The sequence below is a fragment of the Paroedura picta genome, chromosome 7 (genome assembly GCF_049243985.1).
Source record: "Paroedura picta isolate Pp20150507F chromosome 7, Ppicta_v3.0, whole genome shotgun sequence".
NCBI classification, from domain to species: Eukaryota; Metazoa; Chordata; class Lepidosauria; order Squamata; family Gekkonidae; genus Paroedura; species Paroedura picta.
In genome coordinates, this window is record NC_135375.1 from 50,355,027 (window position 1) to 50,499,205 (window position 144,179).

Below are 144,179 nucleotides of genomic sequence, written 5' to 3' on the forward strand. Positions count from 1 at the left end.
GAGTGCATGTAAACATAAAGGCAAAGCTAGTGGGTACACAACAAATCAAATACTATTATTATGCCAAAATCCATTTTATTAGCAAATTTCCTGTAAACAAGCTCCTTAAATTACTGACAAATCCCTTTAGCCCTAACTACACTGACAGTAGAGAGGGGGGCAATTTACTGCCTGTTAGTGTACATGGGATTAGTATGTAGATTTGAGGATTGAGCCAGTAAGTGTGAGGGTTGGGGAGGGGGGAATCTCAACAGCGTATAATGCCATGGACTCCGCCCTCTTAAAGCAGCCATTTTCCCCAGGGACTGATCTCTGTAGTCTGGAGATGCTGTAATTCCTGGGGGTCTCCTACAGCAACTATAAATCGGTAATCCTAGTTAGTATTACAACGGTAGTTGTGAACATTGCGGAAAGGAAGGTCCTAGATTAGAGGGAGCATTGCAATGGATTTAGATCTGTTTGGAGAGGGAACGGAGGGTGTTTGGGAAATCCACTTCCTCTTCTCCATTTTGGACTACAGAGGGTGAACTTGGGTGTACTGCTAATGTTTCTTTCTTCTTCTAATTAGAAAGGCATTGTGCATCCTCAGATGCTACTTTATTCTGGATAAATGGCTTTATTGATCTTCCAAAGAATGATGGAGACTGCCTTAGTCTGGAGAGCCTTTGAAGGGGACTGAGCCTGACACTTTATCGCCTGCTCTGACTGCTCCTGTAATGTAACAGGTGAAGTCCCGTCATAAAGCAGAAGAAAAAAGTCTCAAGATGGTGATGGCAAAAGTGATTTCATGTTCAAAACAATTTCAAAACAGATTCTGTTTTGAAATTGTCTTGAAGATTGTGAAATAGTTTTGAACATTAAATCACTTTGCCATTGGCAGTTTGAGACTTTTTTCTTCTACTCTTGTAATGTAACTGTTGCTATTTTTATGCTTCATTTTGTCTAGTTTTTAATCTGGTGATTGCTACATGTTTTGCTTAATTGTTTTATTGCATTTTATCCAACCACTAGAGGCTTCCAGGTTTATTTAGGAGAGAGAAAGCATACCCTGATTTTCCTTGGAGCAGCCAAGATCCTGCTGCTGAGCCTAGACTCATATTCTGGATTATGGTTTGGAAAATACAGCAGTTTCAAAATTTGAAAACTAAACATAATTTTAAAAATGGACTCAAAACAATATCATCCATTTCTGGATAATGGGATTTTATGTGCCTGGAACATACCTGGGTACTAGTGATTATAATCTATAAACAGTAAGCTTTGTGACACACTGTTTGTCATATTTATTAAAAATTATGTTATAATGACTGTAATTGTCAACATGATGTTTCTGATATTTTAAAATGGTTTATGTTGTTTCAGATGGGTCTAAATGGTCACTGGCTACAATGAGGCATTCCTGTGCCTCTATTTCCAGAAGATAACCACATGTCACAAAACAGGCAACATGTCACCTAGCAACAGAAAACAAAAGGCAAGAAAAGATCCAGCCTGGGGCAGAAACAGCAAGTGAGGTATCAAGGAGGAGGCATGGATGAATAAAAGAACACGCCCACCTACTATCCAAATCCAAGGCGGATAAGAAGAACCAGTGGTGAGTGGAGTAAGAGATGAATTTTAATAAAGAGGGGAAGTTGGCAACCACTGGCCAGGTGAGGCTGAGCATGTTTTCACCCCCTTGTTCTATGGCTATGAGATGCACTAGCAGAAAATATGTCAGTTCAGGGATGACCCATTAATGCACTGTCCACTTCACAGTCTTTGTTTTCCTTTGGGCCTTTTTAAGTGGTAAGTGCTGAAGAATACAAGCAGACAGGAAAAGCTGCAAATAGGGTAAGTGAAAGCTGGCTCTGGGTTAGTTACCAGGTAGAATCAGAGGAGGGGAATTTTGGGGTGTGCTCCAGGAGCTCCCCAATGTGCTGATGTCACATCAAAATGATGTCAGCATTTTGGAAACAACAATCTGGTGCCCACTCCCCAACCTGAAACTTGCAGCCCCTTGTGGCTCTACTGTCCACTGCCATCATGCCCGCTCTCCACCCGAAACTTGTAGAACCTCCATTTGTGACTCAACCATCTGCTGCCATCACCCCCCTCCCCCACATGCCTGAAACGTGTGGAGCCATTGTTGGCATCCAGCATCTGTGGCAGAGCCACAAACAGCAGCTCTACAAGTTTTGGAGGGGCAGTGAGATGGCGGCAGGGGGTGTCTGTGTGTAGTGGAGCTGCAAATGGAGGCTCTCTAAGTTTCAGGTGGAGGGATTGGGGGATTTCCCCTGCTTCCTTGAACCCCTGAAGTGGGGATAGGGAGAGGTGCCAAAGCAGAAGATCCCCAGGCCCCAGTGGGGGTCTAGTATCCCTACTCTGGATTCTGCTTGTAGGTAATATTCTCGCTCATTCCCCCCTCCACAGCATACAAACAGAGCAGGAGATCACATTCTGAGCAGAACTGTTGTAATCTCAAAACAGACCATAGGCAGTGCAAGGCCCTGTGCAGCTCAAATATATGAAAACACATGTGTTTATTACAAAGAAAGTTAAAACCACTATAAGGTCTTAATAATAGCTGCACATACAAAATCAGTTCATAAAGTATCAAACGAGAACGGAATGGCCTCGACCAAATGTGCATTTGCCTTCTTCAGTGACCAGGCAAAATACAATAGCTCCAGACATATAATATGTATTGTCAAAATAGAAAAGACCCAGTAGACATAATCTTATAAACTGTGACACAGGGCTAGGTTAAAATTGCAGAGGCCTCTTTATCTATAATTGTGGACTCTGGTTCAATACAGCTGTAATTAGATGGTGACTTCTCTATGCACCTTCCTTGCAGGGTCCAGATCAATAAATAATCAAATATAGTGTGGAGCCAATGACATGTATTGTATACATACTGTATACAATATGATATTGATTTTATCAGCTATCTACATATTGTGTTCATAATATTAAACCACGTTTATTTTTTTAACATTTTTGGGTTCTTGATTCAATTGGGTGAGTGGTTAGGTTCTTCCTCCTTTTTTCTTTGGATATTTAACCTTTAAAGCCCTGGAGGGTTTGGGCCTATCATACCTTAAGGATCACCTCACCCATTTTACACACACACACACAAACACACACACATGGTGGTGCTTGCATTTGGCTTCACTGACTCAGGTCACTTATTTAGCTTCAAGTAGGACAAGGATTGCTGAATCAGCAATTGCTTTCATTATTGTTAAGTTTATGGAGCAAAATAAAATGCTGGAAAATTTTTAAGCCCACATCACTGCTGGTGGTGGGAGGAGTGGTATATATGCGAGAAGAACTGAGAGACAGCAATGAAGTTACTTTTATGCTACCAGTTCATCAACTGAATCATGTCTTAACACTTTAGGGGGGTTAGGCATTAGTTGTCTCTAAAGATGCCCAACATAAGCAGGAATTTGCTGTAAGCTGCACATTTTTGCACAGTTCTTTGTCCTTAAAAGATCTCGGGCCATTCCGCACCAGGATCTATGTTGAAAATTGGTTTCGGAAAGAAAAAACACCATTTAAAATAGTGGAATTTGTCGTTATGCATACCTGCCTTTGTAGTAGAATCCAGTTGCTTTTCTAGCGTTTCCCACAGGTTTCCGGTCTCGGCAAAAATCGCTATCTAGGAAGCGATATTTGCCGAGCTTTGTCCTGCCCCTGGCTGTCAATCAAACGAGCAGCCAATGGGCGACCGTTATCATGCTCCCAAAAAGCCCCTTTCCCTTTAAGGCAGGTAAAAAAAAACACACACACACACGTTGCAACGAATCTGCGTTGATTCGTTGCAACGGAGAGACCCATCTAGCTAGCAGGTGGTGTGTGAGCTGCTGTTTCATCGTTGCCACGCTACCCCTGAGTGAAAAAAAAATCCACCCCCCCCTGCACGGCACAATTTTCAGCCGAAAATAAAGGGAAAAATAAATGGAAAATAAACCAGCAAACGGGGCTGTGTGGTGCTTGGTGACTTAAAACAGCTCTGGGGAGTGACTGCAGCCGGGGAAGCCTCGCTGGGTAAATTAAGGCTCGCTGGTTCGTTGATCTCCGCTCGCTCCAAGAAAAAAAAATAGCGATCGCTTCGCTGGAAGATCAGAGGAGAGAGCCAGGGGGAGGGACTTTGCAGAAACCGCAACAATGGTAACGCACAGAACTTTTCCGCTAGTGTTGCAGATTGGTTGCAAGAGTGTAGCGCTTTCCGGAGGGTGAATCCACTTTTTGGGATTTCCCTGAAAGCGCTACAACGAAGCGCTTTTTGTGTATCGGTTTCAGGAGTGTGGCAGATTGTGTACGACGTTGTGCATAACTGCATTTTTGTAGCAATTTCAATTTGCCACACTCCTGCTACAAAGAATCTGTGCAGAATGGACCCTCAAATCAGTTTTAACCAGGATATCCGATCATATTATAGCATAAGCATTCATGTGACCCATTAAGCAGTACAGAAAGGACTTAAATAGGATCCTACTTACATTAAGCGCTACATTGACTTACACAGCAGTACATTTATCAAGGCAAATTTGTAAGGCCCTTTGCACAGGAAAACCCTATTCCTTGTGTAGAAAGACTTTCTTGAATAGTTGTTTTGCACAGTTGTGGAAGGCCAAGAGATTGGGACCTTTCCCGACCTCTTTGGGCAAGCTATCCCACAAGGCGAGAGCCACAACAGAGAAAGCACGTGTACAGGGAGTTATTGATTTTGCCTGTTTACAGGTCAGTTCTATTGAGTGAACTTGCCATGGCAGAGCAAAGGGGGAGAGGAGGAAGGAACTGGGACTCTGAGCTGAAGCCAAACCCCCTCCCTTACACTTCTGAGTTTTGTCCCAGGCTGATGCTGGGATAGGAGGTTATGAGTCAATCCAGGGCTCTAACATTCCCCCTGCCAATGGCAGTGCTTCACCCTCCACATCTCCTAGTGATGCAGTGTCACAGCTTGTTGGTATAGTGGTCAAGAGCAGCAGCCTCATGTCTGGCGAGCCCGCTTTGATTCCCCACTGCTCTTCCACATGCAGCCAGCTGGGTGTCCTTGGGCTCATCACAGCCCACTTAGAGCTGTTCTCACAGAGCAGTCCTAGAGATCTCTGCACCTCTAAGCTGCTTTGAGACTCCTTTGTTCTCTGTGGTTAACTGGTTAAGCATGAACAAACTGAAACTAAATCCTAAGAAGACAGAGATAGTGCTGGTTATGAAGGGGGAGGTCTTGAAGGACATTTGCTTCTCACTTCTGATGGGGTTCACCTGACACTTGCTGACTCTGTTAAGAGCTTAGGGGTTATACTAGGTCCAGCATTACTGCTGGAGGCCCATGTGAATGCAGCTGCAACAAAAGCTTCCTGCTGATGTCATTTAGCCTGGAATATTGCTCCTACCTAAGCCAGTCTGGCCACCTAGATTGTCATCACAGTAACATCGAGAGTGGAATTCTATAAGTCCCCTTTTACTGGCAGGCATATGACTCCCATTCTGCATTCACTCTGCTGGCTGCCCAGCAGTTACTAGGTCAGTTCATGGTATTGGCTATCACATACAAAGCCCTGCCGGGGCAGTCTCTTCTCCTGTGCTCGGCCATGACAATTTCACTCACCCTGCAAACAGGCAAGAGCAACAACTGCCTGTACACATGCATTCTCCACTATGGTCCCCACCCTATGGATTGCCATGCCTGATGTGGTCAGGAAAGTTCCCACCCTGCAAGTGTTCTGCAAACTATGCAAAGCTGCATTATTCAGGACAGCATTTTTACAATAGAAACAGGGAGATATTATAGCAAAATAGTTCAGGAAGATGCTTTTATAAAGAGAAAGGAGCCGCCGACTATACTATTGTATCTAATCCATACTATACATTGCAGTATGCTTTGTCTCACTGTGAAATTTCTGCACTGTTTAACATCTCTAATGTTAATATTCTTGCTTTTTCACATTTCTTGCTTTGTTTCACATTTCTCCAAACCTAATCCTATTTTTGATGCCCCACATTGTTGATTGCATTGACTTACACTACATAATTTGCCTTGACTCTCTGTGAGAAAGGCAGACTATAAATAACATAATTTGTTTAAAGTGCTGTACATTAGAACTGCACTAGGAGTGTGGTAGTACTGCTAGATTCTGCTCATGATGTAAACACATGTTCGTATTTGCATTTGGCAGGGAAATTGGCGCCATATCTTGGCTCTGCTTATCTGGGACATGCTACATTAGCCTTGAGGCTGAGCTATCCTAATATCCTCCTCTTCATAGGACTGGCCAGAATTTTGGGAACAGCCTTTCTCAGGGCATCTGTCCTTACTAAGAATGCAAAAGCCCTGGGTAATCCCATTCTGGGGTGGTGGACATTAGAGTGTCTGAGAAGATCTTCTCTGTTGCCAAGCAAATTTCAGCAGAAAGGGGATTCAGACAGGAGGCAGATTCACGGGGCCTTTATCTGCCATGATGGGGAGCCTCCAGATGCAGGGGCGGCAAATCTTTCCATACCCACAGTTCACCTCTATGCCCTGTTTGAAACAGGGTGCAGATAGACTAGTGATCGGATGCAGCAGATTCTTGTGTTTTAAGAATACTCCTAAAAAGGAAAACGGGGCACGTGCTCTGGCCAGCGTATGTGGCGCCGGTGTAAGCTTTGAAGGTGAGCCTTCTTCGAGGAATCCAGGGCAGTTTAGGACCCCGCGGGACGGCAGAGCCAGCGCCGCAAACGGAGTCCCGGTCCTCCCGCATGTGCCTCCCATCCCCACCGCCCGCGCGCTCCGGCTGGGCGGCAGGGAGGGCAGGGCTGCTTTGAGCCCGGGACCGCTGCCAGGCGCTGCCTTGGTGGGTTGCGATGGCAGCAGTAACAACCCACTCGTTGCGCGAAAGGCACCTCTGAAGTCAGGCTTAGGCGAGGGGGGGGGGAGGAGGGACTCCCCTTCTTCCCCCCTCTCGCGGCTCACGGTCGCGCGCATCCGCGCGCCCCCGCCTTGCCTCCTTCACTCGTGCTGCAACCCCTGCCAGACTAGCCTTCCCTACGCGGCCCGAGGCAGGGGTCTTTTCTCCCCTTCCAGGCGACGCCCCCCACTCTCTGGTGCGCGCGCGTGCGCGCGTGAGCCGAGAGCGCGCGCTCCTCCTGCCGCTGCCGCCGCCCCCCCGCGCTCCCTTCGCCTTCAGGCTCTGCCGGGTGCCGCCGCCCGGCTGGAAGTTTGGCTGGCAGCTCCGCCGCCTCAGGCAGCCGCCGAGAGCCCCGCTCGGAGTCGGAGGCCGGGGTGGAGGCGCAGGGCCAGCCGCAAGCCGCTTTGGCGCTCTCCTCTCTCCTCAGCCCGACGGACACGCCGCCGCCGCCGCCTCCCACCGCAGCATGCTGAAAGTCACCATGCCCTCTTCCTCCTCGTCTTCGTCGACTGCTGCCGCGGGCAGGGCTCCGGGGACTGGGGCTGCTCCCGCTGCTCCCGCTGGCCCCACCGCCGCCACCGCCGCCGTCCCCGACTACTGGATCGACGGCTCCAACCGGGACACCTTGGCCGATTACCACGAGCTGGAGTCCGAGCTGGGACGGTAAGGAGGCAAGAGGCGGCGCGCCGGAAGGGCTGCAAGGCGAAGAGGGGCGGGGCCGCTGGGGGGGGTGACACTAGCCAGCCCGGGGTCTGGTCCGGCCCCAGCGCGCCGTCTTCACGGAGCAATCCTTAGACCGACCCGGGAGGGGAGGGCAGAGTTGGAGCATGCTGGCTGCCGTGAGGGGCCCAATGGACGGGGAGAGAGCAGCGAGCCAGGCAGAGACTGTTGGCAGGCGGGCGAGACATTCCTAGACAGAGCGGGGAGGTGAGCGAGCCAAAGTAGGGCAAGCCCTGTAGCGTCCAGGGGAAGGCAGTGCTGCTGCAGAGCAAGCGGGAGGAAGATGCTTCGTTCCTGAGCGGGCTCGGGCAGAGGGAGATTCGGGTCGAGGCGGCGAATGGCAAGAGGGGGGCTGTCTTCCTTCGTGGAGAGATCGGCAGGCATCGTCAGCGCCTGGCCCCTTTTGGGTCTGCCGGGGCTGGGGCAGGCGAGCTTGCGTCCTCTTGCCTTCGAAGTTGGGCTCGTGTGCTGAGCCGGTGCCTCAAAGCCCCGTTTTAGCCACGCTGCTGCTAGAGGCTCTCCTCTATGCCTACCGAGGCTGTATTGGTAGAAGGCGCCGTAAAGGGTGGAACTACGCCTCACCGGTCGCCCTTGCCCCTTTCTTTGCATGAGTAGGAGGCAGTATTGAAAGATTCACCATCTAAAAGGAAATGCAGATCTGCGCATCCCCCCTCCCCCTTGAACACGGTGATAAGCAAGCATGTTTCAGACGTGTTAAACTTCTTGTTCTGTAAGGAAGAGACGCCAACAACTGACCTTAAACACTCGTTTGCTATAGTGGTTCTGCTAGAGAAGAGAAAGGAATAATGTAAAAACAGATGAAAGCAAGAATAATAAACTGAAGCCCTGGTTCAAAGAGGGTAGATTTGCAGATCCCCCTTTTCTGAAATCTAAAGAAATGCATTGCAAATACCATCTTAAAAGAATTGTTATTCAAAATGCTTATTCAGTGGTAACAGCTGTTGAATACTTATGGCTTGACAGAGCATTTGTGCTTGGGTTGACAGAACAGTTCTGAAAATCCCTTTTCTGATGTCTTTTGGATAAATATGCCTGAGCAGAAGATAGATTGCAGTTGTAGCAGTTTTATAGGCCATCTTGTTGTGAACTATATTCAATTTAAGTTAATTTAAATCCCTGTAGTTATAAAAATAAAGTTTGGGACATTTGTAATCTCACCATTCCCTTTTATCCCATGATGCAGTTTTGGAGGAACAAAGTCTAAGGTGTGATTTAAATATGAAGCAAGTAAGGCACAAGATTTTGCATGGGCTCAGGAGCTTAATTAAACTGTTATGTTAATACTTTGTATTTCACTTATGCTGCCTTTTCTCCCCAATGGAGACCCAAAGTAACTTACAACATTTCTCCCTTCTCCATTTTATTCTTACAACAGCCCTGTGCAGTAGATTAGGCAGATGGTGTGTAACTAGGTTTGCCAACCTCCAGGTGGCCCCTGGATATCTCCTGCTATTACAGTTGATCTCCAGATGACCCAGAATAAGTTCCCCTGGATAAAATGGCTGCTTGTGAGGGGGGACTCTGAGGCATCATACCCTCCCCTTCCCAAACTCCATCCTTTGCAGGGTCCTCTCCCAAAAGCTCCAGGTATTTCCCAACCCGGAGCTAGTGACCCTATGTGTGACTGGGTGAAGTTCACCCAGCAAGCTTCCATGGCAGTGTGAGCATTTAGATTTGGGAATCCCAGATTCTCATCTGATACCTTAGACACTACCCAAAGCTGGCAATCGGCCTGCCCTGCAGCTATGCAAAGCAGTTGTATGTGCTTACTGTATACACTAAAGATTCATAACCTGTGTGGAGAGGATGCTGATGGCATGCTAGTTTATTGCAGCACAGGTTGCAATGAGGCCCTGATCCCATGCAGAGTACTCATAATACCTCTTTTACATCACCAGCCCTCATGTTTAAACCATGCCTTATTAATTGTGAAGCATGAGATTGGTAGAAAGCAACAAAGGAACAGCTGTCTAGATATATGATGTTGGGGCTGTGAGTACTCCTCACTCAGGTTTTTAAAGGTTTTCCTATAAACTTTCTGTTAATATTCACTGAGAGTATGCATAGGTAAGCACCTTGCATGGAGCATTTCCTCTCCTGCAAAGGATGCTTCCTAAGGACAAAAAATCCAGAATGTGTATGGCATGGAGGACTGCAAATGGAAAAGAAACAACATGATGTAGTGCAGTGCAACGCAGGGGAGATAGGTTCAGTAATCTGTACCTGGAAATTTGAGGTTAAAATTTTTACAATGAAGTTCCATTAATACCTGATACAGAGGGGAACACAGATGGCCAAGGAGCCATGTGAAAATGTCCGATTTGTGAGCTGAGCCTTTTCTTTACCCTCTTTGGTGTAGTGGTTAGTGTGCCAGCTTGGTGTAGAGGCTAGAAGCATGAACTTCTAATCTGGCAAGCTGGGTTTGATTCTGCTCTCCCCCACATGCATCCACCTTGGGCTCGCCACAGCACTGATAAAGCTGTTCTGACCAAGCAGTAATATCAGGGCTCTCTCAGCCTCACCTACCTCACAGGGTGTCTGTTGTGGGGAGAGGAAAAGGAAGGCAACTGTAAGCCGCTTTGAAGACTCCAGGTAGAGAAAAGCGGCATATAAGAACCAACTCTTCCTCTTTTCTGACATTTCCCCTTGTGGCCTCTCTGTGCTGCTGCAGGTGCAAATAGTGCTGTTGTGGCTATACAGGTGTGCTGTTTCCCTTTCTGCAGACTGTGAAAGAATATCAGACCTGCAAAGACTGAAGTGAGAGAGTAACACACAGTGGCTACTGTGGAGGATGGCAAGAGGAGGAGGGCAGAAGTCAGTGGAGAGATGGAGGTAACTCAGGAGATAGAAGGAGGCTAGAGGAGCTATAGGGGATGAGGCTATACAGGTGATCCTAGAAAACATATTAGATGAGGCTGTATTAAACACATCATTACAGTTGAGAGTCAAGCAAAGTTAAAGATTTTAAGCAGAAAATTCAAAATAAGGGAATTCCTGTCCTCAGTAATAAGTGTAGCCAGTATGCTTCTAAAGTTACGGTTGTACTGCAGTATAAAATGATAAAAATGTCTGGGATGTCTACAAAATCATTACAGGTCAAGCAAATGAATCTGGACATGAGATAGTTATAGATAGTTGACTCAAAGTGCTGTAATTTGTTTGATGTTCAATTGATTACAGCTATAAAGTTCTGTTTAGTATTGTATTGCTAATGTAGTGATGAGCTTCTGATACTGATTAGATATGATTATTCAGAATGTTCACAGACACTGCAAATATGCATTGAAATAGACTCTCATAAGGCTTTTCTACTGTGACTAAAAACTTTGCGGCAGCACCCGTAAAGCTCCATGGAATTTCATACTAAAATCTCCCGATTCAGGCAGAACACCTGAATGCACTCCCTGTTTGCCACAAATGTTGTGAATCCCAAGAAAATGCAAGTCCTCCTCTCCCCTTGGAGGGAATTCACAGTAACCTAAAGTAGAAGCTCATTGGCTTCCTCCACTATTTCCTGGCTCAAAATGATGATATTTGAGATCTGACCAATGCTGTGTCTCTGCCTGCCTTCCTCCACTCCCCAATGTATTTTTTAAAGATTTTGAACAGGATTGCATTAAAACGCAGTTCCAAAGTAGCACAAGCACAGCACACAAACTGTCTCCCCCTCCTGAAAGATTGAAAGTTCAACAGAACAGTCTTTGTTAGTTTCATGAAGGGAAAGGAAGCCCTGGTCAGTTTCGGGCAGGGAGGCTGGAAGCCTTAATTACTTCTAGCAGCCTCCCTCAGCTTTCTGAAGTAAAAAAAAAAAAGGCTTTGTTGTCCTAACATAATGACTGTTTTTTTAAAATAATAACAACAACATGCACTATATGGGGGGAAGGGTAGAGGAAACGGATGACACAGGAGGCACTATTTAATTTGCATTGCTCCTGAGAAGGGGGGGGGTAGGTAATGAGCTGCACAGCATATGGGAAAGGAGAGCATTGAGCACTTTTCCCACAGGAGGAGGAAGAAGGGAGGGAGCTTAGTGATGAGAGCAAGACACAAGAACAAGCATGGGGAGATTATACCATTATGTTATTGTGCATTAGACTTTTTTTAAAAAGGGAAAGGAGGCGAGATAGAAGCCAGGAACACCTACTCTCCCAACAGAAGTGTAAAATTTAAGCTGTGAACAGACTCTTGGACAGTGAACAGACTCTTGGAAGAAACCCACAAATATAGAATGCCAGGGGCAAAATCTAGAAGTCAGTGCAGCAAGAATGTAGTGGCAAATAACAACTGTGGAAAAGGCCACAGTGTTTGCAGTTCAGTTTTCCATGGGATGTGGTGGGTTCTCCTCCTCTGGAAGTTTTTAAGCAAAGGCTAGATAGTCATCTGACAGAAATGCTGATTTTATAAACTTAGGCAGATTGAGAGTGGGTGGGTAGGAAGGGCTTGTGGCCCTTCCTTGCCTACCCAGGGAATTGCTAATCATCACTGTGGTATGGTAGGTGAATTTCCGGATTCTGGAGATTTTAGGTGTGGGGGGGATTACTTGGGCATGACATTGGGGTCACTGTGGGTGGGCAGGTAGTTGTGAGTTCCTACATTGCACAGGGCATTGGACTAGATGACCCTGAAGGTCCCTTCCAACTCTATGATTCTATGATTCTAATGGAAAAGTGAAAGTTGTATGTTTAGCTGGGATTAGAACCTCACATAGGTTGCTGAAGACACAGTAAATTTTGTGGAGCTGGGAAAAGGTACCAAGAGACAGGAAAGACAAGGGACTGGGTAGTGTCCAGAGGCAAAGTTCCCAAAGAAGGATGGCAGACCAAGTAAGAGATTGAGAGCTAAACTACACAGTGTTTTTAAAGAGGTTTCCTTTTCCTAAATATAGGGAATGAACTCTTTTTTTTTAAAGGTAGCATCCAAACAGGCTTAGAACGCTGACACAGGAGGAAGCCTTCCCCACCCCAGCCATTTTCCTGTGTGAAAACAGTTTGGGGAGGGGGATTATTTTACCCATTTCTTGCTCTATGTGCTCCATTCTGTGCACATGGAGCAGCAGAAAAGCAGCTAGCTCTCTGCCTCAGCACTGTTTCTGCATGATGAAAAAGCTTGAGGGGTAGCAAGAGCCCTCCCTCCACAGTGGTGTTATGGGCTCTTGTGTGTGCACAGGTGTTTTTAGAAGCCACTCTGCAGTGGCTGTGAAGCTGCCAAGAACCTGAGTTGGGCCTGGGGGAGCCGTTGCCATTGGGATCTGCTCTGGGCCCAGCCATGGCAGTGTAGGACTCTCCAGACCCAGCCATAGTGATGGAGGGGTCTGGGAACCTCCCCAGGCCTGGCCACAGCAGTGGATGATACTGGGATCCACTGTGGGCCCAGCCATAGCAGCAGAGGTCACCAGGAATCTTCCTCCTGAGTAATATTTCACAGTGACTGAAGCTGAAAAGAGATTAATGTATCTAATGTCCACAGTACACAAGCTACAATGTATTGGTGCCTTGCTGAAGCTATACTGCTATTTATATTATTTAGATCTGTATTTGTATTTATTTGTTATGCCAGCAATTTAATAATATCATCTGTAAAGCGCTCAGGGAGCGGTATAAATAAAACAGTAAGGCTAAGGGGGATGGGCTGAGTCCAGGATAGAAACAGGGGCCAAAGATTGGCCTCTTGGCCCCAGACTGACAAGAATTCCAGCCAGTTGGGTGAGAGGCCAATCGGAAGGCGCTTCGTGCCTTCCAATTGGACCCTCACCAGGACAAACCAGAGCAAACGCTGGCAGGGGCTCATGGTAATTGTAGTCCATAGACATCTGGAGGACCACAGTTTGACTACCCCTGCTCAAAAGGATAGCCCCAATGTCCACCCTCCAAAGCAGCCATTTTCTCCAGGAGAACTGATCTCTGTTGCCTAGAGATGAGCTGTGATTCTGGGAGATCCCCCAGATCCCACCTGAAGGCTGGCACCCCTAAATCTCAGTGTGTTGCGATGCCACAGAGTCACCCCCCTCCAAAGCAGCCATTTTTGCCTGGGGAGCTGATCTTTATAGTCTGGAGATGAGCTGTAATTCCAGATCTCTAGGCCCCACCTGGAGGTTGGCTACCCCAGGGTTGAAAATATTCCTTGAGGTTTAGAGGTGGGGCCTCAAAGGATACCATGCCTTAGAGTCCACCCTCCAAAGCTGCCATTTTTGCCTGGGGAGCCAATCTTTATAGACTGGAGATGAGCAATGATGGCAGAGACAAAGGGCAGCCTGCAGCTGAGGTGGGGGCAGAATGGTGCAGGTGTGTCCCACCTGTGCAAGGGGCTCTGGCCACCCCTTACCAACAACTGTTTTCTACAGCTTGTTGTATTTAAAAAAATTTTTTTGCACAACAGTCTTTATTGCTAGTACCTTGAATAAAAATTTGTTGGTCTTAAAGGTGCCACTGGACTCAAAATTTGTTCTGTAATAAACTGAGAAATTGCTCCAATACTTATTTAGGTGGGCAAGGCAAATCCTTGCTTTATTCATTCAAGAGAGATTAAAGTTTTATGAGTGAGATTTGCAGAGCACCATAACTCATATTTTAATGTTTTACATCATTTCACAATATCACCTATATATTTGCAATATGATATTATTATTTAAAGAAAATTTTGTTCTGTGAGTAGAGGTGCCAGTATTAAGCCATATATCTGTCGTATACCACTACAATAATTATTTCCTGGCAGGAAGACTGTGAAAAACACGCTGGATTGGCTCCAGGGTACCATCAGTGGAGCTCTGCTGATGGAATGAAACTTTCCTGCTTCCTACTGTGCTCCCTGAAATGTGTGTCCTGATGACCCTCAAGAACAGTGTGGGCACAAATTGGGATTTTGCTGTGGAAGGAATTGTTTAAAATCCTGTTGATGGAAATGTCATGCCAGTTGAAAACAGCTATTGGATCTAGCTCAGAATGAATCCATTCTAGTCATGCTATATGCATCAAAAGCTCAAATTTATTTTCCTTTTGACTATCAAGTAACTTATAGCAAAGTGGAGTTTTACTAACTGAGGCAAGGTTTAATAAATTAATAGGCTGTCTTCTCACATGAGTTGGCTTCTAAAACAAAGGTAAAAGCTTCACTGTTGAGGACAGCTTTTTTTTCTTTTGAATTTTCTCCTACTTTAAGAGCATTCATATGTAATTAAGAAAGTTTGGGTTAAGTTCTAGCGTGTGTCATTCCTAATGTCACAGATGGGCTCTGTATGTACAGAACAGTCTCAACAAAGTGTTCTACAGTAGGAAAATTGTCCAGAAACCAAAGAAGCACTGGGTGGCTTCAGCAAATGAGTCATGGCACACATTACTAGAGATGGAAGCAAAACTGCAGCTCAGTAGCTGTCAAACTTCAGTCAGATTTTAACTGTGAGTGGAAACATTCAGCCTTCAAGAAATGTTAGCACCTTTTCCGCAACAGGAATTTGCCCTGACTCACCGCCCGTCTTGTGGCAGGGCAGATTCCCAGTTCTGTATGATATCGGTACTGGCATGGGCACCTGGCCCAACTCAGGCCTTCAGTTGCTCTGTGGCAAGGGAATACAAATAAAACCATGTTCCCTTTTCTGCCCCAGGTGTCAACGGGGCCTATGTTGAGCCAGGGCCATTCAAAAAGGAATAGTTGGGCAAGCATCCTGGAAAAGACAAAAAAAATGCTTCAGGTGGCTCCACACGCTGCACTGCACTGCAGAACCACCTGGGGCATAGAGTAATAGAATCATAGAATAATAGAGTTGGAAGGGACCTCATGGGTCATCTAGTCCAACCCCCTGCACTATGCAGGACACTCACAACCCTATCGCTCTTTTACTGTAACCTGCCACCCCCTTAAGCCTTCACAGAATCAGCCTCTCCGTCAGATGGCTATCCCACTTTTAAAAATACTGCAAAAACCTTGCTGAGGCATATAAGTTTAAGCTAGTTATGGCTTCATAGTGCAGTTTGAATTTTCTTTAATGCTTTCAGGTACAAACAGGCTTTATTGACTAGCCTCTAGGCTGGATATTTTCATACATATAGGATTCCATCCACACTGACCTGCCATTTTGCAAAAGCTGGATTAAATGGGACAAGATCTTCTGAACACCATAGGCAACCTTAACAATCTGCCACACTACCAGGCAGAGCTACCCTTTTGCTGAGGCAGACCAAAAACATTTTATTATTTGTTGTTGTTTAATTTATATCCCGCCTCCTCATGAAGGCTCGAGGCGGGTCACATAAAATCAATCCCCTAAAAACAGTAACAAGAACAATAAAGCACAGTACACCAATCACAACAAGGCAAGACAAGAATGGCGGCCAGGTTCATGTAACTAACCCAATTTCCATAATCCCACTAAAAGGAAGGGGAAGAAAAGGCTGATGGCACAAGCAACTGCCACTGCAGTATCACTGCAGTCTTGCTGAGACAGATCTGAACTAACTCCTCTGGTGCTTCCTTCTACCATTCCATCTCCCCCCACCCTTCAAGGTGACTGGATGCTGGAGCAGAACTCCCATAGGCTAAGCTGAGTGACTGTTTTACCTTTTAGGGCAGGACAGCCTCTGGTCCCATTAGGAGTTCAAATCCCTTTAGACCACACAAAAATACAAATCCTTGTGACATCAGGAACAAAAGATCTGAGCATATAGACCTATCTTTTATTAATCTGTCAATCCCCCTTTAAAGCCATTCATACTCGTAGGAATCATTACAACAGCCGTCATTGAATTCTACAAGTTAATTACTCATTGAATAAAGAATCCCCCCCATTTTCTCTGTCCTGAATGTGTTGCCCTGAATTTTGTTGCTCTGTCCTGCATGTGTTGTCCTGAGTATCCCCAATTTCTTGTATTTTAGAAGAGAAAGAAAAAGTTCTCTCTATCCACCTACCCTATACCTTGTGTAGTTTTATAACCCTGCATTATGAAGTTCCACATTTTTAAATCTAAACTGAAAAGTTGCATAATCTTTAACTTTTCCTCATAGAAGAGATGTGCCCACACATTAATCATCTTGGTTACGCTGTGTTCTTCAATTTCCCTTTGGACACATGTGCACACATGTTTTGGACAGGAAAATCTAGCTGCAAAAGCATATTGGAAGTACATTATCCAACATGTGCAGAATGTCCTTCTTGAGATATGGTCACCAGAGTTGTATAAAACAGGCTGCACCATAGATCTATACCATGACATTACAATATAATCTGTTTTATTTAAAGTTAGGATTTTATGTTGCACTGTGCATCATTTTAGTCACCAGGTATCAGCCCATTATCTGTTTATTCATCTTTATCTCATTTTCCATCTTGATATCTGCCTTAGTATACCTTGTTTTGTTTTAAGAGTATATTTTAAGATGTAAGGGAGCAATGGCTTTCTTTACAGCAATGGCTTTGGTCAAAAAGGCAGGTGTTATTACACTAATACATATTTCTGATGTATTAGTAGTTTTATACATATATCTCTTAAATTAAAAGAAGAGCCAGCTGGAGTTTCCAGTAGCAATTGCATGATTTTGCTGATTTTATCGTTTCAATGTTTACTGGTTGATTCTCTTTCTGTCACATGAAAGATAAAAGTGGTGGGAATTATATACTTAAACAGAAAGATTTAAAATAGCAAGATCTAAAAGCCAAACCAACTGCAGGTGCATGATGCAGAAAGCAGAGCAGTTATTTAAAACAGTTGTATGGAGGTGGTTTTGAGGAGGCTGGGTATCAATAGAGGTCTTCAAATGTCTACTGTGAAGTGGTTACAGTATTTGTTTACTTGTCATTGAAAACCATCATAACTGTACTAAACTTAGAAACATTTCCATGTAGCCTACTGATGGGTATGCCCACATTTTTCTTTTAATAAAGCATGATTAAATAGGGCTCTTGAACTTGTAAAGCTTTTTGTTTTTGAGATAAACTTGAAAACTCTTTTTCTGTTGCCAGAGCAAATTATTCTAGTATAACTTTTCAGCTACTTACTAAATAGTTTTCTTTCATTTTATGGTCAATGGTCTAATTATGCTCCCAGTAGAATCAAGTAGGAGAGTTTTCTTGAGATACGCCATAGGTGTATAGGTTGAACATTTGAAAAAATACATGGGAGAGGGTGACTTCCTGCACATAGAAAATTACCATGTGAAGCATACTGGTTGAACCTAGGTATGTGGAACTGGCCAAAGACACTTTTTCATTTCAGCAAAAAAAAAAAAAAATGCCATCGAGGCACAAGCAGGTGGGATGAAGATGATTGATTAGGGGTGTACTGATATTTTTTTGTGTTTGGTTATATTGAAACCTCCAAAATATTGGCATTTCCTGATATTTCCAAATCTCAATATTTTTATTATATTTGGATTCAGTAAATATGCAGGAATCCTGATTTTTTTTTTTTGCTCCATTATACCCTATGGGATCTGGGACTCTCTTGGGGCTGGTGCCTCTCTTCAAAACCCCCTCCAAATTTTGAAAAGATTGGACCAGAGTGTCAGGTTCTGTGGACCCCAAAGAAGGTGCCCCATCCTCTGTGATTTTCAATGGAAAGGGGAGGAAGGCATTCAAAGGGAATGTGGTGCCTTTAAATGCTTCTTGCTAGCTGCAAGTGAACTCCAGTCATCCTGGGTAGCCAAAATCCAATCCCAATTTATATCCGACCGAAATTAATGGTAAAGTATTTTCTGGCTATTTTTTGGGCTTGGAGATACCAACTGCACACCCCTATAACTGATCTCTGTTCAACTGTAAAAGGTAAATTACGTGGGCTTCTCAGAGATCAGCTACACAAACAAGAGTTTAAAAAGTTAAATCCTACTTGGCCTAGCTAATCAAAACCAAGCTCTCATCTCTGTTGTTAGCATTTTAAAAGGGAGGAGATAGATTTTTTGAAGAATTTCTTTTCTGATATTTAGTCATAATACTTGTTTGACTAGGTGTGTCCTGCTGGGAGGGGAGACATACCTTCTTGGAACTTCATGTTTATTAGCAAAGATTTGTATAGATATCCATGAACTAACCTTGGAGTTTAAAGGCAGGAAGTACCAAGCTTTAGTGGTTACTGATATTGAAGAATTCCTTTTTATGGTCAGGACCAGCTATTTAAATTAGCACCATGTCAAGAGTCTTCGGGAAGCCCAATACCAGCATTTCCCCATCTTCATATCTTGTCAATCATGATTGAATCATCTCCCTGGATGTCTTACAAATGGTAAAGGTAACGGTAAAGGTAAAGGTATCCCCTGTGCAAGCACCGAGTCATGTCTGACCCTTGGGGTTTTCATGGCAAACTCAATATGGGGTGGTTTGCTAGTGCCTTCCCCACTTACAAATGGTAGCTGACCCCAGAACAAATAGGTCCCTGAGGGTATTGTTGTTATATTGTTGGCCTGCTTGAACAGTGTCGAGGTTATCCTCTTTTTCAGTGGCATGGAAAATCTCCTCCTCACGTTCTGCCTTTACAAAGTAGCTGTCATCTCCCAGGACAGATTGCATGTTATTGGATGTTATTGCATAATCTGAGGAGGGTCCCCTGTTGTTCCTGGCCCTGATCTCAACTAAAGACCTGTTGGAAGAGCTCCATTTTGCAGGCTCTGCAGAACTCTAATAGCTCAGTTAGGGCCCTTAGCTCTCCTGGGAGGTCATTCCACCAGGTTGGGGCAAGGGCTGAAAAGGTCCTGGCTCAGGTTGGGACCAGGTATGCATCTTTGTGGTCAGGGACCTCCAGTAGATTAGCACCTGGAGAGCGAAGCACCATGTGGGGGGCATAAGGAGACAAGCGGTCCCTCAGATAGGCAGGGCCTAAGCCACGAATGGCCTTAAAGGTTAACACCAAAACCCTGAACCTGATCCGGGCCAGCACAGGCAACCAATACAGCTGCCTCAGCACAGGCTGAATATGGACTCTTCAAGGTGTGCTGGTGACGACCCTAGCAGCTGAATTCTTTTCCAGCTGGACTTTCCGAGTCAAGGACAAGGGTAGGCCTGCATAGAGTGAGTTACAGAAATCCAACCTAGAGGTGAACGTTGCATGGATCACTGTGGGTAGACAGTCCAGGGGAAGATAGAGCACTAATAGCCTTGCCTGGCGAAAGTGGCATAGAGAAAGAGAGGTATCCAGAATCATCCCCAGATTCCTGGCTGAGGACAAGATGTTAAGTTGCACCCCAGCCAGGGTGGGTAGGTACGCTTCCTGGTCTGCTGCCTTTCTGCCCAGCCGCAGAATCTAAGACTTGGAGAGGTTGTGTTTCAGGTGACTTTGCTCTATCCATCCAGCACTGGTTTCCAAACAACTGGCAAATGTATCTGGGGAGAGTCTGGGCAGCCATCCATGAGGAGACAGAGCTGGGTGTCACCCACATACTGGTGACACTCCAACCCATAATTCTGGGCCAGCTGTGCCAGAGGGCGCATAAAGATGTTAAATAAAGATGTGTGTGGGAGGGTATACCGCGTCCTGTGGGACCCCAAAAGGGAGTTAGTAAAGGCGTGATAATTCCTCCTGCACTGCCACCCTCTGTGCCCAGTTCCAGAGAAAGAAGCACAGTCATTGAAGGGCTGTTCCCTGGATCCCAGTCTCGGTGAGGCAGTTGGCCAACTCATGGTCAACCATGTTAAACGCAGCCCACAGACTGAGCATCCAGAGGATAGCCGAAACACCCCGATCCATCTGGCACTGGCTCATCCACCAAGGCAACCAGCACCATCTCCACCCCATGGCCAGGACAGAAGCCTGACTGGTATGGATCGAGTACCAAAGCTTCTTCCAAGTATGCCTGGAGCTGGTTGGTCGCAGCCTTTTCAGCTACCTTGCCCAGAAACGCAAGATCTGAAACGGGGCAGTAGTTGGCCAGATCTTGCAGGTCCAGCAATGGATTTTTCAGTAAGGGACAAACTACCACCTCCTTTAGCAACTCTGGGAACTCCCCTGTAGACAGGGAGAGGTTGATAATCTCTCCCAGAGGGCCTCCTATCCACTGGTCTCTCGTCTTGAGCAACCAAGACGGACAGGGATCAAGAGTGGTTGCCCACACTGACCCCAGCAACTCATTCACTTTGGTTACTGAGAACCACCTGAAGCCATCAAACATATCCCTCCCCCCCCCCCCCGCCCGCAGCCAACAGGCCTCTAGTTTCCTTTTGGTATTAGTGCCAGGAAGGTCCCTGTGAAGTCACAAGCTGTGAAAATGCTCGCTGATGCCTCACAGCCAAGAGCCAATTGATGGCTATTTTGGCACACTTCCTCAAGGATGGTCAAAGATTGAACTACCATAAATAATTGGGCCAGGTGAGAGCTCGCAGATGTGATAGAGGCAGCATAAAATTCACATTTAGCCACCCTAACTGCCATCTCATACACACTCATAAGCGTGCAATAAGATATTATTGCTGCTTTGTCGCAAGTCTTCCTCCACACTTGCTCTAGCCATTTCACTTCTCTCTTCCTCTCCCTTAGCTCCCGGGTATACCAGAGAGCCAGTTTGATGTGAGGGCACCTGGGAGCAATCTCATCAATGGTGGCAGTCAAACAGGACTGCCAGTCCTCCTCTAGGACTGCCAGTGAGTCACCGGGAAGCATCGGATCCCACAGAGCATTCAGGAATCCAGTCAGCTCCGTGAGTCTTCGCATGTGGGCTAAAATGTGCCTGCTGCCCACGCAGGTGGTATCTAGAGCTGGGCCTTCAGGGCATAGTGGTCTGACCATATTCAGCTCCAACACAATTGTAGTTCTAAAGGAATGGAAAGGGATACAAACCTCAAGAGTACATGCTTTGAGGAAATTTGGTAGAAAATAGCAAAACCAAGAAGAACATTAGTATCTAATATGTTATGAGAAGTGGAGCTATGGACATAGCTGTAAGGTTTCATTTCCCTGTTTTTCTGCTGATTCCCTCCCATACTAATTGTAAGCCTCTTTGAGACTCCTTCAGGCAGAGAAAAGTGGCATATAAAAACCAATGTCTAAAATTAATTTAAGTTTCCTTGCAGTTCTTCCCAGTTAAGAGAGTTAGATATAACCTACCTAGAATTGCTGTGATGCTTTACTAGTCTTTCTTCCATTCTCTCAACACCTCAAAGGAGCTTGTACAGCCATAATTATATATCCTCACTCTTAACTTTGACAAAAACCTTTGTCAAAGTTAAGAGTGCTTAGATGTTTACCTAGATTTCCCAACACATACTTTACTTAGAAACAAGGAGGGTAATTTCAGATCTCCTTTCTCAACTACTTTTTAATTAATATACAGTAATGAACCAGTAATAGTGTTAATAATTAATAGCAATATTTACTATATTATAATCAAAATACTCAAATTGTCAGGGAAAACTAGCAAATGCATACATGCATCTTAGTAGTAAATATTAAGAGTAATAAAAATAGAGCATCCTTGGGAAGGCATATGATTATGTCTTAAGGGCCAATGGGCAATTTTTTGCTTAAGCAGGAGGAAATATTAATGTTACAGGTTGTTCCATAAATTCAGGTATGTCTGAAGTTATTTTTTCTGCTTCATATTGAATTTTTGTCAAGGACAGTTTGTGTTCAAGTATACACCATCTTTGCTGCTGTCAGTAAATTCATGATAAATGAGCTGTCTTTTATATTTAAGTCTGGGAAGATACATAATAAGATTTGTTTCATGTTTTCAACATTGCCATATCACGAAAGATTTTTGGATATGACTACTGTAGATGCTCAAAATCAAGTTTTTTTCTAATGCTTCCAACCGGAGGGCAAATCAGATTTTTAAAATCTGTTCAGCCTTTGCATCATGTGGTATCACTTCCATATGTTTTTTAACTGAGCTTTTTTATTCTTCTCAAGATGAATCCAAACAAATTAAGGAATGTGATTCTGTGCTGATGGACATAATTTTTTGCTCATGCAGGAGGAAATATTAATGTTACAGGTTATTCCATAAATTCACTTCAGACAACTATCCAAAGAACAGAATTTGAAGTTGACTCTTTTCTGAAACATCAGGAATCGTTGCTTTCCTAATATTGGAGGGCCTACCTGACCTCACAGTTCCAATCTGGCAGAAACCAATCTCCATCCAGACCTTACTTCTTAAAACCATGAATGTATACAGAGTAAAATTGGACTTCTGCAAGTTTCTTCAATGCACCCAACACCGACTTCTAATCCTAGAAGACATGCAGTCATGCCAGCGACTTGGCCTGCAGTCATCTTCATGCGAACAGTGAAAGCTGCCATCTGGATGCTTTGGGGAGCTAGGTTTTTTGTTTCATCCACTCTCAATTTCTGAGTCAAATTATGAAGTAGTTATGGAAGGCCATCAACTTTTCTTCTGGGAGAGTATTTCCCAGTACTTAGACAAATTAACTGATGAATTTAGATCTCTGGCTAAACTTAGTCTATCGTGCAATGAAAAGGAGCTTGCAGCAGCTTAGTTCAATCTAAGGGAAGGAGTTCCTGCCACTGGAGCACATGATACATTGGGTAGGAATCCCACGCGTTGGCTCCAAAAGGGAATTTTTAGTCTAGAAAGTAAATGTATGCTGTTGGCCTGCATAAGTGCAGACGTTATGTGTGTATGCACACAAAGACCTCAATAGACAGCAGTTGCAAGTAAGTGTAACTCTGTTTCTTGGCTACGGCTTGATGGCTGCTTATGACCCTATTGATGACCCAAGAAGGCTTGACCAGACAGGTGATACTGAGGCCCATTCCGCACAAGGACCAATGTTGCCAATTGGTTTCACAAAGCAATAACGCTATTTTAAATAGTGGAATCTTGGCGTTCCGCATACCTTCATTTGTAGTGGAATCCAGTAGTGTTTCATTCGTTCCCCACAGGTTTCCGGCTCTCAGGAATCACTAGAAAGGAAGCGATTTTTTCTGTGCTTGTTCCCGCCCCTGGCCATCAATCAAACAAACAGCCAATGGGTGGTTGTTATCATGCTCCCGAAAAGCCCCTTTCCCTTTAAACACAGTTTAAACACACACACACACACACACGTTTCAACGAATATGCCTTGATTCTTCCTAACATAGAGACCCATCTAGCTGGCATGTGAGTTGGCGAGTCATCGTTACCACGCTCCCCCGAGTGGAAAAAAAAATCCCCCCCCCAGCATGGGCGTGGTTTTCGGCCAAAATGAAAGGGAACTGGCAAACAGGGGGCTGTGTTGTGCTTGGGGACTTAGGGGAGCTTTAAAGCACTTCTGTGGAGGGACTGTAGCCAGAGAAGCCTCGCTGGGTGAATCAATCCTTGCTGGTTCGTTGCTTTTCCCACTCGCTCCGAGGGGAAAAAAATGGCGATCGCTTCGCCGGAAGTTCGGAGGAGAGAGCCAGGGGGAGGGACTTTGTTGTAACCGCTACATTGAGAACGCACAGGTCTTTTTCGCAAGTGTTGCAGGTTGTTGGCAGGAGTGTAGCGATTTTCTGAGGGTGAATACACTTTTCTGGATTCCCCGGAAATCGCTACAACAAAGCGATTTTCGCGCTAGTGTTGCAGGAGTGTTGCAGATTGCTCACTATGTCATGCAGAACGTAGTTTTAGTGGCGGAAACAAAATGCAAGACTAGTGCTATATTAAAGTTGTGTGGAATGGACCTGAGATAAAGGGATAAAGTTGCTCTTAGCTGATAGTGAAGAAGAAAAAAATGATCTTGTTTATGCAAAAGAGGGTTTTAGAGCAACTGCTTGCTTGAATTGTTAACCAAGTATTCCAGAGATGTTTTGCAAAAGTCCTGAGTAATCCATTTGATTAAGTTATACATACCTTTAGCATAGCAGAAAGACATCCGTTCTGACCACCTCCTGATCTAATCAAATTATATTTCTCTTACTTTCCTGTGGAGCTATGAAACCTAGCATCTATGCTTGAACAGTATCCTGGCCTGCACAGTCCCAGGTAATGCTTGCCCTAGGATTTTCTGAGCTTGAGGAGGAATTTAGCTGCTAAGTCTAGGGAATCATCCCTGAAAACTTATTGACAGAATTCATATCAAGCCTCTCTCTACTTGTACAGTGTTTCATGAGGTTATGAAACATCATTCTATATTGTGCAATATTCCTTATTATTTGTCCATAAGGGCAATTCTGGTCTAAGTAGTATATCATTCTACTTTATATCAACCAAATTAATATCCACACAAGACAAACTAACCTTTAAGCCATGCTAATTATGGTGTCTCTGAGGCTAAAATTAAATTTGGTGCTGTAACTCTCCCTGCTGTTTCTTTCTAAAGTCAATTCAGGCTTTATTAACTAATTTCTTCCATTCTAGCAAGGTGGTTCTAAGGATAAAAATATGAGATAAAGTTAAATAGCCAAAAAAGATTAGCCTCTTAATTATGAACCTTCTTCCCAACCAGAATAATTTCATTTCTCTCCCGCCCCCCATCCATTTTTCTGAATGTTGCTCCTTTTTCATACTTGGCATACAATTATTTTGATACAGCATTCAAGTCATTCTTTAGATTCGTAGATAGTTTGTTACTGCCTTAATTCTCAAGCTGAGTTGTCTAACCCAGTGATCCCCAACCCCTGGTCTGGAGACCGGTACCGGTCTGTGGATCAGTCAGTACCCGGCTGCGGCTCCTCCCTGTCCTCCTCCTCAGCTGCTGCCTTGGGGGTTGCCCTGCCACTCTGCTGCCGGCTCACCTTTGGTGCTCCCCAGTGGCTGCCATGGCTGGGGCTCCCCCTCGGCATGGCACTGCCCAGCTGCTGCTGGCAGAGCCCCCCAGTGGGCAGCAGGAAGTTAGGGGCACCAACAGGAAAGAAAGTGGATCAGGGGCTCAGGCGGTGGTGGCAACATCCCTTGGCAAAAGACTACCCCCCCCGGACCTCAGTAAAATTGTCATGTGTTGACTGGTCCCCATTGATTGGGGACCACTAACCAATTTCTTATTATTGTTATTCCTGTTAAGATTTATTAACTCTGATTGGCTCAGGCTAATATTATTCCCAAGGGCTATGCCATACCCTTAGACTACTAGCAGCTTTAAAAAGGATGTTATTACTTGGATACAGCTGATTACATTATCTGCATAGACAGATATCTTTATTTCCTTTCCTTCTATATTCTTTTTAATTTTTGTTCTGACCTAATTCCATAACATATAGTTATGTTTTAATGAACAAAGGGGAAATGAGAAAGTATTGATAAATTTTGTGACTCCTGTTTATTATAACATCAGGTCAGTCCTATTTATGGATTTTATACCCAATTTGATTTTATCCAACAAAAATCTCTAGCACATCTGAATCTTTTTAGTATTGATAAAATAATAATTCTGCAGGTATTCTGGTTATTCTTCCTTGATTTATAATATTCATTCTTGATTTATAATATTAATTCACCCTAATTTAAAGCAGCTGCACTGGCTTCCAAGTCAAATCAAGATGCTAGTTCTAGCCTTTAAAGCCCCAAAATGTCTGGGATGGTCAGATGTTAAGGACCATGTTTCCCATTCCAGCCCCTCGCAGTGCTTGCATTCCACTTCACCTGGACTTGTAGTAGTGCTTGGCCCTCAGACAGTATTTAACTTTGACCAGAACAAAGGATTTTTCTGTTGTGGTTCTAACCTGGTAGAAGACACACAGGCCCTCCAAGATCTGTTTAGGTTCCTCAGGGCCTGCATATATATATATATAGTATTTTTCATTAATTGCCCTGAGACCTGATTGCTGGGGGAAGGGCAGAATAAAAATCATGTGAAATAAATCTTAACACAGCCGCCGCGGACTAAATAAAGCCGTAAGGGCTTAGGGGGAGGAGTTAGGGCGGGCTCTGTCTGGGATGAGGAAGGGTGCCGATTGGCCCCTTCCTCCGGACAGACCATCGGCCAGGCCAATCCCCGCCCTGCCCAGCGGCCTGACGTGGCCAGAGGCGACTCTCGCCGCGTCAGGCTGCCGGCCGAGGGAGCCCCCGCCAGCCGCGCTGCGTGCGACTGCCGGGGGCTCCCTTGCCTAGCGCCCGCTGTATTTTTCTTACAGCGGGCTTGATTAATAGTAAATAATAAGTCTCCTGTTAAACCCTTCTATTCCTTGTCTCCACCATCAACCAGAAGGGAGACTGCAACCAAGAAATCATAAGGAGTTTGAGACTGAGAATGGAAGGCATGAAGGAGAAAAGGTCTTCAAGTATAAGGATGTGTTTCTACCAACCAAAATAATGATGATTCTTACCATAGTATTCCCATTACTATGTATGAGTGTGAAATTTGAACAGTAAAGAAAGCTGACAGCAAAAACGTTGATGGGTTTATAATGTGATGTTGCAGGAAATTTAAATGGATACCATGGACTATCCCCCCCTAAAATAGGTAGATCAAGTCCAGCCTGAACTGTTCCAAGAAATGAAGTGGCTAAACCAAAGCTAAACTGAGGCTTTTCTACTTTGGTTACATTATGAGAAGATGTGTCACTGGAAAAGACAATGACACTAGGGAAAATTGAAGGCAGGAGAAAAGAGGAAGACCCAATTTAAGATGGATTGACTCAAACAAGGAAGCCACAGCGCTAAATTTGCAAGACTTCAGCAAACCTTTAGGATAGGACCATTTGAAATTGTTAATTCATAGGCCCACTCTGAGACAAAGCAGATTGCCTCCCAAGGCTTAATGTGAATACTAATGGGACTACTTTGTCTGGTTTTACCTTATGGTCAGAAGTCATCCTGCTTTATAAGCAGTCCATAAACAATCTGTTGTATTGGATAGCTGCAGGAGTATAGTTTATAGAGAATGAAGCTTCTAAAGCAGCATGGGGTTTGACCATAAGGTAAAATTATTACCAACAGCAGAACAGTAATAATGGGCGGAAAAAAAAACATTTTTAATCTAGTAGAAAACAGGACATTGTGGTAAGAAGCAGATAGATATATTCTTTGCATCATAACATAAAAGGAACTTTATTAAAAAAAACTGTTTAAGAAGCTGATACAGGAAACAGGTGAAATTCGTATATGTAGCAGATTCAGTACATTTTATCTCACTTCAAGATGCACCTGCAGAAATTTCCAAAATAAGTAGTTGAAGTGTGAAGCTATGAGCAAGCTTTGATTACCATTGTGTGCCCAGTGTTTAAAAAGTTTGGATATATACTAATGCTAACTATCTTGTTTTCCTGCTCTGCTTAGCATTTTTATAAGCTAGCGTTGTATTTTGGAATTTAGTATACAGACTACTTTTTTACCGACCTCGGAAGGATGGAAGGCAGAGTCAACCTTGAGCCGGCTGCTGGGATCGAACTCCCAACCTCATGAGTACCCAGCTTGCTGGGGGGTAAATGGGGAAGGCACTGGCAAACCACCCTGTATTGAGCCTGCCATGAAAATGCTAGAGGGCGTCACCCCAAGGGTCATACCTGACTCGGTGCTTGCACAGGGGATACCTTTACCTTTACCTTTTATACAGACTACAAACATTCTGGTTTCAGTTTCAGATCTATATCCAGAACATTGTACATCAGCTTTGAGTCGCAGAGATAAGGTTAACTGAGAAGGGCAGCATAAAGATGGGATGGATGGATGGATGAAATAAGGGTTATAAATGAAGGAAATAAAATAAAATTGTTGTTTCATTTTGTTGATTCTCAAAGTTCACTCTACCAGTGAGGAGCTGCTCATCAAGTTAAGGAACAGGATCCAGAGTAATAGTTCTGAAACAACAGAGCTATTCAGAAATAAATGTTGGATCAGCAAAGCTCTAATGGCCTTGTAGCTTCATTTCTTCTAGGAATATTAGTGGGGCCTGTCTTGGTCAAAATAAGGGTAAAGGGATTTCATTCAAAGCATTGCTAAGAGTAGTGAAGTCCTTTGATTCAAAAGGAGTGATTCATCTCCTAATGAGGGTTTCCATTAATATTTTGCAGTGGGGCTCTGTGGTGGCCTTGTGGTGTCTGCATGGGGAAGAACAGTTAGTTTTTGTATGCTATCTTTTTGATACCAGAAGGAGTCTCAAAGTGACTTACAATTGTCTTTCCTTTCCTCTCCCCACAACAGACACCTGTGAGATAGGTGAGGCTGAGACAGCCCTGATATTATTGCTTGGTCAGAACAGCTCTATCAGTGCTGTGGCAAGCCCAAGGTCACCCAGCTGGCTGCATGTGGAGGAGTGGGGAATCAAGCACAGTTTGCCAGATTAGAAGTCAGCGCTCGTAACCACTACACCAAGGGATGAACTTAACTTTCGTTATCTGGTTTTGGGGAAGGTTTACTTTTACTTCCTCTGGTGGTATTGACTCTTTCTGACCTCTCTGCCCCAGCAGTTACTGGAATAAAAAAAGATCACTTTGTCGTATTCTCGGAGGATGATCTTTCAAAGTTGTCTTCAGAAGGTGATGATACTTGACAGTTGTGCAAGTCCAAAGACTGGAAATGTTACATCTACACTGGCTTACGGCCTTTGGTGTTTGGGTCATAGGTTTTGGGTTTTATTGTATAATAATTTATTGTTCTGTAGCTTTCACAGTTTAGTTTTAGAATCTCCTGACCAGCCAGAAACAAGCAATATTCTTTCTTCGGCTCTTTATGTCCTGCCATTCTCACCTTTTGTAAAGATTCAAGGTGGTTTCTCACTACTTAAAATTGTGTTTGTAGGTATCCTCTTCAATCTTGGTCTTCTCTTGTACATACATCAGGAGCTGTTTCCTAAACTGTCTCAGGATAAAGCTTTTCTTTATATATATTTATAGCTGGCTTTTGCTCATTGGTTTTGTTTTACAAAAACTACTGTCTTCAGCAAACAGTATTTTGGTTGTTTTCAAATCCATATTTTATTGCTTGGTATTTATGACCTGTGTTTGTATTAGCAGCTCTAAATAGCAATTCATATTACTAAGTTTCAGTTTGAAATACTTATTTTAAGCAAAACAACACAAATAATTCATTGAAACAATTGAGGAATTTAACTGTATTTAGTAAATAGTTTCAGAATTTTTAAAACTGGGGACTCAAATTCTGGTTGGGCAACTTTGTAATGATATAGAAGAGATCTATTTTATTGGGAAAGTTTTCAGTTTGATACCTAAAAAGAGGGGGAGGGGGAGGGGGAGGGGGAGGGGGAGGGGGAGGGGGAGGGGGAGGGGGAGGGGGAGGACGAGGACACCGCCGCCACCTACAGAAAAAACCCAAAAGGCATTGTGATTGTACTACATAGGTTAACTTTCTGGAGTATTCCCTGAAAGTGGGCACTATTGTTAATTCAAATTCACATTGTGATGCAATCATGTTAAAAAAATGGAGGGGTGGACAGGAGAAGAGGCAGGAAGTTGGCAGAGTTGATACATATCTATGACAACACCACTGGAATGGTGGAGGAAGAAGACTTGAATCCCAAGCTTCCTCATTGGATAACTGCAAATTACTTTCCAAGCTGGGGGGGGGGGTATCATGGTTTCTGAAGATTCTCAAACTGCTCTGCAAACTGGGATTGCATTCACATCTGCCCCTTAAGAGCCAGATTTTATTTTTCACAACTGCGGAAAAGATCCTTATGTCTAGGATTTTACGTATAAAAAGGTACTGGATGGGCAGCATCAAAAGCTGAATTTTTGCATAGCATAGTTCTTTTATTGTGACATGTAGTGTGGGAGCAAAATCTCTCTTCTACCCCAGAGAAAATAGCATTCTGGTGTCACTCTTCACCATCCTAATGGAATCACTTATCTAAGGGTAGCTTGGGTAGAAATCGTATGCAACACTGAATGGGTTCTAATGGCTGGTAATTATCCAGATAAAGTCATTTCTTTTTGACAACTTCTTTTTGAATTATTCAGTCTGAAAAACCACACAAAACCCATAATCTCCAATGAAGGTTTAATTAAAATGACTTTGTGTGACATTTTTTCCCTATGCAGAGAACTTCTATGCAGAAAATGTTATACACTTATGTGAAAATAATGCCATTATTTCCCATACTTATGTGTACTTAAGAAACTAATCTACACAGATATAGATCATTGCAATAAGATAAATTTCATAAATTTTGGTGTGTACTTGTTCCCTATGTAGAAGTTTTCTCAGTGTAGAAAAAATTTGAGTGAAGTAGACCCAAGACTATGGTAATTCCCTTTGCAGAAGAAAGTGTTTAAACCACAAGATTGTTATCTTTTCCTTGCCTTCCCCATCAGAGTTAAAACTAGAACTGCTGAATTGTGTAATATGTGAATGATGGGTTTAATACAGTAAAGTTTTGAATTGACACTTTATGAAAACCATTTGGGTATACCAATTTAGCTGCTGTTAACTGTCTTGTAACATTGCAGAATCCTAGCCTAATGACAACTGATGTAGTTTTGTAATGTACTTTTCAGGCAACAGATGTGTGGATGTCTAATGGTTTGTAACTAAGAATGTTCAAAATCTTGTCGCACTAAAATAGATGGGTATAATTATATCTATACTATTGATATCCCTCAGGGTAGCTTGACATGATACAATACAGTGAGAGGATAATGATCAGTAGTAACTCTTTTGTGACTAAAATGATGTGACATAATATGGTGATAAAAATGAGCAATATTGTCATTTTTGCTAAACCAGACAAAACTCATTCAAGTCTTTTGGCATAACTATGGCCCCCACCTTGTGGACCTGCTTGTCTGAGGAGATCAGAAAGGCATTTTGTAGAATGTCCAAAATATAAAATGCAGCAAGGCATTATTGTGAAAGGATTAGAACAGTAACAGATTAAGCTTAAGGTTCTGGTAATCATCTTTAAGTCCATACACGGTTTGGGCCCAGTGTATCTGAGAGACCGCCTCCCTGACAGAATCTGCTTTCTAAGTGACAGATATGTGGGAATCCTAGAGAAAGCACCGTAGCTCAGAAAGTAGAGTCCCATCCTCATGGAGTGGACAAAATGTGAGCAGATGCTGGGAAACAATACAAGTTATGGTGTGGTGCAGTTGCAAGAAGTTCAGATTGTTTTGGAAGCTGGTTGAGAAAAATCTGTGTCGCTCTGGAAAACTGGTCAATACACAAATTGAATACTTAGATATGTTAGCAATCCTTGCAACTATTTTGAATTAATTTCAGTTTATGCCCCTTAAAACTTGTTTGCTATTATCTTAATCATTGTTACCTTAATTAAGGAGCTGAAACATGACATTGAAGCATACATACCATGAATATTATGAAATATATAGCAATCTCTGAGGGCAGGATAGCAAATATTCTAGCAAATATCTTACAAAAAAACCCATTGCTTACAAAATTGTTTTTTCAGTTACCTGTATAACAGCAAATAACACACATAGTATCAAATTCAGACACAGCTCAGCTGCTTCCAGATTAGTTTAATATTGAACTATTTAATTATCTTATTTATTTACATAAAATATTTATTAACTGTGTCAGGAATTCCTTTTTTCCGAGTTACCTTACTTCTTGGGCAGAGGTAAACATGGCTAAACTGAAAGTGGCACAACAGAGCCAATATCAATGTATGATGGTGTGTCCATGAGCACCAACAACTTTCCTTTATATTGTTTATAGTTACATTGTTTAAAGTTAAGAAAAAATCCGAAGGCATCGAAAACTCTTGACACACTAACCGTAGCACACTCAAAAACTGGGGATGATATGCCCTGAATGTGATTGTTCAGTCATCCATTTTAATAATATAATAATAAAATAAATAATAACAAAATAATAATAATAAAGCAATTGGAGCACCTCTGCTTCAGTGCCTCTCATAACATCTGTTATGGCAGAAGAAAGGTGAAGTGGGAGGAAGTTTGGGCTGGAGGGAGAGGGTACAGGAGCAGAAGTAGAAGGGGGAAAACAGCCAGTCAAGAGAAGAGAGAAGGAGGAGAAGGTAGATTACAGTGTTGAGGTTCTTCTCCCATGTAATGTAATGTAAACTCGATGTGGGTGAAGTTGCATGGACTGATCCATAAAACATCCCATGTAAGGATGTGACTGGGCAGTGGTGACTGGGCAGGTGCTTTCAGGACCCTGGACCCTGGCATGAGATTCTCTGCCTCCAGAGGACACAACACTTGTATTCTTCATATCAGACGTGCAAATGCAGGGGACTATATATATATATATATATATATATATATATATATATATATATAAGAATTTTAGCTTTGCTTTTGTTTTGACTAGTATCAGGTGAGAGTGGTTTTATGCCTCCTGCTTGCTTGCCCCTTTTGAAGATCAATAAAACATAAAGGGAGCCATATCATGCAGATTTGCTTGGCACAAAACTCCATTTTTTTCCAAGGGGGTTTACTTCTAGTGGTTTTAGGCTTATAGATTTACTCTCTCAAATAAGTCCTAATCACCTGAAAAACATAAATAAACTGTGGATCTTACCTTATTGGCAATATATAGGCAATAACATCCATTCATTGTTATTTTCTGAAGCAATCTTTAAAATAGAACATTTTCTCCCCTACATATCTGCTTGATAAAGTGAGGAAGATGATTATTTGAGGCAGTTTTCTCTTTGCTAGGAACATAGATGTGTTTGTTTGTTTATTAGTTTTATATACCGCCACTCCCAGACCACCCAGCTTGTGGCGGTTTCAAAAGTGATTGACTGCTTACCCCAAAAAGAAAGATCCTAGGAAGAATAGTTTCAGTTTTAGCAGCTACTCTAATAATGTATATACTTTTCTTTTAAATTGTTTGAAAGCCTCTATATGAGCTTGGATTTTGCCACAGAACTATTCCCTCTCATGCTGAGATCAACATGATAATCCACAGTAGGTGTTTCTACCTATATAATTCTGCATATTTTTTCTGAATATGATTAATTGGAGGTTTCTGGATGCATAATTTAGCATTCAGTGCCATGACTGAATCTAGAATCACATGTCATTACTGTTTTGTTCCAGTGCCTGCTCTGTTATTAACTGACAACTGTGCAGGTGAAATTACCAGACTTCTGTGCATTTCTGAAACTGGCCAGTTCTGTCTTTCCTTTACCTTTGTTCTCCCATTCGTTAAAACGAAATTACTGAGATTCAAGGGGACACATAACTTAGCAGTTCAATCTAATTCTAAGTTGTGTCAAAAGTTTTGTAGGAGAGCTGCACTGAAACAAACAAGCATAGAGGAAGATGTGATATCTGGGCACTTTCTCCACTAATGAAAAAGGGAGGAGGGATCCTCTTTGACCATGCAAGGACCATAGGGCAACTTCTATAACTGGAGTATCTGGAATAGTTGGGTTGAAATTGGAATAAAATGCATCTGTGTCCCTTATAGAGCCTGCTCCTTACCTCACTTCTGAATGTTCCTCTGACCTCCAGTATCTGTCTTGAAAACATAGAATTAATATACATTGCCAGCTTCATTTTTAAAACTAGAAGATCAAGCCTGAAGTTTTAGGCACTCAGTGATAATTTCTTTGTCAGTGAATATGCATGTAAACATTTAATGCTTACTATAATCTCTGTTTTTTAGCATGTGATCCATACATTTTAGATTTAATAGAATTGCATCCTTATAAATCCTTTTAAACATTATTGGTTAGGCTTAAAATGGTTTCATGATATTGTTAAATTCTGTCTTACAAAAGCTGTTGTTCAAAGGTCCTATGAAAGTATCCAGTGCCTAAGGTCTCAGCGCTTATCAGAAGCGTTAAGAGAGGATTAATTTAATTTCAAATGTGTAATAGAATACCATGCTGAATTCATTGTACTCTTGAATTCTGCTATTCATGTATTTAGATTATAGCTATTATCCTGTTATACCTCTGATAACAGGGTAATCTTTTACAAATGGAAATTGCAATCATAGGAATCACAATTACATCCAAATGCACCTTGTAGCTGAATGGATTAGCTTTAACAACCTCTAGAAATAATTTTCTCCTAATGTTTAGCATGAACCTAAACTGTCATGCAGATGGAAGGGTGTTTTCTGGTTGGCTCTTCTCTTTTGGCCAAGGCATGTTAGGTCAGTTCATGGCAGAGTGGCAAGATTTTCTCCACAAAAAAGTTCACAAATGCCTCAAAGCTGATATCCAGTTCTAAGGTTTCAGACAGTAATGCAGTTAAGGACCTCAAAGATTGAACAGTTTTAACCAATTGTGCTGGGCATGAGCTAGTGGTAGCAACAGAGGCTGCAAAAAATTCCCTTTGGGGGTTATGAAGTTGAGTGTAGAACAGCTGCAGAGTTTTTTGGGGGGGAGGGGGAACATCAGCACTTGGCCCATTTTAGCCCAGCTGTCAGGGAGGTAGGCATGAAGGATATGGTTTAAGGTTGGGCAGATAACTTCCAAACTTGCCTTTCAGATAAGAATATCAAGGGATCAAGACTTAGGGGAGGTGGAGGCATCTCAGTAATCTCTGCCTCCACCCTACATGTATTCATTGACTTAGATCCCACAAGATTTCCAAGACACATCTAATCCCCTTCAGCCCAGGAGCAACATTTGGGAGGGTGCTGTGGGAGAGAGAAATCAGCCTAAATAACTCTCCCCTTTGGTCCTGTGGAAGTCAATGTGAGATCCAACCCAAAGTAATGTGAGTATGAAGCCTGTGTGCAAACAGCTATCTCTATGTTGTTGGGATCCTGGGTAGATCCAGGGTTCCAGAATGCCTGGAGAGAGCCATACTCAAGTATGCATATATATGCATAGGCTCTGTACTCTTGTTTGAATAAAAATGTGTAGGTCTGGGATGGAGTTTGCTGCCATGATGCTACTTCTCCCCAAGCCCCATGTGTCTTGAGAATATCTAGTAAAGGTCATTTATGAGTGAAAGCCTTTTGTTATTGATGATGCCTGAGCAGAGCACATGTGGCCAACAGGATTGGGATTATGGGATTACCAGTGTAAACATGAAATTATAAATAATACTAGCTTCAAAGCCTGTTCCTAAGAACGGGCCTCGAAAGGGCCTCCTCCCCTGGCCCCTGGCCAAGTGGCTTAAGGTGGCTTTGGGCTGCAACTCACAGCCAGATCAAGTGGGGCAGGTGGGGGCTGGGCAGCTCGTTAGGAAGCCTGGGACAGAGCTCCTTAGCAGGCAGTCAGCAGGTCGGGAGGCCCTCGTCAGCAGGCCCTCCACTATGACCCTTTGCCCAGGGCCTCTCGCCTTACTTGCTGCTGGCTCCAGGCACTGAGTTGTTTGACAGCAAAGAGGCTAGAGTCCAGGGACGGAGGGCGGGAGCTGCAGGGGTAGGACCAATTAGATCAAAGCTGGCTGCACCCTGATTGGCCCTATTCTAACTTGGACAGCTGGACACGTCCCACCCCCTAGGTTGTTTCATAAATATATAGAGGAACAACAATGGATAAGGATATCAAAATAAATCTAAAACAAGAATGGTGCAGTGAAAAATCTGAAGAATGTAATTTTTAAATATTTTAGCACAATGAATTTGAAGCAGTTTTGAGAGACCTGTATGTGTTATTTAGCCACATACAACATGTAAATGTATTGAACATATTTTGGTATGAAATTGTATTTTATCTTTCATTCAGGGGTGCTACATCTATTGTATACAGATGCAGGCAGAAAGGAACACAGAAACCCTATGCTGTCAAAATCCTGAAGAAAACTGTAAGTATCATTTTCCTACCTTTTACTATAGTTGTGTCATACAGGATCATTATAAAATACAGATTTATTCATTTAATTTAATCCACAAATCTATAGGTCCTGCTTCTCTTCGTTGAAATAATTAATAAATGAGCATTTGAAATGAATCTGCTCCTGAAGACTTGCTATGCCATTATGTTAACCAAAATAGCCTGGGGAAATTGGGGAAATGGCTAAGCGAAAGGAGGTCAACTAGCTAGGATCTGTTTTGCAGAAGTTTATGCGGTAATTAAGTCCTTCAGAAATCCCAGGCAGACAACAAATACTGTTTAGAGTAAGTTTTGTAGCTATATTTTGTAGAATAAGACACAAACACTAACCAATCATACTTCACGTATGGCAGAGAAAAATAAGATAGAAAATGGATTCATTTGGGGAAGAGGACAGCAAGGTTCATTCAATTACCTATCTTGCACAGGTGCATTGGGTGCATTGAGGGAGGGGATCAGCAACACGAATGAAGAATCCAAGTCGGGCATCACCAGAGGGGTGCAAGCCCACTGGGAGCTCCAGTGAGGGTTTTTATACCCTTTCCATAGTCAGATACATGGTAAAAAGTGGCAGAAAGTCACATAGGCAAAAAGTAGACTTTGGGCAAAGGGTGCAAATGCCCCCTTTTGATGTGGCGACCCAAAAGATTGATTGATTCAGGATGTCCCGAATCAAAGTGATCGAACAGAGTGATCTGGGAATCTTTGGACCTGGTTTGATCTAGGTGACTACAGAGAGCAATAAAGCTTTTGGCAAGCTGGTGTTATGTTGGGTGGATAGGAAGGGGATTTCAGAGGTACGAAAGCACTTCTGAGTTCTGCCATTTGGGGGGAGGGGAGTCAGGAAGAGGATGCTCTTTGAAGTGTGTGCATTTCCCACAGATGCAGGGATGCTGTGTTCATGAGGTCAATCAGTCATGCCAAGCTTCACTGGTACTCTGCAGAGAAAGGTTGTCTTGAATTTTGCTTTGTGTCTTGGCCACAGCAAATGTCCAAAGTCCTGAGTTCATAGTCTTGATTGAAGAAGCACACAAATGTTAGTGTGCCACGATGAGGTCTGCTTTTATAGTTGCTGATCCAGGGTTTCTGGCACCATGGAATACAGTCCAAAGGGTCTGGTCCCACTGGTTACATTTCAGGGTCTGGTACCACAGGTAACATTTTAGGGATATGGTTGCACTGGTTACAGTTACTCATCTATTGTACAAGTAGTGTTCTGTCTGTGTTCTTGTGTACGTTGTAAAATGGGCATAGAAGAACATGAGTAGGACCTATAGTTGTATGACAGGATAATGTCCTATTGAGAAAAAAAGAATTAACTGTGAGTAGAGAAAGGTGTTCAACGTTGATTGCATTGTCATAAAGCTTATTAGGCTTGAGGAGTGGCAGGAACTGCCATACAGAAAGAGGAGCTACTATTCAAGAATGAATACAAGGAGTCCACCTCACCAAGACCATGTATAACAGGACTGTTTAAAGACAATCAGGGTATAATGCTGTAGCCCTTGTTGCTGCAAAGGCTGCAGTATTTTCATCAGTTCCATACCAGGATATTGCCAATAGATTTAGGCAAAGTCACTATTTCTGCCTTTGGGAAGAGATGCTACTGAATGGCAGGATTTCAGAAAGCTGGAGTATTATAATATATATTTATTTTGCTATTTACAGAAACATACACCCCAGGACCCAAAGCAGTTTATAAGGTTCTCTTCTCTCATGCATTTTACTCTGTATGGCCAAGAGTGTTTAAAGGGGCCCTTCATGTTACAGCTGTTGCTGACTGTCCTGTGGGTTGTTAAATAATAGTTTGTTAAACCACTGATGCATTTTAGGTCTCCATATTTTGAGAATTCATAATTCAGATTTTAATACTAAATTGGTTTATCTGTTTGGAAGACCTTTCACACATCACATGGAATTTTCCCCTGGTGAGGAGCTGGGTGCAGCCTGAGAATGCATTGCGCTCTACAATAAATTGGCTCTGCTCTCATTTATGGACTGTTGATTTTCTGCTCCATGTGGCTTGAGTGTAAGCATACGTGGGACTACAGTGAACCTATTATTTCTTAGCATCTGGTTTTTAATAAGCTTCACAAAATGTAGTAATTAATTATTTTAAAACTACACATTTGCTGCCATTGTCATTTTCATTACTACTGCTTCAGTCACAGTTTTCCTTTTAAATTATTACTTTTATTCCTTGTTTAATACCAGGGATGATATAGTCCTTAGTGAATGATATTGCTTCCCAACTGGAATGAAGATTTATGACCTATGTTAATTATGTAGTTCTTGTCCACAGTTTTATGATTGTACTTCTTGTGAACATTTTCTGTACCTTTCATAATGTCCCCCAGCAAATCACTGGAAGAGAATATTTCAGTGCTGCTGAACATGTTTTGTTACATCTACCTTTGTCTTGAATCAGGCATTCAATCAGAGGATCAGTTCATGAACAGATCTCTAAATTTCTGTCTGGAGTTATTTGAATGAAGATGTATCTGTCTTTATCTCCCCCCCCCCTCCACTCCTTCCAGGAGCTTAACGCTGGGTACACCATTTTCATTCCTTTCTGATGCCTGCAGTGCCGGATTCCATTTTCCCAATTAACACATTCTTTTAGCAGGTTGTTCAACAGACCAGTTTAGCTCAGACAGGATTAAGAGATATAGTTTGTTCACAGCACCAGTAGCATAGAACACTCATATCGCTTGCTAAAGTGGCTGATATTCAGATAAGTTTCTTTTTGGGGTCCTAGATCACTGTACACAAAGACAGATTTTTTAAAAAGCAGATCTTCCTACCAATACCAAAGTCTGTTCCAAAAAGTTAATGACTGCCCTGTTTAGTTTGTACAGATGGGAGTCTGGAAATGTCCTGTGGCTGCTAGGAATGGACGTGAAGCAAAATTCATCATGATTTTTGCCCTATTTGTGATGAATGTACCATCATGAACTTTCATAGCAGTTTGTGGTTCATGGATAGAGCAGAAAGTAGGGGTTTAAATGGACACCCTGTGAAAGCTGTAAATACAGCTGAGCGGCAGGGAGGTGCTCCCCACTAAGCTTTTTTGGCTGTCTTGTGCAATCCCTTTAAACTTTAAAAAGACTGTAGAAGACTGAAAAACAGCTGCGCAGTGGGGAGAAACTGCAGAAGAGAACGCAAAAAACAGCTGTGTAGCAGGCTGGAACTTGCCACTGTACAACTGTTTTAGATTGTCTTCTGCAGTCCTTTTAAAGTTTAAAGATGATGGCGTAATAAACAGCTGTATTGTGTCATTGTTTATAGACTGCCTAGTTGCTGCACCTGTATTGCAACTTTGCATTTTAGAGCTACCATTCAGGGATAAAAAGCTTCTCCTTACCATTGAAAAAAATGGTCCAGTTGATCAGCATTTAGCAACTTATAGTAAAAGTGCTGTAGGTATAAGTGTACAAGTGTTTGTAATTTCAATCGCTAGTACTTTAAAAGAAAAAAAATATTGAATACTTATGCAGAAGCACTGAACCTGGGAGAAAGCTCTGTCTCCAGTTAATAATTAAATGTTTTAGAAAACCCAGATTAGCTTGGTCATTATATGACTTTTCATTAATTATATATTAGGCACCCTCCAGGAAGTGTGTATAGCACTGGTACACTTTGAATATTTTAATATCAAAGGAATAAGGAGAATCATTTAACCAGTAGTAACAAATGGGATTTTGAGTAGATGAGAATATGCATGTCTGAGGGGAGATGTGTACTATAATCACTAAAAGGATTCAAGAATCTAAAAATCTTTTTCATTATATACTGCATATAGATCTCTCCAGACAGGAGCTAAAAAGGTTTTATGCATCATGAATTGCTCTGTGCGTGTGTGCGCACAGGGAGGACTTTCCAGACAGCTGCAAAAAAAGATATTTTTTTCCTAGTTGGAGACTAGCATAACCCATTGTCAATGGTCAATTGTGCATTATGTTCAGTCACACATTATGTAATCTTGCAAGGACCGATAGAGCTTCTGTATATAAAATTCATGTAAACTCACCATATAAAATTCAGTCATGCAAAAATCAAAAACAAAAAACACCCCAAACCTTACAGTGTGGCAGAGGTAAGTGAGACAGAATGAACTGAACATTTTCAATGTGGATCTCTTGCTGCACTCAGATTCACTGGGAATAATGGCATACACATGTGGGAACAGATGAAATGTCTATATTGTAAGTAAAGAATATAAGAAAAGCCCTGCTGGATCAGACCAATGATCCATGTAGTCCAGTATCTTGTCTCTCATAGTAGCCAACCAGTTCTTCTGAATGGCCAACATCAAGACATAAAGACTGAGACCTTCCCCTGATGTTGCCTTCTGGGTCTGGGATTTAGAGGTTTAGTGCCTCTGGAGGTTCCCCATAGTCACTGTGGTTAGTTGACATAGATATACTTATTCTTCATTAATCTGTCTAATTCCATTTGAAGATGTTTATTTCTTTGGCCATCACCGCATCCACTGGCAGCAAATTCCACATTTTAATAACTCTGTAGGCAAAGTAGTATTTCATTTTGTCCATCCCGAACCTACTGCCTATCAGTTTCATTGGAGTAATAATTAACAATATTGAATAGTTACCCATTACAGTTGCAGTATCAATGGCCATACTGTCACATTGTTCTGTGTAAAAGATATTTGTGGACTCGCTCAAGTGGAAGGCTCATTCACTCAAGCAAAGTTGGCAGGGAGGGTGGGTTTTGATTAGCTCCACAACTTTCTCATTTGAGCGGAATCCTCCCATGCTACATCCCTGATGGTTTCTGATGAGGGCTGGCAGACTCCACCCCCATGGAGTCCTCCACTGCCAGGCCCCAACTCCCTGCAGCCAATCAGCTAGCTGCTGGGAAGGTTTTTCCCCCCTAAAGAAGAAGATCCATCCAATGTGCAGTGATACGTCTATGTCACTGCCTGTATGACCCAAAAGTGATATCATCACAGCTGAGTTGTCCGGGTGATACTCTGTTATTTGGGCAGAACCGGGGTAGAAACCAAATTTACCATGCTTTTTGCACAAATACCAGATCGTCACCCTGACATTCTTGATGTGATGGTGTCACCGGTGGGTCACCTGGGGACATGTTGTTGTACTTACGAGCCGTAAGGGAGTGGCGGGCAATAAATCGAAAGATAATAATAATAATAATAATACTTTTGGTGGTCTTCCCTGCTGCTCTTGGTAAGCCCACCCCCCATTCCCCACCAGTTGCCAGAAAGGATCTGGCGACCCTATCTCTGATTCTCAAGAGCAGCTTTTTGGGTGATGCATGAGGCAACACAAAACATAGAGAGGCAGGAAAAAGCTTCCTCATGAGTACTGCTCCATTTGTGGTTCTTTGAATCTAAACCACTGCATTTTGAATATTTGGGAAATGCAATGTTTCTTAAGACATAATCTAATCTCATGCAGGATCAGTAAACCTTGCACATGGAAAAATATAACATAGAAAGACTCTTATATTTAAGATGGTTTGGAAATCATTTTATATCTAAACACTCTAGACTAACTGAATTTTACATTACAACTTTTGAGTAGTACATATGCAGTTGATCTTAAAGCAGCACATTTTATCCATGGTTCCTCATAATATTTGGGAAACTGCCTGGGGGGTGAAGCGTGTCCAAGCTCAAATCTGGGCCAATCAGCTCAAATCCAGGCCAGCAAATACTTATCCTGGTTGCTTTAGGCTGATCCTGCATTGCGCTGGGGGGTTGGACTAGATGGCGTATATCAGGGGTCCCCAACCTGAGACCTGCGGGCCGCATGCGGCCCTTGACCTCTTCCTGTACAGCCTTCCAACCTGCTTGTCTGCTGCCATCACCCACAGGGCATTTTCCCTCAGACCCATACTGTTCTTCCTGCCTCATGAGGCACCATCTACTACTGTTCATCCTGTCCCTTTCTTGCAAAAAAGACAATAACAACTTTGTTTGTTTTGGTCTTCATGGTTCCTTCTGTTAGCCCCCACTTGTTCTTATCCTCCATAATAGGATTTTGGCCATTCTAGGTGCTTTGCTAGCCAGTAAAGCTCAGGCACTCATACTACTCAGCTTTTTAAGTCCCCCTCTCCATGAATTACCATATTGAAGCTATGTATGTATATAAGGAAGATAAAGTCACTGTATGAATGTGTTCAGATGTCAGGTCTGCTTTTGCAAAAAAAGTCGGGAAAAGGACAGTAAAAGGCCTGGTATTTTTGCAAAAAAAAAAAAGGATACAAAGTGTTTTGCATGCTGAACATTTCTAGAGGCTCCACCCATCAAAGCAAGTGGCTTCCAAAGTTACTGGTGAGGTTGCTCCTGTAAGCAAAAGCATTCTTCCTTCCACAACAAGAGCTGGTTGCTCTGACTTCTGGCAAGGCTTACAGATGAACATTTACAAGACATTTTAAAAGCATCTGTCACAAACCTTGACTTGGACATCAATGCCTTGGCTAACAGAAAACAGCCACAAAAATCACACTGACTAGATAAGCATGCATACCTTAAAAGGATTCCACAGTAAAATATTGTTCCAAAATGGATTGCATTAAAGTTAACATTTACCTTTGAATGTTTACTTCTGATCTAAATAAGTAGGTTAATAATTTTGTTACATTTTGGTTTAAGATGTGGCCCTCTTTAGGTACTAGGCATGCTAATGCGGCCCCCATGTACCAAAAGGTTGGAGACTCCTAGCCTATATGACCCCTTCCAACTCTGTGGTTCTATGATTCTATAACCACGACACCATATTGTCTTTCTCATAGAAGAAGAAGAAGAAGAGTTGGTTCTTATATGCCGCTTTTCTCTACCCGAAGGAGTCTCAAAGCGGCTTATATTCGCCTTCCCATTCCTCTCCCCACAGCAGACACCATGTGAGGTGGGTGAGGCTGAGAGAGCCCTGATATCGCTGCTCGGTCAGAACAGTTTTATCAGTGCCGTGGCGAGCCCAGCTGGTTGCATGTAGGGGAGTGCAGAATCGAACCCAGCATGCCAGATTAGAAGTCTGCACTTCTAACCACGACACCAAACTGGCTCTCAAAGTGGAGATGCAAGGAAAAACTAGTCTACTGGAGCTTAAAACGCAATTATACTTTTTTCTATTCTTCCTTTCTTGCCTTTTGGTTACCCTCCAGGCACTGGGAATGTTAGTAGTGGCACTGAACACTCTTCCATGTATTACTTTTTATTATATTACTATTAAATAGCTTGAAACTTAAAGCTTGAGGAACTGAAACTGTCATATGTTAAAATAGCATGATGTGAAAAGCTCATGCAAGTCACAATGGTTGAACTTATTTTGTAATAAGGGCTAAATGAGCATATTTTACAGATGTTTGATTGGATCCTTAGTTGCCTTCTGTGTGAGAAAGGTGCTTCAAGTCATGAAAGATTTTTCCAGCCTTCCCTCTCACTGCAGACCCTTGTTTGTACTCCTGTGTTGTCCTGGAGGCTCCACCAACATCCAGAAGCCACATTCCAGGGAGCATCTCCAGCTCTAAATCACAGTGCTCAGGACACAACACACAAATTCACAAATGAGAAAAGGGTGTTGTTGTTTTTTAATGACTTCCTGGATCTAAGTTAACTCTTTATATAACCACAGAAAGTTGGTTCGCTACATAGTTCCAATGCACTAACTGGGACTAGTGGAAGGGGATTAAAAGCAAGTTTTTAGTTGTTACAGTGTTTTGGTAATTTATTTAAAAATGTTGTTTCAGGAGTTGCCTGCTGAGAACCTCTGTGCAACTCTAAAGAAGTTGTTCCAAGAACAGGTATTGCCTTATGTGTATTTAGTAATAGGAAGAGTATTAGGTGGCACTGGGGGGGAAATTAATTGCAGGAGCTTTCATCAGCTTGCACAGCTCTGTGTACAAGGACTCTCTTCACACTTTTCATTGGAATGAATACTATCACAAGCATTCACAGACTAATAAGGAGAATACTGGCCCTTGAATTGTGATGATCACTTGCTTAATTGTAACGATAGAGACGGTAGTTTTTTAGCTTTTGATGCGATATATTCTTATAAGCCCACAGAAAGGAATGGTACTTCTGCAGTGGCAGATATTATATTCATTACTAGTTTTCATTATTCCAGATCACATACTCTTCTATTTGCATAGACCTAATTTGTATTGATACCATGATGCTGAAATGATTAAGAAGAACGGTAACAATATTATCCTAATTAGGGACTTGCTAGGCAAAAATAAAAAGAAAGAAAAAGACATGAATGCAATTTACAGGCACTTGGTTCACACCTCTAAAATGTGGACTCCATTGTTTGCATTGTACATATAGGCCTCTGGTATTAGTGCCTGAAGGATAGGAAATGCCTAATGGAATTTTGAGTACTGTGTGGACAGGAAGAAAAAAACCTGCAGGGTGTTCATAGTATAGAGAAGCACTGTGTAATTTATGCTTTGCTTTGTCAGATTGTGAGATGAATTCTACAGAGACATGCAATATTCATCTTAAGTGGAGATGCAAGGAAAAACAAGTCTACTGGAGCTTAAAAAGCAATGATACTTTTTCTATTCTTCCTTTCTTCCCTTTTGTTTACCCTCCAGGCACTTATTCCCAGCTCTCTTGTTTCAGCTACCTTGCTGGGACTTCAGAGTTTTGAGGATACCTTACCTTATGAGCAACAACAATCCTTTTCCCAAATGCCTAAACAAGTGAAATAACATTCTGTCTTTGAGCATGTTTCTAAAATTAACTTTCTAGAGTTGCGAAAAGGAAATTCTCTGTGGCACGTTGGAACTAGAGGGTTACTGCCATCTCCTAGAAAAAGTAGCTTGTGGGCATTGATATATACTAGAACAGAAAGCTTTCTAGGCCAATGAAACAAAGGGAAGTCTTGCTTTATGTACACCTTACCTTATGTATACCTTACTTTAGTAACTTAGACCTAGATAAGTTTCTCAGGTTGACAAGAAAAATGTTGTATGAATTGTTGATTTTTTTGTCCATATTTGGTATCATGTTAGGTTCTCATATCTGTCCAAAATTGCCCCAAATTACCTCCCTTTCTGGTTTTTCTAACTAGAATACCTAGAACATTTCCACTGCACAGTGCTACTAAGAGTCTTCCTTTAACTATTAGCTGCACTCTCTGAATTCTGCTGTCTATTGCTGGTCTTATAGAAATATACAAAAACTGTTTGGGGAAATAAGAGGCGATTAGCAACAACATCGCTTTAAGAGTATGGTCATGCACTTCTAATGTTATATGCTAGATCATATGAATGTTTGAAAGGTGATGTTTGGTTTTAAATTCTAGTCAAGCTGAATTAAACTTTTAATTAGAGTTGGATGGATCCTCTCCACTCTCAACCTATTTCTCAAAATATCTTGATGGATGTCAGCTTTCAGACAACATGCCAAATAAATAAATAGTATAATCTAAGCCCTGAATTAGTTCTGGGATAGACATTACTCCAATGTGAGCCTTTTTGTCTACCCCCGTTTTCTGTTTATATGAGCACAGTGCCATGGAGGACAAAAGAATGTATGCCATCAACCTGAATTAGTTAATCCACTGGCAGTCCTGGATTCTGTGAGCAGTGTCTCTCTAAGGCCTAGTGCATTGCTCTCCCCTCTAAGTCCAGGTAAGTGATGAATGACAGAGATAATTTAGTGAGCTCCAAATGGATCCACGTGGGCCTTATTCTAAGTGGATATGGGTGGGGACTCATGAAAACCAGTATCTAAATCCCCATTTGGGTTTGCACCCATTATTAATTATATTACTATTATTTTTTATTACAAATTATTGTGTCCTTTGCAAGAATCGTTTCCTCTTATTTATATGAAATGCTATTAAAACTGGAATGGTACACTGATTATTTTTTCATGTCTTTTAATCCTCTACAATTATCATCAGGTTTAATTCTGTATGAATAACAACCATTCTTCAGTTTTCTTTGTAGTTGGAAAGAATTCTAAAGCTTTTTTATTACTACACTGCACTTGTACTTTTGTTACAGAGTATCCTCATGATAAAATATTGGAGATTTCCTTTCGATGTGTAATTTGGATGACTCAGAACCACTAAACCAATTTACCTGTTGACTCTAGAATGTTTGGCTTTGACAGGATTAATCATATTTCAATCATATTTGTATTTACTTTAATGAAATCTTTGGATCTTGTTTATTAATTTTTTACTGCTTTCAGCCTGATCCGAAATATATTTATTTGGATTAAAACCAGTTGAATCCATTGGTACTTACCTCTTAGTATATACAATTCAGATTGCAGTATTCAAATCTTTCTAAGATTAACACTACAGCAAATTTATTATATGTTCTTCCTTTTAATTAGGTAGACAAGAAGATTGTTCGAACAGAAATAGGAGTTCTACTTCGACTCTCACATCCAAATATTGTAAGTTGAAGTGCAAAACTAAATGTTTGTATTTGCATATAGGCTTGCAGTGCTAGTGTAAGACTTTTATGGTGTTCATTTATTTAATTTAAAACATTTCTATGATGCCTTTTCAACCAATTCTAGTGAACATTAAAATATTTGAAGCATTCAAAAGCATTTAATAGATTAACAATTGAAAATAATATAAATGAATGAACACATCAAATAGAAATACGTTACACACATCATATCCTTTTGTGCCATACAGAAAAACAGGAAAGCCTACTTATACAATAGTATCAAGAAGTGGAAAGAAAACGATGCAGTTACAGAGATGAATGTTTCTTATCTACCTTTACTACCAGATGAGAACAAGGATTTCTAATGCATTAATACACAGTTCTTTTTGAACCATTTCTAGAAGGGTCTGTCTCCTTCTGGTTCGAATAAAAAAATATTTCCATTGGATCCAGAAATATTTTGATGATGGCCCTTTAGGAAACCAGTTCATCTACCTACACTATTTTACTATGAGCTGGAAAAAAAAGGACCCAGAGCCATAGATTCAGAATTGGAAGGTAGCGTTAAGGACTGTCTACTCCAGTCCACAGTTCAGTCCAAGAAATCCAAAGCTAGAGGCTTCCTGACAAAAGCTAGGTTTCCCCCTGCACTTGAAGTACTGCACCATGTTGAAACAAATACCCCTAGATCTGAGGAAGAATTAAAAATTAAAGTGAGTTCCTACAAATTTCTACAAAGGTGGAAAGTGATTAAACTTGTTCATCCGTTGTTTTAGATAATCTTAACATGTAAATGTTCTCTAATAATAAAATATGGCGGGAACTCTTCATTTTGTTCATTTCTCTAGATAAAACTGAAGGAGATATTTGAAACACCCACAGAAATCAGCCTTGTCTTGGAGTTGGTCACAGGAGGAGAACTGTTTGACAGGTAGGTGATCTATTAACATTTCTATATGGAAATTTAGTTATAATGAAGACCCTTACCATAAAGTGGGACCATTTTTTGTTTCTGAGTGGATAAACAGGAGTCAAAGAGTAATATGTTAGAATTTCAGCCCAGCCATATCGAGTGGGCCATGCAATGCCTTGACCTTGCTCTATACTGGCTGGTGTTTTACTGTGGCATTGAATTATAGGGGAGGGGCTTGTGGAGCAGATATTTGTTGATTTCTGCTCTATCAGGATAAAAGGAAAAGGCCCCTGATAGTCTCTTTGTACCTTAATAGGCCTTGAGGGTAGAAAATGCATTCAACCCATTTCTGCAAGAAGGAATGAGGCTTTGCCCCCCAAAAGGGTTAGCAAGCAGGAACATCCAGCCTCCAAAAGACATTTTCCTACATCATTTATTTGCTAACCAACACTTGGAAATGTGCATGACATTTCACATGAAGCTGTTTTTTCCATTGTCTGATTAAAGCTCACCAAGTTGTGATTTGCTTTCTTCCCAATTATGTGCCATCCTGTCTTTGTCAGCATGATGTAGTGGTTAAGAGTGGTGGCTTCTAATCTGGCAAGCTAGGTTCAATTCCTCATACTTCTACATGCAGCCAGCTGGGTGGCCTTGGGCTACTTACAGGCCTGATAGAGCTGTTCTTACAAAACAGTCTTGTCGGAGCTTTCTCAGCTTCACCTATCTCACAGGGTGTCTCTTGTGGGGAGAGGAAGGGAAGGTGATTGTAAGCAGCTTGGAGACTATTTTGGGGAATGAAAAGTGGGATATAAAAACCAACTATTCTCCTCCTACATCTCAATGTACAACTTCTCTACCTTGCTGTTTGTTATACTTTCCTACCAATGGTGTTCTAAGTAAAGGTAAAGGAATCCCCTGTGCAAGCACCAAGTCATGTCTGACCCTTGGGGTGATGCCCTCTAGCGTTTTCATGGCAGACTTAATATGGGGTGGTTTGCCAGTGCCTTCCCCAGTCATTACCGTTTTACCCCCCAGCAAACTGGGTACTCATTTTACTGCCTCGGAAGGATGGAAGGCTGAGTCAACCTTGAGCCAGCTGCTGGGATCGAACTCCCAACCTTAAGGACAGACAGCTTCAGACAGCATTTCTTCCTCTTACCACTCTGCGCCACAAGAGGTGTTGTGTTGCCTCTTGTGTTGTGTTGCCTCTACAACAATGTTCTAGTTGCCTATAATTCTCAGATCACCCATGTTTATCAGATTATCTTGCTTAGATACGTGATCAATTTCTTCCTGGACTTGCATAAAAGCTTTCAGTTTCTTTCTCTCCATTATCTGTACTGAGAGCACAAACCTGAGTGATGGCTATGCAAATGGTTTCCATTGAAGTCTGATTAATTATTTGGTCAGACATTGAATTATAGCTCTTGACTGCTTGTGTTATGTCTTGCCTCGGTATGACCTTTTATGCACAGCGGCAGCTACCCTGCGCTGCCACCATGTCATTGCAGTTCCTGAAAGGACACCGCAGGTCGCGGCTGGGTGGGCCGAAAGACCCGGCACTGGCGATTTATGTACAGCGCCGGCCCACCTCAGCCCCTGCCAGCCCCCGGCGTACCCAGGAAGCTATGGAAGTTCCCACGTTTGCTTAACATGGGCATTCCGTAGGCTGGGACGTGCCCCTGCTGGCGGCGGCGGTGGTGAGCATTATTGGGGATTTTCCCCGAAGCACTGCCACTGCCAGCGCGGGCGTTATGGCCCATGCACAATGGGCCTATAAGAGCAATTCTGTTTCTTCTGTATTCATTTCCTAAGTGAAACACTTGTAATTTTCTGACTGAAAATGTCCTGATCCAGTTCCCTGTGTTCGCTCACTCCCAGGATTGCAGTATTTAAATGTTTGTTTCTTGTTTTATGGTTTTGAGTTTACCTTGATTCATACTTTCCATGTTCCTGTTATATGTATTGAATAGTTTTGGACTTGTCTTTTATATCCATTCACATCAACAACTGACCATCCTTTCAGCTTTAATCCAGCTTCATCATTAAGAATAGCACTACTCATACTTGTCACCTGCTCTTCCCCAGTGGCTAATTGAGTGCTATTCAGCCTCGGGGGGTCTTGTCTTCTATCACAATATCATTTTTATTTTGGATTGTCTCATCATAAAGTTTTCAAAGTATGAGATCAGTAATTGCCTTCTGCACAATACTAGCCAGGGTTAGTTAACATGTGACTGTCATTGCCTATCTCAGATCATCTGCCTATGTCTCCTTCCATGATTGCTGCTATCCAGTAAGTATTCATCAATGATTCCTCCATCCCCACCACCATTGAAATGCCCATTTTCTTCTGTTGATGTGGTCGTTGGTTCCTCAAAGGGGTGGACGCATCAGAATTGTGACCATTTTACCTTGAGTGACTCTGCTATGAGTTTAGTCTCTTGACAGTTTTAACTACATACAGTATAGCTCTTGGCTTCACTGACATACACAACCCCACTCCTCACCACATTAAGGTATGCATCCAAGAAGGGGATGTGTAAAATTAACCTTTTACAATTCTTATATTCTTTTTTCTAATGGCAGTGTAGTTGTTGTTGTTGTTGTTAGGTGCGAAGTCGTGTCCGACCCATCGCGACCCCATGGACAATGATCCTCCAGGCCTTCCTGTCCTCTACCATTCCCCGGAGTCCATTTAAGTTTGCACCTACTGCTTCAGTGACTCCATCCATCCACCTCATTCTCTGTCGTCCCCTTCTTCTTTTGCCCTCGATCTCTCCCAGCATTAGGCTCTTCTCCAGGGAGTCCTTCCTTCTCATGAGGTGGCCAAAATATTTGAGTTTCATCTTCAGGATCTGGCCTTCTAAAGAGCAGTCAGGGCTGATCTCCTCTAGGACTGACTGGTTTGTTCGCCTTGCAGTCCAAGGGACTCGCAAGAGTCTTCTCCAGCACCAGAGTTCAAAAGCCTCAATTCTTTGACGCTCGGCCTTCCTTATGGTCCAACTTTCGCAGCCATACATTGCAACTGGGAAGACCATAGCCTTGACTAAACGCACTTTTGTTGGCAGGGTGATGTCTCTGCTTTTTAGGATGCTGTCTAGATTTGCCATAGCTTTCCTCCCCAGGAGCAAGCGTCTTTTAATTTCTTTGCTGCAGTCCCCATCTGCAGTGATCTTGGAGCCCAGGAAAATAAAATCTGTCACTATCTCCATTTCTTCCCCTTCTATTTGCCAGGAATTGAGAGGGCCGGATGCCATGATCTTTGTTTTCTTGATGTTGAGTTTCAAGCCAACTTTGGCACTCTCCTCCTTCACCCGCATCAACAGGCTCTTTAGTTCCTCTTCACTTTCTGCCATTAGAGTGGTATCATCTGCATATCTGAGGTTGTTGATATTTCTCCCTGCAATCTTGATCCCAATTTGTGACTCCTCTAATCCCGCATTTCTCATGATGTGCTCTGCATACAAGTTAAATAGGCAAGGCGACAGTATACAGCCTTGCCGAACTCCTTTCTCAATTTTGAACCAGTCAGTGATTCCATGTTCAGTTCTCACTGTTGCTTCTTGACCTGCATATAAATTTCTCAAGAGACAAATAAGATGCTCTGGTATTCCCATCTCTTTAAGAACTTGCCACAATTTGTTGTGCTCCACACAATCAAAGGCTTTAGCATAGTCAATGAAGCAGAAGTAGACGTTCTTCTGGTACTCCCTAGCTTTCTCCATGATCCAGCGTATGTTGGCAATTTGATCTCTAGTTCCTCTGCCTCTTCGAAATCCTGCCTGTACTTCTGGAAGTTCTCGGTCCACATATTGCTGGAGCCTAGCTTGTAGGATTTTGAGCATAACTTTGCTAGCATGAGAAATTAGTGCGATGGTGCGGTAGTTTGAACATTCTTTGGCATTGCCCTTCTTTGGGATTGGAATGTAAACTGACCTTTTCCAATCCTGTGGCCATTGTTGAGTTTTCCAAATTTGCTGGCATATTGAGTGTAGCACTTTTACTGCATCGTCCTTTAAGATTTTGAATAGTTCAACTGGAATGCTGTCACTACCACTAGCTTTATTGTTGCTCAGACTTCCTAAGGCCCATTTGACTTCACATTCCAGGATGTCTGGCTCCAGGTCAGTAACTACCCCATTGTGGTCATCAGGGATGTTAAGCTCGCTCTTGTATAGTTCTTCTGTATAATTTTGCCACCTTTGTTTGATCTCTTCTGCTTCTGTGAGGTCCCTACCATTTTGGTCCCTTATCATACCCATCTTTGCATGAAACGTTCTCTTCATATCTCCAATTTTCTTGAAAAGATCTCTGGTCCTCCCCATTCTATTGTTTTCTTCTATTTGTTTGCACTGTTCATTTAAGAAGGCATTCTTATCTCTTCTAGCTTTTCTCTGGAATTCTGCATTCAATTGGGTGTATCTTTCTCTTTCTCCCTTGCCTTTCACTTCCCTTCTCTCCTTAGCTATTTGTAAAGCTTCCTCAGACAGCCATTTTGATTTCTTGCATTTCTTTTTCTTTGGGATGGTTTTAGTTGCTACCTCTTGTACAATGTTGCGAACCTCCGTCCATAGTTCTTCAGGCACTCTGTCTATCAAATCTAATTCCTTAAATCTATTTGTCACCTCCACTGTGTATTCGTCAGGGATATGATTTAGTTCATACCTGAGTGGCCTAGTGCTTTTCCCTACTTTCTTCAATTTAAGCCTAAATTTTGCAACAAGAAGCTCATGATCTGAACCACAATCAGCTCCTGGTCTTGTTTTTATTGACTGGATAGAACTTTTCCATCTTTGGCTGCAGAGCACATAGTCAATCTGATTTCTGTGTTGACCGTCTGGTGATGTCCATGTGTAGAGTCGTCTCTTGGGTTGCTGGAAAAGAGTGTTTGCTATGACCATTGTATTCTCTTGACAAAATTCTACCAGCCTGTGCCCTGCTTCATTTTGTACTCCAAGGCCAAACTTGCCTGTTATCCCGGTTATCTTTTGGCTTCCTACTTTAGCATTCCAATCTCCCATGATGATAAGCACATCATTTTTGGGCGTTGCTTCTAGAAGGTGTTGTAGGGCTTCATAGAACTGATCAACTTCATCCTCTTCAGCAGCAGTGGTTGGGGCGTAGACCTGGATCACTGTGATGTTGAATGGTTTGCCTTGGATTCGAACTGAGATCATTCTGTCATTTTGGGGATTGTATCCCAAGACTGCTTTTCCTACTCTCTTATTGATTATGAATGCTACTCCATTTCTTCTGTGAGATTCTTGTCCACAGTAGTATACCTGATGGTCATCTGAATTAAATTCACCCATTCCTGTCCATTTTAGTTCACTGATTCCTAAAATGTCGATGTTCAGTCTTCTCATTTCTTGTTTAACCACGTCCAGCTTGCCTTGATTCATGGATCTGACGTTCCAGGTTCCTATGGAATAAAAATCTTTACAGCATCGGACTGTCTTTTCGCCACCAGTTACTTCCACAACTGAGCGTCCTTTCGGCTTTGGCCCAGCCGCTTCATTCATTCTGGCGCTACTCGTACTAGCCGTCTGCTCATCCCCAGTAGCATATTGGACACCTTCCGACCTGAGGGGCTCATCTTCCAGCGTCATATCGTTATGCCTATTGGAACTGTCCATAGAGTTTTCATGGCAAAGATACTGGAGTGGTTTGCCATTGCCTTCTCCAGTGGATCACCTTTTGTCAGAGCTCTCAGCTATGACCTGTCCGTCTTGGGTGGCCCTGCACGGCATAGCTCATAGCTTCACTGAACTACGCAAGCCCCCTTGCCACAACAAGGCAGCGATCCTTGAAGGGGGGGCAGTGTAGTATGAACCTACAATTAATATAGATCGGATATTCCCAATCAGGAGTCTGCAGACACCCATGGGACAGTCCTTGAGAGCTTTGTAGAGAGGTCTGTTGTCTTTCCCCACTCGCCTTAATGGACTCAGCCACACACTAAGGAACCAGCCACTTCTATTGCTCCCCCTCCCCCCTCCCCAGCATGAATTCTCTCGTGGTTTCTGTACCTGAGAGGAATATACTTAGATTATATCCATGGAAGAGAGCTTTTACTGTGATGACACCCATATTAGGACATGAAAGTAAATGAGTAAATCCATCATTAAACATCATTAGTTTTCTTTCACCAGCAGGAATTTTCTGCTTATATACTGCTTTTAACTGGTTTTGACATTTATTGTCATTTTTTTTAGATTATTGGGGTTTTATGTTGTTCTTGTTCTTGATACCTTATATTTTTTCTAACTAGCTTTCAGTATTGCTTTCTATTAAAATATTGTTATTATTCATTGTTGTGATGGTAGTGGGTTATCTGTAGTGTGCTTGCACATGAAAGCTTATATCTTGAATAAAACTTTGTTGAAGGTGCCAGTGGACTTATACTTTGTTCTGCTACATAATCTAGGCTTAACTTAAATTTACATCAGTGTTGCCGTGAAATAAAATATTGAGGGATGTGCAGAATGAATAAAAAGCATTGAAATATTTCCAAATATATGATATGATATGGAATAGTTGATTATAATATACTCAACAGGGATTTTTGTGTTGTTTTTTACACTTGCTTATTTAGCTCTCAAATGTGTGACACTTTATCCCTGAAGGACCAACCTTGCAAAAAGTGGATACTGGTATCATAGCAGTCTTGTGTGTCTTTGAAAGAATTGTACTTTTGCATTCTCTTGTGATACTAGAAGCCTTCATAGATTTTCATTGGCTGGCTGCCATCTCTTAAATGATGACTGCTAAAATATTAAAGATTAACTGAGTCTTTTTCCCCTCTGAAGAAGTGTTTTGTATTTCACTCAGAAGGCATTTTTGGTCTCACGACAACTCATTTTCTGCTTTCCCAAGAGTTCATTAGAGTGTGTATGTGTGTGTGGGGAGAGGAATAATAGGATAAAGTTAGATGCATCTCTTTAAGAAGAAGAGTCATATTCAAGTTGTATCAAATCAGCTAGTTTTGTCTATTTTGTATTTGTGCTAAGGACCACTGTGTGCTAAGGACCACTGAGCCATTTCAGTTCCAGGGATCTCCAGCTCTTATTTGTATAGATATGCATGCAAGTGTCTATCACATTAGTATTTATTTCCAAGGAAGGCTGCAATTTAGATATAAGAGACGAAGGTGCCATCACTCCATGCATCTCTCTCCTTCCTTTATAGCACCAATTTTAATGCAACATTTGACATGATGCCACTGTTCTAGTGTTGCCCTGTTCCCACCTTCCACAGCCACTGATGTGAAAACAGGACTAGGTAACACAGACCAATTATGCACGGGCTGGAATGCCCGATGTGGCGGTGACAAGGCTTCGTGGAAAATCCCCGATTATGCCCAACATCACCGCCATCTGAGGCCTGGCTCAAACTAGGCCATCGGAAGTTAAAGGAATGCAGGTTCTTCCGCGGGCCAGGGAGCGCAGCAGGTGCAGGCAAGGGCTGGGTTGGGCCAGTCCTGTTCATAATCGGAGGAGCCAGGCCTTCACACCCGGCTCCTCCCCCGACCTACGGTATCCCTGCAGGGACGCCTCTCGCTCCTGCCAGCTCCGCGGAGCAGACAGGGGCATCCCCCACCCCTACCATGGTGGGAGAGCAGTATTCTGCTCCCCACCATCATGCAGTAGGGGAGATATGCCCCCGATCCCCCCTTCCGCTGCCGCCCCCGGTGCTTCAGTGCGCGCCCAGCACTTCTGGCTCCATGTTGCCTGCGCGGGGCCTTGCATCAGTATTATTCATCCCTGCATTGTTGATGGGAGGGCTGATGCTAAAGGATTAATCTGTGGTTTGTCTAAGGTGACCCAGTGACTTCATGGCAGAGACTGTATTCGAACAGTGATTCATAGCTCAGAGAGCAAGCCTAAGCAGATCTGCTTGGAAGTAAGTCCCATGTTATTCAGTGGGGTTTACATCAAGGAAAATGTCCGTAGCATTGTTACCTCAATCACTTAGCTATTACACTACCCCACATGTAACTGTAACATACAATGTTGTTTTATGTGGCATTGTTCTGCAGTACTTTTCTTTCAATTTACTCATAATGACACGAGGAATTGTATGGAAATTGAGAACTAGTGTGGAGTAGTATGGAGTAAGGCTAGGATCCAGGAGACCCAAGTTTGAATCCATACTCTGCCATGGAAGCTTGCCAGATGACCTTTGGCCAATCACAAATTCTAAGCCTAACCTTCTTCACAAGGTTGTTGTGAGGTGAGGATAACATGAAGGTGAGGAAAATGATGTGAGCTGCTTTGGATCCCAATGGAGAGGAAGGTGAAATATAAATAGAATTGGGGTTCCTGTGGTGGGCAGGTAGTTGTGAATTTTGTTCATTCTTCAGGGAGCTGGACTGGAGGCCCCTTCCAACTCTATGATCCTATGATTCTGTATGAAGTTAACAAATAAGAGGAGACAAATTGATATCAATGGTTCTTTATTATTTTGCCATGATTCTTGTATATTATAAGGTAATACTGGCACATACAATAAATGAATGCTGATGACAAAGAAAATGGATTCTCCACATGCTAAAAAGGAACTAATGTTTCTGTATTACTATTTCCCATGTTCCAGCATCAAATCTCATCACAGTTACTCATATAGTACGCTATCTCTTCCCTCCCCTCAAACAAGCATAACAGCTACTTCAAGAGTTTGGGGATTGCCTAACAGGAGGGCAGTTATGGACTGGCAAGGAGGATCTGCACACACAAACTCTTGTTTGGCATGGAATTGACAACTCAGCAGGAGTGTCAGCACAGCCTGGAGAGAAACCTGTGCTGCCTCCCGATCAGTGGACCACGAGGAAGGCCAGACCCCAGTGGCATGACAGGAGTTGCCAAGCACTTGGCACCCCATAGCCACTGGGACCAGAAAGGGGGAAGGCAACCTGGTCAGCCAAGGGGGTAAAGAGGCCAGTTAACAGCTGGGCAGCCTCTTTAAAGGTTCGGGCCCACCCCAAACAGCATTTGTGGCAAGACTCCACGTGAGCTGCACCCATGTCACCTGGCCTCCCGTGCTCTTTCCTTGACGGCCCCACCCTCCGCTTCAGCAACCTGCAGTCTAGTGGTAAGGGTGCAGCCGTGATTATCAAATATTATTTTAACTCCAGCCATTTGTCTCCAGCTTCTAGACACTGTTTTAGAATTTAGAGCATTTCACCAGGCTGGGTCCAAAGCCAAAAAGGCCCCGGCTTTGATCAAGGCCAGTTTCACCTCCTTTAGGCCAGAGATCTTTAGCAAGTTTTATTCAGATGATATTCATGACCTTTGTGACCTTTGTGGGGTGTTGTAGAAAAAGCAATACACTGGTCTCAGACTGTTTAGGGCAGGGTTAGTCAAACTGCGGCCCTCCAGATGTCCATGGACTACAATTACCAGGAGCCCCCTGTCAGCATTCGCTGGCAGGGGGCTCCTGGGAATTGTAGTCCATGGACATCTGGAGGGCCGCAGTTTGACTACCCCTGGTTTACGGCTTTGAAGGTTAGTACCAAAACCTAAAACCTGATTCAGTCTCCAATCTGGAGCCAATACAGCTGGGAGAGCACTGGTGTCATGTACACCCTCCACAGCTGGTGTCATGTGCACCCTCCACTGGGTCTCCGTAAGGGGCTGCACTGCCACATTCTGAACCTGAACCAGAGCAGTCTCAAGGGAAGTCCTACATACAGTGAATTGCAGAAGCCTAGTCTAGAGGTGACTATTGAATGGATCACCCTGTCTAGGTCTGATACTGAGAGTTAGGTTTCAAGCTGTTGTGCCTTGTGCAAATGAAAAAGTGTTAGGTGAGCGACATTCATGATCTGGGCCTCCTTTGAAAGGCCCAGAATCATGCCCAGACTCACTGGTGTTAGTTCAGCCCCATCAGGAACTGGGGTGTGTGCCAGCTGTTCTCTGCAACCAACCCAGTCTTGGCTGGATTCAACCTCAGCTGGCTCAACTGGAGTCAATTCACCACAGCTTCCAGGCATCTGACCAGACAGTCTGGTGATGCTGATGGATTGCTGTCCATTAACAGGAGTTAACAAGTGAGATCCTGACACTGGGAGATACTCCCGCCTAACCTGGAGAAATGATTGCAGCCATTTGAGGACTATGCCTCAAATCCCCATGTCAGCTAGGCTAGGTCAAAAGCTCGTTATCGACCATGTCTAACAACAGCATCAGGTCTAACAAAAGCAGCAGCAGTGCCTAGATCAGGACGTTGTCAGTCAGAGTGACCAGAGCTATCTCTACCTCATGATCTGCTGGAAGCTCGACTGGAATGGGTCAAGTGCTTCTTCCAAGAACCCCTGTAGGTGTCCTGCAAACAATGTAGATGCCTGGCCTTGTGCTACAATGCAATCTAAAACTTAATATTTACTCTGTTCTTAGCTATTGCCTGTACAGGATAAAACGTGACAATGAAATCCAAGCAGTCTGTAGGACTGGTCCTTGCCTATATTACCACTACATTAGGGAGCCCAGCCATCCAGATGGGCACAAAAATAACTGTCTTTTACTTCTTTCTAGCATGGTTCGACTTCATCCTCTATGCTATTCAGGGCTCAGTCTCATTGGTGTCAGTGAGTTTACCCTGGCATAGTATTTCGAGATTATTTCAGCAACAGAGCCAGCATGGTGTAGAGGTTAAGAGTGGGAGAGTCTAATCTGGAGAACTGGGTTTGATTCCCCACTTCTATACAAGAAGTCCACTAAGTGACTTTAGACCAGTCAACAGGTCTCTCAGAACACTCTCAGCCCCACCTCCCTCACAAGGTGTCTTGTGGGGAGAAGAAGTGAAGATTATTATTTGTCAATTTGAGACTCCTTAGGGTATAAAAAAGTAGGATATAAAAACCTACCCTTCTTTGAACAGGTACATTCCTTATAGCACATTTGATTTTAATATTTATTAACAGAAATTTAATTTCACTGCACCTGTGTTGACACGATGAAAGCATCTTTTTATTTTAGCAGAAAACCCTGCATTGTAGGCAGTGACTTTTTATCTATGAGCAGGGTGCTTCTATATTAGACGTAAAATGTGCTGCTTTTATTTCTTTGGGGTTAATTTTTAATGAGGCATTGATATAATATTCTGTGCTCTGGTTTAATCCTTGCATCTAAGACACATCTTCTGTTTCCTTGACAGAATTGTGGAAAAGGGATATTATAGTGAGCGAGATGCTGCTGATGCTGTGAAACAAATCCTGGAGGCAGTGGCAGTAAGTATCGATTAGTAGTCACACTCAGTTTAGAACAATAGTTTATTTAGTTGGAATGATTTAGGTCAGGTTAGGTTTAATAACATACAGGTGTGAAAATAGCTTGTTTCCAAATCTGGGATTGTTTTTTTATTGGTTCCATCCAAAACCACTACATTCCATTGAATCCTGCCAACGCCACCCTAATCAGGTATACTCAGAATTCTGTTCAGGCCTTTTCAACTGGACTTAATCCCAGGAGGAATTGCAATGTAAATTGCTGTTGCATCAGCATAGCAGCAGGTCTTCTAACATGAAGGCATTTCTGTGAGTGAAGGAGTGGGAGGGTAATTTCTAATGAATCCCATGTTCAGACTTTGCCTTCCATTGATCCTGGAGATACCCTGACCTACTAAATCACATTGTCAGAAGGCCTAGAGATCTGGTAGGGAAATTGCCATCTTAATTAAAGATCCTTGAGAAAGCACAGAACTAGGCAACGTTCTAGAATTTATGATTATATAGTGAATGAAAAAGTTGTGAGCCTTGCATCTTATTTTAACTCCATTGCCTTGGTTATATTTCAAATGTCAGGTCATAAAGTGCTAGCATGTTATGTTCTGTTCCGTGGGAACTGAAGAATTACAGAACTAATTGATCTTCTGTTGCTCTTTCAGTGAAGTTCATTAGAATCCAGTTCTTGATATGCTGGTTAAAATAGGATGATTCATGCCAAACATATTGAGCTGATATACAAGAGAGAGAGTCAACTTTCTGCTGTGAGTTTCCTCTGCCCTGCCACCAGTGTCCAGTTAATGAGTGGGCACTGCCACTGCCTCCCTCACCTCTCAGTTCTGACCAGCCTCTTTGGTGCCCCCCTTCCTTCTCCCCCTACTTTGTGAAGTACCACTGCAAGATTTCGTTTGTCTTACACCTTGGGTTAAAATCTGGCCTTTAAAAAAGTTTGCAGTTTTTTTCTGCAAACCTCAGATCCTCAGGTTATGTTATATTCCTCTCAAATCTACTTTTAGGAGAAAGTATATGCTATCATGGATGGGGATTTATATTTTGTTGTTTCTATTGTTCCCATTTTAAAACTGATACATGAGGAAAACATAAAAATTGAAAACACATTAATCAGCTTAGAACATCAAACTTGAACTGTTAGAGCTTTCTCTTCTACTACTGGTTTTTAAATCCGTTTGAAAAACTGGGCAATTATTTAGTGTCTGTTCAGAATCTGAACTTTTGACAGTATTTATTTCATGAAATATGGAGTTTTATGATCATTTATTTATTGTCTAGAGTAAACTTTGTTTTCTTATGCCCTCCGAGGCAGGCAAATTATTCCTTGGTTATATAATAAAGAATGGACAGAAATGTTAGTTGGGTGATTAAGGATCCATTTTTTACAGTGTTCATATTAATTTTGTAGTAATAATAATTATGTTCCTTTTAATGGTTAATAATGTGTGGATATTTCAAGCAAACATTATGGATGTATTTTAAAGCGAGTTAAATGTATGACTTATATCTAATTCACTATTCATATTTTGAATGAGAATGCTTGAATTCACAGTGTGACATTTTAAAATCAAGAAGCTATGTTTGGAAACAAACATGCATAAACTTGATTTATTTGAATTTTATTTGAATTCTTATGCTTTCCACGTTTGTATTTTAATTTTGGTAAAATTCAAAGATATAATCAATAATCTCTCAAATATTAATTGCTATTTTTCATTAACCTTTTTGTACAGAGCCCATTGTCTGTTCATAATGGGTGACAAATAATACTCAGTACTGCCTTGTAGAAAGCAAATAGGTAGGCTCCCTAGAACATGCCCCCCAGTTCTATATAGTGAGTTGGAGTTTCTCTGCAGAAAAGATGATTTCATGAAAGCGGATTTTAAGAATCCTTACTACATAGATGCAATGAATGCTGAAGATAAACATCTATAAACCACATGAGGTCCAATGGTATATAGCAATCAGTACCATACTAAATAGTATGTCATAACAAATGTTACCAAATATCACTTATCAGTTATGAGATATAGAAAATATATATTGCTGGATGTCATAAAATATTTGGAGAATATCTGGCACTCAAACAATCAAAGAATATTCAGTGTAAAACATTGCAAAGTAGAGTTTTGGTACTGAGGCACAAATTCATTTTAGCTTTATCATACCAACATCATAACATATAAATCTTTAACCGCTCCTGCGGTTAAATAAAGCCCTAAGGGCTATTGGGGAGGAGTTAGGGCAGGCTATGTCTGTGATAAAAACTTGGAGGGGCGAATCAGGAGCCCTCCAAGTGCCACTCAAGGGCCAAGCAGCCAATGGGGAGTGGGAAGTGTGGGGGGGTGGGAAGGTGGCGGGCGCTGGCAGGAGGTGAGGGACGTTTGGGGTGGGGGTGGGAAGGGCAAGCAGAGGCGCGTTCGTGGGAGGTGGAGTAGGTAGGAGCCGCATCGGTGGTGAAGGGCAGTCGCCAGACGGAGGGGAAGCATTTTTCCCCAACTCTAGCAGCGTGGGGCGAGCCTCCTCCCTGGCGGCCATCCGGCGAGGATGGCGGCTCGGGAGGACTGCAGAGTTGGAGGCGCGGCGTTCGGGAGACAGGCCAAGTGTCCAGTAGGGAGGCGCGCGAATTGGACGCTTGGCCCTGGAGTGCCACTCGGAGGAGCGAATCAGGAGCCGCTTCGCGGCTCCTGATTCGCTCCTCCGAGTTTTTATCCCGGACAGAGCCCGCCCTAACTCCTCCCCAACAGCAGGAGCGGATTAAAGATGACTTGGCCTTGCAGACAAGAACAGTAACTGCAGCTGCCTTAGGCTTCAGAAATGCAGAGCTCACCAGCTAAGCTAGCCAACCATCTATACTAGCCGAGCCTATGGCAAATTGCTACAAAAAGGGCCTTTTGGAGGAGCCATGGCAATAGGCATGGCCTTCTCTGCAGCTTCAGAGGGGGGTGTAGAGGAGCCTTTATAGACTCTATCAAGCAGAAGATTTGGGAGTGGATGCCCTAGAGTCTACCCTTCAAAGCAGCCATTTTCTTCATGGGAACTGATCTCTATGGCCTGGAGATGAACTGTAATTCCAGGGGATCTCCAGATGCCACCTGGAGGCTGGCATTCCTAATCCTCATTAGGATAGAATGCCACAGTCCCCCCTCCAATGCAGCCATTTATGCCTGTGTGGAGATGAGGAGCGATGGTGGAGATGAAGGGCAACCTGCAGGCTGAGGTGAGGGCAGAGTGGTGTGGGTGTGTACTTCCTGGGCAATGGCCTTTATGCAGCCCTTACAGTTTTTTTTAGAGCCCATTGTATTTGTTTGCACAACTGGCTTTATTGCTAGTTGTAAATAAGAGAAGCAAACTGGTGCCTGAAGAACAATTTGTTTTAAATACATTGCCTAATATATTTAGACCTAAGGTTGACTGTACGTATAAATAAATGCAGAATCAAGTCAGTGTGCAAATGCAAAGCCAGATATTTGATCAGTTTTCCTTCATGCTGATCCAGCTGCTGATCCAGTAATACATACAGGATCAAATACCTTCATACTGATTGACATTTTGTTTACCTTTTCAGTGGTTAGCAGTGAGTGATCAGAATATTGTTTAACTCAATTCAGACTGTCCTAAAATAGGCAGAAAGTGGAACAGGTTCCACTTGGTGATTCACTTCACCCTTTCTGGTCTGAAGCAACTGCCTACTGCTACAGTGAGGGTGCAGAAGCATCCTGTACCAGACTGGTTTTTGTTGAAGAGGTTCTGTGTGCTCCACGACAGACACAGTTTTATTTCTTCCTAATGATGATAATGATTTTAGTAACCTTCACTTATTTTCTGCTTGGGTCTTTCTGGTTTTACTCATATGTATATTTCTCAATAATAGTATGTAGTTCTTTTTATCTCCTCTATGGCTTTGAGCTTCCAAGTTTCATAAGGCTTCACTTTATCTAGCACTCTCTCACAAATTCTTTCTGCCAACATATTCTTTACGTGCTAGCATTTGTTAGCCTCCCTAGACCAGTTTTCATTTTATTGTTTCATCCATGGCATTAAAGAAGAAAGGCCAATGACAGAATGTTGAAAATCAGTGCAACTGCACTTAAATACTGAGAGGTTTGTTTAGCAGAGACAAACACCTCATTCAGAGCCTGGGGGCAGAAGGAGCAAAGCTAAGGAACTAAAAAAAAGGGGACACAGAAGGCTAGAAGAGTCAGGGGGTAGGAGAAAGGACGGAATATATGCATAAACATTGGGATAAATGTAGGGATAAAGAGGAGGCCATACCCTATTGGAGGTGAGGAAACAGGTTAACCAAGGAAAGAGGATTGAGGTAGAGATCAATGGCTCTCAGGGAAAAGAAGAGGCTAAGTGGTGTTGGTGGTAATTGTTGTAACTGTTGTACTGGTGGTAACAGTGGTAACTGTTAAAATAAACTTAACTTCACATTCTGATTCCAAATAAATTGTCAAATCTTTGGTACTAATTCATTCTGATTTGTCAATATCGAACCCGAAATAGCCATCAAAATTGCAATTTTGTCAGTGCTGCAATATAACTGTGCTTAGGAATGACCCATTATGCACGGGGGTTTTAGCGCACATTCGGGGTGGAATGGCGGCGACTAAAATCACGGATAACGCACGGAGCCGGCTGCAACCGGCTGCAGCTTCGGTGCATGCCGCCGAAAAAGCCGCGTCAGTGAAACGCGGAAGAAAGCGCAGCTTCCGGGTGAGCGGGGCGCAACCAGAAGCGGCGCCCAGATCGGCGCGTGCATAATCGGTTACTCTGGGTTTTGCCGCCGTCGCGCCCCGCCCCGTGTATAACCGGTATGCGTCGCGTCTTCCCCCTCCGCGTTTTCCATGTGACCCGAAATCGCCGTTTCGGCGGCCGTGCATAATGGGCCAATATGAAGCTCATATTCCTGCTGTTCATCTAGCTCAGTGTTATGTACTGTGGTTGGCTGTAGTTCCAGAGGATCTCAGAGAGAAAATGCCTCTCTCAATGACTGCTACCTGAGAACCTTCAGCTGCAGATTTTAGCATATGAACCTGGTACACAGAATATAACTATGAACCACATCCCCTTACTCAGCTCAAGGAAACTGGGGCAGGGAGAATTTATGTAAGTTCCATGTGTGATGACTGAAGGCTTATTATCACTATCACTGCCATGGGACAGACCCTAAAAACCTTGTTTTGATTTTATTGTTCCAAGCTTTTACCCACCTAAATTCTAATAATGTTTTGGTCTCATCACCTGCAGTTCTCTGGTGTATAAGGAATCACATGGGCTGTGAATATGGTAGAGATTCTGCTCCAAACTCTTCCCACGCAGCCCATTCTCTACTGCCCACTCAAGATTAGCCTGTCTCAATGTAGATGTTTCAGCAATCCATATGTACTAGAATATACTTAAACAGAGGGATTTTTGTTCATTATAAAGACATTATGGATATTCATTGAAGTGGAAATGTGACCTACCAATCCAAAGGTAAAAGTTTGCCGTGGCCCTGTCGGCATAGAAACGCACTAACAAAGTTATCTCTGCAACTTGGAAAATTCAGTATTGTTTATGTACCCAGTATTCTTAACTGAGACTTGATTCATTAAGCATAGACATGCAAGACTGAACCTTGATATTCGTTAACTACATCCTGCTTCAGATGGCATTGTGTCAGTGCCATTGTGGTCTGAGTTTAGATTTGAGGCAGCATCAGATCGATTTGAATGAACATCCTCTGTAATTCTGCAAATACAGCTGCTTCCTGAGGAAGTCTTTCATCTGTGAAAGCAAAGATTGCAGTTCTGAAATCTTTCACGTTTAATATAATTGACTTAGTAAAACCTGTATTTAAAAAAGATTCTGTATTTTCAAGATGAACTATTCAACTCTGATAGGTTTTCTTAATGATTATACATTTTAAATTTCCTTTTTTGTGACCTTTTTCCTTTTCTAATACTTTTAGCAGTTTGAAGATATTGTATACAGCTTGATATCCTCATAAAGAGTAGGAAATGATTGACAATATGATGGTGCATTTATTTTCCACAGGGGTGTTTTTTTTAATTCAACACCGTTTTACTTAGAATCATAGAATCATAGAATAATAGAGTTGGAAGAGACTTCTTGGGTCATCTAGCCCAACCCCCTGTAGTATGCAGAACACTCACAACCCTATCACTCATTCACTGTAACCTGCCACCCTCTTAAGCCTTCGCAGAATCAGCCTCTCTATCAGATGGCTATACAGCCCCTGTTAAAAAATTTCCAAAGATGGAGAACTTACCACCTCCCGAGGAAGCCTGTTCCACTGAGAAACTGCTCTAACTGTCAGGAACTTCTTCCTGATGTTTAGACGGAATTTTTTTTTTGAATTAATTTCATCCCATTAGTTCTGCTCCATCCCTCTGAGGCAAGAGATAACAACTCTGCTCCATCCTCGATATGGCAGCCTTATAAATACTTGAAGATGGTTATCAAGTCCACTCTCAGTCATCTCCTCTCCAGACCAAGTTCCCCCAACCTTTCTTCAACCTTTCTCCAGTCCTCTCACCATCTTTGTTACCCTCCTCTGGATACACTCCAGTTTGTCTCCATCGCTCCAACTGGGGTGACCAAAACTGAGCACAATACTCCAAGTGAGGCCAAACCAGAGCAGAGTAAACCGGTACCATCACCTCCCGTGATCTGGACACGATACTCCGTTTGATACAGCCCAGAATCCCATTTGCCTTTTTAGCCACCAAGTCACACTGCTGACTTATGTTCAATGTACCCTTTACTAAGACTCCTAGATCCTTTTCGCACATGCTACTACCAAGACAAGTCCCCCCCATCCTATATTGGTGTATTTGGTTTTTCCTACCTAAATGCTTGTTTTTTTTCAGCTTGAATTAGCCAAATACACACTCCTAGTATTTTCTGGGTTTGGTTCTATACAGCGTCCTTGGGTAGAGTTCTTGGGCCATGATGATTCCCTGTTGATCACCTTGATGGGTCAGAGAATACAATGAGTCTCATTCCTATCTCCTATTTGACTTAAAGTTTTATGGCTGCCCCACCTCTGGTACCATTCACATCCATTCACATCCATCTAGGCAAAAATTATATTTCAGGGTGGAAGTGGGTTGACCTCAGGGACCCTCCTCTCCAGACTCCTGAATATGAAATTATTGTGGTCTGAGCTGCTGGAGCATTGTAAATGGTGCAGGGCCATCTCACCAGACAGAGTAGATCTGGCCAGGCAGAAAATCAGCAATGTGTGTCTTCGAATCCATGGGCACAGCACCTGGACATTATGTTCAAACAGACCACTTTCTTAAGGGGCGATAACGTCTACTTCTCTGAGTGAGGCTTGGATATTTGGCTCCATGGGGTTCCTAATACGTTCCTTTGTTGGCTGCAGTCATAGGAGCACTGGTGGGAGCTGGCCTGTTCATCTGGCTCTCATGGTGGTTTAGGCATTGGGATGGATCCATTTGTGTGGGTAACTGTTTCTGTGATCCTGCCTCCTTCATTTCAGGGACTCCCTTATGAGATCTTGGGGGTGGAGTCATTCAGTGGCATGCTCAGCTCAGGACCTACCAGCTGGATCTCATCACCTGGTGGAAAGAGAAAAAAGGAGTGAATTGCACTCTTGTGGGATCTGTGGCTTGCCACTCCGTGATCGTCCCCCCCTCCCCGAGACGGGCTGGAGGGATGGCATTCTATCAAGCACCAAATGGATCTCCCAATGCTGAATCCATTCCCCTACTGCACCAATACTCTTGCATTTGTATCCAATAAAACTGGCCTATTTCCCCCTATCTGTTTGTATGATAATGTTCTTCTCCCTCACTCTCTCCCTTGCATCATGAACCTGATCTCAGATCTCTCTTGTTAGCTTCTGCAATTCCCTGTGTAAGGGCACTTTCCATGAACAACAGCTGCAGCGTGGTGTTTGGCCTGGTGAAGCCTGGTGTTTGGCCTATGCTGTAAAAGTTTATTAAAGTATTACAGCAGAGTGAATGAACTGTATGGGTTGGCACAATTTTCTTAATATAATGCCTATTTTTCCTTGACCTGCAGTCAGCACAAGGTGTTTTAAGTCAGTTTATTTTAAATATGAAATTGTTACAAAATGTATTTGCACTTTGGTAAGCTGCCTCACTGTCGTTGGATTCTGTGCCGCCATGCAGGCAGAGATCTTGGGTGTGTGACATTACAGGGCAATTAGATGCATAGCTGCTGTTTTTAAAGTTACACAGTCATGGGAAGTACAGTTTTGAAGAACTGCCTTAATGACTGTACTGACAACTAGAGCTATGTTCTCTAGTATACATAGTCTGATTCCTTTTATGTGGCCCCTTTCTTCAGTCAGTTCTCAGTTTAAAAAGTCTAGTAGCTTTTTGCCCCTCCCTCTCTCCAGGCATATTCTGTGATTACTACTTGTTCTTCAGCTGTTACATATTTTCAGCTGCTTGAATTGTAAAGATAAATGGAAAACAGTATAGTATCCTGAGATGAAGTTTCCGTATTTTTCTGACTCTGTTTTAGAGAACGTCAGGAATGCAAGCTCTGGGGAAACAGAATTTGGCAGGGATTCTTAATGTCAACAGGGCATCTTCCCACAGAGATGCTACAGATCTTTTAAATTTAAATTAAACTTTGTTTTTCATCCAGATTGGTTCCCAGTACAGTTTAATATTGCAGTTTATTGCAGTGTTTAATTAAAGGCTGTTGCTAATATGCACAGCTCCATTGTGCTTATTTTTCTCAGCAGTCTCTCATAGATATTTCTTCAAATAACAGAACACTGGGGCACTGGGATGGTCTCTTCCACCGGGCTTTCAGTTGAGGGCAGAAAGGAAATTCTCCAACACAACTAATCAGACCTCACTTCTTCTCCCCTACCCCAATGACCTCCCACCACCTCCTTACCATTCTAATTTTGACGTGACAGAAATTTTCCATTTCGGTGCTGAAAATCTGTTTTTTATTTAGAATCTTTAAATGTTATCATGTTATTTAATTATTTTATTGCCTAATTATTAATGTAGTATGGCTTTTGAATCTGCTGAACTGCCCCAAGTGAGTCTGAGAGGGGTGGTATACAAATTAAATTTTAAATAAATAAATTGGTGGACATGATACTGGGGAAAGCACCCTGAATGTCAGTCTATTCTCATCTCCACCTTCCCCCAACTCATTGTTTCTAATAATTTGACTCAGAGTGTGGCTGCCCACTGACAAGAGTTTCAGCCCTGAAATTGTGTCCCATTTTTTAAAAAAACAACAACAACCTAGAAGTGCACCTGACCTTTTAAGGAGAAACTCAGTAGATATTAAGACTTGAAGGAGTACAGTAATTCTGTGAGTGTACTGGGCTACAGTGGGAGGGGGAAGCATAGAAATCATACTCTGCAAATTGTGGTTCTTTCTCTCTGTGTAAGTCTCTAGCAGATGCAAACCATTTTATAGCATTGCTATAATAGTAGGTTCATTTCCCCAAGCCATTTTCTTCACCTGAAATGCCCTATTGGGCGTTCTATGACTGCAGATGGGGAATAGGAAGGTTTCCCACTGAGAAGATAGCCTTCCTGAGGCTGTTTCAGGTCAACAATATAATGTGAGGGAGAGATAGAGTTCCCTATCCTCATATGCTGCAGACAGTCCTAATCTGAATCAAGCTCCTTTATGCCTGGGAACTGACTTGTGTGAATTCACAGTGTGTAATCTGCAAGATTTGAGTGTGGGATGTAGATTATATCTTTTCAGCATAAGAACAATAGAACTGTGGTAAGGACAAGATAGCTATATTTTTGCACTGTAGAAGAGTTTCTGTTGAAATGGTCGCAAAGCAGTTTTCATTTTTTCAAACACCCAATTAAATTAGAATTTAAGAGAGAGCTGGGCCCAGGTATGATGGGGGAGGGGGCAGCTGGCTATCAATTCTTGGTCCTCTGTGGCCTCAGCAAAGAGGAGGAGGAGGAGGAGGAGGAGGAGAGTTGGTTTTTATGTGCTGCTTTTCTCTACCCAAAGGAGTCTCAAAGCGGCTTACAAATGCCTTCCCTTTCCTCTCCCCACAACAGACACCCTGTGAGGTAGGTGAGGCTGAGAGAGCCCTGAGATTACTGCTTGGTCAGAACAGTTTTCTCAGGGCTGTGGAGAGCTCAAGGCCACCCAGCTGGTTGCATGTGGAGGAAGCATGGAATCAAACCCAGCTTGCCAGATTAGAAGTCAGCGTTTGTAACCACTACACCAAGCTGTGGCTTGCCAATGGATAAGATTATGTCAGCCAGGCTTCCTTTATGTATTACAATGTATGATGACATTATCTGAAAAGCTGTGAAGAAGAAAATCAGCAAATAATGAAAGAAATTACTTCTCATTCTTGAGGGCTTTTGCCCTTCAGTCACCATGGCACAGCAGGAACACCTTGAGAACAGAACTGGTTTGAAAAAGTATGTTCATGTGAGGTAAATCAAAGAAGATACCAGTGTCAAAAATAGAGAAAAGACTATGAGAAGCCTTTGACTGATTTTTAAAAATAGTCCTTGGTGTAGCTCTTAAGAAGTGACAAATAGCAATTTCCTTCAGTTACATTTCAAGGAAGAAATTCATTTGGCTAAAGAAAAAGGCTGAAACTTGGAACTCAGCTGCATCTCAGTGCCAACAGGCAGAGATGATAGACACATATGAGAGGGTATCTGTACTGACAATAAGTTTTAGAATAGAAGACAGGACAATGTCATATCGCAGGTCAAACTGATGGAGGAAAAAGGAGAAAAGGTCAAAGAAAAGGAAGTGCAGCAGAAAGAAAATGAGGACAGAGATAGCTGAGGTTTTAAATTCAGAGAAGTCAGAAGAAGAAGAAATAAAAGCATAGTTTTTTTTCTAACAAAGGAATGGGTAAAGGTAGAACAGGCTGGAAGGAGACATTGTATAGTTGGTCTCATCAGATCTCAGAATCTAAGCAGGGTCAGTACTTGGAATGTAAACCATCAAGAGAGACTGTGCAGAGGAAGGCAGTGGCCAGCTACTAACCACCTTGAAAGCCCCTTGCTGGGGTCACCATAAGTTGACTAAAGACTTCATAGCACTTTACATGCACATACACAGGCACAAATCTAGGATGGAATACAGAGGATAATTAAAGGATATCATGAACAGAAGCAGTCTTGCTTTTAAAGTGCTGTCCCAAACAAAAAAGGAATGGTGGCCAATATGGATATAGAATGATGTAACTTTTCAAATAAATTTTAACAATGAATGTCAGCTCGAGGACAAATTGCCCATTCAAATTAGGAGCTGTTTTTAGTAATTAAAAATGTAATTGCTAAGCATATAAATTATTACAATGTTCATAACTTGCAGGCATTATAAATAAGCATTTTAAATCTGGTGCAAGCACTATTATACAAAGTTTTGAGCTACCATAGATTAATCAAGAATTTGGACTTTTACTATTTGTTCTGACCTCTGGATAGCCTAGGGTAGCCTGATCTTGTCACATCTCATAAATAGCGTTGACCATAGTTAGTATTTGGAATGGAATGCTCATCATTGGCCATTTTGGGAGGGGGGAGTAGATTGAGACAATCATATATGGTCATATTACTCAATAAATGCTTACCAAATTTTAAAAATATATACAAAATTAATTCACTCATTCAAGAAACCCTTCTAGCGCCATCAAGAAACCCCAGGGTTTCATGACACCCTGGTTGAGAAAGCCTGCCATAGGGTTTTCCAGGTATGAGATGCTCAGAAGTGGTTTGCCATTGCCTGGAAACAATCAACACAGATTCAGGAAGTGAGGGCACAAGCCTCAACCAATCAACACTGAGGAAATAATATCACAACAATCAACCAAGCAATGCTGAGACAGGAAGTGCAACCACATATATCAGGAAGTGACATCATGAATATCAGGGTCATGACCCAGAGCCAGGCTATATATATTAATAAGATATATACATGAGGATGACACTAAACTGAGAGGAGTAGCAAACACACCAGAAGACAATCAGAAGACAAGATGATCTTGACAGGCTATAAAACTGGGCTAAAATGAACAAAGAATTCAATAGTGATAAATGTAAAGTTCTTCATTTAGGTAGGAAAAATCATATGCATCACTATAGGATGAGAGAGACTTGCTTTGGCAGTAGTACGTGTGAAAAGGATATGGGGGGTCTTAGTAGACCAGACACTGAACATGAGTCAGCAGTGTGACTCGGTAGCTAAAAAGGGATTCCGGGTTGTTTTAAAAGTATAGTGTCTAGATCACATGAGGTAATGTTACCATTTTACTTTGCTCTGGTAAGACGTCACTTGGAGTACGTGTTCAGCTTTGGGCACCACACCTGAAGAAAGATGTAGAGAAACTGGGCCATGTCCAGAGGAGGGCTACAAAGATGGTGAGGGCTTTGGAGACCAAGTCGTATGAGGAAATGTTGAGGGAGCTTGGTCTGCTTAGCTTGGAGAAAAGATAACTAAGAAGTAATATGATGACCATCTTCAAATACTTGAAGGGCTGTAATATAGAAGATGGAGCAGAGTTGTTTTCTGTTGCCCCAGAGGGTCAGACCAAAGCCAATGGGTTGAAAATTCAAAAGAATTTTCAGCTAAACATCTGGAAGACATTTCTGACAGTTAGAGCAGTTCCTCAGTGGAACAGGCTTCCTCAGGAGGTGGTAGATTCTCCTTTGGAAGTTTTTAAGCAAAGGCTAGATAGTCATCTGAGAGAAATGCTGATTTTATGAACTTAGGCAGATTGTGAATGGGTGGGCTGGAAGGGATGTGCCAGTGTGTATCTCTTGTGGCCCTTCTTTGCATCCCCAGAGAATTGCAGTGGGATGGTAGGTGAATTTCCTCCAAGTCAAGCTGGATTCTGGAGATTTTTGGTGGGGAGGGGATCACTTGGGCATGAAATTGAGGTCACTGTCGGTAGGCAGGTAGTTGTGAGTTCCTGCATTGTGCAGGGGGTTGGACTAGATGGCCCTGGAGGTCCCTTCCAACTCTGTGATTCTATGATTCTAGGAGTAAATAAAATTCATCAAGCTCAGTTTTCCTCAGAAGTTAGAAAAGTAGAGACACCATAGCTTAGTGGTAAAAATACTATACTTTAAAATGCAGGCATGAGTTTGAATACGTGCTTAGTCACAAAATTTACTGAGGGGTTCTCCATCTGACACTGTATTCGGTGACTACAAGCATTCTTCTTTTAAAAAGCAGTCAAATGGGACCATAGCAAAGGGAGGGTAAGCCACTTTCTTATCATTTCCTGCAATATTTCATGAGCTGTAGATCCACTACCTGTTCCATTGTACAGATCCTGATTGGCACCTGTATGTTCACACGGTCGGTCAAATTGCAGCTCTGTAAAGCTGTTTCAGGGCAGAAATATGGACCAGGGGGAAGGCTTAACCCCACCCACCCCCATCATGGCCCTCATCTAAATCAGACCATCACCACCACACACACACACACACGCGCACACACACCTTGCTTGCTCTTTAAAAGAACATTCACTTAGGAGCTCATGCTTGGAACTCACAGGGTGTCATCTGGTTTGGCCCAGAGTAATCAGATGTTGATCATATTCATGAACATGTGAAACTGCACTTACTTTACAAACAAAAGTGGGGCCCAGTAACTAGGTAAATCTGGGGTTTGATTCACACATTCAGCTGTTCATGCATTAAGTGCAAAAAATAATTAGTCAGCACACATTTTTTAATCTCATGTGTTCTGTACACAGATTGTTCTGTGTTCACTGTATCTTGTGAAACAGCTACTCAGTCCAGCCACTGATCTATGACAGTCAGTATTTTCCACGCTGATTGCTCTCCAGGATCAGGGACAGATCTTGCAAATTATTTGCAATCTCATCCTTTTAACTGGAAATATTGGGGATTGAAGTTTTGACCTTCTTCATGCAATGTTGATGTGTTACCCTTGGGCCATGGTCCCAGCCTGACCCTAAACTACCTCACATGGTTGTTCTGAGGATAAAATGGGGAAATCAAATTAAAACCTTTATTGGGTATTTGTTACGAATTGCATGACTGGGGGAAGGAAAATGTTCAAAATTAATAACAGTCTATTCCCAGAGCCTCATGGCAGCTAGGTGGTTCCTAGCAACTCCGTATGACAGTTCTGAAAGATAAAAGATATAAAACTAACTGCTTATTGGAGTGGCCTTTAAACTGGCATAAAAGAGGACTAATTAAAGACTTCTATAACTCAGTATAAAAATTGCAATGAAGCAAAACCTAGGACCTTCGGCAAGAAAACTACTGAGCCATGGCCCCTCCCCCAAATTCATTATAGAAATTGGTTACAGAAAAGTGTCAGCTTTGGAAATAATACATTTAACATGTATGTCAGCATGAATGAGGGGCCCAGGATACAGAGAGGTGTTTGAAGTACAGTCTTGCGACAGGTTATTAAACTAGAGTACAAGACAACGGAAGATGCCTGACATGCCTACTGGTTACACAGATATAAGAAAAAGAACTGGAAAAAATGATATCACTATGCTGAACTTAACCTCTCTCCAACATCCCTTCCTTGGACGCCTGTGAAACAAATGCAACCCCAGACCCTCCCGCCCCCTGCAGGAGAATCCAGTTCCTAGCACTTGGACAGAATTAACTGGATGTTACTAATCCTTTGCTACTAACTTTTAACCCTTTTGGCTTAGCTGGTGTGACGCCTCTTACTCAATCTAGTAGTAGGAAGTGTGCTCCCACATGAATGATGGACCCCCATCTCTCAGTCACCCAAGGGTGCACTTTCCACATACCTTAGTGCCTAGATTTTGTTTTATAATGGCTATCCATCTCTCTATGCACATTATTTACAATCATTGAATGAATAAAGGCCTCACAGCAAATCATTTTTTCTAATTAACTGATGGTGTGCTGCATTGAGATACATGGCGTCTTATTATTATTAAAAATAAAATCATAACAGTACTTGAATAAAAGATTCTTTGTTATAATAAACATGTTTTTATATATGGATTTTCTTAAAGGTGCTTTTTTATCAGCATGGCTTCCTGTGTTTTCATGATGGCTTCAGCCCTTGAGAGGGAGAGAGAACCCGCTGCCTATGAGAAGAAACTGGGTGTGAATAATCACCTTCCCTCTGACTGGGGGCAAAGGAGCCCAAGGCTTGTCCCATCCCCCTTCCTAGCCCCATTAAACCACAAATTATCCTTTTTTATTGCAAACATTTATCCACATATAATTGGATTTGTCACTGTATACAGAGTAAACAATACTTGTAAATTATCTGTTGCTTCGTAACTGAGGAATCTCTAATTGTATTTTTGCCCTGAGTAGTCATAGTCTAGAGATGTCTATCAGCAGCGATATTTTAGTTCTGTATTGCATTATAGAAACATCAGTTGATGATGTTTAATCTGTCCTATAGATGGTATAATCCAAAAGATAGTCAGACGTACCACTGAAAACCACAGTACTACAGATGGTTGCAGCAGGGGAGGCAAAATGGATGGCATATATTCAGCAGAGTGGAATGGGGGACAGGGAACACAGGTCTCCAGCAGGTATGTGTGGCACCTAAGTTCAGACCTGGTTGCCATCTGGCTCTCCCAAAGACATGCAAGACAACAGTAAGAAGATCTGTCCCTAAAGGACAGAAAGCACTTACTTGACCAGCTGAGACAGAGGCTAGATAGCCATCTGACGGAAAGGCTGATTCTGTGAAGGCAAAGGGGTGACAGGTTACTGTAGATGAGCGATAGGGATGTGAGTGTCCTGCACAGTGCAGGAGGTTGGACTAGATGACCCATGAGGTACCTTCCAACTCTATTATTCTATGATTCTATGAGTGATACAGACACTTACCTGACTTGTGATGGAAAATATGGCTCTGTGAAGGAGTCAGGATCTGATGAGCAGAAGGTTGGGCAGTTGCTGTCTCACTGGAAGGCAGGTGAAAAAGATTCCATCCCCTAGCTGTGTTTCCTTGGACAGAAATATTGACAATAATTTTAAAATTTGCATGTATTTTGCTTCTTCCTTTCAGTACTTGCATGCCAATGGCATTGTTCACCGTGATCTGAAACCAGAAAATCTACTATATGCAACTCCAGCTCCGGATGCACCTTTAAAAATAGGTAAACCATACTTACCTATAGTAGCTTCAATTTGCATACTGGTTGCACTTGCCTCATTAGTCCCATACAAGTGATGTATGAATCCCAGTACTATGTTTAGTTGCTTGGCTTGAAAAGCATTTGTGGTCCCTAGCTCTTCTGTCTGACGATTTAAAAATCCAGTAATATTTTTCTAATTATTATCACAAGTGTGCCTCTCTTGTTGAGCACACATGGAAATATATTTCCTGGTGGAGATGATGAGATTAAAACATTTTTTATGACTCTTGGCTTGAACTGAGAAGGAGAGCAAACTACAATCCCCATCTGTCTTGGCCACCATTTATGGGTAAAGAGGACTGCCTATTGATGAGGGAGAATCCCATTTCAAGCCATATCTGAATTTGAAGGGGCCTCATCTGGGCCCATTCCGCACGCATTGGATAATGCACTTTAGAAGTAGATTATCCTGTTCCGCAAAGGAAAATCCAGCTGCAAAAGCACATTTAAAGTGCATTATCCAACATGTGCATAATGGGCTCTTATATGACTTTTGGATCAAGAAGCTATCCTACAAGCCCCTCACACTTCAGATGTCATCACCTTCACTAACTCATCCATTGATTTCATTCCTGTTATACACAGAGCATTCCACATGTTACCCAAATTGCACACGTAACACACAGTATCACTGTGAATAGGGCAATCCCTCATTTACAAGCTTCTCAGGGCACAAGAGAACTCTCTGGAATTTGGACTACACTGCTCCCTATCACTGTGCAGTTCTCTAATCCACACATACTGTGATTGGGTCTCCTGTGGTCTGTATATTGTCTTTTAACTATGCTGTTGTCTGTTTTGGAAATGATAAGTAAATTGATACATACATTATATTATACTAGCAGTTGAGCATACAATTATAAATAAAAATAATCATCTATATAGCTTAATTTCTTTACTCCAACATTCCATAGCAAGTGTGAACTAATAAGACATAATACCATTGAAATGCAGTGTAGTAATATTGCTTTGATTTATAGTTCATCCCAAAGGCATCCATGTCCCTATTAATGTTTGTAAGAAAACAGCAGGGTTAGGCACTTAAGAATATGGATATATCCCTGTTATTACTGGCACTGTGCAGGCATGGTTTGCACTCAGCAAGAGATAATAATGACAGAGGATTCCACATCCCAGTCCATGAGGACTAGTCCATTGTGAACATTTAATGCTTTTCTTTTAGAGAAGAGAATAGGAAGCGATTCTGTCACAGCCTGCCACTAGTCTCTCGTTTCATCCCGACACACAAATATATAGCACATCTAATGATGTGGGAGCTAGTCTTTCAAAACTCATGCTTCAAGTCTGTTAGTTTATGGAAGTGCCATAATATCTTTTAATGCATCTTTTGCTGCAACAGATAACATCACTGGCATATTTATCATTTAATAAAGATGTGGGTACTGTGGGGTTCTCTATTTTTCTTCCTTGCTATTCTCTGCCATTTCCTTCTCCATTCCTCTTTTTCCCCCTCTCCTTCCATCTTTTTTTCTCTGTGTTCTCTGTTCTGCTGCTCTGCTCCAAATTCTTTGTATCAGCCACACTGCCTACTTCACATATGTGAAACATGGTCTCGTTGTGCTCAAGAGTACTCTGTTTGTGTGCCAGCACATGTCCTCATGCTAAGAAGTACTTTTAATGTCCTCTTGTTTCCATGATCATGCTGTTCCTCCTAAAGTACTATCAGTAATATTTGATTTTTGGTTTCCAGCTGCTTTCCATTCTTTTGCCTTTGAAACGACAACATTAAGATAGAATTAATACATAGTGTACATATTTACAATAGAATGATTAATTCACCAGAAATTCTTTACAGTGTTTTTGATTAGCAATATAATTTTACAAAATATAAAATGGTCCAATATATTTCATTTCTGGCATCTGTCACAAGAAGGGGGGGGGCTTAATGAAATAAATACAACTTTCTGACTTGTGTGTTACAGCTGATTTTGGGCTTTCCAAGATTGTTGCAGATCAAGTAACAATGAAAACAGTCTGTGGAACTCCAGGGTACTGTGGTATGTGCATTATGTATAGTATGTATAGTATGTTAGGAGTCTCTTTATTTGTATTGAATTACTCACAATGTTATGCCTTTGAAGCCCATTGTCTTCAGTTCCATTTACAAGGGTGAGACTGCACTTAGAATAGCATTATTAATGTTTTACAATTTTTGATTTACAAATAGAGGTGGAGAGTAAAATGGCAACTCATATATAACAAGTTGCAGCCTCTGGCCTCAGTGTATGGGCTCTGTGTTGTATAATGTTCTGATGTAGTTACTGTCTTCGGCTTAGTGCAGCACAAAAGCAACAACTGGGACATTGCTAGAAACCAAAATGAGAAAGCCTGCCTTATAACAAAATAACAATATTTAATATATTGCAGATACATCAGACTTGTATGTCTACTTGTACATAAACACCAACACAACAGTTTCCAGATAAAGACCCATTTCAAACAATTCTTCCTTCTGATATTGTTAACCCTCTTATTTCTTGTGCACCAAATTATCATCATATAGGTATCTGATATTTCTCAGTTTGAGAAATGGAATCTTCTAAGAATCAGCCAATTATTTGTATTTTAGATGCGTCAACTATAATCTAGTTGGATAGCTGCTAGAAAATGAGAAGCGATCTTTCTATTCTTTTTTTAAATATTGGGGGCTATTTTTTCTTATTTGTTTTTTGCAATAAATTGTTTAAAACTTCCTGAAGCACTGAGTTGTACATCACAATAAAGAAGTATTATTTAAAAAGTGTCTAACCCAAGGATCTGCTGCTAAAAGTTAAAGAAAAGTCTGCCTGCCCCTGAGTGCCTCCTCCTCCAACCTGTCTGTCCAGCAGACAGCCAGTCATCTTCTGTCCCTCACCCCTGACCACCCCCTCCTCCTTCTACTTCCCTCCAAGGCTCAGAGGCTGCAGATCCCTGCTGTGTGAAAACTGCCCCTGCCAGTGAGTTCCCTTCCTGGGTGGTGGGACTCCAACCTGCAGCCTTTTCAGGTCCTGGGGGGAGGGAGAGGCCATCCACAGAGTTCTTGACCCTTAGTAGTTAAAATAAGAACAGTAAAATTGCTTCATAAAATCAATTAAAACACAGGACTAAAAATACATATTCAAACACTAGACAACAAATTAAAACATAAGCAGGAAGGAGGGAATGCTAGACAAAACAAAGCCCTTTCCTGCTAGCGGAAAAGAGTGATAGAAGTAAACAGAGGAATTTCACAGCAGATGCCTTATTTATCACCACGGATGAAAATGCACTCTCTCAGGTTGCTACATGTAATTCATTCCTAAATATTTTAGAGTTTTCAAAAAAAAAGTTTTATTATCTGGATCATTGTCATGAAGTTTTGAATGCTTGATCTGTGACTAGTTTTGTATCAATCTTTTTAAAATGTCTGTGTTCATATGCACCTAAAGAAGAAGATATTTCAAATGGATCTTTACTTGGAAATTACTGTATGTTTGTTTATGTATAAGTATGCATATGTGTTTATAATAGATAATACTGAGCTAGATTGACTAACAGAAAAGGCTGGAGAAAGCAATGCAAGGAAAACGGGACTGACAATACATTGTCCACCCAAATGGGGCCCAACAACAGGCCTCCAGGATACATTTGTTATGTACCTTCTCTACTTGAATAAACAAGAGAGTTAAAAAAAATACTAGGAAATCAGTATTATTTTTATTAAGAATAAATCCTATGAATTGCTATGATCTATCTGTCTGTGTCTCCGTCTGTCTCTCTTTCTCTTTGCTGAACTTACACAGCAAAATTTTGAAGCTGTGTAGATTGCTAGGTGCAGCTTTATATATTTCACTCTTATGGAACAATAAACAGCTGAAGAAAACTGTGTAAACAGATTTCAGCTCAATGACCTTTCAGTAGTTCTGCTATTACATTTATGAACAGAAGGATTTCTAGAATGTATGAAGGGTTGCTGTTGTTGTTGTTGTTGTTATAAAATAGTGGCTGAGTTTTTTCTGTAAAGGTTGACTACTGGATCAGGCTTAAGGTTCTCGTAATTACCTTCCAGGCCATACATGGTCTGGGCCATGAGTATCTGACATACTCTTCACCTATGCCCCCCGAAGAGCATTACACTCCACCAATACCAACAAACTGATGGTCCCTGACCCCAGGGACCCAGTTGTCAACAACTAGAGCTAGGGTTTTCACAGTCTTGGCCCTTACCTGGTGGAAAAAGCTCACAGATGACATCAGTTCCCTGCCGGAGCTACAACAATTCCGCAGGGCCTTCAAAAAGGAGCTCTTTCACCAGGCTTTTGGTCAAGACAAGGAAACAAGCCACCAACCATTAACCAGAAGCCCCCATCAACTGCACCAACAGAAAAATAGAACCACAGTGCAGAAAAACTAAGTACTAATTGTTAAATTACACTGTTCGATACATGTTTCACTGTTAAATATTTCTATATTTGAATCAAGATTGTACTGTATTGGTTTATGAAAGTTACAATTTAACCACCCTGAGCCGAAAGGGAGGGAGGTATATAACAGAACATAGATGCTCCTGTGTCTGTTTTGGCTCATACACAAGTATCAGTGGAGAGAAGCAACACCCCAACTGCACAGCTGGAACATCATCAAGCACTCATGCTTCAGCAGAAACAACCCCTTGTTGGTGCACAGACACATCCAGCATCCTTAATTATTCCCTCCCTATATTTATTGAAGAGGTGTCCCTAGCAGCAAAGGACCAAACAGGCTATCAGTTACAGGGGTTGCAATCCGGTGGAAACTACTTCATTGTCCCTGGATTCCTTTAATATAGTTGACTCTTTCTGCCCATCTGATGTGTTGGTGTCTGTTGGGGACCTGTAGGGGAGAGAACAACAGGGAGGTGTTGAGGAAGGAATGAAGGCCCTGATGAACACAACAGGTATGGAGGCTTCGTCCTAGCAAGACTGCAGACAGAGAAATGGACACAGGTGGACAGGATGGTAAAGCAAGGGGATAGGTCATTGTTGCTGCAGGCACAAAGCACAGAGGCATGCTTGGTAGGTCAGCCAATTCACATTGTGGAAGAAGAGAGGAAGCATCAAGGAATACCAGGGTTCGACATGCCCAGAATGGCATCCAAAATGGTATGTAGGCAGCAGTGAGCTAAGGAATGCAATACCTCAAGAACATCTATAGTGGCTCCTTGGGCCTAGAAGGATGTGGTGGCCAGGAACTTCAGGGAGAGCAGAACTTTTGCTGTGGAAACACATCTATTGGTGTATGCCCTGTAAGGAAATGATAATAGTCCATTGTCTTGCTCCAAGGAGAGTGCCAGTAGATGGCAGCTGGCGAGGCCTGGTGCTCAGCCCCACTTGCTGGGCTGCCACCTGGCTTCCATGCCCAGTTCTGCCATCAGGACTGCGGGGCCAGCCTCAGAAGACGGGAGGTGATGAGTGGCATTGGCAGCCCAGCAAGCAGAGCTCAGTGCCAGGCCTCACCAGACAGCACCACCCATCTTCCATGGCCGGCCCTGCAATCAGGTGAGCAGAGCCAGCAGCGGGAGACAGGCAGTGTAGGCAGCACAGCGAGTAGGGCTCAACGCTGAGCCTCTCCAGCTGCTGCCATTTCTCCTGCAGCCACAGAAGATGGGCAACAGAGGTGGAGGAGGATGGCAAGGCCCATTGCTGAGCCCCGTGGAGGAGCTCTCAAAGCCTGTGCAGGCTGCTGTCTAGCCAGACAAGCTTTTCTCTACCTTTAGTGCCCTTCCCAGCTGGGAGAGTGGCCAGAGGACTGCCCAAACCTCACACAGGCAGCCTTTCCTCTGCCTTCAGCACCCCTCCCATCTGGGAGAGCAGCTGGAGGAGCACCCAAAGCCCATGCAGGCTGCTGTGCAGCCGGGTGGCCTTTCCTCCATCTTCCACACACACCCCCTTGGGAGATACAGAATAGGCCAGCCGCATAGGTGCCAGGACGGGCTTTTGCCACTCCTCTACATGCTCTCCTGATTGGGGGGGGGGGGGGAAGGATAGTGGTAGAGTGAGGGGGGAAGGGAAGAAAGGAAATAATTTTATTTTCCTGTACTATCCCCCCCAATTAAGTAAAAACTATGTACAACTCTATGTACTCCGTTATGTGATTCTTCAATAGCTTCGTTTTAGTGACATAGTTTTTCTCATCTGTAGCACCAGAAATTCTACGAGGATGTGCCTATGGCCCAGAAGTAGATATGTGGTCCTTGGGGATAATCACCTACATACTGTAAGTTACTCTGTATTACAAAAAGTGGTTCTTCGATCTTCCATTTTCTAGGTACTGATGATGGTGTGAAGGTTGGAAAATGCATTGGTGAATCAAATCATGTATTTAAGATAAATATTGCCTCTAAATTGTTGAATTATTTACATATATGCATTTTATTCATGGCTGCTAGCTAATGCTTGAAAGACTGGTAATAAATATGACAACTTGCTGTTTATGACTGGGGTGAGATTTGAATTTGGTCTGCCATTTTCACATCCCACATTTATATCTACTGCCCTTATTGCTGTCTGCTAGCAACAGTGATGCTCTTACAGATAAATGCTCTGGAAGTGCTTAAAATAATTTTAGTCATATTAGAATATCCTGGAAAACTGATTGCTCCTTTATACGTGAAACAAAAATGTCAGTAATGTGTTTTTAACTTCTTATAAAATGATAGGTAATAAAACTTACAATTAATAAACAGGAAGATGCTTTGTTGAAATCCTATACATAATTATTTGAATCAAAATCTTATTGTAGACAATTCTTCTTATACATAACTGATAGCAGAATTGTATCCATCAAATACAATGGAAGAAAGTAATCCATGAAATATAAGATGCAGATCTGCAGTTTACATGTCATACTAAAATTTCACAGCATGGGATAAATATTATTATTTAGGCATTTTAAACAATGTCTAAACTATTAAGATACTGACTGGTCTCTAAGAAGAGGTCTTCTATGAAAAGCTTTACCAGTTCTAGGGCATTTTTCTAAAGCTGCAGGGAAAAATGTATTTGTATGCATAGGAGTACTTCAGCGTATTGTTCTACTTTCTCCATGTTTCAATGGCTTCCAGAGCACAAATAATACATTAGGCCCTTCCGATCTTCTTCCTGTTTCCAGAGCCAGAATGTCATTCCATGCAGGACAATAAAACCTGGAAGGTAAAGGCAGAAGATCTTGTGTTGTACTCTACCACTTAATTTTTTTTAGTAAATAATCTTTACTGTTGTAAAATATAACATACACAAGTTATAGAAAATGGTAAAAGCTAAGGTTACAACCTATAAACTATTCAAATTCCAGAGCCACTGGACCCTTGGTTCAAAATTGTACATGTGCTTGTAAAGTAACCTTCCTGCATGACTATCATTTGATTCAAAAACCAGATACAAGTGCGTTTAGAATTATCTTTCTGGGTGATTTAATTGCCATAGGGTTATTTGTGTTTTGAATCCATGCATCCTTTTTATATATGAACAACCAGTAGATGGCATACAACACATAGAATAGAATAATGCTATTTTGCTTCCATCTACAGCTCAACATGAGATGCTTTCATGATCTCCCAATTTCTAGATAGTTTTAAATTCTCCAAAATATTCTAAAGAATCACATTTAAATGTAGAATCTTGGTCCATTGTAAATATCTGTTGTTCTGTTGACCTTATTCTGTGTTGAGTACTTGGTGTTCAGAGCTAAACTAGTTTACAGCCTTCCTTTTCCCCAGTAGCTCTCTGAACAGTCACAGCCAAGTCTGAATGTCCTTCACAACAATCTGCCTTCAACACAGAGGTCTGTAGCAAGAACAAGGCAAAATCATTCTCTCCCTCCTGTATGCATGCCTACTTTTATGCAAGTGGACCTCACCTACGTGACTTTGAACTCAATTTGTGAAAGACTTTGTGAAAGAGCAATTTCTACTGAGTTCCCCTTTTTGCTGCAATCTGCTGCACTACTTTAGCAGCACCATTTAGCAGCAGTTTTTTGAAGTGTATGAGACTGAGGCAGGAAAGATTTAATTATTAATTGTTAATATTATTATAAGAGTGAGTAAATATGAGATTTGAAAGTCTGCAATATGAGTAAGGATGCACTATAATAATGTCAGTCTGAAGTTTCGATCTTGCTGTGGAAGATACAGAATTTTAAAAATGTTCAGTTTTTTTCATATTCACAATTGCTATTTTACATCATCTAGAACCTGCATAATTCTGTGTTTCTTTCACAGGTGTTAAATCCTGTTTATGTCATGTCAGCTAAAGCTGATGGCTACAATACCAATCTGTTTCACAAACATCTCTTTCCTTCTAGTCTCTGTGGCTTTGAACCCTTCTATGATGAAAGAGGAGATCAGTATATGTTCAAGAGGATTCTGAACTGTGAATACGATTTTGTTTCCCCCTGGTGGGATGATGTCTCTCTAAATGCAAAGGATTTGGTATGTTCTGATAATTTTACCTCTGATTTCAGAAGAATCCACAATGCACTTTAAGTTTTGAATCTTTTCATATTCATTTATGATATTTTTTAATGTGATCTGTGCAACGGTCACTTCCATATTAGACTTCTGTAACTTACTGTACGCGGACCTACCCTTGTCCCTGACCTGAAAAACTGCAATTGATATAAAATGCAGCTGCAAGAGTCCTCTCTAGATCATCTTGGAGGACCCATATCCAGCCAGTGCTGCAGTAGCAGCAGTGCTTGCAGGATAGCTTCCGGATCAAGTTCAAGGCTCTGATTTTGAACTTTAAGGCTATACACAGCCTGGACCTACCTATCTGGTGGATTGCTTATCTCCTTATCCCCTCTGCAGGGCTCTTTGCTGTGCGGCTATGAACTTGCTGGTCGTCCCGGGCCCCCAGGAAATGTGCCTGGCCCTGGCCCCAAGCTGGTGGAATGAGCTCCTGGAAGAGCTCTCTGGGTTCCGCAGGGCCAACAAGATAGAGCTCTTCTGCAAAGTGTTTGGTTGAGGCCAGGGTAGAGACCGGGGTTACTAATCTATGGATCCCTCCCTGCGTTCTGTGATCTGGGCTCCCCCGGGCTAACATCGCCTAGGGTCATCTATGAAAAAAACAACGACTGGGAGCAGCCGGGTCCACAAGGGAGTTAGGACATCAATCATGCCACCATCAATTGTAAAGGGGTTTTATATGTTTTATATTTTGTTATTCTTATTGATCTATATTTTGTAAAGTGCCACAAGACAGCCAGACTGACAGTCGTGGTCTATAAATAAAATAAATAAATAAATGTTTCATTTATATTGTAACCCACCATGAGTCTCTAGAGAGTGGCAGGCTAAAAATCTAATAAATACAAATCAGCTGATAGGGATTCCTGCCCCATATGTGGAACATCCACAGGGGCAAGAATCCTTGCTCCCTGCCCCCTCCCTCCTCCCCACCATCCCCCTCCTTACCTGCTGGCACACCTTCTGGCAGGGGTGGGGCCAGCCCAGTAATGCACAGCGATGTGTCTCACTGGGCTGGCCCCGCCCCACCAGTCTCTTGAGGCTGCCCCTGCTCTCCAGAGGGCAGGAGCAGCCTTGGAGGCATAGCAGGGAATGAGCCCCAGCCCAACAATGCACAGCGCTGTACATCACTGTGCTGGCCTCAGCCCCACCAGTCTCCCAAGGCTGCCCCCACTCTCCGGAGGGTGGGAGTGGCCTCGGAGGCATAGAGGAGGTGGCCCCAGCCCATCAACACACAGCACTGTGTGTTGCTGTGCTGGCCCCGCCCCTGCCAGTCTCCCAAGGCTGCTCCTGCCCTCCGGAGAGCGGGGGCAGCTTCATAAGACTGGCAGCAGTAACGCCAGACCACTGAGCACACCTCAGTGCTCTGGTGCCGCTACACATCTACTGGCGCCGTCCCTTGGGGCGTAACTATGGACGTCATGTCCGTAGACTTCTGTTGGAAGGGTAGTGCCAGTAGATGTTCCACAAATAATAATAATAACAACAACAACAACAACAACAACCAAATGCACACTGTAAATATGGATTATACTCAGATGAACCTTTGGTCCAATATGATCTCTGTTCAGATATGTACCTTTCTAGCCACAGTCCTTCAGCTTTCTTTTTGAGATTGGAGAATTGTGTGAATTAGGTATCTAATCAAACAACTGGGCATCAGCATAACAATTTTTAGACAGTTATGACAAGTTTTCATAAGCTAAACTAGATAACTACTTTGGATGCCTGTGAGCCAATGATCTGTACCTCCACATCCTAGCATAAGTCCATCTCAGCATAAAAACATGTCTTGTATCAAATAAAAATGATGGAGTTGATTCAGTAGGTACTGTAGCCTTGAGGGGCTGTGACTATGGCTTGGACCCCAGAGTCTCTGCTATGTGTCCAGAAGGTCCCAGCTGCAGTCCCTTTATCTACATTTAAAAGTATTGAGTATTAGGTGATGTGGAAGATCTCTACCTGAGACCCTGGAGAGCTGCTGTTAGTCCAAGTAGACCAGTGCTATCCTAGACAGACCAATGGCCTGACTCCCTGTAAGGCAGCTTCGTGTGTAATGCTATGCATGACTAATTTTCAGAACAAAACCACATGCTTTTGGGAAGCATAGATTTAATCAGCCTTTCTTGTACACTGTCTAGATTTTTGTTGCTTTCACAATAGTGTGTTAGTGTTTAAAAGAACATAAAAGCTGCATATGTTGAGATTAGGGAGTCCAAGACTTTTTTTTAAGGCTGGAGAACTTTTCTTCCAAGATCTCAGATGAACAAGTCCCAAGATGTTGCTTTAGTACAAGCTTTTATATAAGAGCTTTCTGTATTCTGTTTTCGGCAGCAGAAGGTAAAATCATTGGCATTCATTGTGATCCATTTGTATGCAATCAAGGGTAAAGCATTAGTTTCATTGCCTCATTCTTATCGGAGTCAAGAGATAAGAATCTGCTAAGATGAACGTGCACATCTACAGTTCTTGCAAATATTATTTGCAGAATTCAATTACTGAATTAAAGATAGAGTTACAAATGCTCAGTTCCATGAAGATTATAAATAAAGCTTTGTGAGATGCTGCACTAATGACATTATATTAAGTATAACTTTAGTATAATTGCATGAACACTGCTTAGACATTCAAAATGTATTAGTTATACTCGTAATATAAGTATTTTCAAGATAGAACAAAATGTCTTTTTTGTCTCTGCTTGGGTCCATATTAAATCTTATGGATTTCAGTGGCATTAAACTTTTGGACAGAAAGAGGCACTGACTACTTATTTCTTGACTTGATAAGTTTATTATGATAAAATCTGAGAGCACCTGAAGAATTCTTTCTTCTTCCATTTCAGTAACCAACGCTAATATAGAACCTACGGTGGTGGTGGTGCTATAGCTAAGTGATAGAGCATCATGCTATACGTGTAGAAGGTCCCAGGTTCAATCCCAGTATCTCCATTTAAAGGAACTAGATAGTAGGTGATGTGAAAGACCTCCTCCGGAGACCCTGGAAAGCTGCTGCCAGTCAGCTGCCCGAGTGAAAAAACTAGAAAATACTAGTCTTGATAGTCCAGTGGCAGCTTCATGTGTGTTCATGTGTGATGTTAATCAAATAGCTGTTCTTATCCAGCAAAATGCTGGCACATTGTGACTGTAAGCCAACAAGAGTGATGAACTCAAAGAAGCTGCATGCACAGATCCAGCAACTGGAGGAGGGATCTCATTCATAGTATCGAAGAGATGTTTGCCACTGTTACCTTTGGAGGGTGGGGGGAGGATAGACTGAATACCCGGGGGAGGGGCAGAGTTTTGGTTCAGTTCCAACATTTCTCTCAAGCAACTGTCTGGAGTTGCCAGCGCTGAATGTCAGCCATCTGTTGACACCCAAATGCTGCCATGTAGACTAATTGATACATGTTGACAAACATCCATGGGGGAGGGGGGCTGCATAGAAGAGGCAAAAGGGGGGAAACTCACACTTCCTAACTTTTGCGTCAGTTTCCCAAGGCCATTAAGATTGGTGGGGAAAGAACAAGGGGGAAATCCACAGCAGTCAACAGATTCCACTGCTACTGTGGGGCCCAACCATGGTGTGCCACTGCATAGAAAGCTCATTGCTGCACACACATATTCTTAGCTTGGAGACTATGAAAAATGTTGAGGAAAGAAATCACTAGATTTTTTATATTATTATGCAGGTTATTTTTATTATTGTATTTTGTTGCTGTGCAGGTTAAGAAGTTAATTGTGCTGGATCCCAAGAAGCGTCTCAGTACATTTCAAGCTTTACAGCACCCCTGGGTCACAGGAAAGGCAGCTAACTTTGCTCATATGGATACAGCCCAAAAGAAATTGCAAGAATTCAATGCTCGGCGTAAACTTAAGGTACATTTCTGAAAATTCATAAAACTGCAAAAAGACACACACAAAACATCAGCCCCACCACTTCTCCCTGTGGCTGTGCAGGAATTGGACCTTCCTGTGAACTGAAATCAGTCTTTCTTTCCTAAAGCAAAAAGGTGATCCCTACTTTGTCCATCCTCTGGTTCAGATAATGCAGCTCCTTCAGGCCAGTACCGTCAAGGAAGGACTGTTACATAGAGGAAGGCAATGGCAAACCACCTCACTTGGTCTCTTACTTTTTTTTTCAGTCTTGCTCAACCCCTCCCCCCTCCCCATATTAGAGAACCTGTTCCCTATGGCTTTCGTTCATGCAACTCCCAGGGCCATTCCACACCAGGATCTATGTGGCAAATTGGTTGTGGGATGAAAAAACGCCATTTTAAATAGTGGAATTCATTGTTATGCATACCTGGCTTTGTAGTGGAATCCAGTTGCGTTTCTATCGTTTCCCACAGGTTTCTGGTCTCGGCAAAAATCGCTAGCCAGGAAGCGATATTGCTGAGCTCGTCCCGCCCTTGGTCGTCAAGCAGCCAATGGGCGGCCATTATCATGATCCCCAAAAAGCCCCTTTCCCTTTAAGGAAGTTAAAAAAAAACACGTTGCAACGAATCTGCGTTGATTCGTTGCAACGGAGAAACCCATCTAGGTAGCAGGTGGTGGTTGAGCTGCCTTTTCATCGTTGCCACGCTCCCCCCAAGTGAAAAAAATACCCCCCCCCCCGGCACGGGCGCAATTTTTGGCTGAAAATACAGTAAAAAATAAAGGGAAAATAAACCAGCAAACGGGGCTATGTGTTGTTTCGTGCTTGATGACTTAAAACAGCTCTGCAGCCAGGGAAGCCTCGCTGGGTAAAATAAGGCTCGCCGGTGCGTTGATCTCCGCTCGCTCGGAGAAAAAAAATGTTGATCGCTTCACCGGAAGATCAGAGGAGAGAGCTAGGGGGAGGGACTTTGCAGAAACCGCAACAATGGTAACGCACAGAACTTTCCCGCTAGTGTTGCTGATTGGTTGCAAGAGTGTAGTGCTTTCCGGAGGGTGAATCCACTTTTTGGGATTTCCCTGAAAGCGCTACAATCAAGCGCTTTTTGTGGATCAGTTTCAGGAGTGTTGCAGATTGTCAACGATGTTGTGCATAATGGCAAAACTGTAGCGATTTCAATTTGTAACCATTGTGCTATTTTGGACGAGTGCGGAATGGCCCTCAGGATCCCCAGCATTTGGTGGTCAGTGGGGACTCCCTCCTCCCATTTTCAATATTGGTAAAGCTAGTTACAGCAGACTATATTATGGTATTTAATCTTAACTGCTTGACTAATGCTAAGACTTTGGTTGCTATAGGTAGATCTGAGTTCCCAGATCCTTATTACTATGAGATTATCCTTTTTCAGAAAGGTTTTTCCATGTCCTGACTTTTGATAATGTATCTGATCTAATCCCGCTATTACTTGATTTCGTCAAATTCCTGTATGTTTATGTTTTTTTGTTGTTGGGATCAGAGAAAAAACAGGTTAAACTATTAGATTGTAATAAAAACAACCATTTAACTCTCTTGCCCTTCTTGATGGCTTTTTCCCTACTTTCAGAACAGCTCGTATGATTTACTGGTTAGAATTAGGTTTGTCAACCTCCAAGTGGTAGCTGGAGATTTTCGGCTGTTACAACCAGTTTCCAGGGAGCCGAGATCAGTTCCCCTGGAGAAATTGGCCTCTTTAGGAGGTGGACTCTGTGTCATTCTACCCCATTGAAGTCCCTCCCCTTTCAAACCCTTCCCTTCTCAGGCTCCACCCCCAACATCTCCAGGTATTTTCCAATGCAGAGCTGGCAACCCTAGGGTTGTGCGATTTGGCTACCAAAGCTCCTCCCCTGCAGCGCGGCGCTGGCTGCGGCGGACAGGAACGGCCGCTTTGGTGGCCGCATCACACAATCCTAACCCTAATTAGAATTTAGAATTTTGGTCTAGGATTAGAGAGACCTGACCAGATTGCTACCCAATTAAGGTAATTGGTTGACTTTCAGCTAGTAACTCTTGCAGTTTAACATACTTCACGGGATTATTGCTGTAAAGTTGAAAAAAAGGACATACACAGAAATCTAGGTGGGTACTAAGCCATTGTATTTACTAACAGAGTTGCCAGCTGTCTTTTTTTCACCCATATTAGTGCTTTCTGTGCAGGAAAGTGAGAAAATACTGGACATATAAATGTCTGGTGTATTGCAATTGAGCAGTTGAACAATGCCACCAGGCATTGATAGAATAACCAGATAGGCAGCCTTCCTTGCCCTGTACTCCACTTATCCAGTCCTCAGCACTAGGAGGCCAGGATGCAGACAAGTTTGGCTCGTCCCCCCTACCCCCTCTCAAGTTCTAAGAGACTGCATTTTTGTGTTTTTTAAAGGTAGGGATTCCTTGTGGAAGGTAAGTTCCACTTTTACTGCCATGGCTCATCTGCAAACATTGAGCTGTTCTACCAGATAATATTATAAAGATGCTGGCCTCCCTGCTTAAGAACCCACCCAGCCACCAGTTAAACATCAACTTACTCTCAATTGTTTAAAACTATAAGGTGGGCAGTTTTTAACAATGATTTTAAAACCTAATTATTTAATTTTAAGTAATATCATGTATATTGTAACATATTGTGATGTTATCTGATGTCACCCATCCTGAGTTTACTGAGAAGGGTTGGTTATAAGAATAAAAGGATAATAATGATGATGATTATGATGATATCTTTGTTAAAGTGCAGGGTATCTTTTCTCCAGGTTGTTGGAAATCCTCCCCTTTAGTAGTGAGGTAAAAGTTAATTTGGGTGTTCCTGAACTCAACATTTTTGGGGCTAAAAACATGAAAAAGACACAGTCTAATGTAAACAACAGCAAGAGTCCAGTAGTACCTTATAGACCAACAATATTTGTAGAGGTGTATCAACTTTCGTGAGATAACTGAAGTGAGTAGTTACTCACAAAAGCTCATACATCTGGAGCAGTGACTTATGGAATCTCCTATCCTGCCACATGAGCCTCTTGTGGTGCAGAGTGGTAAGGCAGCAGACATGCAGTCTGAAAGCTCTGCCCATGAGGCTGGGAGTTCCATCCCAGCAGCTGGCTCAAGGTTGACTCAGTCTTCCATCCTTCCAAGGTTGGTAAAATGAGTACCCAGCTTGTTGGGGGGGTAAACGGTAATGACTGGGGAAGGCACTGGCAAACCACCCAGTATTGAGTCTGCCATGAAAACGCTAGAGGGCATCATCCCAAGGGTTAGACATGACTTGGTGCTTGCACAGGGGATACCTTTACCTTTACCTTTAATGTAAACAATGAGATATCATATATATTTTTATAGTAAACTTTGCATATCACGTATTATTTGGTTGGGGGGGGGTGACATACAGTACATTTGTTGCCACCCTCTGGCAACCCTGTTTACTGTCACAGTATACAAAAGTTACTTCATCACAAACCTACCATTAAATAATGACTGTACTATCTGATGGCATGTTAGCCCTCTAATTGGCCCTCAGGGGGAGGGCTCTCCTCCCTGAGGACCACTCAGAGGGCCTTGTGCACTGTTGGGAAGTGTCGAGGGGCCCCTGAGGGCCAGTCAAAGGCTCTTCCCCACACCCCTACTCCCACTTAGACCATACAGAGCCAGCATAAGGTCAGCAACGAGGCTTCACATGACCAAACAGCACACCTCCTCACCACTGGCGGGGGCTATGAGGTCTAGCCACCTCATCCACAGGGCTTGTGCAAGTGTCCACCACTTCCTTCTGACCCATGCCAGCTATAACACCAGCTGTCTCCTCCATGGAGGGTCTGCATGCCTGCTCCGCCTCCTCACCCCCACCACAGAGGCCCAACTGATCTTCCTGATCCCCTGGTGGAGGCAAGCATGCCCACCTGCACCTCTCCACAAGCAGCAATAGTACAAGTGGCCCCCATGGATACCCCACCACCATTTGCCAGCACTGACAGTGGAGCCTGGGCGCTGCCACATCCTCTGCTCCCCTCCCGGCCCTCTCTCCAGCCTCACACAGCAAGAGCTGGCAGGGGGCCTGATGCCAGTGCACCGCCCACTTTTAAAGCAGACTTTGCCCCTAGCTTTGTATAATGATGCTATTACTGTTATTTAAAAATGGCATAATTAATGTATTTCAAAACTAAGAAAGACATATCAAGAACAGAGTTCAGTCTGAAGACACCTTGACGGTTTAATTTCTAACATATAAAGATTTTGTCTTTTGAGCAATTAACTTGTATTCCAAGCATCCATTTATCTCACATTAATGTTTTTGAGTAAATTCAAATAATTTGAGTGTAATATATACATTAATAACAAAGATCTTCACAAGCAACATTATTAGCATATATTTGTGTATATATTATTTTTCACTATCAGAAGATGCTGCACTATAATTTTTTGAAATCTGTTTAAAAGCACTGAGCAAAATAGAAATGAAGCAAATGTGTTTCCAAAATAGTATTTTGGCAATGTCTTTTTATTGGACTAATTTATTGGACTAATCCAAATTTGGGCATACATCACACTGTTTGTAGGTATGCCATTTATATTTATTTTCCCCTTTGTTCATATGAATTGTGTGTCAGTAGTGCTGCCAGCCTCTAGGTGGGGCTTGGACTCCCCCTCTACTGCAACTGATCCCGAGACAAGAGAGATCAGTTCCCTGGAGAAAACGGCTGTTTTGGGAGGGTGGCCTCTATGGCATTCTACCTTGCTAAGGCCCCTCCCCTCTCTAGACTCCACTCCCAAAATCTTCAGGTATTCCCCAACACAGAGCTGGCAACTGTAGCGTTTAGGTAAAGTACTCCTTTTTTAGGGTGGAGCACCTATGCTCACGCACACATGTATGCCCATGCACACAAACCTGGTAAGGGGCTTTGCAGAATGGAAGTTATTGCCAAGGAATCTAACCACTCATGTTTCTTTATCAGGCTGCAGTGAAAGCTGTTGTTGCATCAACTCGCCTAGGAAGTGCAAGCTGTCATGGCAGCCACGATGGCAGTAAGCCCAGCCAAAACGAATCTCCAAGTCAAGAATACGATCTGGAGGCAAAAGCAGGGGAGGAAACAGAAGCGACAAACCTCACTGAACCTCAGAAAGCAGATCATCCACCAGCAGCATCAGAAGGAGAATCTTAGGCCTCAGGGTATATTGCTTAGCCTTGATCAGAAATTTCATACCCCAGCCAAGTTACCATTCAGCAAGAAAGAATTAGAATAGCCCCTCTGGGGGCTTTGTTATGAGATGCAAAATGCACCAGCTGGTGATCTTAACCAATGCATGTGACTGCTTCTGAAAAATAGTAAACAGTCTTTTGTTGGCATGCCATGGATAAAGTGATATTTACAGTAATACCAACGAATGAAGTGGAGAAGGGAGAGTGTGTAGCACTCCATATGGTCAACACATATATGTCATGTAGAATGTTTATTGCTAGCTGAAATGAATGGTTATGACTTACAAAAAAATAAGCATTTCATAGAGATCATATTTCTTAAATATTCTTCTTTTAAGACTTGTAATCAGCCTCTAGATCCACCAATTTAAAAAAAACATTTTACATATTCACTAGTGATAATGTGCGAACTGTTTACAACTGAGAATAGATTTATATGTAAAAACATTCCATTAATTTAAGATTGAAAGGTTTATTTAGATAGTTATGAAAATTATGCGCTCCTGAAACTGGTGTTCAGAATGCCTTACTCTATGATAACCATTTCTATACAGTGTTTTGATGATAAACAAAACATCTCCTGGACTTCTGCTATCTCAGCACCTATTATTATATTAAGTCACAGCGTTAAGGTTATTTATTACACAATCAAAGAAGATAGATTGAGCTTTCTGAAAATTATAACTAGTCATGATGACTTTGAAACTGTGTGGTTGTTTATATAGTTGGGAATTGTCAGCCTGTAATTATAAAACTGTTCCAGGCAAAGCTGTTCCACGGAACAATAGTTTTGCTGTAGAAGAGCACACAGAACACTTTAGGGGATGACAACTGAAATGCATCCATGACCAGAGGCAAGGAGGAAAGATGTCTGTCAGTGTGGATTTGAGCAGTACAGGTTTGCCAATTGAGACAGGCTGAGGAAAGGCTTGGGCATCGCTATCAAAAAAGTGTTCCAATCTTTTACTCTTTCAGGTGTCACTTATGTGAGTTGAAAATTCAGCAAGGAAGATAAACAGTTGGCAATTAATTTTATAACAAGAGTGACACAAAGATACTGGCAAATAATGATCTTTGCTGCTAAGATCCTGACATGTTAGATGGTTATTTATCTTTTTACTTCTCTGAATTTCAGTGGTGGTCCTAGAAGAATTTACCATTTAAATGAGAAACAAAACTTAACGGAATGAGAGAATGAATAGTGAACCAGGGAAGCAAAGTTTGGTTTTTTTAATCTAAAGAATTACTGCAGTTTATATTAAGCCCAGTAAGTAAATATTACTTCAGTGATCATAGGAAAAAATATTAAGTTTGTAGTGAAGTGTCCTGTATTACCTTTTAAAACATGGTAGAAAATATTTGTTCTGCACAAGGGATCATTGCCGCAAGCACAAGTAGTCATTATGCTCCAGGATGTCATAATTGGAAGGAAAAGTAAATCTGGATTTAAATACCAGTGAAAAGTAAGACCTCAGAGAAATTACCGAGAAAAACATAGAATGATCTTCAGTACGATATATACATTTTCTTCTGCAGAAAGGGATGTTCAAGGTGTGCACCTAGCCTGGGCTTCCTTATAAGAGAATTGGCAATCCCTGTGCATGTGGAGGGTGCTACATGGCAATACATAATTAGAATGACTGGGTCACAACTACTGGATGCTCTTCAGTTTCCTGTCCCTTTAAGAAGTAAAAGTTGCTATCCCAGCTGCATGCCATGAAGCAAGTATAGTATACTTAGATAGTGAATTGGGGGGGGGGGGGCAGGTGACTGGTATTAAATGTCTGGGCATTTCGGAAACACAGGGTACACACAATAGTTTACTGTTTGTAGTGTAGCGCATTAGTTAAGACATTTCCTTAGAAGATATTAATGTGGTGATCCACACAAAATATAAGCATTTCAGCATTCCAGTATCATTTGTCTGGAGAGCAATCAAAACATCTGGTGTTTCAATCTGTATTCCTAAACGCATGGCAATATACCTGTAAAATAATGCATTTGAGAAAGTATGTTGGAAGTAAGATGTCACACACTCCTGCAGCAATGATATTTCAGGTTCTTGTATCAGATAAAGCTCAAAACATATTCCTCTGTTCATCTTCTAAATCATTGCTTGTTTGGGTTTCTTGCTATTGTTTGTCGTCATGCTAACCTTGTCAGAGATTTATAATTGAAAGACAGCATGACACTAAACACAAACAGGGTAGTGGGAATGGCCCATGACTTGCTGAAACTGTTTCATTGTACTCTAGGTAAAGGTAAAGGTATCCCCTGTGCAAGCACCAGGTCATGTCTAACCCTTGGGGTGACGCCCTCTAGCGTTTTCATGGCAGACTCAATACGGGGTGGTTTGCCATTCCCTTCCCCAGTCATTACCATTTACCCCCCAGCAAGCTGGGTACTCATTTTACCGACCTTGGAAGGATGGAAGGCTGAGTCAACCTTGAGCCGGCTGCTGGGATCGAACTCCCAGCCTCATGGTCAGAGCTTCAGACAGCATGTCGCTGCCTTACCACTCTGCTCCACAAGAGGCTCTTGTACTCTAGAAGCCATTAATTGGCTTACAATAGCAGGTCCTTATTCTGGCCATTTTCCATTTCTATCATACTTCTACACACACATGTATGTACATTCATACATTCTGAGCCCCGCCATGTTGACCAAACTGTACTCTTAATAAGCATATGTGGAGATTACCTCCTTAGTTAATCAGCTCCTTTCTTTAATTTTTTCTCTTCTCAGTCCCATGCTGGTTTACTTGGAATAACTGCTGAGCCAGTATGTGTAAAATGGCAGCCTTAAAATGTGATACTGAATTTGGAATTATCTAAGGGATACTGTTGCCATTCCATGTAATGGTACAAAAGCATTTTATAGCAGTACAATCTGTATTCAGATATAAATTTACCATGAACACATGTCATTAGTAAAGTTAAGGCTGTCTGTGTTACAGGCAGATAAACTTCAGATTTAGTACCATAAAGGTAAAGGTATCCCCTGTGCAAGCACCGGGTCATCTGACCCTTGGGGTGACGCCCTCTAGCGTTTTCTTGGCAGACTCAATACAGGGTGGCCTTGCCAGTGCCTTCCTCAGTCATTACCATTTTACCCCCCAGCAAGCTGGGTACTCATTTTACTGACCTCAGAAGGATGGAAGGCTGAGTCAACCTTGAGCCGGCTGCTGGGATAGAACTCCCAACCTCATGGGCAGACAGCTTCAGACAGCATTTCTGCTGCTTACCAGTCTGCACCACAAGAGATCACAAGTACCATAAGTACTTGTAAATTGATATTTCCCAGAAATATGTACTTTCTTTTGCCACTTGAACAGTTCCTAAATATAAGCAACAGCTATTTGGCTTCAGAGCACTTAATTTTCTGTGACCCCAGCCACCCAAAAATGTGATAGTTCTCAGCAGTCATAAGCCTGCAATATTTAATATTAATATTTAATGTATAATACCAAAGCTGATCTTCAAACAAATTGGTATGTAGCAGGAGACCAGTGACTAGTATCGGCCAGCTGTCATACTTGTCTTCCTGCTCGTGGGTGCTCACCGTTCAAAAATATTTTGTCATCTTCAGCTGTAACATCAGCAAAGAAAATGACAATGAGAGAGTTAGCGTTGACAAGCATTCATTGAAAACAGCGGTTACAGGAGCAATAGATGGAGGAGCAGCAGAAGTGTGAAATTTCTTCTCTAAGAAACTCTTCTGAAACTGCTCCTGCAAGACCTAGGAAGATAACAAACCCAGCCATTACCATATATCCCTAACTAACTAGTTGTCCTCAGAGTGCCGGTATTAAATGCACTTACAACATAGAAGTACATGACAGAGCAAGTAACAGGGGTGGAGGAGGGTGGTGATAGGAAGAACATAAACCAGATAACACGCAGTAATCGATAACCCTTTATTATGCTTGTAGCATTTAGGGTGTATTAAGCACTTAATGATTTATTCTTCCATGGCCATCATGGCAAAAGGTGATTTGCAGCAATTCTTTCTTAAGTACAGCTTTTTGTACTACATCAGTGGTCCCCAACCCCCGGTCCGGGGACCAGTACTGGTCCGTGGATCAGTTGGTACCGGGCCGTAGCTCCTCCTCGTCCTCCTACCCGGCTGCTGCCTCGGGGGCTGCCCTGCCACTCTGCCACCGGCTCACCTTTGGTGCTCTCCAGCGGCCACCATGGCTGGGGCTCCCCCTCGGCGTGGCACTGCACAGCTGCTGCTGGCAGTGCCCCCCAGTGGGCGGTGGGAAGTCAAGGGCTTTGGTGGGAAAGCAAGCGGAGCAGGGGCTCAGGCAGTGTCGACATCCCTCGGTAAAAGACTACCCCCCCCCCCGGGCCTCAGTAAAATTGTCAAGCGTTGACCGGTCCCTGGTGATAAAAAGGTTGGGGATGACTGTACTACATAATCAGATACCCAAATAGTAGGAATCACCATTTTTCTGTGTACTTAGAGTAAAGTGGTAGCTTACATGTGTGAGTGGATGGATGTCACAAATTACATGGTTCACATATACTTTGTAATTGGATTACCTATGAACAAAATTTTGCATGAGGAGCCAACTAAAACACAGTGTTATGCATTGGCCAGATCTATGTTGTGTAGCAGTGGGCTTCCCCCCACTCCTTTGGAGAACAGAAGGGAACTTTCAAAATCAGCTTCTGCTAGGAGGTTAGGAGGAGTTCTTTTCCAGAAAAGAGAAAGGGCTTGCCCTACATGCATGTTCTCTTGCATAAGCATAATGTTCATGGGCTCACTGCCAATAGACCAAGTAGCATTCAAGATTGGTACTTTGGTTGCTTGTAGCTTTGAAGAAGAGATAATAAATCTTGTCTTCTGCTTCAGATACTCCAATGCATTTTACTGGCATTTTAAGAGTTCTTGCCTCTTAAAAACAAAGATATAGGCCTCGGTCTTATACTGACTTAAACTCTCAAAGCCTATTTAAATCAACCACTGGTTCACTGTGATGGAACATAGAGCACCTGGCTTACATACAGAAGCTTATTTTTTCCCAAAGTAAATATGTGAAAATTATATTCGGAAAGGACACAGAATGATATGGTCAACACAACATATGCTCTACAGAATCCATGTTCACAAAGAGCCCTTTAAGTTAGTGCAGCCTTTGTATAATTTCTGAAATGCATGACCTGTATATTTTTGCCATCTCTTCTGTATTTACTCCCCACCACACACATACAAATCTGGCACCTGTTTTATTGCTTGTGTATCAAACACCCCTTTTAAATAGCTGGAGAAAATAAGAAATACATGTTTGTGGAATGCCTGTAAAGTATAAAGAAGATCTGAGCAATTCAGCTTGTATAACTTTTCTCATACAATGTAAACTATTATAAAAAGTCTCAGTGCTAGAAATTTGGTAGCCAGTTCTGCCGCTTTAGGAACAGGGACTTGCATAATCTTTGTTTACTCATATGGAAAAGAATGGTATCTGCTAGATGAAGAAGATACACTTGAATGCCAAGAAGTTTCTATAATGATTTGCATGTACCATATGAAAATAAACAAGTAAGCCCAGGAATGCCTGTTTGTCATTTAGTGAAGCCAAAGTTTTATATCAATAACCAAGGATACCTTAAGAATTTCTTACTAGGAAGTACTCAGAAGATAGTACCATACAGAGGGTGCATAGAATCCTTGCTTTAATTCCTTGCTGGTATTAACTTGAAAGGGTGATTGGAGAGGAAGCAAATGGCAGCTTCTCCAGTGCAAAAAAAAAAAATCAGTGGTGCAGGCAAACAAAAATGACAGTGTGAAATGAAATTCACATGAACTGCAAAGAGAAAGAGACACTGGGATGGGAAACCTAAAGCTTGGGAACGTTTTTTCCTTTAATGCTTTAGTAGTGAACACAATTGGGAGGGGGAACCCTTGTGGAAACCTAACATCAAAACTACCTTCTGCTGAATTTAAGAATAGCTTAGGCTCCATCTATTTGGAGAAAGAGTGCAATCTTCACAGGACAAGCTTAAAAAAACCTGTCAAAATCACAACCAATGTGCAGGATCAAATTAGGAAAGCACAAGGAGAAAACCATGCAAATTTGCAAGGAAGAGCAAGAAAGCATTACTATGCAGGTGCACTAGGGCATCGCAAAAATACCCCCTTTTCCTAGTTTAGTGGGGCAGGACTAGAAAAGCTCTCCAGATCTTCTGCTGGATGATTTCTCCTCCATACAAATTGCAGCCCTGTGTGTACACAGAAACAGATTGCCAACAATCACAGCCTGCAATCCCAATGCAAGTGGGTTCCACCATTCTTTCTGTACACAGCGTGTTTCCCCATATCATGAGTTAGTGCGACTCTCTTCCATTTTTCATAGTGGCTGATAACACCATGGAGGTGCTCCACAACTGATTGCCTGGGGCTTTCCGCACAAGGACCAATGTTGCCAAATGTTTTCAGAATGCAGAAACACTATATTTAACAGTGGAATTTCGTCATTCTGTATACCTTTAATTTTAGTGGAATATTGAAATCCCAGTAGCGTTGTATTCATTCCCCCCGAAATTACAGGCAGTGTCGAACGAGGGGCTGTATTGTGCTTGGGAACTTTAAAGACACTTGCAGTAGGGAGCTTTGTTTCACTGTTAAGCACTTCTTTGGAGGGACTTTAGCCGGAGAAGCCTCGTTCGTTTGTTGCTTTTTTTCTTAAGGGAAAAAAAATGGCGATCACTTCTCCGGAAGTTTGGGGGCGAGAGCGGGGGAGGGACATTCTTTCTACTGCTACATTGAGAACACACATATCTTTCGCTGATGTGTTGCAGCTTATGCTCAGAAGTGTAGCAGTTTTTTCAGGGGGAATCCACTTTTCCCAATTCCCCGAAAAGCGCTACAACGAAGCTATTTTTGCAGGAGTGTTGCAGATTGTGTGCGACGTCATGCGGAATGTTGAATTAGTAGTGTTTACCAAAGGGAAGACTTCTGCTACATTTAAGTCATGTGGAATGGCCCCCAGTTAAAAAAAAATCTTGTTCCCTTGCCTGCATTCCTTCCTGTTTCCTTTCATTCAAGGAACTAAGGCTAAAATGCATGCACAAAACCTAAACCATGAGGACTTAAATGGAAGGTCTTTGGCTGGACACTACTGTGCAGCTGTGACAGGGCAATTACATACAATTTTTAAAAACTTTGGACCCCCCATGTCACGTGATGTTCCACCCTGATTTATAATAGTACATTTTTTAAAAACTGTAGTTGCAGAATAAATACATGAGGAAAAAGATTAGCACAGGGATTCCCAGCCAGGGGACCACAGATCCCTGGGGGTCCACAGCCTTTCTCTTACTACTTTAAGGGACTTGGCCACAAGCTAGGGAAATTATCACTTTTTTTCATGTGAGGAACCTTCATATGATTGATGAAGCCATCCAATATTTAACGCACACACTTCATTCTTTAATGTACAGCTCATTTCAATACTGAAAATACATACAGTCTCGTATCCATTATAACATAGAACTGAAACACACCTTAGTTGTGCTATTCCAACACTCACACCATCTTAACTACAAGGGAACAGGTTTTTTTCAGTTCAAAGACATTGTGGTCACTTGTTCCAGCAAGTGAATTTAACGTATCAACTGAAGTAGATCAATATTTTAAAAAATAATATTGTGAAGCAGTCAGGAAATTTTATATTCTGTCAAAAGCTCTCAAATGAATTCTCTCTTGGCAACTAATGGAAGCAGAGTCTTGAGAAGACCATGTCCTAGGAAAAGACTTCTTAAAATGTTCTCATCAAACTGTCCTTGCAGATCTTGTGGCATACCTGGGTACAATCCAGCCAAAGTTAAGCACTGTGAAGTCACTCCATCTACCTAAATGAGCAAGTCAAGTACATGCTTTTCTTCCCCCGAAAGCAATTGAACCAGAATTTGTAAGTTTGGCTGAATTATACCCTCTGTGGACCTTCCTATAGTTTATTGTACCATGAACTTTAACTAGTGTCAAGGCATAACAAACTGAAACTCTACACTTCCAGCTACTTACAATGTCCATACAGCATTTGTATATAGCCATATGTGCCACTATTGAAGTACAAAGAATAGATTATGGCTGCTACAAACAATGTTTTATCTGCTACTGAGAGCAGGTTGAGCCCCTTGGTTGCATGACAAGAATCTCCACATGGGGACTGTCCCGGTTTCCTCCTTTCACATGCAGCTCCCTGGCCACCACAAAAACCCTCACCTGAGGGCCAGGGCAATCTTGTAGATTAGTGGCAGTAAGGAGTGGACAATGGGCAAGATCACTCTCTGTCACTTATGTGAAAAGACAGCAAGTCTTGAGCTAAGGTTGCTGAGTGCGTGCAAGAGCCATGGAGGATTGTTTCACCAAATTCTCTTTTCTCCCAATATCTTGGGGCACTTTGTCAACCGGGATCCACTGACCCGTAGTAGAGAGTTTCTGGTCTGCAGGGGGCAAACAGGATCAGGACAGATCTCTGTGCAAGAGCTTGTTCCATTGAGATAAAACCATTTGAGCCAACCCACCAGGTGTCTCTACTTCTAAAGAATAAAGGAACCAAATATGAAAATATGGCTACAGATTTCAGGTAGACTGTCTGATGGACAGTAAAATAGCATTTTTAAAGAGAACCCTTCAAACACAACAACACAAAACATGAAAGCATAAGCATTCATCTGCATGCTCATACATCCACATTCATAGCCCTTAGAAAACAGTGCAAGTCTGCCTTGCGCTCTCAGTAAATATTCTGGAGCAGAGTGGTATGGCATTGCTACCACTCCCTCCTTTTCCTTATGACTGAAAGTTACTGGACCTACTAATTGCAACCCTGAGAAGAAACTAGGATAAGATGTATTAGCAAAATGATAGAAAGTCTTGTGACACTTTAAAAGACCACTGAATTTATTGTGCCATAAGCTTTTGCAGTTCTTAGCTCATTTCCTAACTGCATGGACATAGCGAGCCCACTGAAATTTGCCTGGAAGGAATTAACAAGTTATGTTCCCTAAAGTCAACCTCCCTCTAGCCAATACATGATTATACTCATCGCACTGTCAAATCGGAATGGGCATGAGCTCATCTGGATGCGGTCTAATAGGAGGCAATCTGGCAGGGAAAACAACCATAATGAACTTCCATGCCTTCCAACACCATCACAAAGATGTATAGAAAAATGCAAAACCTTCTTCTGCTTATTTGCCATCACCTCATCAAACCTATGTTTATGCTACAATTTGTACATGCAAAAGGCATTACATACATAGCATATCAACACATTTTGCTAGATGTAAACAACTTGCCTAGATTAGTTTTGCAAATATCTTTTACAAGCAAATATTAATTAATATAACTTTAACCTACACTTGTGCCATTTAGATTTCCTGAGTTTAGTCAAAAGCTCCAAGATATATTGCACTCATCATGCTACACGCTCTCCAATGTCCCTTTGCTGAAACACACAGCCATATTAAGACAGTTCTCTAACCCAAACTGATCCAGGGTCCTTTCACACGAGTGGACATCCAGTCATTTCATAAAAGAAAACAGGTTTTAAATTATTAGATTCTTGCCTCCTCATTAGTTAAGGAGCTATTCTAGGTAGAAGAACATATGGTCCAACTCAGGATGCTATGCATGTGCCTGTACATGCATTTCTAGATAGCTGGAAGAACCAATTGAGCAAATCAGGCCAGCTCACACAATCACCTTCCCAATCCACAGCCCTTAAACAGAGAAATAGTCATGCATGGCCCCCTGAATCCTGGCCACAGTGAACACCTAATTACAATGCTACTCTAAAATGAACAATTATTTAGTGCACAGCAGTGATCTACTGGGAGTTTGTACTGCCTTTTAAAAATTCAGTTTAGTATGAAGATTGTTCCCAGGAAATTAAATCGTTCTGATCAGCAGTTACCAGTCTTCTACTTCAAGGAGGGTTGCCTAGACTCATAGAGGGCCCATATTATTTTTGTTTTACTCTGCGAATGAGGGAAAGCACCCTGTGAGACTCTCAGGCTAGATATGGTGTACCCTCACTTGCTGCAGATTCTTGTACTTGCATTCAATGCAAGCAGCCTCATGTGGAAGTTTCCATCTGCAGTTTGGCCCTTGAGACATTTGTGCAACTCTGCCGTTAAGGGGCAGGAGGTAGAAATGCACAAATGTATCAAAGGCCAAACTGCAGATGGAAGCCATTCCCAGCTTCCATCCTGCAGCTGCCAGCTCAAGATTTAGCAGCTTGAACAACTTGCTCCAGGACAGGGCTCCCCAACCTGTTTTGAGCCTGTGGCCATCTTTGGAATTCTGACAAAGGACAGTAGGCACCACCACAAAGCGGCTACCCTGGGAGACTGAGCCAACCGTAAAAGGTCAGCAAACGAGGCTATTCTGAACTCTGACAGCAACTCTTCAGCCTCCGTTTTAACATGGTTTAAAATGTTTTTGTTTGTTTGCTTTCAATGATGCAGTGGAGATCCCTGTGCTGATGAGGCAGCTGCCACCACAGCAATGTTTTAAAGACCTGCAGCCCATCTGAAGTTCTGCTGGGTAAAACCCCATCTGGCCCTACTCACCTTCTTAGGAAACTTGGCCGGTGCCAGCAGGCCATACTTTGCCCATGGGGACTGCTACTCTAGAATGCAGCATTTTAGTCTTATGCGTAGACTTGGAAGCAGTTCTGCATTTTGCAAACCATTTTACGAAGAGTTTTCAGGAACTCAGAAGTCCACATACTCCCACCCAACCGAAATTGGTCCAAATAAGGAGTTAATATCACTTTACCTACTTTAAGGCTACAAGTCCTAAACATGCTTACCAGGGAGTGACCACCTTTGAAGTCTATGGGGCTTATGAACATGCATAAGACTGCATTGCACAGATCTGGGATAAAGAGTAAGGATCAGCATTGCACTCTTAAGGCCCAAAGTTCGGACAAATTACAAGAATGTGGTTTTTTTTAATCCATCCCTAAACAAACTCAAATCAGATGCCTTTTGTACTCATACAAAATTATTAACTCTAATACTCAAGAGACTGTTAAATAAAACGACCCTTTTTTTACAATGTAGAAGGCTAACTACAGAAAGCAATCACACAAACCACATAAATCTCAAGATCTAAAGAACTCACCCTGGATACACAATTTATAACCCCACATTTTGAAAATAAAGGCCATAAAATATGGGACAAAAAGCAACCAGAAAGTGGCAACGCTGCCCTTATCCTCAGAAGCATTGGGCTTCATTGATATATAAACATACACACAGCCCAAGACAATGGCTGGGAGTGTGCCATTCCTAATCACAGTGCAGTGTATCAGGTATGACTCCACTACAGGGTTCCCTCTAAAGCAGGGGCAGTCAAACTGTGGCCCTCCAGATATCCATGGACTACAATTCCTATGAGCCCCTGCCGCAGTTTGACTACCCCTGCTCTAAGGTGTGTGCGTGAGCAGCCGCTCATTGGCACTGGAAGCCCCGCTCAGCAGCAACCCGGAGCCTGCCCACTGTCCATTTTAAGACTGCAGCCGTTACGTTCTGCTCCGGATGTGATCTACTCCACACAGCAGGGGGAAAGAAATCAGAGGGAGCACTGCTCCTCTCTCCACACTGTGAACTCCTCACAACTGCAGCAGCCTGATATGCAAACTCACATTCTTATGTCTGACTACATAATCAGCACATGATATTCCCAGTTCAGCAAGAGAATCTGAATATATCTCCCTTGCAGTATTGGGATGTGTGCCCACTCATAAACAAATGAACTGTTGGGTAGCTCTAAGGGCTTAAATTTAAGCCAACCTAGTCCCTTTCAAATCCACAAAGTGAACACAGCGAGGTTCCCATTACCTCAGCATAAACTATTGTGGGCTGGGTGCGTGTTCGAGAGAAGAAAGGAAGGAAGATAAGCTAGGGCACATGCATAACTTTGGACATTTCCATGACTTCTCCAGGGCTGAAGTCCAAAGAAACCCAGTGGGCCCTAAACTGAGGAAACATGCTTCCATTGGGTCCTCAAAGGGAAACAGCACTAGCCTTCGTGCAGGAAGCTTTCAGGCTACCCTGAGTTTCTTGAAGTATGCGGCAAGGAATGATTGCTAGACAAGCACTGACCGCCCCCCCCCCCCCGTCAGGCCTTCAGAGCTTTTCTGAGATCAGAATAAAAGGTCGCCAGGGTGCTAGCCATGGCAGTATCCACCGCAGCCTGGGGAAGCATCCCACGCAGATCCGTCTGGATAAAGCCAGTCAGAAGGCTGTGCCCAGGATTATCCTTGAGTGGGATACAGAACCAGCCGCAGGGGTGGTTGAATCCTCGGACAAAAGAAGGCCTTGCTTCACCATAGTCTAGGCTGATACCTGTTTCAAAACAAAACATGTTAGTGGGTTGGCACACCTATTGTTCCTTCCATGGCCATTGGACAACATCAAGCAGCCCCAGGTGGTGCAGCAGAGGGACTGGATGCTGTGGGGAACTGGTCAAGGGAAATGTGAAGAAATCTACCACACAGAAGTCCCTGTGATGTGCTGGAAGCTGCAGCAGTAATCCAGATGCCACCCAAGCCCATCCCTGTGAGGAAAGCTACCCTTGTCTCAAATGCATGGATCACTCAGAAAGCACATGCTACGAACTGCAGTCACACAGCTCTGTGTGAGAACAATTTTCATACCGCACTTACACCCTGCAAAAGAGCAGTCCGGCGATATTGATCATGCTATTTAAAAAAAATGTTTTTAGCTTTGATCTTGTGTGTGGCAATCCAGTCACCTATTGCAAACAGCAACTCAGCCCTATGTAGAGTCTATTTCAATGTGCTTAGGCGTGTCTTAAAGGATTTGGCTGTAAAATAAATATGATTGAGGTATTACCACATGAGAGAAGCCCATCTTCATGGTCCGTTGTGTAAGAGAAATCGACAAACTCCCTTGGTGCAATGATGTTCCACAGCTGGCCAGCAGTGGTATAACGCATCAGACAGCAATTCTACAAGATAAAAGTAACATACAAGTTCAAGAGGTATCACTCATATGATACCTCTGTATAGCAGCCATTGCTGCCAAAAATTTATCCACAACCAATCATACCATAGTCCGTATCAGCTAACAGGGAAGACATAGAAACCAGGCCCCTCTGTCTAATGTCTATCCCAGGCAAATTAGTAGAAATCGTAATAAAGGACAAAGCTTGCTGGGGGAAAAATCAGAATGGCCTCTTCAAAGGGAAGTCTTGCCCCACCAACGTTTTGGAGTTCTTTGAGAAAGTGAACATGCATGCAGACAACAGTAGACGTTATATACCTAGACTTTCCAAAAGCTTTTGACAAGGTACCTCACCAAAGACTCCTGACTAAACTTAGTAGTCATGGGATAAGAAGACAGGCTCTCTTATGGATTAAAAACTGATTAAATGGCAGGAATCAGCATTGGAATCAATAGACAGTTCTCACAATGGTGGGAAGTAAGCAGTGAAGCCCCTTCTGTGGATAAAGAAGGAGTTGGTTCTTATATGCCACTTTTCTCTACCCGAAGGAGTCTCAAAGTGGCTTAACAATCTCCTTTCCTTTCCTCCCCCCACAACAGACACCCTGTGAGGTGGGTGAGGCTGAGAGAGCCCTGATACTACGGCTCAGTCGGAATAGCTTTATCAGTGCTGTGGCGAGCCCATGGCTGCATGTGGGGGAGCGCAGAATCAAACCCAGCTCGCCAGATTAGAGGTCCGTGCTCCTAACCACTACACCAAGCTGGCTCTTGGTACAGGATGGACTAGATGGACCACTGGTCTAATTCAGCAGGGCTCTTCTTATGTTCTTATGAAACCCTGGAAACTGGATGCATCCATAGATCTCTGGAAAGGGAATGCTGCTGTTTGATTGTAGCCGGCATTGTGAGATTGCACACCTGTAAAAGTCAGGTTGTGTACATGCAGATATGATACTAATCTTGTTGTGACAAAATATATAAGGGATTAGAAAGAGCATCTTAGTGTTAGATGCCAAACTGATCATATCAGTCATGGGTGTAGCCATATTGTGGGAGTGTAGCTCTCTCTCCCTCCCCCCTCCCTCCCTCCCTCCCTCGGTGAGACAGACAGACAGACACCTCTGAACATCTCATTTTGAAAACTCTATGAGGTCACTGTAAATCAGTTGTGTCTTGATAGCAAAAAGAGCATTTATTGAGTGTGGCCAAAGACATATAATCTGTCACCACACATATAACCAGTCCCGCAGACCTTTGAATTGAATTCTGAGGCAAAGAAACAAACTATGTGAAAATTATGTCTGTGTAAGTAAACTTTTCACTAAACTAAAAGGGCAAATTGTCAAAGCTTGTTACAACTGCCATGCCAGTTAACACATTCATTCACACGGCCTATAGTTCCATTTATACATTTAGATGGCACATTACCTCTTCAAATGCTTCAACAACATCCATTGTAGTCATGAGACTGTCCCAGTGTAGCCGATAAGGTCCAGGGCGTATGTGATCAACTATTCTGTTGGTAGCGTCTTCTACAATCCCTTGGGTTTTGTAGCTGCAAAAGCAGATTTAGCACAAAAGAATATCAAGAGAACTTTTTTCCTTTGAATGTGGATCACACAAGATCATATACCCCCTTATCTGACAACCCAATCTCATCAGATTATGGAAGCTAAGCAGGGTCAACCCTGGCTAGCATCTGGATGGGAGACCATGCAGAGGTACACAATGGCAAACTACCTGGATGCCAGACAATCCTTGGATCTCCTGGCCACACTACACACACCAGACGATAATATAATAAATATATCTCCTTATCCATAATCTGGTTTTACCTTTTATTTCCCTTTAGATCCTAGAAATCTTAACTTGATTTCTTTCTCATTCCTCGTATTAAGTAGCCTCTCTCTTCTCTCAGAAGCCAACACTACTCTCCATAATATGCATGGTGCTTACTGTATTCCATTCATTTGTTCTGCATGGAGCAGAGGAACCTCAAATGACTGCCAATGTGTTCTTTTCCCACCCCCACTCCCCAAGCCCACATGAGTGGCCTCCTCCTGCCCACCAACACACAAAACCTCTGCTACAGCAGGACTTGCTTAGGCTCAGAGAATGACAAGCATTACATAAAAATAAAATAATGCTTTCAGAAATGTGTATCGATAGTGAGGATGTGGCTCTGTTCATGAACTAAGGCTGTTTACACACTGGGAACTTCACTGCCCCACCTCCTGTGCGGGAGCACAAATCAGGGATGGATGAGGTGCACCAGGCCAAATGCTCCCCTGTGTTGGTGCAGGAAGAGGTGGGGTAACCTGCCATGACTAAAATTCCAACCTGCAGCCCAGCATGAACCCTCCAGTGCATAAACGGTCTCAGAGGTGAATCGGGTAATACGGAGAACTACATTCCATGTAGCAGTCAAAGCTGCAAGACAAACACTAGCCAGGCCAAGGACAGTACACTCTTCTTTCAGTGCCAAAATATTGCTGTTTGTGGACTAAGAAAATGAAAATGTACCAGATGGCAGAAGCTCATTTGGATTCCAAACAATAACTGTTCATTTTATAAGCAATTTCAGAAACCAAATAAAAAGATTCTTAAATTTCTGCAATAAGGTACAACATGCTACAAGAAGTTTTATGTCCATGGTTTTGTTTTGCTTTAATTTGTGATTCACGCTGAACAGGTGTCTGAACAGATGGCCTAATGTGAATGAGCACCACACAATAATGCAGTAAAACCCCAGTCCTCACTGCTGACTCAAGTAGATCCAGGTGGGTAGCCATGTTGGTCTGAAGCAGTAGTCTGGTGGCTGAGGAAGTGCACACAAAAGCTTGCACCTTGAATAAAATGTCCTTGGTCTTCAAAGTGCCACTGAATTCAGCCTTTGCTCAGTAAGCAAGCAAGCAAGGCCACAGGTAATAGGCCATCGCAAGATCAAACACACAGTAAAATGGTTCAGTACAGTAGATAAGTTCAAAACAAACATAGATCTAACACGGTTATCAACTAAACATTGCATTTATCCCATGCACTCTGCTCATCAGCTGTTTAAAAAGTCCAAAGTATTTGCCACAAGGCCAGCTCAAATCTTTCTTACGGCCAATTATTATTATTATTATTATTATTGTATTTACTAGCAAAAAGCCCATTGTTAGAAGGAACACAATGGGCGCTAGGCCCAGGGGACACCGAGAGGTGCAGATCTCTCTGTGTATGTCTCTCTCTCCCTCTCGCTGAGTGTCTTGGTGTGCCTCGCAGCAGAAGGCATAACAGGTAATTAGGGCTGGTTTGTAGGAGGGAAGGAAGGCTGGTGTGCTGTTTGGGGCAGCTCTCTCTGTCTGTCTCTCTCTCACTCCGTCGCAGCAGGGGTGGCTCTCTCTGTGTCTCTGTCAGCAGCTTGGGGCATTTCTCTTTGTGTCTCTCTCTACCTCCCTCGCAGCAGGAGTAATAGGAGGGAATGAGGGCTCGTGTTCAGTCTGGTAGGGCTCTGTGTGTCTCTCTTTTTCTCTGGCGTGTCTGAGAGGAACGTGGCTAGTGTCCAGGGAGGGAGGGAGGGAGCTGTAGGGGCAGGGCCAATCGGGGTGCAACCAGTGCTGATGGATGCACCCTGATTGACCCTATTCTAACTCAGACAGCCGGACACATTCCAGCCCCCTGGCTGTTTCACAAATATATAGAGGAAACATGGATAAGGATTACCCGCCTTCCCCCAGAGGCTCAAGGCGGGTTACAATCAAATAAAATCCAAAATTCCATTAAAACTAATATAAACTAATACAATAATATAAAAACAAATAGCCCAAGAAGTTGCGGTGAAAAGCTCCTCCTGAACGTAAAACCCAATCATCTCATCTAAAAAGGGAGGTGGAGGGGTGCTGGTGGAACTCGCTACCTCCATTCTGTGAAGTCAGTATGCAATGCAAAAGTCGCAACCCTTTGTGTCACAAATGGATCCATATCAGAAAGCAAATTCCTTAATTCATCATGAACTGAAGAAAATGACCCTGGAATAATTTTATTAGAAATTTCCTCCTTGGTACTTTGCTCAGTAAAATGGTACTGTAATATGACTTTTGGTAAGCCCTACTTGTCAAGAATCACAGCTCTGTTTGTCCAAGCTTCCATCCACTAGGACAGGAAAAGGTACAGACTCCAAACCCTGATGGTATCCCACCTTACTATAGTGATCATGATGTATGGGAACTGGAGAAGAAAAACAGTACAAAGTGCCAGTGTGGTGCAGTGGTTAGAGTATCAGACAAGGATCCGGGAAGCCCAGGTTTGAACTCCCACTCTGCCAGGTAAGCTTGCTGTGTGACACATTTTTGACCTAATCTACATCACAGAGTTGCTGTGAGGGTAAAATGATAGGGGCAAGAAAACACAAGCCACATTGGGGCCTCACTGGGAAGCAAGTTGGGTCATGAATGAAAAAAAACAAAGCAATGGTGAGCTGCATCATTTGCAGGGTAGAAGATGCACCAAAATGAATGACCTGAAGTATCAGATCTGCTCAGATCTGGGAAGGGCTTCCCTGTCAAAACACAAACCTAGCAAACAAATTATTCCTCTCTATGGGTGAACTTACAGGTATCCGCTGAATTCTTCTGACGGCTTACGCCAAATCATAGTATTTTTCTGGAGAAGAAAATAAAAATTATTTATTTATTTGTTTGTTCGTTTATTTATTTATTTGCTTACTTATTTCCCGCCACTCCTTGAATGGCTCATGGCGGGTCACAATGTCTTAAAACCCCATTAAAACTCCAATTGAAAGACTTAAAATCCATCCCAACATGGTGGAAAAATCCCCTTCCTGTGGAGAAGGAGGTCTAATGATGTTCATTCCAAAAGGCCGGGGGGGGGGGGCAGTAGATGTACCTCGCCAACCCCAGCCTCAACCATAGACCTGGTGGAAGAGCTCGGTTTTGCAGGTCCTGTGGAATGCTGGAAGATCCCACAGCTTACCCGGGAGCTCATTCCACCAGGCAGGGGCCAGGACCGAAAAGGCCCTGGCCCTGGCTCTGGTTGAGGCCAGGCACGCTTCCCTAGGGCCATGTTGCCTTTTCTGCAAAGCACTAATAAACACTGTTTAAATACCTCTAATACATGTGAAACTAAAACTGGAATACTGAAGATTAAAAAAAAGACTCTCAGAGGGGAACTCTTCATATAATATGTAGGTTTAACCAGTTTTTAAAAGTACATAGGTATATCCAAGTATATAAAAGTATATTTAGGTATATAAAAGTATAAAAGTATATCCAAATGAAGCATACTGTATCTTTGAGTAAGCTCCTTTCTCTTACATACGTCTCTTTAAGACCCCCCTCTCCACTTTCACCAGTTTGTTCAAGACACAACCATGTCACATACAGCTTTAAATCACTATGTCAGTGAGATCTTTCCCTATGGCCACAGTATCACCCTGTTCCTGTTCTAAAGGAAATGACAAGCAAACAAAAGTCCTCTGGAAAACTAAACTTGTTGCACCTGCATTAAATTGTTAGGATGCGCACTGTCATCAGCTGCATCATCACAATGTCACCTTTCATCAGGGATCATGGGAGGTGCATTGACATATAGTAGTGAAAAAAGAGCCATGTTGCCTTTTCTGCATAGTGGTACAGTCCGTTGAAATATTAAGAGCCCTATTCATCATCCTCTTCTTCTAAAATCATCATACCACACATTCTCAACTCACTTTGCATAAACAGATCGTGTAGCATACGGGCCAGACTGTGCCAAGAATCAGGTAGTCCCCAGTTCAAATTTCAACTATGCCATGAATTTACTGGGTGGCCTTAGAGAAACTGCTCTCTTTCAGCCACCGTGCCTGCCACTTCCCCTCTCTGTCTTATGGGGATGGAATTGCATTATTACAGTAAGATAATGTTTGTGAAATACTTTGAAGACTAGAAAGCGCAACATACATACAAATAAGTCTTATTGCCAAAGTAAACCAACAAAAGCTGAGGTTTAGTAACTTACTGTGGCCTTAATCATCCTCCATTTGTCATCTTCAGTGTTGTAGTACTGGATGAGCGTGTTTCTTAGCTTTGTAGCCACAGAACCTACATCTGGGACATTGGCCATCCTTTCTTGTCCTCTATAAAAATCTAATAAACATAAAATACAGAAAAAATAGGATATAAATCACAAGACAAAACTTTTTCTCAGCTTCCTGTTCTGTGTCAAAACTCCAGACAGTTATGCATAGCTCCAGCCTCTCTGAGCTGCTCAGCTTACTGTGCAATCCTAAACAGATTTCCCTGAGGCTCACTGAGTAAACCTGCACCATTAGTGACTTTAAGAAAAAATGACCCAGTATAAGTACCAACAGAGCAAACAGATTAACAATGCAACCCTGAGCCGTTATTTAGGATTCTGCTTAGGATTGCACTGGTCTCTTTTCTTGTTGTCACAATCCACATTCATAACGCCCCTCAATTTAAGGGTGATACCAGTCCTTCTGTGGACAAAGGCTCTGAAAGAAGAAGAGGAGTTGATTCTTATATGCCACTTTTCTCTACCCAAAGGAGTCTCAAAGCGTCTTACAGTCGCTTTCCCTTTCCTCTCCCCACAACAGACACCCTGTGAGGTCAGTGAGGCTGAGAGAGCCCTGATATTACTGCTCAGTCAGAACAGCTTTATCAGTGCTATGGCAAGCCCAAGGTCACCCCACTGGCTATATGTGGAGGAGTGGGGAATCAAACCCAGCTCACCAGATTAGAAGTTCGCACTCCTAACCACTACACCAAACTGGCTCTCCTAACAACGTGCATGAAAAAGATGCCACTGGAAAACTGGTAACAAGACAAAGTTCAAGTTCATGTAAGCTACACATGGACTTTGACACTCAAATAGTAAGTCAGCCAGAGCCTTTAACTGTTGCCTGGCTGTAGGCTGCCAATATTATCACAACTAAGCAAGGAGCAGCAGGGGGCTGTGTGGATTTGGCTACAGCAGGTCCCCTGTCACATCAGATTTGCCCAAAGCAAACAAGAGAAAGATTCTATGAAGGAAAGAAAATTGTTTGCAGAGATCAAGTCCTCGCTTGGACAAAGACAGAAAACAAAACAAAACCCTGTTTTTCCAGGAATACTTTAAATTGCCTTTCAAAAGGAGTCCAAATATGTTATCTCAGGATCACTTCACATCCCTACACAGGTCACAGAATGCATCATACACATACATCACACGTGACACTGCCAAATATATGTTTACCCCACAGGACAGTCCTACATGGAATAGATTGCTACACAGGAGATGCTCGGCTGTACTCAGATGCAATGACAACCCCGTGGTGGTTATGGGAATGAGCCTTGTTATTCATAGGAAACAAACTATAGTTAAGAATTTGGAAGGCCCTATAAAGTGTAAGAATTTAGCAAGCACATACACCAAACATTGGGCTGCCAAACTCCCAGTGGTGGCTGGAGATCTCATGGGATTGCTACTGATCTCCAGAAGATAGATAGATCTCCATGGCGTTATACCCCGTTGACAGCCCCCACCAGCTGAAGGGAACTGGAGGAAGATGCCACCTTATGGGTCTCTTAACGGAGCATCATGTATACTGAAAAGGCTTCGGGTTTCGACCTCGCCGGGAAGGCGGATCTCCCTGGCGGCTGTCCTTGCTCGTCCCCTCGAGGCTCTCGGCGGCTGGCTCGGGGCTCGGAGGAAGAGCCGGAGGCCTCCTGGGTCCCCGGCGGACTCGTGCGCGGCCACGGGCTTTAGTGTCTCACGGGAACAGGAGCCGCCGGTCCGCGCCTCCGCCTGGCAGGTTTCCCGCCTCCGCGGTATTCGCACCCAGCTCTTCTGCCCCTGGACGCGGAAACTGGGGCGGGGGGGGGGGCTTCCCTTTGGCGTTCCCGCCGGCGCGCCCCGCAGAATTGTCTTTCCTCGTCGTGACCCGAACTGGCTTCCCGCGGACGTGCGTGGCGACAAGGAAACTGGGCTCACGCCAACCCCAGCAACGATCGCACCAGAGGGCTAAGCGCGCTTTACCTGCGGAGCCGCGCCGAGCACCCTGGCGGGGATCCCTTCGCGCAGCCCACGCGAAGCTCACCAGGCTCCCGGGCAGCAGCGGGTCTTCGGGCAGCCACGACTCCGCTCTCCCCTGCCTGCCTCCCTCCGTCCGTCGCTGAGTCTCACCAGGCTGAGCAGCTCAGGAGAACGGCCAATCAGAGCGCAGCCGGCATCGCCGTCTCCGCCTTCCCTCCGCCCCCTGTTTCCCATTTGAACAGCATCAACATCGACCCATGCAAAAACAACAGGCTAAAGCACGCCCAGGCCCGCCTCTCACCTTTCAGATCCTGAACGGCGCAGGCGACAAGCGATCTGTTCTCCTTGGCTATTGATTGGTGTTTGGGGGCGTGAGGCTCGGTGATTGGCAGACCGGAACAGGCATTACATAAACAAGAGGACACAAAAGGGGACAGCCGGTCAATGGTTGATCTTTCTTCTGTCTGAGACAGGGGGTCGCAATAGGAGAGAACCAATCACAGTTGCTGGCGCCTCCAGTGGGGGTGCCGCAAGAAGCAGCCGTCTTCCCAAGGGTGTTTAACATCCTTAGGCACCCTTTTGCCCAGCTGATAAAGGAGGTTTGGGCAGGGATGCCATCAGTATGCTGATGTTAGCCAGCTTTTCCTCATGATGGACAGCCACCCTGACTCACCCCCAGTCTCATTAGCCAGATGTCTAAAAGCAGGGACAAGGTGGCTGAAGCAAAGCCATTTGACGTTAAATCCTTCATAGAAAGGAGTCCTGTGGTTTGGTAGGAAAGGCCCAAATGAGGAAGTTTGACTGTCAGTTGCACGCTAAGCCAGGATCAGAGGCCTGATCTTTGATACCTCCCTCCATGGAGGAACAGATAGCAAGAGTAGCTCAGCTGGCGTTCTTCCATCTACGTCAAGCCAAGCTACCTGGTCCCAGAACATCTAGCTACAGTGAACCAGTGACCGTAACCTCTAGGCTGGATTTCTGTAACTCGCTTTATGCGGGTCTACCCTTAACCCTGATCTGGAAACTCCAACTGGTGCAGAAAGCAGCAGCCAGTGTTCTCACTGGAACACTTTGGAGGGCCCACATCTGTGAGCCTACACTCCCAACAGCCGCACTGGCTAACAGTTGACTACTGGATCAGGTATGGGGTTCTGGTAATCACCTTCAAGGCCATACGCGGTCTGTGCCCTGAGTATCTCAGAAACCACCTCTCTCCCGTAAAAACACTGCACTCCACCAGCACCAACTAACTGGTGATCCCTGGCCTCAAGAAAGCTCAACTGACCTTGACCAGAGCCAGAGCTTTCTCAATCCTGGCCCCCACCTGGTGGAATGAGCTCCCAGATGACATCAGGGCCCTAGCAGAGCTGAAACAATTCTGCAGGGCCTTCAAAAGGGAGATCTTCCACCAGGCCAGGACAAATGAACATATCACCAATCACAGCCCAGGGGCCCACCACCATTCACTGTATTAACAAGGGGGGGGGGGCAGAATCACAGTGTTATTATATGTAGAAGGCAAGATGTTTATTGTATTGCAATGTAATATGAAAGCTCCTAATGTGAACTGCCCTGAACCAAAGGGAAGGTGGTATATAAATAAATAAAATATAAAATTTAAATAATAATAAAAAACAGGATGCATTACACAGACTTGGGAATAATATTTTTAGAAATGAAAACGCAGAAATCCCACACCTTTATTAACCAAAAGCCTCCAGAACACTCCGAAACAGGCCAGAATAGACATTAAACAAACAAGAGTACTTAAAAAAAAAACAGGGATGCATTACAGAAACTTGAGAACAATACTTTAGAAATGAAAAGGTGGAAATCCCATGCCTTTTTTAACCCCTTACCAGGCCAAAAACTTTCCAGAACACCCAGAGCAGGCATTAGACAAACAAGAGTACCATAAAAAAACAATGGGATGCATTACAGACACTTGAGAACAATATTTTAGAAATGAAGTGTAACTCTCACTCCTCTATTAACCCGTTTGGGGCCAAAATGTCTCTGGAACAGGCTGGAATGGCCAATAAACAACTAATAGTACCTCAAAAAGCAGGAGGACACATTTAAGGCATGCCAGAATGTTTTAGAACTGTAAATGCAGAAATATTGTGCACATTAACCTGTTTGGGGCTGAATGAATTCCCAGGAAAACTTATGGCCCTGATGGAGCTATCAGCATTCCTCAGGGCCTGTAAAATGGATCTCTTCCACCAGATCTTTGGTTGAGGTCAGTGCTAGGAACAACAAAGCCCCTCCTCAGGCTATGCGGTGACATCTATCGTACCCCACCTGGGAAGCAGATGACTGCGGAAAATGGGGATGGGAGGTCATGCTGCCAGACATGGTTTATGTTGCTTATTTTAATGTCCTGTAGGCATTGTTATCAGACAAAATGGGGTTTCATGTGTTTTATGGGGGGTTTTATATTGAAAACATTTATATTGTCACCCACCATGAGTCTCTAGAGAGTGCTGGGCTAAAAATCTAATTAATTAATTAATTAATTAATAGAAAACCATATTATCATCTCATCTCAGTGTCTCATCTCAGTAAACTCAGTACACTTTAATAATGGCCAATCTGACTACTTGATTACCCCTCGGCCAGGAATAGCCCACCCTGGTAGTTTGGCCCCAATCAGGAGGCAGTCTTTGGACAAAAAGGGCTTAATAAGGGAACTTGATGAATCTGCATGGAGCTTTTATTCCAATCCCAGGTTGATTCAGTCCCTGCCGTCTCCACTGAATGCGATTTCCATTTTGATTTTGTCCGAATTAAATTTCCCCTCTTCGACAAGCATGATTGATCTGGATTGATCCTACCATTTCCCCGCAATATCCTAGAGTGGATATAACCCTCAATATTTGAAAAATCAGCATGAGAAAGCATGCAGATTTCTGCCTGTTCCGAACTTGTTGCTGAGCCTCCATTGTAGAGAAGCGCTGATTGAAATCCATCTGTGGAGGACCTGCCCCACTATGTTTTGGCTTGTCCCCTGTACTCCGAACCCGGGGGTAAATTCCTTGCCAAGTTATTACCAAACTCAGACCCTATTTCTGATTTTGACAAAGTCACCTATCTGTTATCAGATGTCAACCCCTATATCTCATATAGGGTGGCAGTTTTTGCTCTGGCTGCCAGGAAGATCCGAGCTAATGCATTTTTACAGGAGCCTCCACCTTGATACACCATTTAATCCCTCTTATTGTAACTCAATAGTCCATGTTTACAATTTTATGTACGCAATATTGGAGAAATATTGTTTTATTCGTATTTGTACCATATTGTTTTAATTGTGTTTTGTAATGGCCTTTGGCTATAGACAAATGTTATTGTATCGAGAAGCGCTGATTGGCCAGGGCTTTAGCTCAAGGGCTTCCTCATTCCCAGGCTGCAAACTTGCCTTAAAGGGGAAGCCCTAAGTTCTCTCGGCAGAAGCTTCAGAAGGCCAAACTTCTCTTGGTAGAGATTTGCCTCTTGGTTTTTTTCTCCCTCCTCTGCTGTTTCCAATCCCCCCTTCAAGAAAAGAAAGAAAGAGGCTCCTGCTGCGCTTGGCTCCCCCTTCTGAGTGTTTGCAAGCTAAACATTTTTCTGTTTAAATGGGGAGGGGGGGGAGAGGCAGACCCGAGTTCAAATCAATCTGGCTTCAGCAGTATCCACAACAGAATAAATAAAGTAAGTGCAGATTCAGGCCAACTCACCACCACCAACTTCTGAGGCCAGTTTCAGAGGTTTTCTGGGTGGAAGAGGAGCCAGCATCAGAGCATGCCCCATTGCCAGTAAGTTGCCCTGGCCTCCTGGCCTCTTTCAACTTGCAGGATGGGGGGGGGAGCTGGGGCAACCTCTGCATGCCTTCTGGAGGTTGGGGGGCTGCAGGAAGCCCAGAAATGTATGATCACTGGATTGCAAGCTAAACAATGTCATGAATTTTATATCAGCTTGAGTAGGACAGGGTCAAGGATATCTTCTAATGCAAGGACTTTGAATTCATGGAAAGTCTTTTGGGGGGGCTGAATTTTCTGATCTTCCCCCCATTTTTCTTGTTCCCTGAGTAACCGCATTCACAATTCTCTGCATTATGCCACAAGATATGCATTTTCAAAAGACCATAGATGGGACTATGCCTTAGAAATCTGAGCAGGAGTTTTCCTTTTAATTAGCATCTAACATTTTCAGGAGCCAGAGTAAGTCAGTGCCTAAGATTGTGGTATTTATTTTGCTTTGGTTCCAAGCTTTGTCTACTGATCTGTTCGCAGATGCACAGAGATCTAGAAGTTGCCAAGGGTGTTAATTATGCCTTTCCATTAGCTTTTCAGTGAATGCATTGATTAAACTTTTCCACCCACACAACTCTGTAGCAAAATAAGCATATCAACAGAGGCTGATCAAATAATTATAGAACAGTAACTTTTAGCTACTAATGTTCAATTCAAAATGTTTTCAATGTTGGAAGAGTAATTAACACAGCAAGGGTGCACAACGTGATTCAATTGTAGATAAAAGTTCATTTAGGAACTAATATACTTGGTAGTAAAGAAGACAGACAGGTAAGGTCCTGACTGCATATCTGCATATCTGGCTGAGACAGAGAGACAATGGAACCTCTAAGAAGAGGGATAAAATTGCCCTCATAGTAGTAATCTGGAATAGATTATAAATGACACAACAGGAGAGAAGGTGCTGACCTCACTAATTGTCTAAACCAGATATTGTCTTTTTCCAACATTAAATTGGTGGTCTAGTGAATCAGAATAGGAATAATTTGTTCCAAGTAATAGGATGTATGGAGAATAGCTTCAGGAATAAGCCTACAGTGGAACATCTTCTGGGGTAGATGTACAATCTTCCTCAGAAAATCGAGGTAAAGAGCAGCTAGTGATTGCCATCTCTCAAAGTTGTGGACACACATTTGGCTTCTGTCACAGAACCCCTTGGGGGGCAGCTAATTTGTCATATTTCATAGCAGATTACATTTTAAGGAGCCTCTTGTGGCGCAGAGTGGTAAGGCAGCCGTCTGAAAGCTCTGCCCATGAGGCTGGGAGTTCAATCCCAGCAGCCGGCTCAAGGTTGACTCAGCCTTCCATCCTTCCGAGGTCGGTAAAATGAGTACCCAGCTTGCTGGGGGGTAAACGGTCATGACTGGGGAAGGCACTGGCAAACCACCCCGTATTGAGTCTGCCAAGAAAACGCTAGAGGGCGTCACCCCAAGGGTCAGACATGACTCGGTGCTTGCACAGGGGATACCTTTACCTTTACTTACATTTTAAGAGCTACCTTGGTCCCATAGTACAAGAACTTCAGATTTTCTTGAGTTGATGACATATATTATGCAGCGTGAACGATGCAAGCAAGCTTTTAAATTACACAGGTCGGGTAACAAAAAATAGTAGTCATTTCTATGCTGAGCTTTGGTGATAGTTATCCAGGTTAGATCTGTAAATGTGTAGACCAAAATGGAATTAATGTATAATTATGTTCTGTGCTTTTTACATGTTAATTTTGATTTTTAAAAAATCTATATTGCACATGCTGTTACGTTTGGGTTTTTCTTAGCTGCACATGAAATGGACACATAGGGCCTAAATATAATGGTCTCTTGCTACAAATAAGGAAGTCATCCATGCATTTATTGGACAATGACTAGCAGAAATATATCTCCTGGCATTAAATTGTACTTTTTGTCCTTTAACTCAAAGACACTGTAGACTAAAATTTCCTCTTTTTTTGGATTCATAATCTAAATAATCTGAATGACAAAAAGGAATAAACTCATAAACCTGCTTCATTTGACACATTAAAATCAGAGTCCAGTAGCACCTTTAAAACCAACAAAAATTTATTCAAGGCGTGAGCTTTCGAGTGCAAGCTCTCTTCGTCAGACTGACACATGGACACATGGAGGTGTGATGCAAATCTAACAGACTGTCACAAGGTGGCACAAGAGTAAAGAAAATGCTGTACACAACAAGCACTATATAGAAAGAAAAAAATTCACAACCAATTCAGACTACTGCGATTAATATAAACCAATTGGATTAAAACACAGGAGGACTCTTAAGCATTTGTAACCTTCCTCTACCTTCATAGTCCCTTGTTTATGCATGCAATGACTCTCCTTAGTTCTTATTTCTTCCCATACTGACATTCCATTGAGTTCATCTGTTTTATCCTTTACATCTTAGTTCATAAAGGAAGTGGTAGCCCAAACTCACCAGATCTCAGTAGGGTCGGCCCTGGTTAGTATTGGGATTGGAGAGCACCAAGGAATGCCATGGTCCCAATGCAAAGGCAAGCATCTCTAAAAGTCTTTTGCCTTGAAAACCCTATGGGGTTGCCATAATTCAGCTGTGACTTGACAGCAAAAAATGAGGTGGGGAGGGGAGAAATGGATGTAGCTTGTAGCTTTTGTAACACAGCAACAAGAATGAGCTCTGCTGGGTTCCAGTCTCACTTGCCATAGAGATTATCTTCTTCTGATGTTAAAGGATGGGTAGGATCTTAAACAGAAAAGGCCCCCAAACGATTTACAAGTTTCAGGAAAATGGCACAGTAACAAAAGAGAAAATGGTATTGTAGAATCCCTCAACCAGAATGGTTAAGATTTCACTTCTGGGTCCTTATGCTTTATCAAATTAAAAACGCATTACCATACAGCTGATATTTAAGGCTAATTGAGTAAGGCCAAAGCTAGAAAGTTTCACTCATTATTGGCCAAGCATTTGCACATCTCCCCATGTTCCATGGCTAATCCTGGGCAGAATCTGCACTTACTTTCTTTATTCCATTGTCAATCCTGTTGAATTCAGATTGCTTTGAACTCGGGTCTTCCTCTCTCCCCCCTCCCCATTGAAACAGGAAAGTCTTCCGCACTTGGTTAGGAGGCTAGAAGGTGGGGGGGGGCTCTTTCTTTCTTTTCTTGAAGGGGAGGGAGAGGAGCCAAGCAGGGAGCCTCTTTCTTTTCTTGGAGGGGAGGGGGAGAAGATCGAAAAAGGCAGAGGAGGGAGGAAAAATCCAGGACCGACAGAAGTTGAGAGAAGTTAGGGGCTTCTCCTTTAAGGCTAGCGTGTCATATGACCAGGTGTAGCCTATCAGAGGTTCTCTACCACAGAGCTTTCTTTATTCAGGCTTAAAATCAGTCTGAGATATCGCACAATAAAGGTAGGGTCACTCCGGATCAATCCTTCTTGCTGCAGAAGGAAAATTTAAATCGCCCCAAATCCAAACGGAAATCACATTCTGTGTAGAGGGCAGGGACTGAATCGATTGGAATTGGGATTGGAATAAAAGCTCAGTGCAGTTTACACCCTGGTTGTTTTCTACAAACAGTCCTAGCCTGTCAGGGCATCTCCTGTGTTCACATTAAACTAGGGAGCCTCCCCAGTCTTTCTTTCTGTCAACAGAGGATACAACAGAGAATGGGGAGGGTTATATGCTACATAATTATATTTGTCAAAGACAATCATACAGTATATAATATATAGGACAGAGAATATCTTTCCTTTTATCCCTTTCATTATAAATTTAAGGTTCTATCTATAAAATACGGTTGTTCTTTTTTCTGTTGGGGTACAATGGTATTCATCATTTAAGTGTTAAAACTTGAAACCATAATTAATCTGTTTTGACCACAAAACTCGCTTCATCATTACTTCATATTCAGTATTACATAGTTTTATCACTTCTACATATTCATTAGAACCTTTAATAGATAAATTGTATATCACAGTGTAAAAGAAAGTCTATTATGTATCTCATATAGAGAACTTATTGGAATTTGAGATATTGCATTTGGAACAGATTTAAATTTTACTTCTGTTTTATTATCATATATATATGTATATGATATTTTCGTGCTTTATGTTTGTCTCTTGGTAGCATGATACATATAATGCACACTATTTCCCCTCAGATTTTGCAAAAAAAAAAACCCTGTTTTTCCATAATTCTCCACTCCTAGGCCACCCAAGCTGCCAGCACTCCGTTTGCCAGAGTGGTGGAGGCCTGGTACAGATGCCCTTTTTCCTTGCCAACTACTGAGGCTTGGGACTCATCAAGCTAAGAGTTGATACTCCCATTGCTTCCCCACTGGGCACTCTGCCCTCTGCTGTCTACTCATTTGGATGCCTCAGGGATACCAGCAGGATTTTTCTACCCTCAGTGGTATGGCTGTGTAAACACTATGGCTGTGTAAACTGTTGGCAGAGTAATTAACACGGCAACTGTGCACAACCTGATCAAAGAGGAGCTAAAGCTTCATTTAAGAATTAGTATACTTGATAGGAAAGAGGAGAAACAGAGATAAGTTCCTGACAACCTCTAAAACTGAGGCACTTCCAAGAAGGGGGAAATTGCCTTAAGAGCAGCAATCTGGAGACTGACAAGGAATGTCACTTAGCAGGAGACAAGGTGCTGACCTCACTATCCTCTCATTTGATTCTTGCTGCCCCCTGCAGGGTCGTCTTCTCTTCTTTGTATACCAGACATTGCCTTATCCAACATAAACGTTCAACAAGGCCAATTGAAATGCAGTTCCAATGAAGCAGCACTGATTAATAGCCATGCAGTAGTGTGGCTCCTGGCGCCTATGTACACCAAAGGAACTTTTTTAGTGTTTATAATGTTCTCCTAACACAATATCATTTGTTTCGTTTCATTCCTCTTTGACCAATTACTGTTTATGAAAGAATCAGACAGAATTTGATATATCTTGTACTTCAGAAAAATCATTCAGGTTGTTAGAAATCTGTGAAATTTAAATTAAGCTAAGACCCGTAACCTTTTTCTGTGCTAATCATAAAACCTTTCAAAATCTTGGGCTGAAGGAGATTTTCATAATTTGGTAATTAAAAATTCTGTTGAGGGAGTATCAGGACGTACATAGTTTGAACAGTGGATCTACACTCATTTCTTGGAATTAAAAGTTTCACGGTTAACTAAAGTTCTTGTAAATGTTCCAAAGCAGCAGCATCCAAAACACCCATATTATACTGTCTCCCACTCCAGTTTCCCAATCTAAATCAAGTGTACATACTTACAAGGTTCTATTGGCCCTATGGAAGAACACATAGGTACGTTATAGTATTTGCAGAGGTTGACAAGGAATGACTCAGGACTTCAGAAAAATGGATGAGACCCCCTACCTGGTTTGCAGCACTGATCTGAGTCTCCTTACCCAAAGTCGATGCTTTACCTTTTGTAAAAAGTGGTAGATTCAATTACGGTGTCTCTCATTATCTCATCCAGTCTGACCCTAACAAACTGCAAATACTGTTAAAGTCTGCAAACAAGACACTTTTATGCCTTTCATTCAAAATGCACACTGCAAACTATGCCTCAGAATAGCAATCAGCATGTCACTGGATAGCTAATTAACAACATTAAGTAGTCACTAAAAACAGATAGCATAGAATCATAGAATCATAGAGTTGGAAGGGGCTATACAGGCCATCTAGTCCAACTCCCTGCTCAACTCAGGATCAGCCCTAAGCATCCTAAAGCATCCAAGAAAAATGTGTATCCAACCTTTGCTTGAAGACCAGTGCCGTATACAATGGGACTATGACATCTTGTGATTTTGATGTAATGCCCATGTTGTTACAGCCAAAAATGGCATTTGTCTTTTTTACCGCTGCATCACACTGCCTGCTCATGTTTAGTTTACAATCCATAAGTACCCCAAGGTCTTGTTCACACACAGTGTTACCTAGAAGCGTATCCTCCATCCAGTAGGTATGCTTTTCATTTTTCTGTCCCAGATGCAGAACTTTAAACTTATCCTTATTAAATTGCATCTTGTTCTCATTTGCCCATTTTCCCATTCTGTTCAGATCTCGCTGAACTCTGTCTCTATCTTCTGGAGTATTTGCCAGTCCTCCCAATTTGGTGTCATCTGCAAACTTGATGGGTAGTCCCTCCACCCCCTCATCTAGATCATTAATAAATATGTTAAAAAGTACCGGACTGAGCACCGAGCCCTGAGGTACCCCGCTACTCATCTCCCTCCAGTCTGATGAAACACCATTGACAACAATTCTTTGAGTGCGGTTCTCTAACCAATTCCCTATCCACCTAACTATCTGAAAATCCAGATTGCAGTCCTTCAACTTATACATCAGAACATCATGGGGAACCTTATCAAAAACTTTACTAAAATTGGGGAGACGACTGAAGATGGCGCCGTACTAGCTGGGCTTCTGTCCGGCTCTTAAGCCATGCTGAGGGTCAGGAGCAACCGCACCTGGCAGACCTGAGCAGATACGCAAATCTGCTCACCGGTCGCCCCAGGAACTGGGAACGGCATCCTGAGGGTCCTACAGATCCGTGGAGAGGGAGGGAGACTAAGCTCTCCGGATCGCCGCAGCATGTGCTCAAGGTCATGATGGCGCCCTTGTCGTAAATAACTTTCTAAGCTTGAAACGACCAGCTGACCCTACATTCTTCCCAGATCATCTTTTACCAGACTGACAGGAGCTGAAATCTACAACAGTAAAGACTGTGAGTGTTCTGGTTTTTCCTTTCTTTTCCTCACAAGCTCTTCCCCCCCTTTTCAACCAATTTACAAGTGAATTATTTCGTTAAGTGGGAGCTCCTAGATAATCACACCCATTAATCAAACAAAGAAAGAGCTTAAAGAAAAGAGAGGCTTTAAAGATTTGTTGGAGAGAGTTCAGTGGGGGACGTTGACTTTATACGGAGATCGACAAACTGATAATTTTGGATCACTCGAGCTCCCGCGAGACCTCACGAGACTTTCTGTTTATAATCTGTGACTGCCTAGAACTATGGAAGAATTAACTAAGGCACAGCTTCTCCATTTGCTCAGTCTTTCTGCTTTCTCTGCATCCTCAGTTAGAGTTTGTCCATCCGCACCCAACAGTGGGCCTATTGCCTCCTTTACTTTACGTTTGCTCCTCACATAACTGAAAAAAGTTTTCTTGTTACAGTGGGCTTCCCTGGCCAATCTTAGCTCACTCTCAGCTTTGGCCTTTCTGATGATTGATCTACAATGCCTAGTAACCTGTAGGTACTCTTCAAAGAGGTGGAGGAGTGGCACTGTATGTGAGGAATTGCTTACCTGTCTGGAAATTCTAGTGGACGAGAGCATATCTACAGTGGAAAGCATCTGGGTGAAAATAAGCGAGGGGAAAACAAACAGTGTGGTGGTTGGTGTCTGCTACCGACCACCTGACCAACGAGAGGATGTGGATGCTGCACTTTGTGAGCAGCTTGAGAAAATATCCAAGCGGCAGGACCTTGTCATCATGGGTGACTTCAATTTCCCAGATGTGTGCTGGGAAACAAACTCTGCGAAGCATCCTCAGTCATGCAACTTTCTGACCTGCCTGGCTGACAATTTCATTTATCAAATGGTAGATGAACCCACAAGAGGTTCAGCCATACTGGACTTAATACTGACCAACAGGCAAGAGTTGGTGGATGAGGTGAAGGAGGTGGGGACCCTAGGGGGAAGTGACCATGTCCTCATAGAATTCCTTTTGAGATGGGGAGCCAACGAAGCTTGTAGCCAGACGCGGATGTTGGATTTTCGTAGGGCAAACTTTAATAAACTCAGATACATGATGAGTGTCATACCATGGACGAGAATGCTGGAAGGGAAGGGAGCATGTGAAGGGTGGGCGCTACTCAAACAGGAGCTATTGCATGCTCAATCAATGACTATCCCAGAAAGACGAAAACACTGCAGGAGCTCTAAGAAGCCTATTTGGATGAACAGAGAACTTCAAGAGGAACTAAGAAAGAAAAGGAAAATGTTCAGGAAATGGAGGGAAGGACAGAGCTCTAAAGAAGAGTACCTACAGGTTACTAGGCACTGTAGATCAATCATCAGAAAGGCCAAAGCTGAGAGTGAGCTAAGATTGGCCAGGGAAGCCCATTGTAACAAGAAAAGATTTTTCAGTTACGTGAGGAGCAAACGTAAAGTAAAGGAGGCAATAGGCCCGCTGTTGGGTGCGGATGGACAAACTCTAACGAAAGATGCAGAGAAAGCAGAAAGGCTTAGTGCCTATTTTACATCTGTTTTTTCCCACAGGTCAAAGTGTTTAGGCACATCTAGAGATGGCCATAGCCAAAGGACAGTGTCTGGGTGGCAGGTTAACATGGATAGAGAGGTTGTCGAGAGGCATTTAGTTGCACTGGATGAGTTCAAATGCCCTGGTCCGGATGAAATGCACCCGAGAGTACTCAAAGAACTTTCCAGAGAACTTGCACAGCCCTTGTCCATCATCTTCGGAACCTCTTTAAGGACTGGAGATGTCCCGGAGGACTGGAAGAGAGCAAACATTATTCCGATCTTCAGAAAAGGGAGGAAGGGTGACCCGGGAAACTACAGACCAGTGAGTCTGACCTCTGTTGCGGGGAAGATAATGGAGCAGATATTAAAGGGAGCGATCTGCAAACATCTGGAGGACAATTTGGTGATCCAAGGAAGTCAGCATGGATTTGTCTCCAACAGGTCCTGCCAGACCAACCTGGTTTCGTTTTTTGACCAAGTAACAGGTTTGCTGGATCGGGGAAATTCGGTTGATGTCATTTACTTGGATTTTAGTAAAGCTTTTGACAAGGTTCCCCATGATGTTCTGATGGATAAATTGAAGGACTGCAATCTGGATTTTCAGATAGTCAGGTGGATAGGGAATTGGTTAGAGAACCGCACTCAAAGAGTTGTTGTCAATGGTGTTTCATCAGACTGGAGAGAGGTGAGTAGCGGGGTACCTCAGGGCTCGGTGCTTGGCCCGGTACTTTTTAACATATTTATTAATGATCTAGATGAGGGGGTGGAGGGACTACCCATCAAGTTTGCAGATGACACCAAATTGGGAGGACTGGCAAATACTCCGGAAGATAGAGTCAAAGTTCAACGAGATCTGAACACTATGGAAAAATGGGCAAATGAGAACAAGATGCAATTTAATAAAGATAAGTGTAAAGTTCTGCATCTGGGTCAGAAAAATGAAAAGCATGCCTACTGGATGTGGGATACGCTTCTAGGTAACACTGTGTGTGAACGAGACCTTGGAGTACTTGTGGATTGTAAACTAAACATGAGCAGGCAGTGTGATGCAGCGGTAAAAAAGGCAAATGCCATTTTGGGCTGTATCAACAGAGGCATCACATCAAAATCACAAGATGTCATAGTCCCATTGTATACGGCACTGGTGAGACCACACCTGGAGTACTGTGTGCAGTTCTGGAGGCCTCACTTCAAGAAGGACGTAGATAAAATTGAAAGGGTACAGAGGAGAGCGACGAAGATGATCTGGGGCCAAGGGACCAAGCCCTATGAAGATAGGTTGAGGGACTTGGGAATGTTCAGCCTGGAGAAAAGGAGGTTGAGAGGGGACATGATAGCCCTCTTTAAGTATTTGAAAGGTTGTCACTTGGAGGAGGGCAGGATGCTGTTTCTGTTGGCTGCAGAGGAGAGGACACGCAGTAATGGGTTTAAACTTCAAGTACAACGATATAGGCTAGATATCAGGAAAAAGTTTTTCACAGTCAGAGTAGTTCAGCAGTGGAATAGGCTGCCTAAGGAGGTGGTGAGATCCCCCTCACTGGCAGTCTTCAAGCAAAGGTTGGATACACACTTTTCTTGGATGCTTTAGGATGCTTAGGGCTAATCCTGCGTTGAGCAGGGGGTTGGACTAGATGGCCTGTATGGCCCCTTCCAACTCTATGATTCTATGATTCTTTAGAGCTCTGTTCTTCCCTCCATTTCCCTCCATTTCCCTTTTCTTTCGTAGTTCCTCTTGAAGTTCTCTGTTCATCCAAATAGGCTTCTTAGAGCTCCTGCAGTGTTTTCGTTTTTCTGGAATAGTCATTGATTGAGCATGCAACAGCTGGTGTTTGAGTAGTGCCCACCCTTCACATGCTCCTTTCCTTTCCAGCATTCTTGTCCATGGTATGACACTCATCATGTCTCTGAGTTTATTAAAGTTTGCCCTACGAAAATCCAACATCCGCGTCTGGCTACAAATGGTAGCAGACACCAACCACCGCACTGTTTGTTTCCCCCTTGCTTATTTTCACCCAGATGCTTTCCACTGTAGATATACTCTCCTTCACTAGAATTTCCTGACAGGTAAGCCCTTTCCTCACATACAGTGCCACTCTTCCACCTCTTCAATCTATTCTGTTTTTTCTGAACAGTTCATATCTATCCACTATTACATTCCAGTCATGAGAATCATTCCACCAAGTTTCTGTGATGCCTACTAGATCATACCTTTCCATCAGCATGAGAAGTTCCAGCTCTTCCTTTGCCCATGCTTCGGGCGTTAGTATAAAGACATCTGAATCCTTTTACTTTTGGTTCCCTATGAGCTGGCCTTCCTGGTTGGGCTGCCCCCAATTGGTCTCCTTCCTTACACTCCCTATGTTGAACGTCTCCTTCCCCCTGTGGCTTCAGTTTAAAGCTCTCCTGATGAATCTCCCCAGGTTCCTGCCAAACACATTCTTCCCCAACTTTGATAAGTGCAGTCCATCAGGTGCTAGTAGGCCTTCCTCAAGAAAGCCTATCCCATGGTCCGAGAAACCAAATCTCTCCTGCCAGCACCAACTACGCAGCCACTGATTCACCTCCATTATCTTCCTCTCCCAACGCATTCCTCTTCCCTTGACAGGCAAGACTGAAGAGAATACCACTTGTGCCACCATTTGCTTGAGCTTCCTCCCCAGATCTTGATAGTCTTTTTTAATAGAAGCAATGGTATTCACGGACATGTAATTTGTTCCCACATGGACCGTCACAAATGGATAGCGATCCGTAGATTTGAGGAGTTTGGGCAGCCATTCTGAAACATCTTTAATTTTTACCCCTGGCAAGCAACACACCTCTCGGGTTAGGGGGTCTGGCCCAGCCACATGGCGATCCATTCCTCTTAGTAGGGAGTCTCCAATTACCAGTACTCTCCTTTGTTTTTTCTTCTCAATACCATTTCCTTCTATCCCCGTAGCCTCTTCACTTTGTCTTAGACTTTGTTTTGGACCTCTTCCCTCGTTGACACCTGCACCTCCTCTGCAAGGGCCTGAAATCTATTCTGCAGCTCCAAAGGCCCCGAGAACCATCTCTACTGATTCTAATTGCTAGGCCAAGAACCCCAGGCTAAGAGCCGCAGGCCAAGAGCCCTTTGTCTCTCGCCCTTCAGTTCATGCCAAAGACTCACCCATCTGGCGAGGAGCAGCCCTTTTTAATCCTCCCAGCAATCACGTCACTCAGCACCACAACAGCCTCACCTAGTCAGCAGCAGCAGCACACTCCAGCAGCTCTCTCCACGTGCTCTCAGTTGTCTGAGCAACATGAAGCATGAAGCTGGTTAAATGATAACTTGTACAAGTCTAAAAGCTTTGAAAAGGAGCACAGTAGTCTATTACATTTCCTGGTTCAGTGCTAGAGCATCCAGCAATATCCAGTTGTCTCTGCAAACCAAAACAAAAAAACCCACCACCTGTTGGCATCTATGATAAGAAACTGGGCTTGGCTCCTAAGCTCCCTTCCCATTTGCAGTAGATACTTCCCCTCATGAAAGAGGAAGAGGGAGATTTTTGCCAGTTATTCCCTCCTTATCTGCCTACACACCAATCCCCTTGATGTTCTTGGGGGTCCACTGACCCAAGGGAACACGAAGTCATGGACCATAGATAACTGGTGACGGAGACAGGAAAGTTGCCATTTATGCAGTGCAGCTCAGGTTAGAACCCAGCCATTCTCAGGAATAGTATAAACACGCCTTTGAACCTGAAGATTGGGGGGGGGGGGCGTATCCTGCTTTTTACTATCTGAAGGAATCTCAAAGTGGCTTACAATCTCCTACGCTTCCTTTCTCCACATCAGACATACTGTGCGGTAGATGAGACAGAGAGATTTCCGAGAACTGTGACTGGTCCAAGGTCAGTTGTCTGCAGATGGAGGAGTGAGGAATCGAACCTGGTTCTCCAGATTAGAAGCCACCGCTCTTAAGCACTATAAATTCAGTTGCCATGCTATCACTCAGGGCACCAGGATTCCAAAGTTTGAGACAGTTCAGCCTGGATACATAAGTCCAAATCATTAAGATAGGTGAACCAAGGGACAGAAACCATTGGATATGGCAGAAATACAATTGCCAACTCAGTTTTGGGAAATTATTATCTCCAATTATTCCTGAAGATTTTGGTGTAGAGCCTGGGGAGGAAGGATTCAGGAGAGGTCCCTCAGCAGGGAGTCATACAGTCCACCCTTCAAAGCAGTCATTTTCTGCAGCATAACTGATTACACTGGAGATCAGTTGCAATTCTGGAAGATCTCCAGGCTCCGCCTGAGGGTTGGCAATCCTAGATGAAACAACATTGGGTCCAGCCAAAAGTTAAGGTCCACAGAGGCAATCCAGGATTAAATAGAATCACAGTCAAGGTTAAATGAGGATTTAGGATCAGGTAGTTTGTTGAAGGCAAAGTCCAAAGTCTATCACAGGCAGCAGTCAGATCCCAGGTTCCAGCTACAGCAGCCCAACAATTTGCTCAAACTTATCTCCAGGACATATTTCAGTGGATCTTTCAGAAACTTTCACTGGTTCTTTCTAGACAGGGCATGTTTACTTTTGCGGTCATTTTAAGGAGGGTGGAGGGATGTACAAGTGATTGGGCCAGCAGCTCTCCTTACAAACTTACAGAAGAAGGGACAGAAGAAGTCTCTGGAGCTGCTATCTCCACATGCTGGTCTTGACATCAGTTTCCCTTTGTGCTTAGCTGTGAAGCCTTTGCCTCTTCCTTCTAGAAAATCTCCTCATTAGCTGTGCTTGTTCATCTGTACAATGCATTAATTTTCTAGCCTTCAAATGCAGATATGGTTTTAAGGACTTCACGATACGATATAAGTAGGGATGCGGGGGGGGGGATCAGCAATACAATGTGTGTGAACCAAGTCCTCATATTGAGGTATGGTGGACTGTAGACTAACTCTAGGAGGATTCAAAGAAAATAGGGCAGAAGCTGCATAGTACATACAGGGTATTTACAACAACCCTTTGAGATAGGTTAAGTTCCATCAATAAAACAGCATTTCCATTTTCAGAACAGGGGGTGCCAATTTCTGCCCTTATTGTAGATCCTCACTTTGCCATCTGTGTTATTCCTGATGGACTGCTGGGACCAAGAAACATCACAGGGGGGAGGGGAGTGCTTGCTTAGGCTGTCCCAGTAGGGCAGATCAGAAACTCCTGCTCTATAAAATCTGAAGATGATTGGGCACATCCCATTGAGTAACTCAGTGGCACAGGATACCCTGTAGCTGAGCAGGGATCACTGTTTCCTACTTCCAAGCCTAGCATTCTTTTTATGTATCCTTCCTGTATATAGTTACCTCTCAAAGGTGAGTTGTAAGTACATTTCCCCAAGACAAACCTTCCCCCCAGGAAGCAAATCACCCTCATTTCATTTTGTATATGGAAAAGGAGAAGGAAATTCTAGCTCATAGTTTCTCCAGCTGTTTGAGAAATATTGTCCTAGGGCAGTAAAGCTGTGTATTAGGAAGAAGAAGAGTTGGTTCTTATATGCTGCTTTTCTCTACCCTAAGGAGTCTCAAAGTGGCTTACAGTTGCCTTCCCTTTCCTCTCCCCACAACAGACACCCTGTGCGGTGGGTGAGGCTGAGAGAGCCCTGATATCACTGCCCGGTCAGAACAGTTTTATCAGTGCCGTGGCGAGCCCAAGGTCACCCAGCTGGCTGCATGTAGGGGAGCGGGAAATCAAACCCGGCTTGTCAGATTGGAAGTCCGCATTCTTAACTACTACACCAAACTGGCTCTCATTAACTAATGAAGTGTTGTATTTGCCTAATGGGGAAATGGTACCATCACCACCATACCTCAAAGCAGTTCAGAGACTGAAACCAGAATACTGGAAGGCCTGCAATAAAATAAAAGCTAAAAGGAAAGAAGAAGCTGTCTCTGTGAGAATGATACGTCGGTCCTACAGTGATAGCCATACCAAACCTCTCAAAGTGCTCACGAGTCCTCTGTCGCTTCCAAAAGTATCCACAGCAAGGTTTCTGGTTTTTTTTTTTTTTTTTGGCCTTTGGGCTTGTTCTTAACACACTCACAGGTGCAGGTTTAATTGAAATGAAGAGAACTTGCTTTGGCAAGCAGTGAAATGATCACAGCCGCAAAATTCCCTAGGCCATGCTTTAATAAATTGTTCAAAATCTCATTATTCTAACAGATAAAACTTCACAGGCATTGCATTATACATCCAACCACATTGCCAGATCTGATTGCTCATAAGCTAAACTCAGCACTAATTTGGCCATAGGGCCTCCAAACATTTAAAAAAAAAACAACTTTCAAAGGGGAAATGGGGTAAATTTGTGTTTGGGCTTTAACAATCTCTTTTCTTAATAATCTTTGGCTGTAAGTAGAAGTAGAAGAGCTATCTTTTATACCCTGCTTTTCGATACCTGAAGGAGTCCCAAAGGAGCTTACAAGCACCTTTCCCTTCCTCCCCCACCCCGTGAGGTAGGAGGGGCGGACGTTTCCTCCCATGCCCCCCACCTCTTTTCCCCTGCTGAGCAATGATGGGAAACAACCACTAATAGTGGTGATGACGAATGAGGGCAGTTCCCCCATCCAGCCCCAGGACCTCAATGGTGGCAACCCCGCCACCCCTAGGAGGGTTGCCAGATCCCCCCTGGCTACCAACTGAGAACGGGGGGAGGGAAAGAGAGAGAGAGTTGAGGGCTCCAGTTTGGGAAACTCTGGGAGATTTGGGGATGGAGCCTGGGGAGGACAGGGACCTCAGTGGGATACATTGCCAGAGAGTCCACCCTCCAGAGCAGGGGTAATCAAACTGCGGCCCTCCAGATGTCCATGGACTACAATTCCCAGGAGCCCCTGCCAGCGAATGCAGTTTGACTACCCCTGCTCCAGAGCATCCGTTTTCTCCAAGAGAGTTAGCCTGGAGATGAGATGAGCTGTAATTCTAGAAAAATCTGAAAATCAGGGGCTAGATGAAACCCCCCTAAGCAGAGCAACCTTGTCTACACACGTGCAGACAAAGCTTCTGTGTTGGAGTCACTGGTGCAGTGGCAAGGGGGAGCTGGGGTAGGAAGAGAACTGCTTCTAGAGTCTGGCAAAGCAAAGGATTAGGGATGCCAGCCTCCATGTGGGACCTGGGGATTCCCTAGAATTACAGTTCCTCTCTAGGCTACAGAGATCACTTCCCCTGGAGAAAATGGGTGCTTTGGAGGGTGGACTCTAGCATTGTACCCCTCGGAGGTCACTCAGCTCCCCATCCCCAAATCTCCAGGCGTTTCCCAACCTGGAGCTGGCAACCATACTCCCCACCAGCGGCCTGGGGAAGACCTGGCAACCCTATTTCTGCCCCTACATCCCCACCTCATGTTTAGGCTACATGCCTAATCAAGGCCTCCTGTACATTCCCTAGAACAGTGAACAGAGCTATTGAATGAGCACACTGCAGTTACCTGTGGCAGACCACGGGGATAAAACAAATCCTATTGAATAAGCTGTGGCAATATCTACTTTTGAGAAACCTTCTCCCCCCCCCCCCCCGGCCCTCTTTTAAATGTCTGGCACTGGGCTTCACACAAAACCCACTGTCGCTATTTTTGGTCAGATTTCAAAGCATATATTCCTGAGCGTATATTTCCTCTTAACTGTAGCAATTGAGGACTGAAAGTAAACAGTGCTACTGTTTTAAAGTTTTTGCTTTTTTGAGATAATACAAAACAGAGGCCAGAAAACAGACATTTAAGTACAGCTTAATGCAACACACACACACACATAGTTAGGATTGCCAGCCTCCATGTGGGTCTGGAGATCTCTTGCAATTACAAAGATAAGTTCCCCAGGGAAGAATGGCTGGTTTGGAGAGTGGACTCTGGCATTATGCCCCACTGAACTCCCACCCATCCCAAAACCCCTCGGCCCCCAGGCTCCAGTTAAGGTTGCCAGAAAAATACAAGACACACTTGATAAAAATGTGTTGACATACACCCAAACAAGGGGGGACCAATGAGAACTGCAGGGAACATCTCATCCCCCCCCCTCATTATTCCCCCCTTTCTTTTCCCGAGAGCCCCCATAATCTCTCCCTTTTACCTGCTTCCTTTCCACCCACCATCCAACCTGTACAATATATGGGTTCGCAAGAATGAAGGCCAGGTTACTAGGCAAACAAACAACTCTTTATTGATCTCAGTGGTGAGTACCTGTTGAAGAAAGCAACAACAAGACTGGGAAATCCCGGGAACAAACCCCAACTTATATACATTTAAATAACAATAGAATCTTCCACAGCTGAGGCCAATAGGCTCAGAGGCGCTTGATTAGTTTTAAAGGATTGGCCCCTGCAGCTGGGAGCCTTGAGGCACATTGGCTGCTTCTGAGGCTGCTACAATCCTACCTTGGACCTCAAGCTCAGTCCTGTGCAGATTCACATACACAACACCCTCTTCCCTTAGATAGTCAAGAGGTGGTGGATGAAATCCTGCAGGTACTGCGGTGAGATGCCAGTCTGTGTCGACCGTGTAGCTCTGGCAAGGGAGCTGGCTGGGTGATGCCTTGCACAGATACAGGAACCCCGTGGATGATGGCCTTTGCTTCAGCTGGCATCTGTGTCGAGGCAAGAAGGACTGTCCTGTATCTGCAGCAGTGGCTGCAGCTGCAGGGGTCAGCAGTGCCTTTCAGAGGGCTGGTCCGGATTCATGGCAGCATACCTGGTCCACGTGCCAGCAGAATTTGTGGCCGTCAGAGGCTTGGATGATATAGGAAATGGGTCTGGTTGCCTGCGTGACGGTGGCTGAGATCCAGTTGGTAGTTCTGGATGTAGTTCTGGATGTAGACCAGGTTGTCTGGGGCAAAGACATGGGGTGCGGTGGAGCTCTCTCAGCTCTCTGACCAGGTTGCATCGTGTGGTCAGGTTGCAACCCATCTAGGGGGGTGCGGAGTCTCTGTCCCATTAACTGTTCCAATAGGCTGTTCACGGTTGCTGATGATTTAGTCGCATGCTGGCGGGCTAGAAAGTGTGTCAGGTACTGCTTCCAGTCTCCCTGTGCTAGTTTGGACAACACATCCTCGGTCATTTGGACCATGTGCTCTGCCTGCCTGTTTGTTAAAGGGTGGAATGGTGCTGAGGTTACCTGGCGATTCAGGCGCTCCTCCAAGAACACTTGGAATTCAGCTGAGGTGAATTGTTCCCTGTTGTCGGAGACAACCGTGTCCGGCAGTCCATGGGTCGCAAAGGAGCGCTGCAGGGCCCTTATGACCACGGCCGATGTCATTGAGGCTACTGGACCGATCTCCAGCCATTTGGAGAATGACTCTCCCATGGCCAGGAACATGTCTCCCTGGAAGGGGGCGGCGAAGTTGATGTGCAGGCAGCACTAAAGTGTCTCCCTTTCCAGCTTTCTTTAGGTGAGCCAGTGGGATTTCTCCAGCAGCATCTTACTTGGCCCCTGGATTCTTGAAACCTTGTAGACTACAATGGAGAACTAGCGGATGGGGGTGTCACCACATTATCAAGCCACAGAAGAAGGGGAGGGGCTGCGTCTCAGTCCTAGACCACCTGCTTGATGTGCAGAAAGTCACAGGTCCAATCCCCAGTATCTCTAGTTAAGAGATCTGGCAGCAGGCGATGTGAAAGATCTCTGCCTCTAAGACCTCCGAGAACTGCTGGCACTCTGGGTAGAGAACACTGACTTTGATGGACCAAGGATCTGATTCAGTACAAGGCAGTTTCACGGGTTCAAAGAAGAAAGAGCACACACATGGTTGTTACAGGTTTTCTTTACAGAACAGAAAGGGAAAATACTGGAAACCCTAGGCCTCCAGCCCCAGATCTTCAGGAATTTCCCAACCCAGAGCTGACAACTTTATGTTAATCTATGCCTCTTTCATAAAGGAAAGCCTTTGAAGCTCCCCACTTCCTTCATGACAAACAAACTTAACTAAACACTTTGAAGGAAAATCCCATTTATGGCAGCCTAACTCCTCCTGTATAATTTCCTCCTCTCTGAAAACTGTAATTCTTGTGAAGGTGCTACAGATCCCAAATCCTGAAAACAGAAGTCTGGTGCCTCAATACAGGGCTATAGCCAGCACCGGGTGAGGTGGCTCCAACATTTCTAGGTGGGACTTTAAGGGAAGCCCTGGCCATTTGGGATTTCCTCCCACATCTCCCCTTTATGGGAGAACAACAAGCAAAGACTCTGCAGGGATCTCATGTTAGCGTTTAGCAATTTTAATGTATTTATGTGTTTTTTACCAGTTTTATTTATAATATATATATTGTACGTTGTCCCAACATGATAAGCTCAAGAAAGATGGCCTATAAATCTAAATAGTAAATAAAGAAGAATAAATAAGGTTGACAACCAAGCCTGACAGGCTCTTTTAAGATGTTATGCACAAACAGGTTCATGGCAGACACAAACCTGGCTAATGGCCATGCTTACATTCCCACCCCTCCTCTAGCATGTGGAATATGATTTTTGTTTCCAAAAGTCTTCAGTCTAATTTGAAAGTCCACGTTCACTAGAATCATAGAATCATAAAATAATGATTTGGAAGGGACCTCATGGGTCATCTAGTCCAACCCCCTGCACTATGCAGGACACTCACAACCCTATCGCTCATCCACTGTAACCTGCCACCCCCTTAAGCCTTCACAGAATCACTCTCCGTCAAATGGCTATCCAGCCTCTAAATTTAAAATTTTAGTTTAAACATTTCTTTTAAATTTTAAATTAAATTCTTTTAAATTTAGTTTCAGTTTTTAAACTCTAATTTTAAAAATTTCCAAAGATGGAGAACCCACCACCTCCCTAGGAAACCTGTTCCATTGAGAAACTGCTCTGTCAAGAACTTCTTCCGGATGTTGAGATGGAATTTCTTTCAAATTAATTTCATCCCATTGGTTCTGGTCCATCCCTCCAGGGCAAGAGAGAACAACTCTGCTCCATCCTCGATATGGCAGCCTTTTAAATACTTGAAGATGGTTATCAAATCCCCTCTCAGTTATCTCCTCTCCAGGCTAAACAGACCAAGCTCCCCCAACCTTTCTTCACACGTCTTGATCTCCAAACCCCTCATCATCTTCGTTGCCCTCCTCTGGAGACACTCTAGTTTGTCTACAACCTTCTTCAACTGGAGTGCCCAAAATTGAACACAGTACTCCAAGTGAGGCCGAACCAGAGCAGAGTACAGTGGTACCATCACCTCCCGTGATCTGGACACAATATTCCATTTGATACAGCCCCAAATCCCATTTGCCTTTTTAGCCACCGAGTCACACTGTTGACTCATGTTCAATGTGTGGTCTACTAAGACTCCTAGATCCTTTTCACACTTGCTACTGCCAAGACAAGTCTCCCCCATCCTATATTGGTGTATGTGATTTTTCCTACCTAAATGCAGAACTTTATATTTGTCCCTATTTAACTTCATTTTATTTAGTTTAGCCCACTTCTTGAGCCTATCAAGATTATCCTGTATTCTGATTCTGTCTTCGGTTGTGTTTGCTACCCCTCCCAGTTTAGTATCATCTGCAAATTTAATTATTCCTTCTAAACCTTCATCCAAATCATTTATAAATATGTTGAACAACACAGGTCCCATGACAGATGCCTGGGGAACTCCACTTGTCACTCTTCTCCAAGAGGATGCTGAACCTTTAACAAGTGCCCTCTGGTTACGATCTGTCAACCAGTTATCGATCCACCTGACAGAATAAGGATCCATACCGCATTTTACCAATTTGTCAACAAGAATATCATGTGGAACCTTATTAAACGCTTTATTGAAATCCAGATAAACTATGTCCACAGCATTTCCCTGATCCAGTAAAGTAGTCACTTTCTCAAAAAAAGAGATAATATTGGTCTGACATGATTTGTTCTTGCAAAACCCGTGCTGAGTCTTAGGGCCATTCCGCACAACTTAAATGTAGCCAAAATCTTAGCTTTTGTAAATGCTATTAATTTAATGTTCCTCGTGACGTCATAAACAAACTGCAAAACTCCTGCCAAACTTCAGCAACAATCGGAATTTTTCCCCCTTAAAGCGGCGAAAGCAACGAATAAGCGAGGCTTCTTCGGCTGAAGTCCCTCCACAGAAGTGCTTAACAGTAAAACAAAGCTTCCTTCTGCAACTGTCTTTAAAGTTTCCGAGCACAATACAGCCCCCTGTTCAACACTGCCTGTAATTTTGGCCAGAAATTGCACCCATCAAGGGGGGGGGGGAGGGATGTTTTTTTTTTTACTTTGAAGAGTGTGTAAACAATTAAGCGCCAACTCCTACACCAGCAAAAAATGTCTTTCTGAGACATTGAATGAACAAATATTCGTTGCTACTGGTGTTTTCGGGTTTTTAAAAATCAGTTTTTATAGGGAAAGGTGCTTTTCAGGAGCACAAACACAACAGTTTATTGGCTGTTCTGTTTGATTGATGGCCAGGGGCGGGAAGAAGTGTGGAAAAATATTGCCTCCTTTGTTGCAATTCCGGCGAGACTAGAAATCTGTGGGGAATGAATCAACCACTACTGGGACTTCAATATTCCACTAGAATTGAAGGTGTGTACAATTATGAAATTCCATTATTAAATATAGCATTTCTGCATACTGCAAACATTTAGCAACATTGGTCCTTGTGCGGAATGGCCCTTAGAAATCACAGCTCTCTGTTCCAGCTGCTCAAGGGCTGACTGTTTGATGATTTGTTCCAAAATTTTTCCAGAAGTCATAACAAAAGAAAGAACCTCTCCTAGGCTATAATAAACATTTAAACCATTTAACAATAAATGTAAATAGAAATGTCTTATCTCTTCTTTTAATAGAACAACCAAAACGGCCTCCAGATTTAAACCGTTTTCAAAGGTATTTTCATCAGCGGTTATTATCAATGGTTGTTTTTCCAACTTAGTGCTTGCTGGTGAAGTCCTTCACTAGGATCTATTCTTCTTAACAAAATTTAAACAATATATATATTGGCCTTTGGTTCACTGGTATGGGGAATTTTTTCGACTAAATATTTGGTGAATGAATATTTGGTGAATAGGACAAGAACACTTGGGGCAGTGGTGGTAGGTCCTTGTCATGTTTCTTAACCCAAGAACAGCAGAGAGAGCAAAGGAATTCACAGGTCTCCCTGCTTCAATCAATGCATAACTATGGGTACATGAATTCTGGTACAGAGCAAACAGAAGCAAACATAGAATTTGCCTTCAGTCCGAGGCAGGTCTTTCACTTGCCAAGGATGAAATATGCATCACCTGGATATCAATGCAAGGCTGTAATGCCAATAAACCTGAGGAGAACTGTATTGTGTAATGAGACTCCAAGGCCAGTTTCACAACATTTGTTTACTATGGATTAGTGCCTATTTGAAGCATCCAAAATATACATCAGACCTGCCAGATATGTACCATAACATGCATGAGATATCTGTCATCTCCAAGGACAGACATTCCAGCTCTAAAACCTGGTTCTGCTATCTTTACAAATGGCATGAAAAATGAAAAATGATGTGTCCTGGCTCCTATTCCTCAAGTACTATGACAGGGAGAACCACAGTATCTGGAGAAATTCCTACTTGTGTACAAATGTAAATGCTGTCACATTGCAACCAACTTATAGCAACCCCAACAAGGGGCTTTCAAGGCAAATGAGAAGCAGAATCAGTTTGCCACTGCCTTCCTCTGCAGAGGCAGTCTCCCATCCAAATACTGATTCTGCTTAGCCTCCAAGATCTAACAAGATCAATCAATACCATGCCACCTTCCCTCCCTTGTACTTGTGTACAGCTTTTCAGTATATGGATGACATCTGACATCCCTAGACACAAGAATGCAGAGAGGTAGAAGTGTGCTGGGCAAGGTCATTGGTGTGGAAAGTGCAGAGAAATTGTGCTGCAATTGTTTTTCTTTCTGTTCCAAGAGCAAATGGGAGGGGAGGGGGCAGGGGCAGGAGCCATAAGCAGCAACCTTACTGACAATGTCCCACTTAATTATTAACTGATGGCCACAAGCCCCAGGTGAGATCTCTAGCCTTAATGAAGAAGGGAAGAGCATGAAAGATCAATATTTATTCCTTCAACAAGATGAGTGTTTGTGTCGGGCTACTGATGCAAGCATCCAGATCCAGAGAGATGTACAAGTTCATGTAATGACGTGAAACAAAACTGGGTCACTGTTACAAAACAACAGTGGAAAGTGTTAAAACAGGATTTCATTAAGGCTTGCCTGATCCCATGAGAATGGTTTCCCTTTGCTCAGACGTTGCTAGGTAACAGTATGCTGCCTTCAGAAACTATACCAGCCAATGAAAGTATGTACTGATGATGTCATAGTATTGATTATGCTTTCCCCGCTTTTTCTGTCGCATTGTTGGCATGCTTTGCCCTTCGGTATTCTCTTGGAGAGCTTTGGGGGTCACTGTTCTGTGTGTCTCTGTTTTAGTAGCTTGCAATCATGCAGAGAGGTCATTACCAAACATTGATCTGATCTTGTACTGATGTAAAGTTGATGTATGTTCTATTATTGTTTAGTGCAGACTGTTTGGTCAATCTACAGAGAGCAGATTCCACTGTGCACATTATGAAGGATTTTAAAAGCACTGCAAGCTGCTTTCAAAGAAGTCATTGTTACAGCTACTGAGCACACTGTGAAAATCAAGACCACGCAATTTCTATATGGACATCATAAAACAGTTGAACACAGCCCCAGCCCCCCAAAAGCTCTCCATCCCACCATCTCCACATAAAGATCATTTATCTACATTAATGGTGGGGGAGGGAGGGGGGGTCTTTGCAACCTTCCAAGATCTCCAGATAGAATTAACTGCATGGAACACATCGATGGAGAATACGGGGCTGAGGCATATGACCCATTTTACACTGGTGAGATAGGACTATTCAGCAATCTAAATTCAGGACAATAGCAAAACCAGAAAATATATTCCCAATGAGGTAATGTTTTTTGTATTGCACTATATTATTTTCAGAATTGCTTTATCTGCCCTTCATACTTCCATCTAACTCAAGCCAATCCTAAAAAAAACTCTCATCAAATGTTTATCCTAAAATTCCAAAAACAACCCAAGTACCAAGGCACCCAGGGATTTTGGTGGGTTTACATTTGAATAACGCTGCATAGAATTGCAGCGTTAATTTCCATTTAATAATTGCAAGTAAGAAAGGTAATTGTTGCATATTGTGTTTTAGCTGTGTTCATGCAAGAGCTTAGCAACTGAAAGGGCCAATATATTTAACTTCTGTCCCAGCTACCAGCTGTATGTTGCACATAGAAATTTTATGCATAAGGAAGGATTCTAATCACTTGGGAGTCACACTCTCAAAAAAACTCAGATGGAGCAGTTAAATCAATGGAATTCACTCACAATCATATTTCCATAACATTGCCTCTCAATTATTGTATGCTTGCTCCATTCAATAATATACAGCTTGTACTTGAAAGTTAAAGTCATTAAAGGAGTTTTTGGCCTACAGCCAGTTATATTGTGCTGTACACCACTGGATAAAGCACTCTGTTAACTTTTCTGGATATTGCAGACCCTTCCCATGGGTCCTACCAGTCAATATCCATCACTCGATACGTAATTTGTATTTACTGTGGGGGAGGTTACTTTAGAAGCTCCAAGTCTCCTGAGTGGATGCTAAGATGGGGATGAGTCTGTTTTCAAACAGGGGAGAATCAGAATGCCTGCTATGGGTATGTGTGATATTCTGAGAGTGTGCGTGGCATGTGTATGTATGTGTGTGTGTAATGGGCACATGTTGCTGTGACCCAGAAACCTGGCAGGCTGCAACCCATTTAACATGTTGCTTCATTTGTGTCATTTCATAAACAATTCTTTGTTTCATGAGTCATGAGAAAATAGTTAACATCACCCTCCTACCCTGAGCTGCAGCTCTCATCTAAGATTTTTGGCCAAATACCAGAGCCTCACCTGGATGGTGCCAGTGTGATAACATCACTTTCGGTGCAATATGAATGATGAAGCCTGCACCCTTCTCTTTCTCGCAGTAAGTCCCTGCCAGAAGGGACTTGGCGACCCTAGACGAGAGCTGCACCACAGGATAGGAGGGTGATGTTAACCATTTTCTTCCATGCTGCTTTCTTGGCCTCCATTGCCCCTTCTAGCTCTGTTCTGCTGGGGAAAACATGAAAAAAATCCATATAATTCCTTCACAGGGCAAACAGCAGTTCTAGATACCATATTGAAACATTGGAAACATCGTGCTGGGGAGAAGAGGGAAAGGGGTAACTCTCCCCATGACAATGCCCCATCCTTCCCCCCCCCCCAGGTTTTTTGCTGTATTCATCCATAAACTGCTGGAGATCTTTTAACAGATCTCCTCACTCACATCTGCATGGATCACAGCTGTGTAGTGAAAAGAACAGATACTGGATTGGATTTAACCAGCTTTTACAGTAGTGAAAAGAAGGCGAAGGAGAGTCCCCATAGACAACACATACACACAGGAAGCTAAGTTAGGGAATATGGGGTTCGGGATCAGCAGTGGGTTTGGGGGATTGTAGTAAAGAGTTGAATTAGGTGAGGTTGAATGAAAAGTTGGCTGAATCTGGCCTTCTGGCTTCACAGGGATTGTTAGGAACAATTGATACAGAGACCAGAGAAATTTTGTTTCACGTGGAACTGTTATGCATCCGTCCGATGATGATGATGGTAATGATGTTCACATTTATAACCAGTGAGAAGAAATTGTTTTTGACAAGTATAAGATAGCTGATTATCCAGGGGGGTATGTGTTACTGTTGCAAAGTGTTTTCCATGACAAAATGCTTATATAAGCTCTGCTGGATAAATGGGAAAGTGCCTGTGTATATTTACAGTGTTTGTTTCTAAGCCTAGTAATAGAACCAAACCCTTGGCACAGTTATCAAGTTAACTATGCCAGATTGGCAAAGTTCCTACATGATTGTTTCATTTTTGGAAAGCACTTGAACTATTTCTTAGAAAAGTGGTCAGAAGGCAGAAGGTCTGCTTTCCCCCCCTCAATATTTATTGTTGCATAAAACAATGAAATAGGTAATATCCTACTTCTTAGCAAGGCACACCCAAACAAAAATGATGTTATCAGATAAATCTTTCCCCAAAGCACATCTCTAGAAAGCTACTTATTCTAGATAAATTATAGATTACTCTGTGCAATCTGCCTTGAATCCAAGTGAGACAGGTGGATTAAAAACAAATGTAAATAAATAGATCATTATGTATAATGTAAGGCTGGAAGAACTTTGGGACTGGTCAGCAAGACCAAATAGCCACCCAGTTCATCATACTCCAACAGTAGAGACACCAAATTTGGAGGGCACGTAGACCGTTTACGCACTGGAGGTTTCATGCTGGGCTGCAGGCTGGAGCTTTAGTCGTGGCAGGTTGTCCCATCTCTTCCTGATCCCACACAGAGGAGCATTTGGTCTGGTGTGCCTCATCTGCCCCCCGATTTGTGCTCCTGCACTGGAGCTGGGAGAGTGAAATTCCCAGTGCATAAACAGTCATAGAGGAGCATCTGGAGACATCTACTGCAAGTTTGGTGTTTCTAACTTGCAAAGGATCTATTCTATATACTCCTGGACCTGTGACTGACATGTAGCCATTTTGACAGTTGCTGTTTCAGGAATGTATAGAACTGATCCTGTGCAAGCTAGAGAAACCAAACTTGGAGGGTATATAGAAGATCATATGGGGAGTTCCACTGCAAGTTAGTTGTTTCTAGCTTCCATAGGGTCCATTCTATAAACTACTGAACCTCCCAAATCTCCACCTTTCAAAATGAGCCTGTGCAAACTACATGCCCTCCAAGTTGCTGCTTTGAAGTTCTGAAAACATTTTGATTGAGCAGAGACAATCTTCCTGGGAGTATCTTTGCTCACAAACAAGTACAAACTTCCACAAACACCTTAAAAGTTCATGCTGGGTGACCTGCTACAACTTGACTTTGTTAAGCACAAACTGTTCAAAATTAATCATGATCTTTAGTTTGTGAGCTGTTTTCTGCCCATCCCTACTACTGAGTCTTGTCATTTCTAGCTCTCATTTCTCCCTTTTTGTTTAACAAACTAACACCTTCACAGGGAGATATTGGGGTGGGGGGATGGCACACAGTCTATTCCTGTCCCTAGCTTGATAGGGTTATATACTCCCCTCTCATTCCCTCTGCTTAACAGCAGATGAATATTTGCAGGGGCTTCAATCTCATGAGCATATTTAGGTACAAGCAATTCATAAAAATAAATCAGCACAAACCACTAGTGGAACATGCAGTTCACAAGCATGGCTGTGTCTCAGCACTAAGGATTTAATGAGAACCTACTCAAAACATCAATATGGTGTAGAGTACTGTTGTTTTAAACAGCAGCAATCTTTGAATGAGCCATTTTGACTTAAGTGTGCTCTGGCCTCAGGGGCTGAGAGATGTATCCCTTGTGTCAGTTCTTGTAAGTCTGGGTTCTACTGCACAAAGTTTTTGCTTCATCGTCTCTTGGTAGATACAACATGCCTGAAGGACATCAACCCTACTTGCTGTTGAGTTAACTACTTTAGATCCTACCCTTTATGTGTAAAACATATAACAAGTTGGTTTAACAAACATTTTCCTTCAAACAATAAAAGCATAAGAAACCAGTGGACTAAAACCAATCAAAGTAACATTGACAGGAACAAGCATAAAAGAAGATTG

The 144,179-nt window shown here is 42.9% G+C and overlaps 2 protein-coding genes across 8 annotated transcripts; one reads left to right on the forward strand and one right to left on the reverse strand.

The window, feature by feature from the left end:
* The first annotated feature begins 1,445 nt into the window (after positions 1–1,445).
* Positions 1,446–97,988, forward strand: CAMK4 (calcium/calmodulin dependent protein kinase IV). 4 transcript variants are annotated; one of them, XM_077347765.1, is made up of 13 exons: positions 1,446–1,594; positions 7,309–7,544; positions 36,037–36,115; positions 43,879–43,932; positions 46,487–46,549; positions 47,400–47,482; positions 58,622–58,694; positions 74,733–74,823; positions 76,806–76,880; positions 81,021–81,096; positions 83,182–83,308; positions 87,067–87,219; positions 92,191–97,988. In XM_077347765.1, the coding sequence occupies exons 2-13, from the start codon at positions 7,348–7,350 to the stop codon at positions 92,395–92,397; spliced, it is 1,278 nt and encodes a 425-aa protein (XP_077203880.1). In that variant the 5' UTR covers positions 1,446–1,594; positions 7,309–7,347; the 3' UTR covers positions 92,398–97,988. The 4 variants fall into 4 exon arrangements, with proteins under 4 accessions (XP_077203880.1, XP_077203883.1, XP_077203882.1 ...); XM_077347767.1 differs by lacking the exon at positions 1,446–1,594 and adding an exon at positions 6,747–6,827; XM_077347768.1 differs by lacking the exon at positions 43,879–43,932.
* A 1,859-nt stretch (positions 97,989–99,847) lies between these two features.
* On the reverse strand, positions 99,848–117,181 carry STARD4 (StAR related lipid transfer domain containing 4). Of its 4 annotated transcripts, none has more exons than XM_077347771.1 (6): positions 113,739–117,181; positions 111,422–111,549; positions 110,019–110,068; positions 106,850–106,976; positions 105,311–105,425; positions 99,848–104,800 (listed from the first exon to the last, which is right to left on the reverse strand). In XM_077347771.1, exons 2-6 carry the CDS (start codon positions 111,524–111,526, stop codon positions 104,574–104,576), a joined length of 624 nt encoding a protein of 207 aa, XP_077203886.1. In that variant the 5' UTR covers positions 111,527–111,549; positions 113,739–117,181; the 3' UTR covers positions 99,848–104,573. The 4 variants fall into 4 exon arrangements, with proteins under 4 accessions (XP_077203886.1, XP_077203885.1, XP_077203887.1 ...); XM_077347770.1 differs by lacking the exon at positions 113,739–117,181 and adding an exon at positions 113,441–113,595; XM_077347772.1 differs by lacking the exon at positions 113,739–117,181 and adding an exon at positions 113,502–113,592.
* Between the last annotated feature and the right edge of the window lie 26,998 nt (positions 117,182–144,179).

What these genes read in the sequence shown, in the direction of transcription:
- STARD4 (XM_077347771.1), bottom strand. Translation starts at nt 111,526, where the DNA reads ATGGCCAATGTCCCAGATGTAGGTTCTGTGGCTACAAAGCTAAGAAAC. An exon ending in GAAGAATTCAGCGGATACCT is followed by an intron (nt 106,977 to 110,018) that starts GTAAGTTCACCC and finishes CTGCTTTTGCAG; the next exon opens with CTACAAAACCCAAGGGATTG. An exon ending in TTGTTGAAGCATTTGAAGAG is followed by an intron (nt 105,426 to 106,849) that starts GTAATGTGCCAT and finishes TTTATCTTGTAG; the next exon opens with AATTGCTGTCTGATGCGTTA.
- CAMK4 (XM_077347765.1), top strand. Translation starts at nt 7,348, where the DNA reads ATGCTGAAAGTCACCATGCCCTCTTCCTCCTCGTCTTCGTCGACTGCT. An exon ending in GGAGGAGAACTGTTTGACAG is followed by an intron (nt 47,483 to 58,621) that starts GTAGGTGATCTA and finishes TTTCCTTGACAG; the next exon opens with AATTGTGGAAAAGGGATATT. An exon ending in ATGCTCGGCGTAAACTTAAG is followed by an intron (nt 87,220 to 92,190) that starts GTACATTTCTGA and finishes TTTCTTTATCAG; the next exon opens with GCTGCAGTGAAAGCTGTTGT.